General features: G+C 44.8%; 4 protein-coding genes across 9 annotated transcripts; 3 read left to right on the top strand and 1 right to left on the bottom strand.

The window, feature by feature from the left end:
* The first annotated feature begins 3,743 nt into the window (after positions 1 to 3,743).
* yipf5 (Yip1 domain family, member 5) lies at positions 3,744 to 8,742 on the top strand. Its single transcript, XM_018756312.1, has 6 exons — positions 3,744 to 3,824; positions 4,415 to 4,534; positions 5,115 to 5,293; positions 5,772 to 5,917; positions 6,307 to 6,488; positions 7,002 to 8,742. The coding sequence occupies exons 2-6, from the start codon at positions 4,425 to 4,427 to the stop codon at positions 7,162 to 7,164; spliced, it is 780 nt and encodes a 259-aa protein (XP_018611828.1). The 5' UTR covers positions 3,744 to 3,824; positions 4,415 to 4,424; the 3' UTR covers positions 7,165 to 8,742.
* Positions 8,743 to 28,632: 19,890 nt separating this feature from the next.
* On the top strand, positions 28,633 to 72,023 carry nr3c1 (nuclear receptor subfamily 3, group C, member 1 (glucocorticoid receptor)). Of its 4 annotated transcripts, XM_018756421.2 has the most exons (11): positions 28,633 to 29,487; positions 29,686 to 29,775; positions 31,762 to 32,867; positions 56,202 to 56,374; positions 59,898 to 59,924; positions 62,344 to 62,460; positions 63,661 to 63,942; positions 64,457 to 64,601; positions 64,831 to 64,961; positions 66,103 to 66,260; positions 67,803 to 72,023. In XM_018756421.2, the coding sequence occupies exons 3-11, from the start codon at positions 31,771 to 31,773 to the stop codon at positions 67,953 to 67,955; spliced, it is 2,283 nt and encodes a 760-aa protein (XP_018611937.1). In that variant the 5' UTR covers positions 28,633 to 29,487; positions 29,686 to 29,775; positions 31,762 to 31,770; the 3' UTR covers positions 67,956 to 72,023. The 4 variants fall into 4 exon arrangements, with proteins under 4 accessions (XP_018611937.1, XP_018611936.1, XP_018611935.1 ...); XM_018756420.2 differs by having other exon boundaries at positions 28,633 to 29,775; XM_018756419.2 differs by lacking the exons at positions 28,633 to 29,487; positions 29,686 to 29,775 and adding an exon at positions 30,133 to 30,772.
* On the bottom strand, positions 70,056 to 123,533 carry LOC108936775 (rho GTPase-activating protein 26-like). Of its 2 annotated transcripts, XM_029257249.1 has the most exons (25): positions 123,104 to 123,533; positions 97,167 to 97,262; positions 96,804 to 96,865; positions 96,592 to 96,663; positions 96,014 to 96,115; positions 95,725 to 95,835; positions 95,516 to 95,620; positions 95,183 to 95,312; positions 94,560 to 94,660; positions 93,999 to 94,093; positions 92,067 to 92,145; positions 91,560 to 91,596; positions 91,233 to 91,298; positions 90,696 to 90,770; positions 89,738 to 89,825; positions 89,232 to 89,290; positions 87,640 to 87,745; positions 86,213 to 86,372; positions 83,787 to 83,931; positions 83,377 to 83,545; positions 79,424 to 79,477; positions 76,360 to 76,395; positions 75,347 to 75,457; positions 73,985 to 74,076; positions 70,056 to 73,480 (listed from the first exon to the last, which is right to left on the bottom strand). In XM_029257249.1, exons 1-25 carry the CDS (start codon positions 123,261 to 123,263, stop codon positions 73,392 to 73,394), a joined length of 2,400 nt encoding a protein of 799 aa, XP_029113082.1. In that variant the 5' UTR covers positions 123,264 to 123,533; the 3' UTR covers positions 70,056 to 73,391. The 2 variants fall into 2 exon arrangements, with proteins under 2 accessions (XP_029113082.1, XP_029113083.1); XM_029257250.1 differs by lacking the exon at positions 79,424 to 79,477 and having other exon boundaries at positions 73,392 to 73,480.
* Positions 123,534 to 127,563: 4,030 nt separating this feature from the next.
* fgf1a (fibroblast growth factor 1a) lies at positions 127,564 to 132,371 on the top strand. 2 transcript variants are annotated; one of them, XM_018756413.2, is made up of 4 exons: positions 127,564 to 128,019; positions 129,877 to 130,072; positions 130,801 to 130,904; positions 131,407 to 132,371. In XM_018756413.2, the coding sequence occupies exons 1-4, from the start codon at positions 127,969 to 127,971 to the stop codon at positions 131,605 to 131,607; spliced, it is 552 nt and encodes a 183-aa protein (XP_018611929.1). In that variant the 5' UTR covers positions 127,564 to 127,968; the 3' UTR covers positions 131,608 to 132,371. The 2 variants fall into 2 exon arrangements, with proteins under 2 accessions (XP_018611929.1, XP_018611928.1); XM_018756412.2 differs by lacking the exon at positions 127,564 to 128,019 and adding an exon at positions 128,276 to 128,635.
* Positions 132,372 to 144,179: the final 11,808 nt, after the last annotated feature.

Genomic DNA, 144,179 nt, shown 5'->3' with positions numbered 1-144,179 from the left:
AAAATGACCCCCATGTGCTCGACAGTTCCTTCACGCAAGCCAAGTACAAATGTGAAACACAAAAAAGCGGAAGCAGATTTGCTCCCCTGAGAACTGCCATAAACTATGCCCAACAATCTGTTTCAATGTTACACACACACACACACACACACACACACACACACACACACACACACACAGGGTCTTTTCACTTGACGTGGTTGTGATGAAACCCCAAAGACTGAAATGGATTGGGAGAAAAAGAAGGAAAAAAGGGCAGCATAATTCACTCATCTACCCCAGCAATAACACTGGATTAAACCACACAGTCAGGCAGGGGGGCAATTATCTCTGCATAGTAATTCCGTGACCTACATTTGGTGTCTTCCCTGCCATATTCCGGCCTACTTTCAGAACACTGATAAAAGGATGGCATTCGCTTCAAGTTTAAATATCCCGAGAGGTGAAAAGATTCGGTGGCAAAATTATTCAAGAACGAACGCAATAAGAATCCTCTTTGGTGTATCTGATTGATTTACAGTGCGGTGTGGGGAAAAGCATGCCACTCATTATATATTCTTTTCATCACTTGCTTGTTTTATGCATATTTTCTATACAAGGATTTTTTTTAACCCAGCATATATCAAGTCAGTTCGGGCACACTGCCATGCGTACGTACTACATGTATACATAACACAATTGCTTGCGTGTTTCTGACCGATTGTAAAAGTTACACATTCAAACCATGCAATAAATACACATATATTAAATACAACACCAATAAACAGACAATAAATATAACACTGACACATTGTAGACAGCATTATATACATCAAGAATATGTATGTATACAGAAACACCTCTGGCTGTAGTACCCTCGAGCAAGGTACTTACCCTAAATTGCTCCAGTAGAACTACTCAGCTCTATAAATGGGTAAATAATTGTAAAGCAGCTTAACGCTGTAGGTCGCTTTGGAGAAAAGCATCGGCTAAATGAATAAATGCAAATGTAAACACACATCAGGTGCGTGGCTGCCAGTGCAAGTTTATTTCTGTGTAGCTGCCAGTGTGTAATGTGCTTCATTAAAATGTTAATGCAATGTGTAAGAAGTAATAAGCTTAATGAAAATAGCTGGTACAATCAGAGGTGTGTAATTGCAGTGAGAAGTACTGTGCAAAAACACCAGCAATCACTTACATTTACATTTATTCATTTAGCACACACTTTTCTCCAAGGCAACGTACATCTCAGCGAAAATACAATTTGCGCATTACATTAAGAGAAAGAGACATAGTTGCAGACATGTGATTCTTAAGTAAACCTAGTTTGTTACTTTCCACTTGATGCACCGAGGTTCATCGTTCGAGTAGGTGCATAAAACACAGGACAGATGAATCCTGGTCACCTTCCTGCAATTTTTTTTTTCTATAAGGTACACAAACATTCACATACAATCACAAGATGTTACATGCATAGTCTACACTCCCTATTGTATATTTGTAGTGGTATACATTTCACAGAGCCAAATAGAACAGAAACCTGAACCTGTTATTGCTCACGGCTGTAAGTGACATCAGGTGACTTGTAGTTCATGTACGACAAGCAAAGGAGAACATCTTAGCTAAGTACCATCCGTCTATCTATCCAATTTCAATAGCCACTTGTCCTGAACAGGATCACAGTGATGCGGAGCTTATCCCTGAATCACTGGGCGCAAGGCTGAGGTGGATACACCCTTGACGGCGCACCGGCAAAGCCCTCAGCATCACAAACGATCCCTCCCACCCCTCCTATGATCTCTTCATCCATCTCCTGTCCAGCAGAAGATATCAAACCATCCGTAGCACCTCCTCCAAACTCTGCAACAGCTTCTTCCCCCAGGCTGTGAAAATGCTCAAGAGCATGAACCCCCAGACCGTTCACTCACTCATCTCATGAAACAGTTGGCTGATTTTTCCATATATAAAAGCAAAGGCCTGCACATGTCACTAACGCAGGCCATGTTCTACAAAGCACATTTCACTTTAAGTAAAATAGTAGTCGATGGTGTGGCATGGTGTGGTGTGGCAGGTTTAGCCGGTGCCCACTGTGTGATAGGTCTGGGGTTCGAGCCCTGCGACAGAGTGCCGTTCCATCCTGGGTGTGTCCCCTCCCCCTTCGGTCTTTTGCCCTATGTTATCGGGTGAGGCTCCGGCTTGCTGCAACCCTGCTCAGGACAAGTGGATGGATGGATGTTGTTTTTTTGTTTCCGCACTCTGGCCGGTGTAGTGTTCTGTATTTGCACTCGTCAGTTTGGAACACAGGGGCGTGGTGGTGCTGCAGGTTTGCCCAGGTCCTCCTCTCTGGTGGGTCTGGGATTCAGGTTCCATTTGGGGTGCCTTGTGAAGGACTGGCGTCCCGTCCTGGCTGTGTCCCCCCCCCACCGCCTTTTGCCCTGTGTTGCCAGGTTAGGCTCCGGTTCGCCGCGACCTACAACCTGCACACACACTGAGTGAGGTCAAACCCACGTTCTCTCGCACCACTCAGGCGCTGTGAGGTAAGCACCTTTAACCGTATTTTACGTTCAGCCAGATCACATGTTGAGGAAATTGGCTTCACGGTACTGTTTTCATAGTACGTTGAAGGGGCTTACATAGTATAACATTTTTCAAAAGTTTTTACCATACAGTCTTTTAAATTTAAACAGTTTGGCTCATTGACAGTGGGCCTGTGTCTAGGGCAGCGCCAAAGGTAAACACACAGTACCTACTCATGCATATTTATTCACAGGTAGTGGGTGTATATTTTAATGTGATCACTTTTATTATACATCAGCGAACCTCTGGAGGAAAATGTAAGCTTTGCAGAGTGTTTTGGGTGTTATTGCATTCTGTGAAACAAAGATTAACACTGGCTGGTGATCCTAGCTACGGGATCTTGTGTAGTACCACAGTATCAAAGCCATTTCGGCTTCTGGAAAGAACCGTTCGCTGATGTGGGCTGATTTGGAGATATTTGTTCAGCGATGTTAAAGTATTGGGAAGGGGCTGCGACATTATCGTGATTCTGCTCTAAGACAGTAAGTCAGCGAGGACCGAAAGAAGCGCGCGTCGACACGGCACATGACCCGGAAGTCCTTTTTCCTCTTTTTGAAATCCGTTCTTAAGGGACGAATACCCGACGGGCGGGGTGACGGTATGAAACACGAGAAATATCCGTGGCGTTACCCGGAAGTTATTTTCAGTTCGTAACTTAGACATTACTTGTTTACTTTAAGAAAAAACAAAATTTACAAAAGTTAGGATAATCACGACAACAAAGAACATTATTTAGATATTACAACGAACAATACCTGGGTTAATATAACAAAAAGGAAATAAAAGATAAACAAGTAAATTAAAAAAAAGAAAAATAAAAATGGAAATATACATAAAAAATAAATAAAAACTTTTTTATCACAAATTGGGAAGATGTCAATATAAGCACAGTTTTCGTAGCTTTGGGGTTTTTAGAAATTAGAATAGTGTTCTTGAGATGTTTAATTTCTTTTATAAACAAGGGGAGGGAAGGCTTTGAATTACTAAATTTACACGTATGTACGTAATATTTAGCTAATAATAAAGGTTAATTATATGATAAAACTTTACTGCGGCCAATAACAGAAGGGCGATGGCCAAACAAAATTACCCGGAAGTAGTTTCCCTGTTCGTGAATTAAGTGCCAGAGTAGATTATGCTCGAGGGGGTTGGAACTGGAGTAGGTGTATGACGTCTTTTCCCATGACCCGGAAGTGTTGGTTTTCTGTTCCTCTTGACACGTAGCAGCAGAGCTTAAGAGAAAATAGTGTAAAGAGGGCTTTATACAGGTAAAAAGCAAAGATTTTACGTCTATGTTGTACACGGGTGTTGAGGGGTTATCGTTTCGTTTTAGGTGTCTTTATTACGGATGTTGTGAGAGTATTTTGAGTTGTGTTATTTGGTTTGTAAAGCTGGCAGCTGCTGTGGCTATCGCTTCCCTGTGTAACAGGCTCAGAGTTTGTGCAGCTGGTGTTACTGGAGAAGTAAAGCGCAGTAGTTTAATTTTCATGAGTCTTTATTTTAGCCCCGTGTGTTTTGTCATTTTGTGCGCAAGTTGAAGTTTCGGCACTCGGAGAACCTAGGATTTTAGTCTAGACTAGAGACGTCTGCATCTGATCTGGATGTGTTGATCATGGAATTATATTATATTTATTTATTACTTAGGATTGTCTTTTTTTTTTTTTGAGTCATGATGAATTTGTCTCCATCTGTGTTTTAAAGAAAACTGCAAGACTTTGCAGCTAAGGCACACACTTGAGTTATTTTATTTTTTTTTGTTTTCCTCTCTGCATTTTATCTATTTTTGATAAAATTAAGAGATTTGAGGCTTGATATTGTATTCTTGGAGTGTTTTATTTTAATCTGTTCCATTTTTCAGGGAGATTGAAATGTCAGGTTTTGACAACTTCAACGCAGATTTCTACGAGTCAAGTTACAGTGTAGATGACCAAGGACAGGCTTCATATGGCTACAGCAACACAGAGGACTCTTACAATAAGTATGCTCTTTGACTTTTAGTAATGTTTCTCATGAAGCATCTTCTGTCTCTTTGCGAATCACAAAAATAGATTTCCTTTTGACATTGTGTGTTGGTGGTTTTCAAATATTTTTTTTTCCTGTGAATCTCTGCAAATCTAAGCTTGAGAACAAAACTCACAGTCACAAAAGTATCCCACACTATTTTACCTGGAACAATTTTCTGTGTTTTAGTTTTTGGTATCAGCATTGTGTGTGCTGTTAACTCTGGATCTTATTCACTCACTAAGGTGTCTTCCTGTAAACTCCCGGTAGTAAGAAGAGACATAAGGTTGAAGCTGGTCTGTTTTTTCTTTTTGTTTTATTCTTAAAATAGTTTGCATTATTAGGCAAGCATGGTTGGATGCGGTAAGTGTTGAGACTGCCGTAACCCTTGTAGGTGGGGGAAGGTTTGAGGTGCGCTAAGTCCAAAGTCTGCAGTTACTCCTTATTGATGGCAAAGTGTGAGATGCAGTTAGTCTTAAGCCTCTGGTAAATTCTAAGGAAATGATGGTATTTCTTCTGTGGGCAGCTGTGTGTAAGGGTTCTATTTCTCTCTGCAGGCCATATGGGAGCTATGGGTATGGCCAGCAGGCAGGGTACAGTACCCCAGCCCCAGGCATGATGCAGCACCAGCAGCCCTACATGGGACAGATCTACCAACCCACACCAGCCTTCACACCATCTTCCACACAGTCTATGTATGGCAGCAGCTTTGAGGATGAGCCTCCACTTCTTGAAGGTAGGGCTATAATTGATATAATAAGGAGGGAGGCACAGTAAAGTGTGATGTAACAGCCCATTTTGGATATGGTTAACAAGATGGTTGAAGCATCAGCACCGTTATACCTACAAGGCCTGATCATTCCCTATATCCCAACAACTGTGCTCTCCATCTGTGCCCGCTTGGTAGTTCCACGAACGAGAGGTCCAAAATGAGACACTGAAAAAGATGTTAAATGAGCTGTGCTTTAACAATCATGTCCTTATGAAAAGTTCTTTTTTTGTTAAATGCAATTGTATACACTGAATTATACATCCCTTTGGAGAAGATTTTTCTGAATAAACATAAAAGTATATCTCAGGTACTTTCATCATTCACTTCTGCATCCTTCATTTCTGCAGTGATTTGTTTAATCACCTTCATTGCTTGATGAATGTCTATACATTCATATATATTAATTGTATTTGTGATTAGTACAGCTTTCCCCTGTTTGCAGAGTTGGGGATTAATTTTGACCACATCTGGCAGAAGACACTGACAGTGCTGCACCCCTTGAAGGCAGCAGATGGCAGCATCATGAATGAGACAGATATGGCGGGTCCCATGGTGTTCTGTCTTGCCTTTGGAGCCACGCTTCTACTGGTATGAGATGTGGTTTAACACACAGGGACTCACATTATGGAGCAGCCATGAAACGCTGGAATGACAAAGTTACGGGGCCGAATTCTATTCGATTGCTGGTTGCTTAATAGACACTGTCTTGCAAGGAAATTGGTTAAATAATTGTGAAGTCTAATTTCTTTAGAAATTTGAGCTTTTTCTGTGATCGCAGGCATCTGGATTTGAGGTTAGCTTTCACAGAGTTTCTCTGGTCCCACCTTAAGTATCCGGTCCCTGGAAGCGGACTAATTATGGATATTTGTGCAGTAAAAGTGACAGCTGGCCCTCTGATCTACCCTAGCATTTGTTGCTCTAATTGATGTGGTGCAAACCCTCCCATTCTGTTAATTTTGTTATTTTCCATGTGTCAGGCTGGGAAGATCCAGTTCGGATATGTATATGGCATCAGTGCCATCGGCTGCCTGGGCATGTACTGTCTGTTGAACCTGATGAGCATGACAGGAGTGTCCTTCGGTTGTGTCGCCAGTGTTCTGGGCTATTGCCTCCTTCCCATGATCCTCCTGTCTGGTGTGGCTGTAGTCTTTTCCCTGCAGTAAGTACAATCTGCTTGTAATTATTCTGTATGCTCTGGTGGTTTTGTCTGTTGGTTTTAATTAGCTTAATTTTGCAAATAGTTTACGGAATTGCAAAACAGTCTGCAAGAATGGTCTCAGAATCCACCTTCTTCAGCACATATTATTTCAGATTACCTGATAGTGCTAATATAGATGTGAGCATAAGTAATTTGAGCTATTACACTGGTAAAATCTACCAATAGAACAGTACAACATACACACTGCACTTTGTGTGTCTGTATTTGAAGCTCTTTGTGTATTCATAGCACTATTACATCTATTAAGTTGTTTTGGAGAAAATTTTGCCCTGAATTTCTCCAGGAGAAATCCCCCGTGATATAAATGAATCAAAGCTGATTTGGGTAAAAGCATCAGCTAAGCATCACATTCTTAATTATTGATTTTAAAATATTCAAAAATGTAGTACTACAAAGTACCGCCTTTTTTTTTTCCCCCTTCTTTTTCCCAACTGTGTACTTCCTGTGTTTCAGAGGCATGATGGGAATAGTTATCACTGCTGTGATTATTGGCTGGTGCAGTTTTTCTGCGTCAAAGATCTTCATCTCAGCTCTTGCCATGGACGGCCAGCAGCTCCTGGTGGCGTACCCGTGCGCCCTACTGTATGGTGTGTTCGCATTGATATCCGTCTTCTGAACTGCACAGTTGGCCAGGACACAACCAACGACTCAAAATAGGACTAGTAACCGACGTCCACCCATCCTAAAGTGTCAGAAAGCAAAGATCGTTTGGCACATTCCACCCCTGCCTACACGAAGGGATGAACGCGAGTCTGCCGAAGCAAACACACCAGGCTTTCCCCAGGACCTCTGGGCATGGCAGATACTCTTATGTTGAAAACAGATGTATTGTGCTTTTGTGAGAGTACAATAATTGCGCGATTTTGTTTCTTTTCTGAGGTTTATTACTTAATGTGGCCTTTAGAAATGGTTTTCACAGGTACCATTATTTGTGCAAAAAATAGAAATTAAAGTTAGAATTTTTATCATCAGTGCTAAACTTCAAATATTTATGTTCATTATCATGTCTACTTTTTTCATGTAGCTGGTTGCATCAGCGTTGTCAAGATCTCAGCATGGGTGACTTTTTTTTTGTTAATTCTATATTAAATGGAGTGCAATTTTTCATACATTTTGTTGGAATGTGTCACATTCGGTGTGCTAAGGATGTGCAGAACCGACTGACCAAAGCACTGGGGTTGCCTTTGTGCCGAGTGAGATCACATCAGGCTGACACTTGACTGGGTGTTATTTGTAGTAACATATGTGAGACAACAGGGGGCGATGTATGCTGCTCTGCATAGCTGCATACCACTATAAACCCATGTGCTGCAGGCCATCAATTTAAACTAGTTTATAATTTGCTGTTCGCTGTCCTCTGTGTGCCGCATCGATGAAGAGCACAGTAATATCGTCTTCGGTGTTCCTGGACTTCATCCTATCCTGTACATGTTTGTTTAAATAAAATTCACTCCAGTCCACTGCAAAGAATCTATTTTAATACTGGGGCAGAACAATGGTTAATGTCATTGGCACTGTGATTCAGACTGATCAAATGGGTGACCTGACTCTAACACCTCAGTGTTCAAAGCCTTTCTTTCCCATTCCACTTGCATTGTTCCTATCTCAAAAGTATAAATAATTTAGTATGTTTTCTGTCAGCTCGGGCACTAGGTTGTGCTTTATTGTACATTCTAATTTAATCAAATTATTTCAAAGCACACTGCAGTTAATGGTAATCATTTTGTGTTTTTCCATTGTCCAGTCCCCCCTCAATGCAGTTTTTGCTTAAGTTGGTGCACTTTACATGAGCAGGATCTAAAGTGTCAATGATGTGAAAATTTTGCCACTATGATATTAGTGTTTGTTAGGAGGAAGCAGTTGCCCAAAGTCTCAATGTTTTCATTTGCTTAAGTAATACAGTAAAGTAAAATGTTCATTGTTTATTTGAACTTATAGCATTGTATACAGATTTATATGCTGTACAATTAACTTTGTATGTCTGAAGTCCTAAATGTTCTATATTGGTATGGAACTTGAAAATAAAAGGGTGGCATATCATTTTTGTTTTGCCTCCCTTTTATGGATATTAATAATACATTATCTTGTTTTGGTAGTCGTTTAAGGTAATGTCAAACTGACATTCTGGTCTTCCAGTGGCACATGTGCAATTTCTTTGTCTGAAACTCATTTCAAAGAGGCCCATTGTGTATGTTGTTTCTTAAAGAAACCAATTACTTAATTGAACAATTCAATCTTTAGTCTTTTAGTCATGCATTATGTACACATATTTCTAAGTAATGTTTCTGCAGTGTACTGATGTATTTCTTGGTGTAGGTTATGAATTTTAATGAGACACTGAGAAATGGTTCTGCTAGTGTTGATTATAAGCACAGCAGTTGAAGCGACAACAGTATACACATCAGTTTGAGACCCCGTTCCTGAAATCTGTCTTGCAAACTGCATCCTTTGTAAATACAAATTTGTGCTTTCATTTCCAATTAAACTGTTAGCTGTAGATACTTATATTAGCAGTAATCCTATTCCTAATGTGGTTAAGTTCAAACATATGGTATTTATGATAAAGGGTTGTTTTTATTTTAGATTACCACCAGAACTGGGTCACAGGAGCAGAGTCTGTACCAAGAAATGCAAATACATACAAATAAAATTAAATGCAGTGCAAGGGCAAAAGGTTAGAATATTTTGCCGAGGTGATCATTTAACACTAAGTTCCAAAATTTCCAAATAATATGAATATGGCATTGTCCATTTCAGTACCGTTCCCCTGTTGCTTTGGTTTAGCAGTGTGCTGGACTTGCAGCAGTAGCTGTGCTTATTAGCCATGCAAGCCCTTTTTCCGTGTGGGTGTTTGTTGTATGCATTTTTATGCACCTGTCTTGGTGACTGACTCAGTCTCCAGCATGTTGAAACATGCTATATTTAATGCACTTTTAATGTACAACCATAAACATGTATGCTAATACAGTTGCTCTTTATGTCCAAAATTGAACAAAGACCAATGACAAAATTACAATTTTTTTTTAATGCTAGTAAGTATTATTCTTAGTAAGTGGCAGCAGGCAGCATAGCTGTAACAGTCATCTTCCGAAGGACTCAAGTTTTAGTCCTGCTACACTGGATGGTACACCAGCTAAATTATATGAAAGCTACCATTATTAATTTTCCCTGAGTACCTGGATCAAAGTTTATGAACCCTCTGGAATTATCTGGATTTCTACTTGAATGGCTTATAAAATGTGATTTGATCCTCAAAGTAGTAATAATTGATTGAACAGTCCACTTTAGCAAACAGAACACACAACATTCTACATTTCTACATGTACATTTCTATATCTTTATTGAACATTGTTTAAACAGTAAAGGTGGTTGATGGAAAAGGATAATCTCATCTTGAAAAGATGGCATCTGGGGTCGGGTGTTTCAGTCAAGGTTTAGCTTTGGAATTTACCCGCCCCATTGTAAAACCTCATCCCAGCTATGAAACATGGTGGAGGGAGTATAATGCTGTGGGGCTAATTTGCCGCTTCGGGGACAGCTTGCAATCATTGAGAAATGAATGAATTCCGAGCTGTATCAGGATATTTCTACAGCAGAATGTCAGAGCATCTGTCTGTGATCTAAAGCTCAAAAGAGGTCATGCAACATAACAATGATCCAAAACACAGAACTAAAGCAATAGAGTGGCTCAAGCAGAAGAAAGTCCTCATTTTAAGAATTGCAGAAAAACAGAAGACAAACTCAATTTAGCATTATTAAGGACTGTTGAAGCAAAACATTCCAAAAATATACATACATGAACTGAAAGTTTTGTATTGAGGAATGGGCCAAAATACCTCCTACCTGCTGTGCAGGTCTGATCAACAGCTACCAGGGAACACAGTGGCACAACGAATAGCTCTGTTGTCTCACAGTGTCTTAGTGGTGCCAGAGGCCATGGGTTCGATTCCTGTTCAGTCTGTGTAGAGTTTGCATGTTCTATGGTGGTACTACTAGTTTGTATGGATTCACATAGTTTTTTCATCAGTTTTCAATTTTTTATATAAAGCATTTGTTGAAGAAAGATATGAATATGTAAAATATTGTAAGCTTATTAAATGACTGCCTTTATTTATTATTATGACCTAGATCAAGATCGGATCCAATTTTAGGAGCCAATCACACAGATTAACAACATTAAAACAAACAGGCAAAAATACATCCTACATCATACAACAAATGTGTGAACTACTACTCACAGTTACTTAATGTTATCTGTGTAAGTGTTGCACGAGCGTTTGTTTTCTATAGACTTCTCGAAAAAATTTGAGTGAGTAATATCGTGTTTATACTTGGATAAATTCATGGTTAAAATTGCTCAGGGGTTGGGAGGCTTTCATAGCACTGATCCTTTCATTTTATGGTCGCAGAAGTTACCTGGTTGAAATAAGGCTCATTTGTTCGGAAAAGCTACCATCTGCAGTCACTTAAAGGTAAGATGGCACATAATTGCTGGTGGAGTGAAGTATGGAGCTGAAAGATATATCGCATTACATAATCTGGTGTGAATGAAAAAAAATCCCTCATAGCTGTCAACTCTTAACACATTCGCTGCTACACCAAAACTATTTCGGGACATTGTTGCAAAACGACATTATTATTAGTCTTCTCTGAGCTGATTCCTTTGTCCAGGGCTGTTGACACTGTTAGGTAATCAGCTTTACACTGATTCACCCTTTTATACAGCATGGTATTGTTACGGTGTTGATTCGGGGTCGGTCCCGTGCGCAGTGGTTCTGCAGCAGGGGTTGGGTTCAGTTTGGTCACCTCTGGATTGCAAAGTGAGACCTCCAACCCCACACCTCACAGCATCTGGGTGGTGCGAAAGAACATGGGTTCGATCCCTGCTCAGTCTCTGTGGAGTTTGAATGTTCTCCCTGTGCCTGCATGGGTTCCTCAGGGTACTCAGGTTTCCTCCCACAGTCCAAAGATGCAGTTTAGATAGATTGGCGACTCTAAATTGCCCGTAATGTGTGAATGGGTGAGTGTGTGGCTATCCAGTGATGGACTGGTGTTGTGTCCAGGGTGCACTCCCGCTTAGCCTTGTGCGTAGCACTTCCAGGATAGGCTCCTGTCCACCGCTACCCTGCTCAGGACAAGTGGTCATTGAAATTGGATGGATGGAAGGACTTTTAATTACTACAATACTTCATTAGTGTATTTTTTTCTATAGTTTTATTAATCTGAGACACACGTAACTTGTAATAATCTATAATCCATAATAATCTGATGTTCACACACATTCTGCTCTCTTCATCGTGAGATTAATTTTTTTATCTGAAATCAGAAACCCATCTTCCCAACCTGTAGAATGATGATTTGCTTGACAAAAATGCGAACTGCAGGGAGCAGTGTAGCGCTAGGTATGAGCACCGTCTCTTTCACAGACCTCTGAGCTGCACCTGGGGTTACAAGCATTACATAATCTCAGCATTTTACTGGAACACCGGGAGGCACCAATTATTATAGATTAGACAGATTTTTTCTTAAACGCTGAAGCACCTACTTCAAACATGATTTCTCCCTTTGCTTAGGCAGGCAGGACAGCACGATCCCACGATGCAGGAACTGTGAAGGCAGTTTCAAAATCCCCAAGTATCATATGTGTCGCTAGAAATTCTCAAATGCACTGCTACTTTTTTAAATTAATATTTTCCGTCATTAATGTAGTTACATTATAGAATTTCAATTTCACTATTGCACTGTTTCGATACTTGAAGGTGACACACACACTGGCCAAAGGCGCTTGTCCCAAGCGGGGTCGCGGCGAGCCAGAGCCGAACCCAGCAACACAGGGCAGGGAGGGGACGCGCCCCGGACGGGATGCCAGTCCGTGACAAGGCACCTCAAGCGGGACTCGAATCCCAGACCCCCCAGAGAGCAGGACCCTGCCAGACCCGGCCAGACCCGACCAGACCCGGCCAAACCCGCTGCGCCACCGCACCCCCCTTGAAAGTGATTATAAAATATTGTCTTGTCAGTTGTGCGGAATGACTTTCAGTACGCTTTTCCATTCCCTTTCACCATACTGCGCATTCCATTGCAGGGTGGACAGTTTGCGCTCCAACAATCCTCATAACAACACATAAAGTGCAAAACATGTTCTGCTCGTGTGATCTGTTACCTCCAATTTTTTTTTCACCTATTTTTCTAAGTTGTCCTTAAAATTAAAATAATTAAATGCCACGTTACCCCCCCACCCTCTTGAGAATTCATTTAGAGGTGCTCCAGTGGGCCCGGGTCTCCTACATGTAGATGTACATTTAACGTGGGTTCGAGGCCCGTGTCCCGTCCATACGCTGCCGCGCCGCAGCCTTCCTGTTGATATTAAAATTTCCGGCCACTCTCCGTCATCCACTCCAGATCATAATGTCCCGCTGTATTCATCCGTGCCCGGGATACATATTCATAGTCCGAGCAGTGGCCTCTTACCGCTCAGTCGAGTTTATATTGGTTTAAATGTGTCCTGATGGGGCACTTAATTGTACGCTGGCCGCACAAACCGAGCCGGACAGCGTGTGCAGCCAGCACAATATTTGCATGTGGTGTTTATTGTCTTATCGAATGCCGGAAAGTAGCCGCTATTGAGCGCTTAATGATCCCGTAATGACAAGCGCCCGTGGGACTTCGGCAAGACGGTACGAACCAAGTGCGCTCAAAGACAGATTCACAAACTCTTCGATGTATCCGGCCGGCAGCGCCCCTCTTTTTAGGGTCACTGATATTCTTGGCTAGACAGCTGTTGTTCCCAATCAATAAGTAAAAATTTGTCCTCCAGAGACAGACCAAGTCCATCATCCTAAGAGTGGATATGTAGGCATATGAGGCTTTGTGTGTGTGTGCGTGTCCCAACTTCAGCCATAGTACCTTCGAGCGAGGTACTTACTCTGAACTCACACAACAGTATAAATGGGTATCTCTTCGGAGAAAAGCATCAGCTAAACGGACGAATGCAGATATGATGTGTTTTTTTGCGACGTTCGGTTCTCACGTCTCATCGGAGCCCTCGTTCCGCCCTTGTCGCCCTTACATATCGTAGCCCAAATGTTCCATTCTTCGGTTACATAAAATCAGCACGCGTGTGTTTGGGGGCTCATTCCAGCTCGAGGCATTACAGAATATGCATCGCGCCGGTTACTCGGCTATTCGTGCGTTGCGGATGCGGAGCTCTGCTTGTGTGGGCTGGCCCAGATAAGAGTTTCCCCAGTGCGTACGCTGATATGTTTGTTTTATCCACCCACTAGCGCAGGGTGTCAAACTCATGTCCTGGCATGCTGCGTGTCTGCACATTTTTTTGCCCGGCCTCTCCGCTGATTATTTAATTACTCCATCCTTTTGACAGTTTATATTTTTCAAAATGGTGACAAGGTATATTTGAGAACAGCAGCTACTGTATTTCGGGGGAATTTAGGAAATGCTGCAGTGGCGCAGCGGGTTTCGCTGGGTTCTGGGGTTCGGGTCCCGCTCGGGGTGCCTTGCGATGGACTGGCGTCCCGTCCCGGGTGCGTCCCCTCTCCCTCCGGCCTTGCGCCCTCCGTTGCCGGGCTAGGCTCCGGCTCGTCGCGACCCCACGCGGGACGAGCGCTTTCAGACTGCGTGTGTGTGTTTCAGTGCTTGATATTGGGACAAAGGGATCAGCAAACAACTATGGAAAAGATGAACAGCTATAGCAGTTCTACCTGTTGAGCAACATGAAATCCTCCACCCAGACACAAAACTCGTCTGGTTTCATTTAATGGTTTTGTCTCTGCATAGTTTTTGATGAGCGTGCTCCCCGACGCCTTTAATTAATGGCTTTCGCACTCGTTGCCAGCCGATTTCCACGGCACGACGGAAGCGCGACCTTTCACCGCGTCTCGTCGTCGGCCGAGCGAACGCGTTTTCCAGACGGCGTTTCCGAACCCGGGTCCGCCGAACCCTGGCGGCCTTGCGGCATTTTGTCCGCGCCGCGCTGTGCCATGTGTGACAAAGTGTGCTTGTGCAACGGGCCCTTAGCCTGTAAAGATCCATCCGCACGGCGTCTCACGCACGAAACGCGAAACACGCCTCCCCGGAGCCGTGTGACTCAGAGCCGTTTCGATTCCCTCCGCCTCCGGGCGTTCGCTTTACGTGCCGCCTCTGGTTAGGCCTCGGCTGTCGTCCGCGCGCTCCTCCTCATCCGGCGATGCAATAGCAGCACGGTTCTCTTGCGGCCGTGCCTCACGGCCCCCCCACCCCGTTCGGCTCCCATCCGGAATAGCGCATGACAAATGCATCACCGCATGAGGCAGGCGATGCCTCAAAGCAAAACAGGACACAAGACGTCAACGGCAACGGAATTTAACGCTCAGAATGCCTTTAAAACAACATTTTTAGCTCTCATTAAAATTTCAAGATCTTTTCGTATCTCATTTTTGTTTTCTAAGCATGCTTACAGTCACGCTCTAATTTTGTTTCCCCATAGACGAAATACCGGGTAACAGCTCGAGACGCATTGAAATTCGTTTCTTCTCGAATATTTTCCTCCCCCGGAAAGAGTCGGTGCAAATTAAGCGGAGCGAGAGTAACGTAATGATTATTTCAGGAGTCGCCGTATATCAGGCGAGCGTGAGAGTTTAGAAGGGGGATGCGCAGGCACAGTTGTTGACTCACGGACCTGGAAGTAATGTGCAATATGTCAGCGGCGCTGAAGTATGACTAGATATTCCTTTAGTCTTTCGTTTGAGGAATGCATCCTGACACCGTGTCTTAATATAAACTGCACACCATCCATTATTTAGGGGCCGTTCTGTCGGCGGGGGACACGGAATGCGAGGATAGGGTAGGGAAGTAGGTACCGAGGTGTCTGTTCGTTCATCGTCTAGGTTAGGGTTGAGGCGAAATCAGAGAGGTCCCCCCGGGGAATGTGACAATTCACGATTGGGGACAACTTCGGCCAACATCCTCTCGCGATTTCATCTGTTGCTATGGTAAATTTTGCAGCGTTTCGCCGGGTTTCTCGGAAGAATAGCACGCAATTCGGAGCTGCTGGACGCAGATTTGTGCCGACGACTTCAGCCTCCAAGTTCCAGAATATCAGCAAATGGCTCACGTTAGCACTCTGCAGTAAGATGCGTTCGAAATATGAACGAAGAAAGCACATTTTGTTAAATGGATGCGTACAGTTTGTCATCGAGTTGCTCAGTCCGCTGCGGGAATATGAACGGAGGCTTTGAAAGACGTGCGTGTGGTTCAAATGCTAGATCATCATTTCGCTAAGTTTCACAGCGGTTGCGGTTTAAGCGAACGGTCACGGTCGTGTAAGTTCTACCGGTTCAAAGAGAGTTGAGGAAAGCTCAGGAAAGCGGTACTGCAGAATAAATCCTCTGCAGGAAACAGGCCTCGCACTCGTTTTTTACAATGCAAATTGATCAACCATGTGTCGTCGATTTGCTCTCGTAAGAAAAAAGAGCGAATGTTGCAGCCGTGAATCCGCTTCATAAGGTCACATATCGTCATCAAAGTTACACGCTTGTTGGGCCGCTCTGATGGTCTTTACTGTTCTTGAAGCACACAAATAAGCTTTTTTTAAACAACATTTCGTATGCGAAGCGTGTTACATGCCATAGCACTTTATATCAACTTCGTTTCAGAATCTGGAGAGGAGATAAAAACACGAAAAATCGATTTAACTACTTCAGGCAACCGTGACCAGAATAAACAGTTCTCACCTTAAATATTTATGTGTGAAAAGCAGAAATGATGGCAGGAAGCAGACCGAGTGCTTCGGGTCCTTAACTAGTTGCTCTTAACTTTTCTCGACCAACAAGTCAAGTGTAGACGAATCAAAGACACAAGAGGGCCATTCTTCTCTCCTCGGTCACATGCAGCCCAATAAAACCACAAACCACGAAACGTCTCGTTTCCTCCTTTTGCTCTGCCGAAACACGACGGTAACGTTTTTCCGTGCGGGAGACACGCGCACCTTGTAGATAATGGCACCTGTAATTCGTAAACCAATCGCACCACGGAACGGATTTCCTAAACTCGACCGGTTAAACTATTTGAAAAGGTAGAACTTAAAAAAGTAAAAACATGCCTCACGTGTGAGCTTGAGCTGATCCCTGTCCAGGGCACCCAAAGGGTCTGGGCCAAGTCTTCGTTCAGATGACTTATTAGTCTTTCTGGGCTCATTGACCGCAGAAGAAGGTCTCATGGTTTCACGGTTTGTTTCCCGTAATGTAGGTCTTGAATTAATTGGAATTTGCAGAGCGGTCTGCTGTGCTTGAACTGCTTTAAAGACTTTCAAGGGAAAAGGTCTTGTAATTTTGTGAGCATCAAAGGGAAACTATCCTCGCACAAAGCAGCCTACCCTATAGTATTTTTTTCTCCATTTTATTGTAGGGCGCCCTTTCAGGATATTACTCTTTTATTACATTTGATTGGGAAGATTCAGCCCTGCCTGAGCACATCTGAAGTGAAGATGAGACAAGCGTGAGCGAGATCTCTGCCGGACCTCCTAATCCACTCGTAATCTTTTTTTCCCTCCGTGTTTCGGGAGAAAACACGGTATACAACCTCTTCCTTAAAAGATCTCGCTGGATATTGAGATTTTCGCTCCATTCATTTTCAGAGGATAGCTGGTGAGGAACTGGCAGTTGCTCGCATTGGTGAACAGTCTGTTATGCTGCTCTTCAAATGAGACTAAATTGTTGATTTGAATGCTGCGCTGGAGCAGATGTGTTCGTTGGAAAATTAATGTCAGCATCTCTTGTGCTGAATCCTTATTCTTAATTAGAGCTTCCTATCATAATATCCTTTAATAACCACAACAAGTTGTCTCAACAAATAAACAGGACTCCAATTAGGAGCCATATTGTCGGCCCTCGATGCAGCCTCAATGCAACAAAATCCTGCGAGTGTAAGAGCTAATCCTTTTTTTTTTTTTTTTTTTTTGGTGTGAATATTCCAAAGATTTGGAAATTTAAATTCATTGCGAGACTATTAAACCTCGGTTTCCTAGCTATCCTTTCTTTTGGAAGATTTTGGACCTCTTACCATGGAACAGCATCTGAAGTTGTAGACCACCGACAGTATTGCAGACCATGGAAATGAAAGTGTGAGGTGGTGACTTGACTTTTACGGTGCAGTGAGTAGCACTGGTGCCGCACAGCTCCCGGGAGTTAAAAGATGGATTGAAACCTAACTCTGTATGCAGTTTGCATGTTTTCCCCATTTCCTCGCAAAGACATATTTCAGGTGACCTTCTTATTGCCCTCAGTGTGTATATGAGCGTTTGTGCGATTCCCCTGCAATAGGCTGCCGTCCTCTTTAGGGTGCACCCTGCCTTATGCCATATGCTTCCTCAATAGACTCGGAGCCGTCGTGATCCGGCACACGACCCCGCCAACGAACAAATTAATTTTCCGACGAGAGCAGTCTGTATAACTTATTGCAATCGACGAAGCGCGGAGCACTGGTTCTTTGGCACACAAAGTCCGCCGTCCTCAGTCCCCCTCATCGGTACACACACGGCATTCCACAGACACGCAAGGATTTGGATCCAGTGAGCGGATTAATTTACGTACACATTTTTATTAAAGTGATTTAATTTACAAAACAGGTCGTTTTAGTCATTTGTTAACAGAGAGAGGAAGATCACAATAACACGGTCTTAAGCAAAGGTAGGACCGCTGGCAGCATAGTGGTTAACACTGTTGCCTTTGGACCCAAAGGGTATGGGTTTAAGTCTCAGCCGCAGTCCTCTCGTTGTACCCGTGGCTCCTTTGGATGCTTGCATGGACACAGCACTATGGCCCAGGAACAGCTTGAAAAACAGAATAAATATTAATGAACATCCAGACTGGGATTTTTTTTTCTTTGTTTCGAGTACACCAGAGACAATTGCTCTCCGTCTCTCCTTTGCTCGCAATAAGTCCGTAAAATCCTCCTGCATTCGTAAGGATCGATTAAAACGCTAAGGCTGCAGATGATGCAATCATTATTGCGCTTGGCATCTTAACAGCTACCGCAAATCGTTTTCACCTTGAGGCCACAGTTCCTCCCGGTTCATTCAGTATTTGCCTAGTTTTAAAGCAAATACTTTGTATAGCAATGGATTGTTTCTGTGGCTCACAATCACACTCTGTTGAACTCAGAGGGCGCTTCGCCTTTACCGCCTAAGGAAGTAAAACTTTTTTTTTTTTTTTTTTGTCACAGGGCCGTTATGGAAACAGTTCTTTGAAAAATAAAAAACGGTTTTCATTCTACCAGTATGTGAATGGGAAATTTATCAAATCTGAGAAACGTTCAAAATGTGGCGCTGTACCTTGCAGTTATCCAGGCTGAGATTTATTGTCAGTCAGTACAGAGTAAACCAAGAGATACAATCAACAGAAAATAAAATATGTATACATTAACTCTAAAATTCATTCTAGAGCCAAATCAGCTATATGTGATTTGCAACGTAAATTTACCAACGTTTCATCTTAATATCCAGAAGGCTAGCATAAAGTACTGTCTTGTGATTTCTAAATGCAAGGAAAACATACAGTACTAGCATCCGTCCAAGTTAACGAACTATCCTTATTGCGAATTATTAACCAGTCGTTGGGATGTCCCGTGGGGTGCGGTGGCGCAGTGGGTTGGACCACAGTCCTGCTTTCCGGTGGGTCTTGGGTTCGAGTCCCGCTTGGGGTGCCTTGCGACGGACTGGCGTCCCGTCCTGGGTGTGTCCCCTCCCCCTCCGGCCTTACGCCCTGTGTTACCGGGTAGGCTCCGGTTCCCTGTGACCCTGTATGGGACAAGCGGTTCTGAAAGTGTGTGTGGGATGTCCCATAAATGTGTGCAGCAATGCGTTGTCTCACAGTGCAAAGGAGTCTGAAAATCACAAAAGAAAGTCCTGAGTTTCTCGATTTTTCATCATTACTCAGCCTTGGGTAGCGTAGCGATTAGAGCTGCTGTCTTTGGCCCCGAAGGATGTGGGTTGGAATCCCCACCTCTAGCTGTAGTACCCTTGAGTAAGGTGCTTACCCTGAATTGCTCCGGTAAAATTACCCGGCCGTACAAACGGATAAATAGCTGTGAGCTGCTTTGGAGAAAAGTCTCCGCTCACCGAAGTTCTTGTCGGAGCTGCTTTTCAGAGAAAGCGTTCCCCTGCCTTGCCTCTTGTCAATTTCCTGTTACAGCAGTGCAGTTTTCTCACAGTGATGTGACTAAACAACTAGATCTGCTGCATTTATCACAGGTCACATCCTAAAATCGCATCGCCTCTCCTCACTACCTCTCACGTGCCATCAAACATCTCTTGCTGATGCCAGATTAAGCAACTATTCATCGCTATCACCAGTGCAAAGGTCACAGTGGATGCTTCGGTAGGTGTGCTGAGAAGTGCTTTACTTGTTTTTAATTTTCCGCTGATGCCGCCCCATCGCTTCATTTGCTCACCGAAATCTCTGAGCTTGCGATACGTCCTCTGCAGGGATGCACCGCGGCGAAACCTTAGCGGGACGAACGTGAGCCTCCTTGATGATGTAACGCGGCCGTGTGACAAACGGCAGGTCGGAACATCGGCTTGGAAACCGACAGGTCGAGATGCGTCGCAGGTTTGCCGGAAAGAGAAGGACGAGGTCCGTAACGAAGCTCGCTCTGCTCCGTTTCTCTCGGACGGCTCCGGTGTCCTTGGAGCTGCCGGCCCTCCGTCGAAGTGCTGGAGCAGTTCGGTCTGAACGGATCCGCCGGGCTCCAAGAGCCGTGCCAAGCTGTCGGCGCGGTGCAGCCGTCAGAAAGGCCGATCGCAGAGCGAAAGTGCCACGAACAAAAGCTGCCGGTGCGCGCCGGCCGCGCCGTCGCCGCCCGAGGCCCGCGACACTGCGGCGCGCCAGACGGGCATATCCTCCGAGCGGGGGGCGATGCGGCTACGCAAAGACGCATGCCTAAATGAAGAAAGCCGCATAGTTTCCGCGGAAGCCAGAAACGGAATAAAGAACATTTCGGAATTGCTTCATGGTAGCCTGGGGTCGCTCCGATTGCTTTCAAAAAATAGCCGCGGTGAGCCTTTTATGTTTTGTTGGCGTATCGACAGCCGTTGGCAGCCGGTCTGATTTTAGCTTTTGGTTATGGGGACTGGCATCAAACATTCTCACTGCTGCTTGCCGTTGGCACGGCGCAGCGCTTGTCTACATGCCTAGACATGAGGAACTTCATCGCGTTGGTGCTGCTGACATGACGAACATTCTCCATTCCGACCAGATCTGTAGGAACCGAAGCTCTGCCCTTGTGTTTGGCTTTGATCTTATTTACCATGGCAACAGCCTGACCGCTTCAGATGTTGTGTTTCAGAGTGTTTCTCACTTGTCTCACGACCTGCGTTCAGATGGATGATGGTTTTTCACATCGGGGGGTCAGTTTGGGTTTGACGTGCGGAAGCCTGACGGTACGATCGCTCTTTATACATCAGCAAGTGCTCGCTGGGGTCGCGGTGGTCTGGAGCCTATCTGTCCCGGAAGCACAGGACAACAGGGCTAGGTTCACCGCGACCAGGGTGCTAGTCCATTGCGGTCTGGAGCCACCACCTGAAACACGTGTCTTCGGACTACGGCAGGAACCCAGAACAATTGGAGGAAACCCAAGTGACCATGGGGAGAACATGCAGACTCCGCACAGACTGAGCTGGACTCAAGTCCGCATCTGAGCCCGCGGCTCGGGAGCTACCTATTGTACCATCGTGCCACGTCCGTTCATTACATGCTCCAGAAACGCAAAGACAATTGCCTGGGCAGAGTGTTTTGGTTGTTTAAATTACCTGTTGCCTATTTTTAAAAGGTGACACGGTGCACATGGAAAACTGTCACCCCAGAGCGATGGCGTATGGCTTTGCACCGCTCACAATATTTCTTTCGAAGAGCATTATTTAGAAAAGCACCTTGTCATGCTGTTTTAAATAACAGTGTGCTGTCAGAAGGTTTGCTTTCCTTTTCTGACTGTGACTATTTCATGTGCGCCGGTTAGATTAAGCATGCGCACGGCAGTTTACGCGAGACGTATATTTTCCATTTGATTCTGTGTATGTTTGCTTGCCTTTATCGGTGCTCTGGGTACTGCGACCTTGAGCATTTTCAGCTCCGTAACCTTCTCAGGCAGGCCTGGCTGATTCAGTTCGAGAGCCACAGGTATTGTCCTTGTATCCTTTGTTCTCCCCGTCGTCCTCATATTGCTCTATTCATCACAGCTAACACTGAAATTACCGGTCTCCAAACAGCTGTGCTAAAAATGAACTGATTTACAGAGGAAAGTATTTACCATTGTTTGCTTCCTTTCCGGGGGGTGCGGTGGTGCAGTGGCGCGATGGGGTTTGAGCGGGTTCTCCTCTCCAGGGGGTCTGGGGTTTGCGTCCCACTTGGGGTGCCTTGCAATGGACTGGCGTCCCATCCTGGGTGTGTCCCCTCCCCCTCCAGCCTTACGCCCTGTGTTGCCGGGTTAGGTTCTGGCTCCTCGTGACCCTGTAGGGGACAAGTGGTTTCATACGGTGTGTGTGTGTGTGTGTGTGTGCCTCCTTTCCAGTGTTGATGATTATGTTTATATAATTCCTTCATCGGACATATAGTGTAGATACTGACACAAATGATAGTAGTCAAATGCTGCAGCATTGCTCAGCTAAACCATAAAGTGAGAAACGCTGTTTCTGTTTCACAGAATAATGTCTTGCACAGTAAAGATAACAAAAAAAAAATCCTCAATAATACAGTTTTACTGTGGCACAGTTACCTTACATCCCAAGAGGAGCAAAAAGTTGCACGGTTAATAATGATTAGCTCCTTTATTTAGCAAGCTTCCTATAATTTCCATATGAGACTGTTGGCAAGATAACATAATTAAGTCAAAATGTGTTTGGCTTCGGGGTGTGGTGGCGCAGTGGGTTGAACCACAGTCCTCCTCTCCGGTGGGTCTGAGGTTCGAGTCCTGCTTGGGGTGCCTTGTGATGGGCTGGTGTCCTGTCCTGGGTGTGTCCCCTCCCCCTTTGGCCTTATGCCCTGTGTTACTGGGTAGGCTCTGGTTCCCTGTGACCCCCATATGAGACTAGTGGTTCAGAAAGTGTGTGTGTTTGGCTTCACCTTGAAACTAAAAGTGGGCAGTAATATGACTCAGTCTCATTTGTTTGTTCTGTTAGATTACCTCGCAACCTCTATACAAACCCACACACGCAGTCTGAAGCCGCTTGTCCCGAGCAGGGTCGCGGCGAGCCGGAGCCTAACCCGGCGAGACAGGGCGCAAGGGAACACACCCAGGACGGGACGCCGGTCCGTCGCAAGGCACCCCAAGCGGGACTCGAACCCCCAACCCACCGGAGAGCAGGACCCGGGCAAACCTGCCACGCCTCCGCACCCCCTACTCCATAGAAACCCTTCGATAAAAATTTTCCAATGGACTTGGGGAATTAAACTGCTGGCATTTGGCACTGAAAGCGTCGGGGAATTACACAAAGATGCTGGGCAGCATTTCACAGGGAGGAACACAGGCCCAGCTCATCACTGTATAGATTTAAAAAAGACACACACAAAAAAAAAAGTGTCATCTCGTGGCCTTGCAGCACGTATGTGGACTGAGGGAATTTCTCCCCTATTCAGCGAACCTGCATCGAAGCACGTCACCGTGTCGTGACTAATCGTGACCGATGGAAGACGCACGTAAATGAGCACGCTAATTCAGCGTGATTCATTTATGCGAAGAAGTAAACAGCAACTTGTTGTCAGAAAACTGACCATGCTTCACGGTTATGAACACTGGACGGCACTGGGAAATTTCCTGCGCTCTCGCTGTCCAAAATGATCGTCTGCACACGCTTTCCGCAGCAATTTTTTAAACGTTGCTGAGTGTTTGCTTTTTATCCAAATTGATGTACCTACAGCAGCTGGCAATTTTATACTGGAAGGAAGTGATTAGGGTTGAGAACATTGCACACGATTGCGGTGGCAGCCGCTGTTGCTGGGACTGAAACCGGTAACCATTTGGTCCAACGGCAACGTCCTTAATTGCTGTGCTGTTTGCTACTCATTATTTTGCTGCTCGGTTTTTTTCTTTTTTTATTCAGCAATAATACGTACAAAATAAAGAAAACAGATTTTTACATGTTTTGCCAGTAAAATGAGGAAATCTATTTGTGCTGGGAGGGTGTGGTGGCACAGTGGGTGTGACCAGGTCCTACTCTCCTGGGGGTCTGGGGTTCGAATCCCAGTTGGGGTGCCTTGCGACAGACTGGCATCCTGTCCTGGGTGTATCCCCTCCGCCTCCTGCCTTACACCCTGAGTTGCTGGGTTAGGCTCTGGTTCCCCGTGACCCCATATGGGACAAGCAGTTCAGAAATTGTGCCTAAAGAAAACTGATTTTTACATATTTTGCCAGTAAAATGAGGAAATCTGTTTGTGCTGGGGGGGTGCGCTGGCGCAGCGGGTGTGACTGGGTCCTGCTCTCCGGTGGGTCTGGGGTTTGAGTCCCACTTGGGGTGCCTTGCAATGGACTGGCGTCCCATCCTGGGTGTGTCCCCTCCCCCTCCAGCCTTACGCCCTGTGTTGCCGGGTTAGGCTCTGGCTCCCCGCGACCCCGCTCAGGACAAGTGGTGTGTGTGTGTGTGTGTGTGTGTGTATTTTTGCTAACTTCATTACTCACACTGTGTAAGTAACTCCTCTCTTAGCAGCTGAAATAAAATTATTTGGGTCAGCGGAGTTCCCGGGGACTTGCTCAGATGTGCCGGAGTGTAGATGCAGCGAAATAACAGTGTTTGCTAGACAGGAAACCCATTGCAAGGGGCTGCTGTAGTCAGGGAGAGGAGAGGACTGATAGAAGCGAACGGAGAAGATCGACAGGGACGGGACCCCCGTCTGTGTTCAAGGGGAAGCTCCCTCGACCTGTCTGCCGTAAGGAGAAGGCGCTTCGCATCGTAGGGCTGCGGGAGGGGAAGAGTTCCTCCCGGGAACGAGGCGCAGAGCAGTGTGTGCGCGCTCCGGCCAGCGTTCAGCAATGCTCGCGCTCTGAACCCGGGTCCACGCGCCAGGCGCATGCGTGGGCCATCGTAACGGGCACGCCAACATCGGAGCCAACACCCACCTTACCCGAGTTCCCCTCTGAGATGCCACGAGAGGTGAACGGGGCACTTTTCTTGTTACTCTGCATTTTTTCCACAGCATGAACTTCTCCCCCTTTTTAACGCTGCAGTACTTGGAATATTTTTAATTCTTCCCTCACTTTTGCCACAGCTGACTTCTTAGAAGTTATGTGAAAATATTCTATGGTCCAGTTAAGCAGGTTATACGCTGCTCTTAGTGCTCTCTCTTTGCTGTCTTTGGGGGACAGGGATATTAGGGTTAAGGGGCACGATTTTAAGTTTTAGCAAATTTGTGTGAGCAGAACCCTTTATGCTTTCGGTATTATTATATATATAAAATAATATAATATATTTATTTATATTATAATTATAATATTGTGGTTCCAAACCATAATAGTTGCTATTTAAAACTTTGAATACAAAGTATAGCTATTGATCGTTTATATAGCGTTCATACACATATTATGGTTCAATATGTGCACGAACGCGTTTGAGAGATCAGTGCTGTAATTTTATGACGGAGGATAAGGACAAAAACTCAGGAAAGAGGAAGAGAGGAATAATTGTTGCGCTGCCTCCTCACAGTGATGCTGGATGTGTCATGGATCAGGGCTATTTTATCTTCGCATTCCCGGAAAAGATGACCATCTTCAGAATACATTTACATTTACAATTACATTTATTCATTTAGCAGACGCTTTTGTCCAAAGCGACATAGATCTCAGCAAAAGTACAATTTATGCATTACATTAAGAGAAAGAGATACAGCTGCAGATATGTGACTCAAATAGACCTAGTTTGTTACCTGCCACTTGCTGCACCGAGGTTCATCGTTCAAGCAGGTGGATAAAACGCAGGATAGACTAATCCTGATACGCTCCTACCAATTTTTTTTTTTTTAATATTATGAGATACACAAACAATCAGTGGCTAAATAAAGGCTATATCTGGGGATGATCATGAAGTTACGGTGCATGAACACTTACACCTTACATGAGCTGGAGAGATCTTGGGCAAAGTCGGTCTGGAAAAGGTGAGTTTTCAGACCTTTCTTGAATGTAGACAGAGTTTCAGCAGTTCTGAGTGGGAGGGGAAGGTCATTCCACCACAGTGGAGCCAGAACCGAGAATCTCCATGCTTTATATAGAATAAATGGGCAGTTCCACCAGTGGCTTGGTAATGCCATGCCATTTCATTCTAGAATTATCCATGATTTGTGGAGCTGCATTCTATTCTTAAAGAATTAACTATATGGAATCCTTCAAGAAATATACTGAAGATGCACACAGACCCTTTCTCACTTACACATGTACATGAACAGTGAAACATACACCTGCGCACGCAAACACGGACATCATTTCTCTGTCAGATAAGAGTTATATAAAACACTAATTCGGAGAATTCATATTTGTTTCCCGTCCAGGGTAGGACTCTTTAATTTTTTACAGATGTATTCTTAGCTATCCACAGTATTAAAAACACTGACATATGCGTAACAGAAAGTCTACCAACACATCAGCATGTTAGGGCAGTACATTTAAACGTATTCTCACCTCAGTGCACATGTTTTTTGGGCAAAAAAAAAATAATTTCACTCATTTGGAACCCAGCAGGATTAAATGATGACAGAGGCATTGTTTATTTTTTGACAGCTCTAACATAAGGATAAGGACAAAAGGACAAAACACTACGGAGTGATAATTATTTTTCTTGAGGTGTTAATGTGTGAAACAATTGTTACAATATGCCCAACACAATAAATGAAAAACACATAATTATGAATCTGATATCTTTGTCAGAGAGCATTTACAATGTTAGCTTTGTATTCAGAGCTGTTTACAGTTATTCGACCATTTATACAGATGGGTAATTTTTACTTGAGTAATTCAAGGTAAGTACTCTGGTAAAGTGTGCTGCAGCAGCAGTGGGATCTGAAGCCACAACCTTATGGATGCAAGGTAGAAGCACTTACCACAACACTGCTCCCATATTCTTTAGAGTAATATGAAATATTTTATATTGCGAATAATTTTACACGTACAACAGATGATTAGATGCAGAGTTTTACGGAACAAATGGAACTTCGCAAAAAACATAAGCTTTCTGTTCACACTTCGGTCACGGGATATTTGTTTAGTCACTAAATCTATTCTCTTCTGCATATCTGTGCACAAAGCAAGCATCCCCAACAGGGCATCACGTTAATATTCTTATTCAAAAGTGTGTAGTCATGATGCACTTTAAATAATAGTGACACTGACAGGCTCATCATGTGAGATGCAGATGAAAGTGCCAATGTTGTCAACAATGGTTCACTTGTATTAAACTCTTTTACACAAACTGGTTAACTACAGTAGCAATCACTGCTGGCAGGGGTTACCATTGTCCTCACACCTTTTCTCCTTTGACTGAAATGCATTACATTTACATTTATTTATTTAGCAGATGCTTTTCTCCAAAGCGACTTCCAATGAACTCTATGTAGTGTTATCAGCCCGCACACCTTATTCACCGCGGTGACTTACACTGCTAGATACACTACTTACACTGGGTCACGCATCCATACATCAGTGGAACACACTCTCTCTCACTCACACACTATGGGTGAACCTGAACAGCATGTCTTTGGACTGTGGGAGGAAACCAGAGCACCTGGAGGAAACCCATGCAGACACAGGGAAAAAATGCAAACTCCACACAGACTGAGTGGGGATCAAACCCACATCCTCTCGCACCACCCAGGCACTGTGAGACAGCAGCGCTATTGTCTTTTATGTTGTTTAATGAGGCACGTGCAGCACACAGTTTAGGCCACTATCATGGATGTTTATTATCCCGTTGCACCAGGGTAAAATGGATTATATTTGTACTCTGTAGCAGACTCGATGGTCATGCCTGCATGTCAGCACAAACTTGTAGACTTCACTGAATACTGTATATACTGCATGTGTTCTAGGGCCTTCCCAAAACAATGAAAAGATTTGTTTTTTTCTTGTTCCCAAAAATGACAAGAGAGTTTTTGTCTACAGTGCTCTCAAACACATATGCAGCTGCACCATAGCTGCTAAAACATTAGACCCTGCACATTGTATTTAGCTATCTTCAGCATATTACAAAGGGATGTGGGAAGTTTCTCCCAGTTACTTCTTCTCCAGTCCATTGAATTTACCTTTACAAATTCATGCAACTTCAGTTGTCACTGCCATCACATGTACAAATTACAAGTGAGAGTTAAAGTTTATAGACTGGTGTCCTGGCATAACCTGCATTTTATATACTTTTTTAGGTTATGATGAACTGATATTACAGTAAGTATAGTAACACGTATTATAAACTAACGATAATAAACATATAAAGGGTTTAAGAAACAATAAAGGGTGTACTTTTCATACATTGTGTCTTTTATTGAAGTCTGACTCTAGGACCTTGAACCTAAAATGAACCTTTTTTTTTTTTTTTAAGTAAAGCGATGTTTGTAAGTCTTGATTAATGCGCCCCTGCCCAAACCCGCACTGTGATACACAGATCTCAGCTCTAGCTGCCTCCGACATACGTCACCTCCCTTTTAGATATGTGTACCAGGTAGCAGGGTGGCACAGTGAGTACCGCTGCTGTCTCACAGTGCCTGAGGGTGTGGGTTCAATCCCTGCTCAGTCTGTGTGGAGTTTGCATGTTCTCCCTTTGTGTGGGCTTCCTACAGGTGCTCTGGTTTCCTCTCACAGTCCAAAGACATGCTATTCCGGTTCAGAGTTACAGAGAGAGTGTGTTTTACTGATGCATGGAGTGACCCCAGTGTAAGTCACCTTGCTGAATGAGGGGTGTGGACTGTTAACGCTACATAGTATCCATTGTAAGTCGCTTTGGAGAGGAGCTTCTGCTAAGCGAACAAATGTAAACGCACTGTTTGTATATATAACCGGCCACGGACGCGCGAGGTGCTCAGACTCGGTCTGCGCATGTGCAAGGCGCGCGCCTTGGCCGGGCTGCGCTATCAGCGGTTCAAAGTCTGTGGGTCGCGCTGTTTTTCCTTGTGTCCGTTGCGTCCGCGTCACCGCAGCAGGGAGGGAAAAACCAACAACAACAAAACACGACGAAGACGACGAGGAAGAGAGGAGACGCTCTGGAGATGACTGCTTTCGAAGATGAAGGCGTGTCGCCAATGGAATGTATAGGCTTTTCCCTGACGGTTCCGGTTTATTTTCGTCGTGATAGTGTCAGCCAAGCGACTGCGTTGCGTCATTGAAACCCTCGCGTCTGCTTGTCGCAGCCCCCCTTCTCTCCAGAAACTTCACTTTCTCCCCCTTTTTAAAGACTAAGCCATAGCAGCTAGTGCGCTGAACTGTATCGGGTATAAAGGGTTTAACCACAAAGTCCGCCTTTCAGGGAACTAGTTTGTTCGCTGCTTTTTCCCCACCATCTTTCGTTTTCGCGGTGGCGGGTGTTGCTAAGCTAACGGGCTGTTTAGCGTCCGCCTCGCGGCTCGGCACGCGACGAGGCTCTCGTCACGAGCTAATCCGTTCGAAACTCAGGAGAAATGTGGGCTAACTGAGGCGCATAATTCATCTTAACTGGTGAAATATTCACTGCGAGCAGCGCTGTTGTTTGTTCGCACGGAAAGTCTTTTGCATAACAGAAGCCATAGCTGAGTTTAGCCGCCTTGCAGGCTTGCTTGTTTTGCGAATTGCTCAGCTAACCCCTAGCCTAGGACATGGGGGATTGAGAAGGAATATGTCGGGCGTTGCAATGGAATATTGGAAGTAAAACGAGTGTAATTTTATTACGGTGAGCGATACGTTGCGAGGACGGCAATAAATCCTGCTTTTTGCCACAGCTTCAGATCCGGTAGGTGGAAGCCCCCCCCCCGCCTCTGGTCCCTCAGACGAGAGATTTATTAATATCGGTGTAAAAAACAGAAAAATTGGCCGTGTCTCTGCGCCGGGGGGCGTTAGGCTGGTAATTAAAATAAGTATTTAGGGAAATATACTAGCAGTTTTGACATCACACAGAGACCTCGTTTATTACAAGTCTCAATTTTGTCAGGCAACTTCACCTCAGAGCTGACAACGGACACGGAATCAGAAAAATTTTCGGCAGTACACTTTGGACATGGCCTAGTTCTGCTACCACCAGGTAAGATCTCTAGTCTTGATTGTTTGTTTGTCTTCGTCCTTCCATGACACCGCCGCGCATGGCATGATCCCACTCATGTCATGATCATGTCTCTTCACTTTTTGCTGTCAACAGTCTACGTGTGTATTTTGCTTTCATGTGTTGATACAAGAACCTATATTATAACACATTGAATATGATATTCCGATTCGCGCGATGGAAAAGTTGCGTTGCCGATGTAAAAAGTGTTACCCGGCGGCTGTGCCTTAAAAAATGCTGCAAGCCAAGGGCATGTCATGTTTTTTTGTAAGCAACTCGCTGAGTCTGGCATAAGCGCACAAGTTTGAGTGGAATGTTATTGGTTTGAGTCTCGCCTTATGTTGAATTAACTGTGAGCAAGATCCAGTGTGAAATGCTCTTCTAAGAATTAGCCGCTGTATAAATCGCAGTCACTTCAAAAAGGGGAATCGATTGAGATGGTGGCGGTTTGGAGTTTGCATGCAACATGTGTGCTTCCGTCACCGACGTGGAGGGCAGTGGGGCGTAGTGTTCGACGCTCACCGAGAGGGGGCGATGACGCGCTGCGCTGCGCTATTTCGCAAGGCCAGCGCTGTGTTACTTACGGGAGCCGCGAGCTGCCTCGAGCTCCATTTTGTACACTTTATGGCGGGTTAGCAGGGCAGGGGTCGTTTTCCTGTTCAAGCCAAGGGGTAAACAATTTGAAACAGAGAAAGAACTACAAGTTTTACGACCAGCCAGCGGGCACTCGAAGCAGGAGGCCGACAGAGAGAGCGCTTTCGGAGAGTTTGTGGAGGAAATTCGCCGTCGTGTTCGGGTTTGAGGAGAATGAGAGACGCCGGAGATACTGGTGCCGAGCGGTTGAAGCATGTTGCGTTCTGCGGAACTCCTCTCCTCGCCGCGTCTGCTCGTATCTCCGTCTTCCCTCCTGACCGCCGGTAGGACACCTGTTGACTTCGCGTGCAATTAAATTCTCCAGACTAATGCCATGGCATTAGAGGTCAGTCTACCCTCGGGCTCTAACTGATTTGATTGGTGCCTGAACTGAAGTCTCGATACCCGCCGTCTTCAGCTTGTGATCGGATGCCTGACCTCCCTTCCTTTGCACTTTAATACATTCTTTTTCTTCAGATCCGAGTTGCCTTGCGCAGGCAGGGCCCTCTACCAAATGGCTGTCTTAAGTTATTATGCTCTTAATAGATGTTATTAGCCAGCTGACAGAATTAAATAGAATAACCATATGGAGGCTGATATTTTTGCAGAGCAGTAAGTAATAATAACATAGACAAAGCTTTAAGTGAATTCAGTAAGGACTAAGTAATGACCCATCCCAAATCTTAAGTTTTGAAGAGTATTTGTTTTTGAAATGCCAAATGGGCAGTGCACATCCAGCAAATGTTACATGAGCAGCATGTGCACCAGTTCTCTGCTGCTCACACTAAATTGATAGATAAGGCTGCTGACATTTTCCTTGTGTGCCAACCCCAAGCAGCATGGATGTGTTACTAAAATAACTTATAAACCAACCAGCTGTCCTCTGGCCTCACTGCAGTGATCGGGTGGAGAGAAGTGACTTGGTTGGAATACTGTCATGGATATTTAAAAAGGCAACTGAAATGATTGTTCCCACTATTGGTGTCTTTTGTTACCTTTTTTGGAGAATTTATTATTTAGCAACTGCTGTGGTGTTTTTGATTTCACACTGTTTTTGGCTGATTCTGTAGTGTTCTCCTACCAGATTTGAGTTTTTTTTTTCTCTTTCTCTGATGAGTATTCTAGTGGTTTCAGCTAATGTAAAATGTTTATTCATGTATGGATGTTTTTTACTTTATGTGTAAGGTCTATGGAACCATAAGTGGGTTTATACTAGTTGTATGTTGAAGGCAGATGGGCACCCCTTTTAAAAATGATTTAATCTAGCCTGTGTGCAAGTACTGCCTGATGACAACACTCAGTTTGTCAGCCAGTCCCCTTCCCTGTGAACTACAGGTACAAGAAATGGATCAAGGAAGATTGAAACGCAGCAATAACCGAAGTGACAGTTTGACTTTGGAATACAGCGAGAAAGCATCAGACGGCTCTTTCCAGTGCGGGGTTAGCACTGTTATGTCCGTCACCTCCCCCTCAGTGGTTCCTCAGCTCAGTCCAAGAAGGCAGCCTGGCTCTAGGGACAGTTCTAATGGGCTGGCTATTGGTGCCCCTCAGGAGGAGCTCGCTGCAGTTATGTCAGCCTCTGTGGAGGAGCCCAATTGTAAGGTGACAGGAAATGACCAAAAGACACAGCAGGAGCAGTCTCCAGCTGCATTCAGTTTGGGAGAGAATTTTTCTCGCTTGGAGGCAAGCATTGCAGACCTGAACCGCACTTCTATGGACTCCCTTATTGGTGGAGCGGATCCTGACCTTTTCAGTTTGAAAACGGAGGATTTCTCATCCGTAGACCGTGAGGACATTGATTTAGAGCAGGAATCCTTTGGACAAGTTGGAAAAGACCCCTTGAAGAACTTTGGGTTCTCGTCTGTCAACCCCCTTGACATTTTGCAAGATTTTGAATTGACTGGCTCGCCATCGGAGCTGAATGATTTCTACGTAGAGGACGAGGCTGCGTTCCTTTCGTCTCTAGCCGTGGATGACTCCCTTCTCGGGGACCTCAGCACAGTGAAGGAAACAAAGCCCATTGTCTGTGGCAATGGTAACAGTAACAACTGCACAAGTGTAAACAACACGGATCAGCCAATGCTGGACTCCAGCACCCCTTCGTCCGTGGTAAAGATGGAAAAAGATGAATATATCCAGCTGTGCACACCTGGGGTAGTCAAGCAGGAAGCTGAGGCCAGGAGTTTCTGCCATATAAATAGCTCTCCCATTTCAGTCTGTGGTGTGAGCACTTCAGGTGGACAGAGTTACCACTTTGGAGTTAATGCCTCAACTGCAGCCACAGCACCACAGCAAGATCAGAAGCCAGTGGTAATGTATCGAGCATTACCTTCCACTGGGGAGACCTGGAGCACAGGCCAGAGGTTTGGGGACACTGCTGCCGTACAGAGAGGAAAAGAAACATTTACCAGTTCCTCAGCTTTTCCTGCTGACTTCATAAGGTAAGAAACGGGGGGGAAAAAAATTGCTTGGTTATGAGTACTGTTGATTTGCAGCAATTGAAGAAAGCATTGGGAACATTTTATGTAACATGGCTACAAAAACATGCTTACAGCATAGATGCAGGCTTATGTGGAATAAAATAAAGTGAAAGATCTGAATGCTAATGGACTCTCAAATTAAAAAAGTGATTGGCATTGCAGTGACTGTATCCCAGCTGTTGGAAGTTTGGAGAAATTAATTGAACTGACATCGATTTGTATCCCACCGTAAAGGTGTAGCCTGTACAAAATATATTAACTTGAGTTTCTCTGTAATGGCACAAGTCATAACATGTCATTTATATTATAATGTGTACAACAGGCCTCTGATTTATTTAATGCTAGTGAATTTTTCTGAATTAAACAAAATGTATTTAAAAGTTAGCTGGGCGGTATTACGAAAATACAATTACTAGTAGTTGTTTTATCAAGTAGTGTTAAAATACATAGTCTTGTAACAGGTTAGTGAATATGTATCCCACTGACTTGTCTAAGCAATACCGTATGCATGTTTTTGTGGTTATTGGCTCATTTGTGCTTTGCAAACCCTTTCAAGCTAATCTCAGAAAATTCACTCTTCAAATAAAAGCTTAATAGTATATTGTTTGTATGTGTAATATAGCTTGTGTGTCTTTGTATACACACACATATGGGTTGTGATGGAAAAACAAAAATCTTCCTGCAGAAAACTTGCCAAAGCAGTTTGATTACTACTGTCTTATAGCCATGTGAGCACTTGGTTTGAGTTTTCTACAGGTAGGCTGATGAGTGAAAGTGCTCCTGTGATGAAAAAACTGGCATAAACCTGGCTTTACAAGGTGCCTTAGAGATGTCATGTCAAGCAAAGTGGTAACCTGGTAATTGCCACATCAGGCTACCTGGCACACTGCTCCTTTGGTCTCCGCAGGGAAAACCCAGCTGCGCTTCCTACTCAGCTTTAAGTTCAGTTTGCGTGCTGTTTGCTGTACACCACTATACTTTGCACTTTTTTGGCAGGAGGCCATGTTTGCCAGTTCTGATGTCTGAGGTGCATTTAGCTGTTTCAAACACTCTGAAGCCCACAATACAGTGGAGCAACGGGTTCGTGTGCAGTTGAGCGCAATTTTCCCTTCAGTAGTTTGTGCTACTGTGACTTGTTTAAGCAATGCAGACATTTTAGTTTTAGAGCTGGTTCTGGTGCTTGTTTGCATCCCCCTTTTTTTGCAAACATTTTGCACATACATTGTGTTAACATGCACACCTCTGCAGTGATGCTGTGGTTGAAAGTAAAGTTTTATTACATGCAGAACTGAGTTTTGAAATAATATACAGGAAATGGAGACAATTTTAAACTATCTTCAGTGAGCAAAAGCACTCCCTGAGAAAATTGGCAAATTTCCACCTCATGCTCTCTACTGTATGTATAATATTTAGGTCAGGCTGTATGGTGGCATTGTTTTACATTTTCCTGAGTCAGAGAGGTAATTGCTATTCCTGATATTCTAGATACCTTAATGGTCACTTTTTAATTTTTTTGTGTGTTTCTGCCTTTGCTTTTCAAGGCCACACATTTTTATTCTACTTTTTTTTGTAGAAAAACTTTCACTTTAAACTCAGTGGTTTATTTAATATAAAAAAAACTAGGTTGTGTCCTGTCAACAAACTGTATCCTCTGGTAGTCAGTGAGATGTTTGCTCAGGAAACAATAGTCCCACTAGTAGCACAGTATGATTGTAAGCACTGAAAGTATGAATACTTATATTGTTGTGGAATGTTAGATTTCTCGTTTGATCTTTATGCGTTGAGCATTGCGCTAAGTTGTCAGTGGTTACTGTTGTGGCTGTGTGACCTCACTTTCTCACATTATGGCCGGAAGTGTCTACACTGTTGGATGTTATGAGCTCAGTTTGTACATATCCGTTTAACTCTCTTTTCCTCTGTTCATTGTAGCCAAAAATGGGGGCTGTGAGAATGGTTGACCCATCAGGAAGAGGTGGGGGGAAATATCTTATTGTGCAATAGTGGAAATGCACAAAGTTGGAGGGAGGATAGTTTTAACTAATTATGTACTTTATTGCTGACTTCTCAATGTTCCTACTCATCAGGTACATTGAGAAACAATCTGAGCTAATTTGGGCAGGAAATGATGTGAATGCTCCTCTCCTAATAATTCTTAAAACTGAATGTACTACCCTGGTAAAACATATCTCAATGCAAAACTGCAGAGGTGTGAAGGGGGGGAAGTGGTCTTATGTTTAGTTTTAACTTGTTAGTTGTGCCCTGTATATTTTTTTGATTGAGAACCTTGTTATATTCAACACAAAATGCATTTCTTGACCATATTATTTCATTGCTTAATTATCGCATTCTTTCTCAAAGCAGCATACAGTCACACTGACTCGGAGTTTGTTCCTTGCTCAGTGGTACTGGAGTGCAAACTGCCTCCCAGTTCTTGAACTAGAAATGTCAACAGTACATAGACATATCTGTTAACTACTCTTACCTGCTGCTGCACTTTCAATATCTGATTTATGATCAGTGCTAAAAATTGTTATTCATCTGTAATTTAAGATCTTCAATGTCTCACATCACAAAACTAAGTTTTATATTCATCAACACCAGAATTTCTTACCTCAGAATGAGAGCAGTTACGTTAACTATTTGACTATTTAAAGATTTTTTTTTTTGATTTCTTGAAGAGCATCTACACCAAAGAATGAGAACATGACTGTTAAAATACCTTAATCATGGAACAGTGGAGACGTGTCCTGTAAACTTTGCTTCAAGGTTTCAGCTTTGTTGAAACTTGTTTTTATATCTTTGGTTGAAAATGCTGGAATTTCCGGTCCAGGTTCCAGTAGTAGTGCGTATGAGAGTTTCAATGGCAAAATGTAACAGAAGTGCCTGTCTCTATGGCCATCATCTCTTATGGAATTGCTGTTTGATTCACTGTATTGATATTGTAAGTTCCACAACTGAACCAAATGATAGTGTTAATGGTATAATAATGTAAGAGGTTATAACCTTTTAGGCCCACAGACCAGTGTAGTTTTTAACCCCAAAAAAAAACTGACAACTGATCTACTCAGTGGCTCTGGTGGAGAATTTGTAAGAGGTGCCTGCTTGATCATGGAGGATACAATTTGATCATTCTGGATTTGTTTAGTTATCTAAGAATGAAGAAAATTGTTTGCTTCAAAGTTGTATGATTGAACAGGGATGTTAATGTTAAACTCAGTGCATAAAGGTTTCTGTGTCTATAGCAGTGTTTTGCCTCTGGAATTCAAAATGCACATTTTACTTCTGATTCCTAGATTTCTGCATTTATGTTGATGCACTTGTTACTTCAGGGAAATTTGTTTTTGGGTTTTAATCAAAATGTGCTTTATACTCATAGTTGGCTTATGAAAAAGATGAAACACGGGCTAATCTTTGAATTTAAAAACATTTTTTTATGTTGAGGGTTTGTTTCCTTTATGTTGTGGTAAATTGTATAAATACACTATTTGGTTATGCTTCTGTTAAATGAATTTTATAGATCCAGCTAAATTATCAAAAATAACTGGTTGTGCTTGTGTTTTATTACTACTTACAGAGTGAAAGTTTGCATAATGCTTGATTAATGCATTTTTAAAATTACTGAACATATTTTTGCAGAGACAGATGAGGAAAAGGGTTCCAATTGCACAGGGCAGTTTCATTACGGATGTATTTGTGTCCTTCAAGTGGGTAGTCTCAACTTCTTACTAAGAATGTAGACATTCTAATGATTGCTGACATGCACACTTAGAACTAGCAATCTGTACAAAACTCCATACTTTTTTAATTTACCCCCACCCCACCATGGTTGATCTTAATTCTGATTACCAATTTGCGAATGATTTAGTTTGTTACAATCATGTTGGGCTGTCATTGATTTGTCACTTTTTGTATAGGCAATATATCCCACATGAAGCTTTGGTTATACTGTAGGAAGTGGAACACAGATTGGCCAACCTTCTATGTGTCTGACCTTTCCCCACCTGTATAGGGGCACTCTGTCAACTGCAGATCTGTGACAGCCCCATTAGCATGGCTGAGGAGCAGGTGTTGCCACATCAGAGCCTAGTCAGTTGCTGCTCTGCACCCTGCTTCACTCCTAGTTTTATCATCATTACAAAGTTGATTTTCATGGCACTCACTGAGACCTGTAGCAGTCTATCACAACCACAGATTTTAGTCCAAATGTGCTTTCCAGTGCCTGTGTTTTTCTTACGTCTGGATTATGACAGTGAAAAAGAGACATCTTTTACTCACTGCAAAACTACTTTATAAGCTCCTTGTTGGTAGTGGGATTAGAGGGCTTTTCTCCTAGAGCATCAATACCTAAGTAAAAGATTGTTCTGTGTTACTTGTAGAAACCAGTGCTTTACACATAACTAAGGCCACTCATATTAGTGTGTTTATTTGGAGTTTATCTGAAGCTACTGTTAAAAGGTTTTGGCAGCAAAGACTTTAAGATGACTGTAAAGTGCCATATTGTTTGCATTTAGTATGCACCAAGAACTTTTTTTTTTTTTTTTTTTTATATGTAGCCTTTCTGTGTTTAAATTTGAAAATCTGTCTATGGACCTTTGTATTTTCTCCCAGCATTAGTTGAGATGGATTTGATGTTTTAGGTATAGCATAAAATGTGCTGCTCTGTTCAGATCGGGTCATGTTTTTTGAGGTTGTTTTTAAGTAATCTGACAGGGTCTTTAATCTTTCACAAGTATTTTTAATAAATTGCAGTAAGTTATCCAAAGAAATTTTAGAATACTGAATTTGGCTGGTATCTTTAACAGTTAAGTGATTTGTGCTGGTTAAAAAGCATTTAATTTCTTTTCAAGTTTTAAAATGACCTGAAGTATTGCACGACCTGATTCATTTACCATTTTTACCTATGTTTTACTATTGATGTTTACCTAAGATGTTTAAAAAAAAAAAAAAATGTACATTAGGGTTTAGTTGTCATTAGGTTAATACATAAATTGAGCACCACAACATGTAGTAGTTAAAAGTTTTCTCTATTACTTGTCTTAATTTACTCTGCCTTTGTAGGGTAGGTTTGAGTGGAAGGACCTTGCCTATGTGACATTTAGCAGCTTGCTGTTAGTGTGGTTTTGAGCTTTGTGTTCTGCCTGAGGAGACCATCTCACGTTGCGGTCTTGCCACCTCCCCTGAAGAGCTATTCCATTCTCACGCTATGCTAAAGTCACATGTCTGACTGCCCATTTAAAGCTCTGTCCTTGGGTCAGTCTTTTTCACAATGTGTATTTTTCTTTTTTTGAGTGCCACAGTTTCCTTTCTGTTGAATGACCTAAACTGAGACCCAACTTGCCTGTGCTTATTTTTTTTTTGTACTGCTTTTTCACGCAAATATGAACAGCAAGCTTGATTTGATTTGCCACACCTCTTCATTCCTATTTATAGGGCACAGAGTCTTTGGCACAAAATTAACTGATATTTGTACAGTCAATGCAGCTAAGTGCTGCTCTTCTGCATTATGAAGGAGGAAATGAACATGCTCCACATTAACCATTTTAACCATACTTTGAAATCTGCCTGAAACTTCTATTTCTCCTTTACTTTGAAGACATGGACTTAAATATTTCAATCTTAATTCTGACCCCAAAAAGTTAAGTGGCATTGGATGGCTAGTGAACACATTCTCTATTTTAGAGTTTTGCCATACACATGTGACTTTTCTTTCACTCAGGATAGCAGCCCAAGGAAGACAGGAAATATGGTTGAACTAAGAAGCTAAAAGACCCCTCTATACAACAGGGAAAAAAGATTCCTGGTATAGGTGTTTGTGTGTTCATGTGTCGGTCTGTCAGGGGGGTTGATCTGGGCCATATATCTAAATCTTAGAATCTGTTTTCAGAAGAACATAATTACTCAGTCAGTTTGTGTTGTGAGGAAAACATTTTAAGAATATGCTGCATTTGTGTGTAACTTGCTCTAAGTCAAGATATTTGAGTTCACTGTGCAATAAATCACAATGTGCCATTGTGGTGAATATGAATGTTGGGCTGATTTTGGGGAAGTGGTGATCTAAATTATGGACTGCTGTGAAAATTTAAAATATATTTTTATTTTACAATTTTGGTATGGCAATAATAAAATCAACCGCAAAACTAGTGCCTTTAGACCCAAAGGTCACAGGTTTGATCCTTACCTCTGGCTGCAGTACCCTTGAGCAAGGTACTTTCACTAAATTGCTCCAGTAAAATTATCCAGCTGTATAAATGGGTAAATAATTGTAAGCTTGTGATAGTTGTGACCTTAATATTATCAGTCGCTTTGGAGAAAAGTGTCAGCTAAATGAATGTAAAATTAATAGCTTTTGTTACGATGGGCAGGTAATTTCCACAGAAGGCAAAATGCATGCCATGTGAATTATTGGAAATGAACTCACAGCAGTATACCACTCTTATAAATAGCTAGTGGAACCAAGCTGATCGAAGGTGACTCAAAATGCTGAACTTGCAGACATTCTCCCCAGTATCTACGTGGTTAACCACCACAGTGCTCTCCAGGAGAGGCAGTTATAAACTGAACAGAGCTCCAAAGAGACTTACAACATTCAGCTACCTACAATTATTTACCTCTTTGTACAGCTGATGAATTTTACTGGAGTAATTTATGGCAAGTACCATGCTCAAGGGTACTACAACTGGCAGTTGGATTCAAACCTGCAACCTTTGGGTCCAAAGGCGGCAGCTCTAACCACTGCGCTACCAGCTGCTCCCACATTTTTTAAATTTAAATTGTTAGTATTCACATTTATTTCCAATAGCTAGTATAAAAGGGTGGCAGGTGGAATGTTGTGGTAGGAGTACAATCTATTTTGGTTGTGATTTTGTGGTTGCTATTGCTTGAGATCATCAGTGTGAGAGACAGGAAATGTATGTTTACATTTATTCATTTAGCAGATGCTTTTCTCCAAAACAGTGTACATCCCAGAGAAAAATGCAATGAGTGCATTACATCAATAGGAGAGACTTAGATGCAGACGTGATTCTAAAGTATTGACAAGATGAGACGAGAGGCTTTGTCATTTCAACCATATACAGCTGTTACAGTGCACAGTGAAATGAAAGAACATTCCTCCAGGACCATGGTGCTACATAAAACAAGTTATCTATGCAGACTACATAAAGTGCAAATTTTGTCACATTGATGTATGCTGATTCGTATGGTACACACAAGTAGCTGCATAAAGGCGTGTGGTCCACAATTTAAGTACAAAATTCTTAAATATTTTCACCATGTAAATTGCTGCATAAAAGTTTATCTATAATTCACCAATTTCTAACAAAACAGTAAATGTACACATTTACACATATCATGCCCTTAAGAGATTAGCAGAGAAGTGAGTGTCTGCTGTATTTGTATGTGTTATGGAGGAAGTTTGACCATCAGCTTTAAGAAGGCATATTTCCACCATCCAGTGATACGAAAAGGAGTCCAACTGCCACCATTCAAGCCCTGCTTAAACACTAGCAGTCATTGTTTCCACGCTAATTTAGAGGTTAACTTATTAGAGTGATGGGGATGTGGTGGTGCAGCTGTTTTGGCTGGGGCCTGCTGTGTGGTGGGTCTGGGGTTTGAGCCTTGCTTGGGTTGCCTTGTGGCAGACTGGTGTCCTATCTGGGGTGTGTGCCCGTCCCTGCGCCCTGTGTTGCTGGTTCAGGCTTCAGTGTTAGTGATACTACTTGGGGACAAAAAAAGGATGAATGTGTGTTTGGATGCACCAGACTTGGCTTTTTTTTTATTTATTTTTTTTATTATTTTTTTGGCTCTGAAAGCTTTCTGTGAATGGTGTTCTTTCTAATCTTAGTTACTGTAGCAGTTCTCCAACAAAAGTCTCATACCTTGTTGTCCTCCCTTCTTTTTAGTCTGTTTCTTATATATAATCTTTCCTTCAATCAAATTGAATACATGAGTGGTAAATTTTATGTAAGCTGTCTCAACATCAGCAATTTCTGTGATCTGGGATCCAGAAAAATCTAGTCTATCCTTTTCAACACTGTAGTTCTGTATTATCACCAAGTCTACCGAAGGCTATCTGTATTCTGAGGCATCATGGGAAAAATCTGAGAGGCATCATACTCCATGTCCAAATTCTTTCTATTGCATTTTGAGAGCTGCCCAGCAAGCAACAAGAGGAATATTACTGAGCAGCCAAGGAGAGAGAGAGCTTTTTTTAAAAAAATTAATTAGTCCTTGTCTCTTGTGATAGGTATTATCTGCTTCCCATATTTCCTGCTTTTCTCTTAGCTTTTTTTTTTTCTTTTTTTTTTTCTTTTTTTTTTTTGGGAGGGAAATGTAAAATTTAATTCTGATATTTCATTCTGAATTTCTTTGTTCCTATTACCACACAAATGTGAGTCATGCAGTTCTGGTGCACCCAAGTCAGACAAGTCTGCAGCTACATTCTCCTTGCTATAAACTTGCCTTGGCTTACTCAGTGTTGCTAAGAAACTACAAACATTATCCTACGTAATTTCAGCCATTCTATATTGCTGAAAGTATAAAGCCTACATAAAAGATGAGTACATGTAAGAATGTAATCAATGTCCAATATTTTACAGCAGTTCATTCTCATAGTGAACCATTCCAGTTTGTCAGTAACATTTCAAATGTGTCATGCTGCTGTTAAGTTATGAATAACTTTATAATTTAGTAATCATCTTTCAATATCTTACCACCTTCCATCTTTGTTTTTTTTTTTTTTTTGTCCCAAGCAGTTGTGTTATGGATATAAGCAACCAAAATGAGGTTTCTCTGTGGGGTTGCTGAACTAACTCTGTTACAAGAGAGGAGCTTGGTGATCAGGGAGAGCCTTGGAGCAGAGTTGCTGCTACTCTGGATTGAGAGGAGCCATCTGAAGTGGTAGCAGAGATTGTACTAGATGTATCCTAGGGCAAACCTAGGTCACATTGGGGAGGTATCTCCTGCCTAGCCTGAGAATGCCTGGCAGGTCCTCCAGAAGGAAGTGGAGGCTACTGCTGGGAACAGCATGGTTCAGACCTGGCCTCTCAACCTAATTCCACTGTAACCTTCATCAAGACAAGCTGATGGAAACTGATTTTTAAGAAATTTTTTAGGTTTTGTATGATATGTAAATTGCTGAAGTCTTAATATAAATGTTAAATAGAATCATTTGGTCTTTTAGAGTACTCTGATTTAGACATTTGGTTTTGCTGACATTTTGGTTTGTGTTAAATGCATGTAGCCAATGGCTATCTCTTTTGCTGAGACTTTTTTCCCCACATCATTCAAATAAATTCAATTTAAAACAGAAAAGTAGTTTTACATTTTTAAAATAATTTCAACGTTAAATATTGTTTCACTTAATATTTGAAAAAAATTGTGGTCTCAGTAGTTTATGCAAAGCAGGATTGAATGAGAATAGGTTTTTTTGTGGAGTCTTATGTTGGAGAAAAAACATTTCTATGAGATGTATGTCGCTTTGGAGAAAAGCATCTGCTAAAGGAATAAATGTAAATGTGTAAAGTCTGCACTGACTTTGAAGACAGAAATCAGTCAGAATGGGTGTCCAGAAATTCTGGATTCAGCACTACCAGTATTCTAAACTGGAGGACACTATAGTCTATACTGTTTTGGAGTTTGGGATCACTGAAAGATAACCATGATCACTAATTTGAATAATACTTTTTTTAAAAAAATTTTTAAATTACGGAATGTTACATTGTGGACAGGGAAGTAAATCCTTGGTCAGATCAGTGCCATGTCACTTATTCTCGCAGGCCATGGAGTTGTTACGTTGCTGAGATTGACATTTGTTCATTTATCAGACACTTTCATCCAACGCAATGTACTTCTCAGTAAATAAAAGTGCATACATATCACAATGGACAGTTATAGATGCAGACACATGATTCTGGTAACACTTTTATCCCAAAAACATTTTCACTAGCTTATTTTACACTAGCAGCTATATATAGAATTGATGACAAGATCCTGACCTGCTTCATGTCACACTCAACTAAAAAGACTGACTAGTGAACAAATTAATGGTCCCAGTGAAGTTTGTAAGTAGGGGACCCACTGTAATTGGTTTTTAAAAAATCCTCCATGCATTTTTTGATCACATATTACAAATAATATAGCAACAGATTTATGCTCACACATAAAAATGGGTTCTGCACAAAGAGTTACAGAAAAAAAGATTAAATCGCAGATGAGAATTACCGCCCAGATCCCCTGGATCGAGGAGTACTTGTAAAGTTGTCCACATTTGATTTGCAATTTGTATTTGTTGATCTTAATTTTGGGTACAAATCTAAACTAACGGAAACACTTCTAAAACTTACTCCTGATATGAAAATATGCTTAATTGATGTTCAAGGTTAAGACCATCTTTACAATTTGCTGTCTGATGGGGTAACTGGTAGCATAGTGTTTAGAGCTGCTTCCCTTGGACCCCAAGGCTACAGGTTTTGAATTCTGACTGTAATACCCTTGAGTAATGTGTTTAACTTAAATTGCTCCAGTGAAAAATTGCCCAGTTGTATTATGTCGCTTTGGAGAAAAGCGTCAGCTAAGTTAATAAATGTAATATTATATTCTCGGCACTAAAATTGTTTGTGAGTGGGAAAGATGTCGACTTGTTCTCTGAGACATGGCTAAGATCACATTTATTAAGAAATCTAACAATTTTATAAATGAAGCCCCTTGAGTATTGTGTGTCCTGTAAATATGTCATCAATATTTTAAGTTATGCTTAGATTTACTGGTTGGGTGATCTTAACCCTACATTTTAGCCTTTGATCTATAATACATTACAAGGTTCTAATATGTCAAATTGTTAAACCTTCTGATTGTAGTACATAAGCCTCATTAAGCAGGGATAAAATTGTCAGATGTGTGTTTTCCCTATGCAGTTCTGTGTCTTAAAAGTTAACAGCTTTTCTAGAATTTGTTGGCTTCTTAGGAATCAGCCAAGAACAGTGCTATGCAAGCAGGACTAACCATTGGACCCCTCACACCACGTCACACCTTAAACTCTGCCATGCAGGAACAAAGTGGCCTGTTGGGCTCCCTTGAGTGAGAAGCAGTACAAAAAGTCAAATGAGAAAGAATAGACTGGAGTTTCACCAGAGGAATTTCATAACACATAAGAGACTGCTGCTTATTGCAAATTGTTAGAAAGAATGGGGACTAAAGGTTATGTTAGACGTAACAAAGGCTTTCTTAGAATTTAATTTTGAATTGTTCATGTCAAGGCCAAAGACATGTTTTGATTGTACACTAATTAAAAATCTGCATAAGGCACTTGGAATGCAGTTATGTAATCATAGCCTCAAAGTCCTGTCATATTGAAACAAGAAGACTGTAATAGTACTCAGAACTAGCAGGCTGTCCTGAACAGATATTTCATGCCTTTTTGGTATATATTTTTTGTGTAGCCAATTTTCTTCAGTAGTCGGAGATTGGTAGTTATTCCTTTCTGCTTGACCCCTAACGCAGATACAGAATGATTGCAAATGTGTTCATTTGTTCTGTTTTTTTTTTTTTTTTTTTGCTCTGGAAGAAGTTTACGGTGTTTATCATCATATGTACGTTGAATTCAGGAGTGAGATGGTGATATGCTTATGGCTGTCAGGCTGCTGGAAGACATTCCACTATTCCCATGGTAGTGGCTGCAGAGCAGAATGTAGTTTGTGTAAGTGGTCATGGAGCCAGCTGGACTGCAGCTTGACTGCTGCTCTGCCCTTAAGGTTATAGAATTCCTTGCCCCTTACTGCACAGCCCCCATTTTTATTGTGCGCTCTGATGGCTGCTCCCTTAGGGACTTTGTTCTGCAACTTCGGTTTAATTTCAATTGGTACCAGCACTGGTGTCCACAAAAGCACATATCTGTATTTGTATCCTTTCTGCAGTTTTGTGATGAGTCCAGATAAATTATATATATTTTAAAAGTGACACATGTATTTCTTCTTTGTTTTCATACAAGTTGAAGAAGAACCTAGGAATGGGGCTTCCATGCGTGCCTACATCATATGTGCTGGTACAAAGAGTAGGGCCACTTTTCTGCCAGGGTTACCTACAAAGAAGCACTGTGTAAAACTGCTTTAATTTGCTTGACTTGTATGATTTTTCTGTCTTTCAGCGCAAATAGTGTAAAGCCTGTTTGAGCTCAGAACCAGAATCTCAGTCAGACTCTGTATAGCTCTAAATGCAGATTTTTCTTTTGTAGCTTGTCTAGTGCAACCTCTTCTAGTCTCACCTCTTCCAGGGTGCTGGATTGTACCATTGCTTTTCTTCAGCACTGTTACAATCTTTAAATCTTCTTATAGCAATTATGGAAATTGCCACTCTCTTACTGTGATGAATACAAGATTTTCTGAACATTTATCTTTCTCCACCATTTCTCATATGTATTCTTTGTTCCTGTGTGCTCAGATGGAACTAAGAGGCAGGTAGAATAGCAGAGCTATTGTCTTGCAAGTGATAGACCCGAATCCATGTTTCTGCTGTGGTACTGCTGAGCAGGGTATTTACTATGTTGCTTCAGTAAAAAAAAAAAAAAACCACCTATATAAATGTGAATAATTATAAAAATGTCTTATTAGCCAAATTTGTATAAGACACATTTTTTCAAACTGTCACATAATGAAAATAATGTACTGGTTAATGAGTAAAGTGTATAAGTTTTGAGTAAATGGTTTGTATGTTGTATCATGGTACTACTCTTTGTTATGCAGTAACAAAAAGGCCTTTATTAGATGGTTTAAACAGAAGTAATAAATCAGCTTGGCTAATAAAGGTGTGGGAAAGTGAACAAATGGAAACATTCTCATGCAAACCTTTAGTGCAATTAATAAAGCGGGGGCTGATCTGTGTTACAAAGTGAATTTTTAGAAGTTTTGGGATTCCTATGTTTGTGGTGAATTACAACAGTCTTCCAAAATACAAATGAGAAATTGTTAAACGCCTGCTAGTCATTAAGGTGTTTTGTTGCTAAGGAGAATTACAAGCCACTAACCTGTGTGTGTGTGTGTGTGTGTGTGTGTGTGTGTGTGTGTGGAGGGCTTAGTGGGATTTGTGCTTCCCTAGGTGTGTACATATAGTATCAGTATATGATATTTTCATATAACTACCTTGTAAAATTGTTTTAGTATGGTTAATATATATGCCAAAAATAAATGGAAAAATGCAAGTGAGCCCTTAAACCTGTCTGTATTCCAGGCTATTTTTTAATGTTTTAGGTGGTAGTTAAACCTCTTTAGTTTAATTATCCAGAGGCTTTGAAATGGTACTCCCAATAGCATTGCACTGTCTTCACCTTAAGTAGAAAAAAATCAAAAGCAAAAAAAAGGTACTTATCACGAGAGCCACCAACTTACACAACCACATGATTAAACGAAGCAAGATTCTAGGAGCCAGCAAGAATGAATCAGATCTTGTGCTTGGTTTAGAGGCCAGAGGCATGTTCCTCACCTCATGTGCTTTGGCTTTCAGAACTGGCTGCTTGGTGCTGAAAATCTCCCAGTGTCCACTTTTTTCCTTTCCTGCATTTTGTTTTTTCAGTTTATTTCAAATGCTATTTGCTCCACATTACTATTTCCAGAAATATGTTGTGGAGTGAAAACGAACTGCATTTCTGTAGTTCACTACTCAGACATTAGTTGGCAACAAAACGCACTCAGTAGAAACACAATGGGAGGTCTGTTTTATTTACATCTTATCTGGTTTTGCTCAATGGCAGAGATGAATATGAGAAGCATTGTGCTTATGGATTGTTAGTCAGCATTTGTTTTATATTTTTTTATTTTAATGTAGCTCAGAGTTTAAATACTGAAATGAAAAAAAGTCTTACAATTTTTTTTTTACGAAACGTGTGTTTTTTTTTTTTTTTACATGAATTTAGCTATGAATAAATTGAGGGACACTTAGATGCTGCAACTCAATGTTATATAACAATGTTATAATAAGGTAAATGGAATGATATCATAAGTCTGCTCATACATAGTAAACATGTCACACTATGATATAGGTGTGTCGTGTTGAGAGGTTGTACCCTATCTTGTGCTGTATGCTTCCAACAGACCACTGTGACTCAGCATAATGGAGGGATGGAAGTGTTGCAGTACTTTTTAAGAATGATTTTTGTGGTTGTCTACATTCACAGAATGTTAAATTTCATAGGTGAGGTAAGTGACTTTTGCTCTTATTACTAAATTTCAGGTTGCAACTCTACCCTTTGTGCTAAAATGACAAGAGTCGAGAAGCGGTTTACTTCTGAGGTTTTGTCTCCGGTGTTGTGAACTGGGATTCAGTTTGTATGAAATGTTCCACCCATTTAGTGTGAAATATTGTCCATCTTGTTTGTCTGAATATAGACTATTGGGTAACTAATGCCAGTTTGGGATGCTCTCCATATTCTGTAAAATAAAAAGTACCTTTTTCTTGTGGCCAGATTTTCTGAATTTCATAGTTTTGTGGTTTAATGCCATGTTATTACTCCACTTACTCATTGAACTTTCAAGCGTAGGGTGTTTTATTGGCCTTCTAGTTTGCCTTCATGCAGTTGGTGTACAGTGGAATTATATGGATTTCACAGCCTACATCACCACTTCAGAATGTTGTGACTGAGAACAAAAAGGGCAAATCTGATAAACTAGGTAATATTTTATCCTAATGGTTGTTGGATGTTAAGAGAAAAAGGGTAAGTTAAGGGCCTAATTTGAATAGTCATTTGTAACTTCTGAACCTATTTGGAGTGGGAGGAAAAACAGCATTGTGGAATTTGTTATTTCCGTGGTGTGAGAATATATGTGAAAAGTTTCCATTTTGTAGAGAATGAGTGGGAGGCAATGGGGGATAAGGGGAGCTAATTGAAGTGTGGTTAAGCTGTCAGTATGCTTGGTTGCTCATTGATTACAATTCGTGGTCTTCAGATGAACATACTGCTGCTTTCCCATAGATTAACGGTTGACTTCAATCACCTGGATTTAATGGAGAAGGTTATCGTTTAATTTTTCTTATTTTCTGGTTACATTTGTATTACCCAGGTTAACATGCTCTTTTCTGTTTTGGAAAGCAAGAGTTATTCATGAAAAATACACCTGGTACCACAGAGAGTCATCGTCGTCTCTCTCTCCCCGTACCCCCCACCCCGCTATTTTCCAGGGGTTAAGTCTAGTGATGTAATTGCCCTGACATGACAGGGTAGCATGGAAGCATATTTCCTTTGTTGCACCACTGCTGACCTACATTGCCAGCATAGCTTGTCTTTGCACAGCAGTATGAAAGAATTTATTTTATATTTTTGCAGGGTCCATTTTCACTGTTTATTCACCAAAAACTATTAAACTCTTGAACTCTGGTGGACATTATAGAGGGCTACAGGTTGGCAAAACTAGAGGGAAAACTACCCTCTGCTCTTTTCTTGTGGCTTGGGAACATTTTAATGTGAGTGGGTTTTGAAGGCGGGCTACCTTTCTTATTGCCATCAGTGTTTTAACATGCAGCCCACAAAGCTAAACCAGTCTCAGACATGACCTAGTTTTCTTCCTTATGCTCCACAGCTGGTCAGTGGAATGCTAGTGGATTTTTTTTTTTATTTTCATAATAAAAATAAGCCTTTCACTTTTACTTCTTAAGTTTGTGTTATCCCTTCACATTCCTGTTTTCCAGTTTGTATTAGTTTAATTCAAAACATTAACCCTAGTAATGAATTTACTCTGGGTATACATGAGTTGTGCACTCATGTTTATGCAGTTTGACTGGATTTCCCTGTTAAATCATGCCTTATGTCTTTGCCCTGCTGTTTGTCACACGCATTCCCTTGTACACGCAGACTAGCTCTCTGTGTAGTCCTCTCTGACCCAGGGTTTCCCCAGATGTAACTGGAATTTGCCCTCATAGGAATTCAGCATCCAGATTCTTACTTAATACAATAAAAGTGAAGTTAATATTAGTTGGACTGTCCCAATAATAGCAGTTCATAATGAATATGTTTAGAAGACTGAACTTTGTTCCCTTATATAAACATTTTCTGTTTCTCTTGAAATACAGCCTTTTACTTTAAATATACAATAGCAGAAGTTTCATTTTAAAAAAATGTTTATACATTACGATTGCGGTGTTTTGCAGGTTGCACTGTAGTATTCTGAAAAATTTGCACATGAACATAATTTTCTAGTGCTTTAAATTGTGGTATTTGCATAAGTATTTCTGTATTCGTATAAAATCAAATTCACTTAATGTTTAAGTTAATGTTTCTGTGCGGCATTCATAATGCCAAAACAATTAAGTTCTACATCCTAATATACTTTTAAGGACTTCAAAAAAAAAAAGGGGAGAGTTCTCCAGATATAAATGGTAATATTCCTAAACTGTGGAAAATTGCTTGTTTCAAAATTGCTTTCAAATTTTTACTTATTTGCATTAAAATTTTTCTAATAAAAATCATGGCTTTGCCACAGCCTACTCTGTAGGGTACTGAGCCCATAGCTTGGGAATTCCACAGATCCTGTGGATGTTATGCAGGATGTATTCAGCTGTTAGCTGAAATGGTAGATATAATGAGTGACTTGTCCAATTTGATAAGAGTTCTTAGCACATGTATGGACCTGCTGGGAAGTGAAGGATCTTTGCTTTGGAGAGGTTCAGTTGTAGGTGGGGATCAGACATCCGAACAGAGATGTCCTAGAGATAAGATGTGATGCGCAAGGAAATGTTTGTAGTTCTGGAGGAAAAGGGAGGAAGAGCTGGGTATTGTCAACAGTAATACATTAGTAATGGAAAAATTCATGGGAGGTGATGACAGGACTAAGGGAAGAAGTATGTAGATGTTTTCCACATCAGTCTTAAAATATTAATGTAACTAACTCATCCCAGGTAACGTTAGTGATCAGAACCCACACACACATTGACTGAAACCGCTTGTCCCAAGCGGGGTCACGGCCAACCGGAGCCTAACCCGGCATCACAGGGCGCAAGGCTGGAGGGGAATGGACACACCCAGGACGGGACACCATTCCGTCGCAAGGCAGGACTCGAACCCCATGCCCACAAGAGAGCGGGACCAGGCCAAACCTGCTGCACCACTGCACCCCCCTTGTGATTATAACCATAAACTGTCAGTCAATTTAATCCACAATATCTTTTTCTATTGTTGTCTGAGATGTACATTGCTTTGGAGAAAAGGCTTCTGCTAGATTAATAAATGTAACTGTATTAGATGCTGCATGTAGGCACCTTAAGTGTTACAATGCTTCCCCAGTCTATTCAGCCCTTTTTTTTATGCAGCCTCACTAGCTTTTATGTCTGGAGCTTTGGAAATCATGAAGCTGTCCTTCAGCTACAGAACAAAACCGCTAGAAGCAGGGTGGGTGTGGTGATCATGCTTAATTGCCAGGGAGCTGTGGATTCACCATATGGTATTTATTTACCAGCAGTGAGGGCAGAATTGAGGTCTTCAGGTACGGTGCAGTTAGCCAGTACCACTGCCGTAACAGCTCCAGGGTGCAGCCAGGCTTCAGCAAGACAAACTGAGCTAGCAGGATTGCCACAAATCCCCACCCCTTGTCAAAGGTCACTATTTTGAGGTCATAATTTTTATGTGCTAGTGCTGCTGTATAGATAGAGCTCGTCTTTTAGTGTGTGTGTTTTTTTTTTTTTTTTTAACATGACCTGTGACCATTCGTGCAGCTTCCCTTTCAATACAGTTCAAGTTTGGTGGTATGTGTCACATTTTCTGCCCAGGATTGCAAGCAAAGTGCACTAGAGAGCTCAGATCTGGAGCTCTCCCTTGGAGACATTACTATTTGGCATGACCTGCTGAGAAAATGGTGATATTCAGTTTTGTAAGTCATCTCCTAATTGCTATGCTTCCCCCACTGCTGCACAGAAGTAATTCAAAGGTTTCAGCCTCCCCCACAATCTTTTTTTTTTTTTTTTTTTTTTTTTTTTTTTTTTGTGCTACCCTTCCTTCTGTATTTTTTTTCTCTTTTTCTTTTACAGTCATGCTGTTCTAAAGAAAGTGAATGAAATTAATTGCATGACAAGGAGAGGGATTTTATTCATTTAATATTAGATTAGGGCAGTTCAAGGGTTTGGGGTGAAGGGTGAAAATATGCAGAAGTTTATTCATCAAAGAGGTGAGTTGCAAAATCAGTTAAGGGCTGGAAGAGTGATAACAGAATGATGAATGAGATCCCCGAAGTATCATGCAACCTTTCAGTGCCATAAATGAGGCTGTCCAGCTAGTTTCTCCCATTATATTTCTTTGTTCCTCTAACCCATGCGTCTTTGCAGGGGGCTGCATTGAGTGAATTTCCTGTTTGGTTTTTTTTTTTTTTCTCCCTTCTTCTAAGAATAAAATGTAGAAATCCCTCTTTAGGAAGGGCATGAGAAGCTTTAGTTCAACTAAAGCTGTGCATTACTAATATGTCATACTTGGTGTGGAGAGTTCCATTGGCACCTTCCCAAGTGCTAATAACCCAGTTTAACTAGCATGGCTCTCATCCAAGTTAGTTTTATAGGTAACAAGTTAATTCCCTAGGTGAGCAGTACAGCTTCACTATGGTGAGCCCAAGTTAGGGATTCTCATGCAGGGCGAAGGTCTTGCTTCTCTGATTGGAGCCACTTTCAGTTGTTCTGCCGGTCTGTGATCGCTGAATCATACATTACATACAGTTGTGCTATTCATCAGCATACTTCTCTTTGGGGTTGTTACTTTTCTTGCTGTTTGACAGGCCACAGCAGCAACAAAGCAGGAAGGCTAGAATGCCCTTCTGTCTGCTACTGGAGCCAGAAGGCCTACTTATCCTGTCCAAAATGACCCTGCCCTCTGCAGCTGTTTGCCCTTGAAATCTTGTCAAGCTGGCAACATGCCTATGGACAGGGTCAGCTGTGCCATACTGTGTGGTGGAGATTGCTGCACGTGTCAGTCTCCTTAAAATTTGAGCAGAAACCATTATCTAAAAGTCCTGAATGTCTTTCTCTGTGCACTTTAACTTTCACTCTGCCCCATTCTTGTACTAACACTAAAACTCTAAAAAAAAAAAAAAAAAAAAAAAAAAAACAAGTTGGCTCATCAGAGACAGATGAGGTATGGTTTTGTTTAGCTTTTCACTGCTTCTCCAGTTACAATATGATCTGATCATTTTTGGTGTCTGAAGTATTTAAACCTTAAATTAGAATTTTACACAATTGTGTACTGTGCCTTTGTTTCTGTTATGATCATTTGTGTGTTGTAATTATACTTGTGTTATAGCACATGTGTATGTAGCAGGTAAAATTAACTTAGTTTTAAAACTGAAAACTCCAAATTTTGCATTTTAACCTAGGACCAATTTAACCAGCTTAAGCACAGAAACTATTTGTTGGCCAATTCTTTGGTCCTTGTAAAGCCAACATCTGAATCAGACACCATTTAGACAATTTTGCAGACTCTCTTTTGTCCAAAGTGACGTGCAACTCTGTGAAAACAAAAGTGCATTCCAGCAACATATGGTGAGATATACACGCAGATCTTGAAATACAGGCGATTTATGTGATGTCACTGTTTAAACTGCCATATATTATGTAGATAGCTGCAATGGAATTGCTACAGTAGACATTTTTAAAACATGTAACATTAAAAGTAACATTACATCAGTACAACATGTAGAGTTGATAGGAAATACAGAGGTATCTGAGACAAATGATTATATACATTGTAAATTTATGAAGAAGATGGATCTGGAGGTGAGTGAGTCTGAAAGAGATGTTTTCAGACCCTTGAACGTTGAGAGGGACTCCCCACTGCTAAGTGAGAGAGGAAGACCTTTCCACCACATTGGAGCCAAAACTGATGATCTTCGGGCTTTTAATTTCAGACCTCCTCTGCATGGGACCATGAAAAGGTTTAAATCATTTATGTTAGGCTGCTTGAGGGGTTTGATGAGATGGTTCTACAGTTTACTGAACTCAGACTGTATTTCCAACATTTCAAATGTTTTATCTGTGCCTCTGTGGTATGCTTCAAAGAAATATATTTTTCTTTATAATGTTCAGTTTTACACTTCCCCTTGTCTTATTCAAAGTCCCCCCCCCCATACTGTCTAGCATGTGCTGTCTTATCCTGTTAGGTGGTTCATTTTCTTTTTTCCCACATGGCACGGCTGAATTTTTTAATTATTTCTTTTGAAAGAATCTGTGATGTTACCTGGCTGCAGTTTTCCTCTTCCCTATGAGGTCATTTTGTAGTCTGAATGCAGTTATAAAATTCTCTCATAGCTGTTAAATCACCTATAATGGTCTAATTGGTATGATGGGTGAATCTTAATGGCAAGCCTTCTAGTTATACCATGTTTACTTGTCTGCTTTCAGGAAATAATTTATGAGGCATTTAAATGTGTTTTTTAAATCTGGTGAAAGGTGAAAAGATTTTATCCCTGGAGTTTTTCTGAAACTAATTTAATGGTTTCAGACTGAAATCCAGACAGTATTCATTCATACTGTATTTCTCTTATGCTGTCTAACTTGAATGCACTTGAGACTAAACAAACCTACAAGGTGAGACTCAGTCTGATTTGCTTGATGTTGGTATATAAACACTGTTGAAACCATTTTACTAACCAGAGATGTGATAATGGTGATATTAACACGAAGGGGCGAAAGGCGCTAGAGCAGTTCAGCAAGGTAAAACAGGAATTTAAGTAATCTATAGAAGTTGCAGCAAAAGGCAACTGATGTCACAACTACTGATAAATCTTTCAACATTATAATCACTGCTGTGTTATAAGTGGTAGTGATGTGAGATTATAGAAAATGCACATATCCTCCATTTTCAACATGTTTCTGTAGGGGAAAAAAAATCCTGTCATTCTGTTTATCTAGGCTTCAGTACCATGGCCTGAAATGCAATAGCAGTGAGAAAACAAAACCCCATTTTTGCTGCAGCTGATCAGATCTTCCAGGAGGTGTGGGAACAGTGCAAGCACAGGAAGGAGAGCACTATGAAGGGCTTGACCAGGGACACCAATGTTGGGCCAACAGACTTTGTCCCACACCCAGGAGGGCAGCCAGATTGAATGTGTCTGCACCTGTCAGACAATTCCAGCAAGCTCAGGGTCTCACTGTGTCTCTACTCCATGTCTAATGCATTATTTATTGGCCTTTCACATGCACTCAACAAGTGCTGTGGTGATGATCTCATTAATGAACAATTTGACTTGATGCACTCTCTTTGGGTTCATTTTTTAGTGTCAAAAATTTGCTGTAAGACGAAAGCTTTAAGACAAACGGAATTCATGAGTTATGTTACAAACTGGATCTGTATAAGTGGTATTTCTGGCTGTATTACACCAAATATGTAATTTAAAACAGATGCATGGTTTTTTCTTAGAGAATTTTTCTCTTTTTAGCTAGTATGTTTGCTTCGTTGCATTCATGTCACAGTGCAGTTGACATAAATTTTCTTAGCTTCATTTTTTTATACTTCAATTTATCGATTTAATATTTTCTCAGTTTTACTTACAGTGGCATCTCCTGAAGTCTTAATTTGACTTTTTTTAATGGTTTTTTTTTTTTTTTTTATTTTATTTTTAGTTGTGTTGTGTCCTTTGCTAAAACAGATGTTTTTGGGATATATTTGTTTTTTACAGGTTTGTCATTATGGAACAGTGGTAGCAGGCCAGTGTTTTTTGTGCCCTTTCCAGTCCAAATCTTTTGTTTTTCATAGGTTCACCTTTAAATTTCAGTCTAATACATTTAACGCTTAATGTCATTTCTGTTTTGATAACACTTTATGAAAGGAGACAGTGGTCTTGGCAGAAATTATTGTAGTAATGTTTTCCCTATGAATATGGAATCTCTGTTTATTGTAATACATAACAGTTAAGAATGTAACCCATTAAATGTACTTGAATTTCCTGCTGGAAGTCTTTGTAAGGGTTCCGTGCTACTACAGTGTTGAGGTGGTGTGATCTGAACTTTTCACACAGCTTTAGAATGAAGCTAGTGGATTGCGGGATTAGGGTTGGTGGCGGAAGGAAATTTGACGTGCTGCATGTTAGGCAGTTTTTAAACTGTATTTCCCTTTTTATGACTGAGCTATGTTTGTGCATCTTTCTCTTGGACACGTGTTTGCTTCTGCATTCTGTGTGGGTGTTCCTAACAAGGCCTCATATTGTGAAGTCAGGAATTCGGGGGGGGGGGGGGGAGGGGAGAGCACTCCAGTGTCAAATGCCCCCCAGCGGACTGATAAGCATAGTGTTTCCTGCCTTCAGAGAAGTCTGGTCATCCGACGGGGCTGTACTCCGAGGATTTGAATTTAGTGTCTATATTTACACTGCAAGGGATTGCAGTGATTATATATAAGACTGTAGTTCTTCAAAGAACTTAGTGTGTGAATCCAGTGTCTTCACATTGCTCTCCATTATGTCTGTATATAGTATATTGATTCCAGACAGGTGCTAAATATTGTTTCTTTGCATGCAGCTAATTTGTTTATTCCCACTTAATCATTGCCCTTTGCTCTATTTACATGTGAACTAGCAATTATTTTCCATGAACTTTTTCCAACAATCATGATAACAGATTTGCTTAGTTCAAGGAAGAAAGGAAAAATGAGTAGGACTTTTTTTGGCCAACTTTTTTTAGGAGGTAGCTTGCTGTGATTATCACCAGAATGTAAGCACACCACCTGTAGCATCCAAATGACCTTTAACACACTTGACCTATGACACATGGATGTTAGTAAAGCTCAGGCACCATGGACTTTTAGCATAATGTTGAATAATACTATGCAAAATATATTTTACTTGGGTGCTTTTAAGAAAAAGTATCAATTTTATTTTCTTTTGCGTTCAGTGAGTTGGGCTTTGTTATCTTAACAAATGTCAAAAACTGTTTGGCCCACTGACTGTCAGAGCTTTAGTGCTTAAATTTAAATTTTCACTAAGGTGGTAAAAGCCCCCCCCCCCCCCCAAAATTATTCATTATTTTGCATTTGATGTGGACATGTGATAAATTTGTACATGCAGCAGTGGTAAAAATGTTGTTTTTGTATAGCAAAAATCGTCTCACTGTATCCACAGATACGGAAACTACCAGAGAACGCTTGTGTTTCTGTAAGAAATCCAGCAATGTATGCATTTTGGTTTTATTGTACTAATGGAAAAAAAAAAAGTACATTTTGGGCTAATCAGAAAGGACACAGTTGGATATGAATAAAGCAGGCTCTCTAAAAGAAAAATCCAAAAATCAGTACAGCACTATTCAAATAACAAAACATGCAACAACTGCATACGCTTTTCTGTGCCACAGCCCAGCATCCCGGACAGAAGTCAGTCCTTCTACCACCCCTACCTCCGTCGCTGGGAAGGCCAGTGGCCCGGCCCACAAGATCTGCCTGGTGTGCTCTGATGAGGCCTCTGGCTGCCACTACGGTGTGCTCACCTGCGGCAGCTGCAAGGTCTTCTTCAAGAGGGCTGTAGAAGGTGAGCCTTTGGAAGGAGCGCATACACACAAATGGGGCTGTGTCAGATCTGCTGCCGACGTACTCGTATCTCAGGAATCCCAGTGTAGCCTGCATGTCTTAAACATCTTAAATGTCTTGGAGCAAAAGATTTTATGTAATGACCAATTTTCTCAAAGCACTCCATAGTGTCTAATGCAAAAAATAAATGTGCTGTTCAATTATACATTTGTAGATTGAGCCAAACATAACACATGAGTATAGGTACTTCCCCCCCCCCGAGTGAAAACAAATAACAATATAGATAGACTATGATCTTCCTGCATTTTGTGGAGTTTATGCTGAACATGTAGGACTTTTGCCTAATACAATGAAGGCCATGTTAGTGTACTTATACTGTAACACACAGCCCCAGACAATAAAGTGCTTGAAACTTAATATTTCCTATGGATAGGTGGTAGAGTAGTAGTTAGTTGTCTTGAAATCTGAATGTGTTCCATTTGAATCTAAGTGAATTGCTCTCATATGAATTTCTTGGTGTTTAAGTGATAAATAATGTTTATAGTGGTAGTTGCTTGTCTAAAACTAAATCACTTTGATCAAAGGCATGAATTAAAAGGTGGTAGTGTGTGATTTGCTGTTTTACAGTTTTACTTATTTTCATTGATAAGCAGTTCATTTGAGCCTTTGTCTTTAGGTTTGTGTATATAGGAGACAAAGGGAAACCAAACCTTTTGTTTTTTATTTATTTTTTTGCAGCTGTCATGAATATGACAGTTGATTTTATAATATGGCTTTTGCCATGTAATCTGAAGATTTCTGGTTCAAATCCCACTCTAACTGTGGTACCCATGATCAAGGTACTTGCCCAGAATTATTTGTTCAGTCAGAATACCCTGTTGTACAAATAAGTTAAATCACATTGTAAGTCACAATGGACAAAAGCATCAGCTAAACAAAAATTATTCCAAATATATAGCTTTGTCAGACAATTTCTTACATGTATCTGAAGGTTCTACTACTTTTTAGCTGCATGACCGGCTCTAGTTCTTTTTATTTTAAGGTGAAAACTTACTTGAAATATCTATATAAACCTTAGGAATCAATAATCTTGATAAAATACTCGCATATTCCTATGATTTTATCATTAACTTGCACACACAGTCGATTGGTTGGTATATGTACTCCTACTTGCCAAAACTGTTTGCTGGGGCAGAGTGTACATCTGTAATTGTTCCCATGATCTCTACTGCAAAGTCAGATATCACCCTGCCTTCTCATCTTCCCTTTTCTCAGCCTGCTTTTAGTATCTTTGGCATGAAGGGATGAATGAGAGCGATGAATAGATGCTATTGCATTCCTTGTACACTGCATACTGTTTCAAATGGCAAACTACATAGTGCTACCGCTCTAAAACAGTAATACACTGAAACATCTCTATTTTCAGTCATGTATTTCCTATAACACGGGGCTTATCGCCAAGGTTGAATGCAGTACGTGATTGTTGTATAAAACCTTTCATATATTAAGAATGACGGAACAATTAATTTTCAGTTAATTCTCAATGGTCATTGTTTTTGCACCATGCATAAAAAAATGAAGTATACAGTATACTGGAATAATAACATTAATGCAATATCTGTTAAATCTGGCAAAATTGATATGGTCAGTCCTGTGTATACCAGCCATATCTGTTCTAGCTGAAAGGGTTTTCTCAGTGGCTGGGCTTATCATCTGACTCTGGTTTGGCTTTCTTCCCAAACACCTAAAGACATGCTTGTGCTTTAAATAACAGTAGTGTTTTAAAAATAAGACATTTTTGTGGATCAAATTAATTGGTATGTTAATTGCATTGTACTTCAGGTAGCATTGGACAAAAGTTTCTGTACAGGCAGGAGATATAAATAAGTACATGTGAATGTATTTTACAATGTGAGTGGAAGACTTTAGTTACACTTATCTATCTGGTTTATTCAAGGGATTTTTCACTTGATGATTTGAATTTTCTCTCTCAATTTTGTGAATTTAAATTTGTCAAAATGTTTTTGACAGGATCAAATGTTCAGATATAAAATTGCTGTAAAATATTTGAACATTGGGCATGTATTGATTAATGAATGCTAAGTATTAAAAAATTCAAAACAAAATTCCTTTCAACCTGCTAAATACTGCTCAAGTAATTGTAAAACTCTAAGTGTTTCACAACAAAGCTACGAAGAGGGCAATGTCATCCTGTTTGTGTTTCAATATGCTTGTCCTCTTTGCCCACACAGAGCTAGAGTGGGGCATGTGAGCCAGTTGCTCTTTGTCTTAATGCCAGGATACAGCAGTGAAGTACATCTGTTAATGTTTAAAATCAAAGTGGCTTTATTATCATTTCAGCCATATACAGCTGGTACAGGATTCAGTGAAACGAAACAATGTTCCTCCAGGACCATGGTGCTACATTTAAAAAAAAAAAAAAAAAAAACCACAAAAGCTACCTGCACAAACAAAAAAAAAAAAAGAAAAACAGAAGATATTACAATATAATAATACATACTATAGATATAAACATATTAATTAGTAGCAAAAGAACACCATCTTGGTCTGTTTCATGCTCATTCCCAGTGGTTTTGTCATTTGGGACAGAGTCGTGTCGTCTTCCGTTGCATGACAAAATTTACAGTTTAGATCTATTCCAACTCTCCAGGAACATTTTTATACCTGTTGTCTTTGTATTACAGTTAGGAGGAGTGCAGAGATGTGGATACATGAGTGACAAGAGCACAGATTAGGATAAGTGAACTGTGACACCATCCGTTTTTACACTGTCGGCTGTTAGGGAATGTATTGCATTAAAAAACATGCCCAAAAAGTTGTCTATTGCCAGCAGTTCAGGAATAAAAAGCAGTAGACAAGCTTTATTTCCACATAGCTGCAATGATGAGACAGGTGCTTCCATCAGGCTAGCAAATTTCTTTTCCACATCCCAGGACCCAAATGTCTGATATAGTCAGATCCTGAACTGTTTTTGTCTGCTGATGATATTGCAGTTTAGTTGGGAGGTAGATGAGGAGAGTGCAGGATTTAGTCTGTATCGTGCTTCACACTACATAGTTGTTTAGATTTTATAAAGAAGTGTGTCTATAAATGAATGTGAAGTTTGTGTGTGTGATTATATCAGATATAAACTTTAGTGTAGGTATGTCGAGATTGAGTTTTTGTGCATACACTTCCATATTTATGAAGAACTGTCAAATTCCATTAAATTAGGGTGAAGTCAAAAGTTTTCCTGGCAGAGAATGAAATTTTAACACATTCAAGACACTTAACAGATGTCATTTTGAATGGCATGTAAATATAAATAATAAGTTATGTAAACAATTGCGTTAACTGTGATGAGATCATTAATCCTTTTGATATTGTGTTTTGGACAGTTTTTAATAAAAAATACATGTAACTGACTGACTGGTAAAATGTTCTTAATGTATTCTATCGATAAGTTATAGCTGTTATTTTTGTTTTTTCTTCCCCATCCTGCGGTTTTTCTCGCTTTGGTGAAGGATGGAGGGCTCGACAAAACACTGATGGTAACTAAAATATTTTACCTTAACGCTTCCACTTTATTCTTGCTACAAACTTCTGTCTCTCAGTCTCCAATCATCCCTTATTTTATTTGGAATCTGAAATAATTTCTGCATATTTAAAATCCGTGTACTAAATGATAACTGATTCAAATTTCAATTGTATTGTTTTTACTCAGTATTTTAATTAATTTTAATGATTGAATACATCTGTGATTCTGAGAACTAGGGGACTTGTATAATGTGTAAATTACATCATTGTTTTAATCGTATGTTTAGCGCTACTGCATAGTATTTTATTGAAAATCCTAAGTGAATTGTTCACATTTTCAGTATATGATTTTATTACTTTATATCTGTGACCCGTACTTTATATTTACAATCATAGTTACAGCATTAAAATGTACACTGTTAGCTACAGAAGTAGCAGTAGTGGTGCAGTTTATTTTTCTTGTACTAAAAAAAAAAAAAAAAAAAAAATTAGAAAACAAACATCAACAAAACCATGACTTCAGTAGGTATTTGTCTGTGCTCTTCTTTCACCAGGGAGTGCTAAAGACATTCTTAACTTTGTATTCTCTCACAATTTAATTTTGTCAGACAAAAAGAATAATGTACACCCCCCAGTTAGTCTGTGTGTTGTCCATAGCCCTTCACTTAAGTGCTGAGTAGTCTTTTTTTTTTTTTTTTTTTTAATTTTTATTTTATTTAAAAAAAGTGCTCTGTCCTTGTATGTTCCCTCATCTTCCAATCTTATCAAGACAGTAATAAAAATGGCCACTGGAGGTGTGGTGGCCATAGCAAAACAGATAAAGCAAATTAACCAATTACATTGCAAAGATTTGAATTAGAACTTTTTATCTGATGACTTTTAGATGTTATCAGTAAACTGACATTTCAGGTTGCTAACATCTCAGGGTTAGGGTGTTGGAGTTCTCAAGCTATTTATTTGGATTGTCTCATCCTTGCATGCTATATACAGCATCTGTTTATATGTACTGCTTTTTACAATGTAAAACAGTGTCACTTGCTTTATCTCTTTAGAAATAACAGGATACATGTTTGTTTTAAAGTGTTATTGACTTGTTTTCATGCTTACTGGCCATTTGCACTAATGAGCCTATGCAGTTTGTCAGGATTTTATATGCACCAATCTAAGACATTGGTTGCATTCAACATGTCTGGGGCAAAATTATGCAAGTAATATGTTACTTTTCATTCACCGTAACTTTTTTATGCAATAAATATTTTGTAAGGACTCGCCCAACACTTAATATGCTGGAACACACATGCCAACTGGCCTATAGTATTCTGACCTTGTTCAGAGCTCCCCCATGAAGACCAGTAGTAGCCTAGTCAAACAGCCAGACACAATTCTTTGTTAGCAATGGCTTAGATGTGGCTGTAATACACAAAGTGCCAGTTCATGTCAGAGTGGTTGTCTATCATTCATTGCTGTTCACCAGTCCTCTTGTATTTGCTGTTGTAGGAAGCAGTTATTTCTTTGGCTCATATTAAGCTTTATTCTCGGCACTTCTTGTTGGAGTTTGTTTTTAGTAGAATTCTTTTTCATTAGTCAAAGTAGGTCAAGGATTAATGCCTTATTACATTAAAAAGTAACTGTTTTCCTGTGTACAAGATATAACGTGTTATTATTGTGAACCATTTGTTAGAATAGATGCTTTTGCTCTTCCAGTTTATATGGCAGTAAAATAGCAATGCAAGTGGTTAGATCTGCTGCCTTTGAACCCAAAGGTTGCAGGTTTGATTCTCACTTCCAGATTTAGTACCCTTGAGCAAGGTACTTACTCTGAAATTGCCCCAGTAAAAAATTACCAAGCAGTATAAATGGGTAAATAATTGTAAGTAGGTTAAAACGTTGTAACTCGTTTTGGAGAAAAAGCGTCAGCTAAATGTATTATATAATGTAAATGTAAAAGTTAAGACTCTCTGGGTGTGCTATACAGTATACTAGCTAGTTACTAGCCAGTGTCAGGTCTGCTGTCTGGTTGAACCAACATCAAATCTCTACATTCTCGGTGTTTGAGCTGTACCGCTGCCTCTCATACAGCTGTGCACCAGTATAGTTGGTTAAGTCAACACTGGATGACACTGCTGTATTTTAAGGAATTTAGTGAAAATGCATCTTTGCTCATGTCATCTACTGCCTACTTTTGTGATAATTTGTGATAATGTACAACTGGTACTGGTAAAATTTTAAGAAAAATGTAATTACTGCGATCATTATGATGTCGTATGTCCGGTACACCATTTATGTTGAATGGGAATTACATGGAAAAATCACACCATCTTGCAGGTTTTTATAAAACAGGCATACTTGCTGCTGTTGCAATGAGGATCTTCATTGTAGTTCAGTTGTGCCATGGCCTTGGTTGCTAACCATGTTCTCTGGTTCCCCTGTTAGGACAACATAATTACCTGTGTGCGGGGCGAAATGACTGCATCATTGACAAGATCCGCAGGAAGAACTGCCCTGCCTGCCGGTTCCGCAAGTGTCTCCAGGCAGGCATGAATCTGGATGGTGAGTCTGGTCCACTCTCCCTCAGTCGTGTGTGCTTAAATGGCCACTGTCTAAATCAGCTGCAATGGCACTTAAATCCTGTGACAAAATTGTAATTCCTGTATCTTTGCAAGCAGAATATTTTAAACATTTGTCAGCTAAAATGTAGCATAGGGTTTCAGTCATTTAAAATTACTTCCACATCTCGTACCAGGTATGAAATGTTGGGTGATGTACAGATGGGTTGCCTATTTGTCTAGGTGGGGGGGATAAGCATTGGGGAAATCTGTGGAGAATGAAATCCAAGGTTGTGGTAGGAAAGCTCTTAGTTGTCATAGAAACCTTAATAGAGGAAATTTAAAGGGGGGTGGTGGTGGAGTGGGTGGAGACAAGCTCATGATGCAGCTGTATTCAGTGTTAACCTTTTAAACTGAGCTTACACAGCAGAAGGTGGTATGCTAAGCCAGCAGTTTGTCTTTTTATTAACCTTAGAGTATTAAGTTGCATTTTAAGTGTTTCTTGTTTTGACATACTGGAAAGTACAAGAAAAATGGCATTAAACTGGGAGATGTTTAATTGAGACATTCATCAGTAGCTAGTTCTGTTAGTGCTGAAATATTAGCATATATTTGAATCAAAGTTGTTTTTCTAAGCATGTGAAAGACCTCAGTGATTTCATTGCTTCATAGTATCGTGGTTAACTGAACTTATTTAGAATTCAGAGCCTACTTAGCACATCTGAAAACTTGAGTTACTTTTTCAGGGAAATGCTGAAAAGAGCTTTTTACCTATATACCTCTGTAGCGCACAACTGCCAAACTGACCACTAAGGGTGGCAGGGGGGATCTTTGAGGAAACAGTCACAAATGAGGTTGTTGAGTCTGTGTCAGTTGTCAGTCAAAGGTGGTGAGGAGCTAATTTTATAGCCCATCAAACAGAAATGGGAAGTCCTCATTGTTAGGTAGGAAAAGCCATAAAGGAATCAGTTTACCTGTTATTAATACTGATATATATTTTGGCACATTTAAAATGCAAAAGTGACTTTAAAGGGTTATTTTGTATAGGTCATGTTCTCAGAAAGTAGATCATCATGTGACAGCCCAGGTGAGGAGTCACAAATTTTGTAACATTAAGATTGACAGGATCAGAATACACTGCTGTGCATCTGTTAGAAACTAAAGCATTTAAAGGGACCGTAATAGTGCTGCTCTTTGACTACAGCAAGGAAAACGAAGAAGCTGAACAGGTTAAAGGGGGTGCAGCAGGCCATAGCACCAGAGCCAGCCACCGCACCTCCGCAGGAGGCACAACCCTTACTGCCCAAGTCCATGCCCCAGCTCAGCCCCACCATGCTGTCGTTACTGAAAGCCATCGAACCCGAGACGATCTATGCTGGCTATGATAGCGCCATACCAGACACCTCTACACGTCTCATGACTACTCTCAACAGGCTGGGTGGGCGACAGGTGGTCTCTGCTGTGAAATGGGCCAAGGCCCTGCCTGGTAAGAACAGCTTTGTCACATTACAGCTTTAAAGGTCTGTTTATTAAAAATACTCATGTATTTTAGATGGGAAAGGTCAAATAGATACTGCATAGTATTCCAGTTTCATTTATTTGCATGCGTTTTCCAAATTGACATAGATTTGTATTGAACTAGGAATTATCACATGAATAGAAAAATAAAGCACTTAAGTTATATGGTGTGCAGAAAAATAGATTCACATTAATAAATATGCTTAGATTTCAAATTTCAGAAAGTAACTGAGAGAAGAGAATGCTGCTTATCCTGTTGAAGTGCAATGACAAACATTTGAGATGTGCAAATACTCCAGCTGCTGTAGCTGGACTGATGTCTTCTCCAGTTTATGTGGTTTTGGAGTATAGTTTGTTTTTTGGTTTGAAGCATTGTCTGTGGAGTTCTACATTTTCGTTAAAATACCCTTTAATTGTCTTGAAATTGCACGAGATGTACATGTAGCGCTTGAAATGTTCATTCCTCCTCGTGTGCCTCACAGGATTCCGGAATCTGCATCTGGATGATCAGATGACCCTGCTGCAGTACTCCTGGCTCTTCCTCATGTCTTTTAGTCTGGGCTGGAGGTCTTACCAGCAGTCCAATGGAAGTATGCTCTGCTTTGCTCCAGATCTGGTTTTTAATGAGTAAGTGCCCTGCAGACAGTCTCTCACAATTCTAATCTGCAGTCTAATTTTCATATTCTTACAACACTATAAATGTATTAGGCTTTTACTTACAAAATTAAGAATATATGTATGGCATGCTGGTCAAATTTGTGTTAGCTGCATAATGTTCACACTATCACACTTTTTGTGTAATCCATCAATAGATGCTACCCTAATTAACCTTTCTCTCTCTCTCTCTGTTATGCAGGGAGAGGATGAAGCTGCCCTATATGAACGATCAGTGCGAACAGATGCTGAAGATCTCAAACGAGTTTGTGAGGCTTCAGGTGTCCCATGAAGAGTACCTCTGCATGAAGGTCCTGTTGCTGCTCAGCACAGGTGAAAATTGTCACAAGCTCTCCTCTGCTAACCAGCTGCAGTCACTGTACCTAATAAAAGCCTGTTTCATAACAGTTTAGGAGTAATTTCTGTGCATAAATCTTATACTGCATAATATGCACCAAAAGTCTCCACAGCCTGTTGAATTTATAAAATCTAAATTCCCCCCCCACTTGTTTTTTCAAGACATTGTTGAATCTTAACACAAGCTGCCTTTAATGAAAAAAGAGCAAAAGGAATGCTCAGGTGTGAGCTTACATGATGCGGATGCTTTTTAATTATGGTCAAGGTTTATTTTGAATAAATTTAGTTATTAAATGACTTGTGTAATAATTAACACTGTCATTTGAAAGGTTCTTAAATGCCAGGAAGAAACGTATAGCCTCAAAAATTACCTCGGAAATGAATCGGCACTTCTGTGACCTAGTCGCAACAAAATCTGAGTCATGGTCTTTAGAAAGCTGGACTTTATGACAGGGCTGCTATATTCCTTGTATCCAACACCAACACACAAAGATGCATAATCTGGTGTAAAGAACTCTGTAAAACCTGGACTCCTGAGCAGTGGGGGTGGAAAGTAATGTGATCTGACAAGTCACTCTTCATCCTTTTTTCTTCTTCCATGTGTTCTCTGTATTTTGAGAAAAGCCAAGGCTGCTTTTAACGCATATTGTCTATTTCTAGCTGTTAAACATGGTAGGGGATCCATAACAGTATGGGCAGCTATTTCATGGGAGTCATTATGTCTAAGGATTGCTCTACATGGTTATTAGGCCATTTTAAGGCCAGTGCACCCCTATTGTGAAAACACTATTCTTCTAGAATTCCACCTCCATCTCTCAAAGAGCTGGAAGCTTTTCTTCCTGATGAATGGTGCAATATTCCACTACAAACAGTACAGGGCTTGTATGACAGCATTCCAAGAAGGATTGAAGAGGTTCTGAAGGGTAGCCATAGTCCTTATTAGGTCCTTGACACAAATATATTATGCTTCTATTTATTATTTCAGAAGTTTCAACTAAATTACGTCTATATAACCTGTACATCTTTGTATTGCATCTTCATAATTGGTAGTACATGTGAAAATATTAATGTATAGGTATTTCTTTCTTGTTGACCTGTGGCTCACCTGCTGCTGTAGTACCCAAGGATGGACTGAGGAGTCAGGCTGTGTTTGATGAGATCCGCATGTCCTACATTAAGGAACTGGGTAAAGCTATCGTCAAGCGTGAGGAGAACTCCAGCCAGAACTGGCAGAGGTTCTACCAGCTGACCAAGCTGCTGGACTCTATGCATGAGGTAAGCAGGATGACGTCTCCAGAAAGAGAGAGTAATGAATGTTGTCATGTAGAACATAACCAAGCATTCTCTCTCTCACACACACACACAAACACACAGACACAGTCCCAGGGGGTAGCTGCGTGCCGGAGCCTAACCCGGCAACACACACGGCGTGAGGGGGAGGGGACACACCCAGGACAGGACACCAGTCCGTCACATCAGATGCCAATTCAAATTGGTATGCTAGCTCTCATTATGATAACATGAATACAAAATACTTAAAATTTCTAATGGCAAAAACTTCATTACTCAGAAATGAGAAATTGGTTGAAATTCACCATCTGGGGTATGACTGTGGTGGCAAAGGCGGAGCAGCAGGTAGTGCTGCCTGCCTCACAGCATCAGGGCTGTTCAGGAATAGGCTCAGACCTAGCAGTCTAGATGGAGTTTGCATGGATTTCATGTGGGAGCTCCAGTTTCTTCCCACAGTCCAAAGACATGCAATTCATGTGAAGTGGCCACTCTAAATTGCCCTTAGTATGTGAATGGTTGTGTGCGTGCGTGTATGGCTACCCTGTGAAAAACTGATGTCCTATCCAGGGTGTACCCTCCCCCTAGCCTTGCCCCCATGGGTTCTGGGATATGATGATCTGGAGCCTGACCTTAACTGCGTTTCCTGGTAAATGAAAGTGAGTGAGTGAGAAGGGGGACGTGGTGGCGCAACAGGTTTGACCAGGTCCTGCTCTCCGGTGGGTCTAGGGTTCAAGTCCTGCTTGGGGTGCCTTGTGATGGACTGACGTCCCATCCTGGGTGTGTCCCCTCCCCCCTCCAGCCTTGTGCCCTGTGTTGCGAGATTAGGCTCTGCCTCCCTGCGACCCCGAATGGGACAAGCGGTTCATAAATGTGCGTGCGTGCGTGCGTGCGCGCACATTTGCACATTGCTGGTAGGGGTGAGAGGCCAGTTGGCCTTAGTCAGTCTGATTCATGTGTTGTTTGACCACCCCTCACCCCATCCCACCCCACCCCCAGAGGTTTGTTTATTCAAGTCTGCGGTCAGCCTGGAGTCCTTTTCCTCTTCTCCGTTTCTGGCTTGCTACTTCCTGATTGCTTCATCATCATTAAGTGCAATGTTGGTGACTCTGTACTCTAGTTCTTGTATTTATTGAAAGATTAATTCATTTTACCATTTCCACGTATCCTTATCTTGGCTGTACCTCTTACTTTAATAGTGTTTATTGCAGGTATATGTTTTGTGTGATAGATTCATTTATTTTCTCCCACCTTATGAATGCAGTCTGCTTTCTGGATACAGTGCTATAAAGGAATAAATTCTGTTGTCCTTTATATATTCATACACTTGGACCAGTGCAAAAGTTTGCATAAAAATGTAATCAGTTCCAACACATTATTGTGGCCAGTTGTCTTGGTCAGTCAGCTGTAAAATCTCCATCCTCTCTATTAGTGGAATCCTACCCATCAGTATGACACTGAGGTTTCCTGTTAATGTGCCAGGGGTATATTTGTTATCATTTGTTTGATGGAGTGTTGTTGTTTCTGCAGCTGGTTGGGGGGCTACTGAACTTCTGCTTCTACACATTTGTGAACAAGTCTCTCAGTGTGGAGTTCCCAGAGATGCTGGCAGAAATCATCAGCAACCAGTTACCGAAATTTAAAGCCGGAAGTGTAAAGCCACTGCTCTTTCATCAGAAATGACTGCCTTAAAAAGTACGAAGCAATGCCTTAAGTTCTATCAGCTCCGCCTCACATTTCCCAGAGAAATTCCTTCCCCCCCCCGAAAAAATGGAGGATTGTTGGGTGACTGCATCGTGCTTACTACCAAAAGGATATGAGGAAATGGGAAATGGAACAGGGTTGCACCAGGTTGTGGTAGAGGTGTGTGTGTGTGTGTGTGTGTGTGTGTGGGGATGGAAATGCAGAAGACTTTTTCAGTTAAGCTTACATGCAGCCTCAATATTAAAGGAATGGTATTCATGATACTCATAGTATTGAAATAAACTACCATTTTATGTGTTTGACATGATCTGTGCAAAAAAAGATTTGATGAGAGATATCCAGATTTAGATACTGATGTTTCTAGGAAGCAACATTTAACTAAATTTCAGCTGATGACAGTTGTAGCTGAACCCAAAGATTTGTGCTGTCAAACAAGCACATCTCAGTGGGATAGTATTTTTTTTTTATCAAGGAATTTCCATTTAGCAGGTGCGTTATGGATTGTTATACATGAGGAAAAATACTTAAGGTTTATACCACAGGTTTTTTTTGTTTCAATAATATGTGCGTCATGAGTGCATTATTCACCTAAATTGGCCAGAAGTATTTTCTGAAATGCAAACTGTTTTACTTTTTTAAAGAGAATTTTGTATCCTAAGGACATTGATTTAATGCATGCAAAAGGTTTACAGAGTATATCAGAAAAGGGAAAATGTGCCTTTTTTTAGCTTTACTGTCTGATTTTAGCCATTTTCTGTAACGTTTCAAGGCAAGATCTTTGCATACACAGTGGTTAACCCTCTTTTTTTTTTTTTTTTTCCCCCCTCCCCCCCTCTTCAATGTATTACTTGCTGTGGCAAATTTTTCTTTTTTTTTTTTTGAATAGCCATGTTTGTTTTCTCAACTTGGGCAGCTCAGTGATCCTTGGAAGTGTGAACTACAATAAGTGATCCTTATTAATAAGGTATGAACATTAAGAACCTATTTGTTTCATGTCAGTTTTAATGTATATTTCTCAGTTTAAATGCAAATCTCTGCACTTTCGGTATCTTAACAAATGCTTTAAATGTCAGACTTACAGGAGAGGCCGGATTTGCTGTAGTCAACGTTTATATTTGATGAGTTAAGCTTTTGCCATCTCTTATAATATGCTCTAGATAGAGGTGATTTGTATATAAGTGAATAAACAAATTTCATTTCCTAAATTTATCGAAAGGCCATTTTTTCCCGCCAAGTTCATGAGCAAAAGATGGCATATTAATTCATAAGCTACCATCACATATAATGTCGTCATCACTTCCTGGCTCAGGTGCAATGCAGGCAAAGTGTTAAGATTCAGCAAGTCTCGGCCAAAACCGGTTTTACACACACACTTTGCCCAGACCCCTTTTGGGAAAAGAAAGGGGTGTGTGCTGCAGGCGTTCCTCCACTGGGTGCGTGTCAAACATACATACCCATTCTGCATGATAAAGTGTGTTCTGTGGTGGATGACGCCCTTTGCTGAGAGAGCTTCGCCACCTGCCTTGTCTTTGTTCACTCAAGTGGTAGTTTGGCAGATGGAGGGGGAACACAAGACGTATTCATACAAAACTGACTTTTTTGTTTGGCCCACAGTACATATGTACACGTCCTTCTCTATGTCTCCAGTGCCAAATGTTTTTTAAATTGTATTTTTTACAGTTTTAAATAGTGCTTAACAGATGTTAATGTTTATATTAAAAGGAAATGAAGCTATTTTTCCCTTCCCTATAAAAGCATATTTCCTTTAAAGATATGAACAGTGAAATACCAGTGGTCATCCTGTGCTTGTCTGCTTCACTTAGGATTGTTTGTCCAAGGAGCTGATCAAAGACAGGGCTTGGGTCTCACCAGCTAAAATGAAACTTTTTTTTTTTTTTTTTTTTTTATAAATAATACACAAATGTTTAGCAAGCCCCTTTTGTAAACCTATCAAAGATATATTGAAAATGATGGAAAGTACTGAGGTATTTTTATAATAGCTTTCTTTCCCCCCCCCCCCCCCCCCCCCTTTGGTCACCAGCAAATTTTCTGTTCAGTCTTATTATGGCTTGTCATCAGTTTTTGCACACTGGTCTTAAAGTTCCTATCAGGTTTGAGTGTGTGTCAGCAGAACACAGCACAACTTCAGGCATAGAATTGGTTGAATGATTGAATGTGAGCTCAATAAAGTATTTTTTAGACATGAAATGAATGTGACATTACAAAAGATAGATTTGCACTGAAATAGACACAGAAAATTAGATTTTAACATAGCTTAAAGCAAATTAGACATCAAGTATTGTAATGCATTTTCTGATGTTTTTTAACAGTATTGAAATGCAATATTCAAATTTTTCTTAATTTCTAGAAAAAGTTTCATTGACTGGTTTGTTCAGCTATTGGTGCTGATGAAGATGCTCTCTTTTGTCATGTCACAGAAATGCAGCATTACCCATTTTGAAATACTGGCCACTGGTTATTACAAAATGTTACACTAAAAATGCTGTTGCCTCAGTACAAATATTGTTCATTTAATTCTGAGTAAAGTTTCCTAGATTTTTTTTTTTTTTGTATGTAGGTATACCAAAAATAAGGGGTGGAATCAGTGCTTGTTGCCTGTGGCATTGAAACAAACTGTTGGATTGGAAATCCAGGAATAAAATGATGTGCTGAGTGAGGTGTAATAGACAGATGAGTTCATGAGCTAAAAGCTTTGCTGAATGGTCCTTATCTGAACAGACACCTCAGCACCCAATCAATATGAGGCAAAAAAAAAAAAAAAAAAAGTATACTTATATAATGTGTGTAATATATATAAAAGGTAAAAGTTGTGTAGAGCCATGTTCATACAATGCTTTTGTTTGTGCTCCATGTCCTTCACTAGATTTTTCTTTTATGCATTTGGGTTACTTTCACATACAGTGTCAGGAGCTGAAAGTTCCTCCCAGAGTGACAGATGGCAGGTGAGATGCTCTATCTAAAGAAAGATTTAAGGAAAAAAAAAAAAAAGAAAAAAAATTTACCCCTTAGATAGAACCTTTAATAAGTAGAAGTATTCAGAGTATTGTAAAATAATTTTGATAAAAGTATTTTTATACAAATTTTCTCAAAGGTTCAGAAAAAAATGGAGACAGCCTTAAAATGCATTAACATTCAGGAAAAAATATAAATTGTAAATGCTTCTTAAGTGCATCATTGCCTGGATGCACTGTTTCCCATTGTATTGTTAATTATTTAAAAATATATTGCTTTTATAGTTTACAGCATATATAATCTATTAATATGAAGTGAAAGTTTATATGTATGGAAGAACTTTGTGCAAATATGAGTGGAAGGCTGGTTATTGTGGCAATTTGTAAATACATGCAAATTCTCTTTGTAGAAACATTTAATGTGTGCCATGTTTTCAATAAATCAAAACATTTTAAAAAACTGGAGTGTTTATATATTAGTGACCAAAGCAGAAAGTAAGGATACCCATGCAGCTATAGGATGTGCAGCCACAACTTGGTATTTATCAAGTAAACACATTAGATTTCTCAGAAATGCCTTTTGTAATGGTTTAGGGCTTTGGTGATGTTACTGTGAAGATCAGAACTGTGTGTGAAAGTAATCTATGAGCTGGAGTGAGTCTGAGAATTTGCACTACCCTGAAACTGGTGGAGAAAGCCTATTTTCTATAAGACACATGCAAATATCTTTAAAAAGTTTAAGGGCAGATCATATGTCACTGGTATATGGCTTTTGCTAAAGTCTGTTTTGCTTGTATTTCAAATATGTAAATGTAATCCAATGTAAAGAGTATACAGTGTATTTGTTTAAAAAATAGTTTTCTATTCCTTCTGTATTATACTTCTGTAGTAAATGTTGATCTTTTCACCTATTTGATTAAATGTTGGACTGTCCTTTTTCGTGTGGTACTTCTGGAGACATTACAGGTGTACTCAGCTAGGTATGATGTTAACACCATGGTTTAAAAAGTTAGTTTATTGTAAGTCACTTAATGCAGTCCAGATGAGCAATCGTAATAAAAGCGCTTTTACATTCTGGTGCCTCATCCGTGTGGGTTTGTTAAGGCTCCCTTTGTTAAATGGCAGCTTTTTCTGAACCGCTTGTAAATTTTAATAACTTCCTTGATCGTATCAGGACTTAGGTCACAGCTGACAAACAGGAAATGCAGACAGGTCAGGTGTTTAAATGACGGGTGCGTCTCCGCGAACCCTGGGAATATTGAATGTGAGAACAGGGTGACGTGTTCCAGAGCTACATGTGAAGTCAAAGCACTTCTTTAAAGAAAGGGGGTTTAATGACTTTCACGTCACCTACTTCAGGCTAGATGAGTGATCACCCCCCTCTTCTGTTGCTTGTTGTTGAGCTTGAAATCAGTTTCCTTGATCTGTATCAGGACTTCAGCCACAACTGATAAATCCCAAGTGCCAACATGTAAATGAGTATTGTCACCATAGTGTGGGGAAAAAGACCCTGTTAAACTTAAGAGGAATGTTCTTTGGCTGAAGTGAAAATTACTTGCATGAGAACAAGGAGGCAAAGCGAATGGCCGGCAGGTCGTCTTGAACAAAGTTCACACGAAGTGCTTAGGTTCTTGCTGCTGTGCGTCTGCATGATGCTTCCCAACAGTCACTGTTTTACAAGACCATCACACATGGCAGATTTTTGGTAATAAAATACAGAACAGAATACAGGGCCCTCCTCCTGTAAGATTTAATCTCAAAACAATGTAACAGAGTGGAAAGGAAAATGAAAAGGATACAAAGGAATAATTGAAAGGTTAAAAAAAAAATTAAGTTAGTATGCAAAATAAAATATAAAATTCAATATAAACTTTTAAAAATTGCCTAATTTTTTAGACTTATTTACAGTGTTAATGATCCACCCAAAATTGTCAATTTGGGAACCATCCTAAAACATTAATTTAATGTATCATAAAGGAGAGGCTGACATGAGACGCAAGGACTCCAGTTTCACATTTAGCACATTTCTCCTCTCCTCATTTACAGTGTTGTAAATTATCAAAATGAAAAGTTATTAAAAACAGTTTCTTTGAAGTTGCACACACAGTTTTGAGGATCCATTCTCAGTGCGTGAAGTAGTTCTAAAGCAAGAAGAAGGAAGACGAGAGCAGACTGGGCTCGGCCAGCTACCGGTGCCACCCCACAATGCAGCAGCTGAGGAAGGAGGTCCTCCGTGGACCTGGCGTGGCGTCGCTCTGCTCTCGCAGGCAGTTGGGTTATATGGCCGGGGACGTGGGGACTCCGCTCATGTCACAAGCCGGTCAAGGTCACGCTGTCTTCCGACAGAGACCATTGGCTAGAAGCAGAAGCTCCCGAGAGACAAAGTCCGGTGTAAAAAACAAACTTCAGAATCAAACTTGGCGAGGAGATGTTCTCCACACGCTCACACAAACTCGACGTAGTTCTCCGGTATGAGGCCCGTCCTGCCGTCCAGGGTGCCCTCCAGCCAGCCCGGCTCCCGCGAAGGGTGAACTGCGCACAGAAAAACGCGACCGGTCACACACGGCACGGACCGCCTCCCGCAGCCCTTGGAGCGGAGCTCAATCTACTATCGGCTTTAAAGGTTTTTACAGTTTTTACACCTGAAACCATGTGCTTTAAAAAGCTGTGGCAGCACAATATTACATTCTGAGTGGCAGAGAGTAAACTTTCGGTATGTAGGAAGTGAAATCCATTGCATCCTGGGGGGGGGGGGGGGGGGCACAGTGTGCTAGTCTGAACTGTTTTTATAAACTGATACTAGGACCCCCCCTGAAAATCATCACCACATCTTGAGAGCACTGCTCAGGTAAAAATTTGCACAAAATGTTAACAATTGAAGGAAGTCCCAGTTCAAGCTTTACTGTCCTTCTGTGGTGTAACGGTAAGATTAGTCCAGTATGAAGATGCTGCAGGCGGCAGTTGGACACAGCCGTCACAAGGACAAGTACACTGCTGAAGACGTGCCACGGGAGATACCGCGGTACTGATACTGACCGTTGTCGAAGATGGTCCCGGCGCTGAAGGAGAGCTCCGAGGGGTGTTCTGCCTTGCAGGCATAGAGAGCACGTGCCTTCCGGGCTGTGGGGCTGCAGGTGGGGGGTAGGGGGGACCGCATACAGGATACTTACACACCCTTCATATTTCACCTTGTTTTACATGCCATCTTGCTGCACTTCTACTCTGGCAGAGCTCGCTAGGTGTCAACAGGACATATCACAGCCGGTTACGCTTTTGCAAGAGAAACAAGGAGAAACACACACACTGTCTGAACCGCTCATCCCATATGGGGTTGTGGGGAGCCGGAGGCCAACCCGGCAACACAGGGCGTAAGCCCGGAAGGGGAGGGGGGACACCCAGGATGGGACGCCAGTCCGTCGCAAGGCACCCCAAGTAGGACTTGAACCCCAGACCCACCGGAGAGCAGGACCGTGGAAACAAAATGTAATAAAACTCTTTCCTTTGACTCGATGACAGCCGATCAGTAGGAGTTCACTTATTTTTGGAAGAGAAACTGCGATTGAGCAGAGCCTCTGAGTTTCCCACCAATTCCTCATGGTCGCATTCCATGAACTCGCCCCGTTGGAGAAATTCCCACCAAGGGGGTCCAATTACCATGATTTCCTCGATTAATAAGTTTCTGATCGGCCCTTTCTGCCGCGATGTTATATTCACCTCGGTGCTGCATCGGCATTCGGCAACAATATGACGAAGAAGGGGGAATACAGGTGGTTTTGTTGCGAATCGAAGCACTGTAAACTGGATGTAATGAAGTAAAAAGACCGCATGTTGTCACAGCGAATAATAAGCTTGTTGCAGTGAAAAGGATACATATTTTCGTGAAGCTGCTGAAGCCATTTTTCATTGCACGGGACCCTGTTACATGAGGGCTGAGTATCTAGAGGCAAATAAATGTGATATATGGCAGAGGGCAGCGCCGGTGGAAGAGGAAGTGAAGAGGTAGAAGAGAAGCACAGGAAGTGCCCTCGGTGAGGAGAGAGCGTCTTCCTCCTGCGCTGCACTGAGGTGAAAAGAGCCATCTGTCTGCGTGCGTGCGCTATAATTAGTCGGCCCGTGGACTAATCTCACTTGGCGTTTACCGCGCCCCGTCTCCGGTTTTCGCATAGCAGTTATACCCACGGCAGCTGGCTGAGCGGCGGGTACGAGAGCGCATGGTGAGAAGGTGCCCGTGGCCCTGAAGGTCAGAACTCTCAGCTCCATTGCTCAGGAGGCTTTTTCAAAGGCCAGGTGGGGGGGGGGCGAAGAGAGCCGTGTAAGCTCTGCCGGGCAACCGGAATCCTTGGCGGGGGGGGGGGTGTGTTACCATGGGGACAGTGAGGAACGGGTGGAGTGACACACCTGACGGGGGACGAGTCGCTGGAGGCGGACGAGGCCGGCTGGGGGCTGGAGGGGGCGGAGAACATCGGCCAGGAGGGAGATCGCTGCGAAGTGGGGCTGGGAGAGGTGGGGCTAAGAGAGAGAGAGAGAGAGAGACACACACACACACACACACACACACACACACACACACAGCACTGAGTGATGGGGCCCATCAAACACAGCAGTGTAATTTACTGCGAGACAAGGGCTGCAGGCACCGCGCAGTTTATCGTTACCATTATATAATTTTATGACGTGTCATTACATCAGCGTCATTCACTAGGGTGAAAACATCTGCAACCTAATTTAACAAGCGCCTCATTGTTTTGTGCTGAAAATAAAGCGCCGTGTAAAGAGCAGCTGTCAAAACAGCTCTCAAGCGGAGCCGTGCAGATGCAGAGCAGAGCAGCGAAACGCACGGACGGGTGGGGTACGACGCAGCGGAGGAGCACGCGGGTCGGCGTGGGGTCGCGGCACTAACCCTTCTACCGTAACGCCTTGCCGCGACTGGAAGCGCTCGTGCGTTCGTACGCTGGGCTACATCACCCTGCACCGCTGCTCACGACTACATCTGCATCTCAGCGAGAGAAACGAAACGCTGTGTGTCAAAAACAAGTTTAGACATAAGGGCTGCAGTGCAACACACACACACACAGCAGAGAAGTAGCCTCATGGAGCGATGAGGGTTGGCACGTTCACCTGCCAGCGCCCTCCACAGATGCACTTTAGCAAAGACCCCCGCAGAGGGAACCCACGCTTTCTTTTGGCAGCCGCGCTCTCGCAGCCTGTGCTTCTCAAGATGTTTGCATTTCTTTAAATATAGTCCTTGAGCTGAGAACAGATTTTCGCAGCTATATCTCATACCTACTGTGCTGTGGGAAACGACACAGGTGCGACTCGCCCGTTGATGAAACGTTTTCAAAAAAAGAAAAAGGTAACGCTGGGTAATCAGCGGGCAGGGTCATGCAACGGGGTTCGCTCATACTCCGTACCTCGTGGAGATGCTGCCCCGGCTCTTTGGGTTCATCCTGAAAACCAAGGCAAGAAAAACGATGTTAGAAACGTGTTCGTCACCCAAGAGCCCATCGCGATCCCACTCCGATCTCACGCTTCCTTCACGAAGGGGCTAAACTCCGCCGGTCCAGCAAAGGATCCCGTTCCGCAGATGGCCGCGGCCGTCATTCCTCAGAGGCTCACCGAGGTGCCCGCGATCGGTCCTCCGCCACTTGACCGAGGAGACGCGCACACTCGCGCGCTATTTGCTTGACTTACATGATCGCTGCGCGAAACTAAGTAAAACAAAACGTGACGTGATGCGACGACCTTCCCGGCGCTCCACGTGCGATGCCTGGCGAGGCACTCGATCGCCCCGCTAAGTCCGATTCCGAGAGCATTCCGACACCACGATTTACGTGGATAGAGCGCGTGACGGAGGACACCGCGGCAAGTCCTCAGCTGGCGAACGCTGCCCTACGGACTTTCGGCTGCGCGTGGCGAGTTTCTAAGCGGAACCACGTCGTGCCGAAGGCTTCGTGAGCCCGAGCGCTGTCGCTCCCGATGTGGCGATGCGGCACCCGAGTCGCTGTGACCTGCGCGTTTAGTGCGTGCTACTGTAACGCGGTATCTCGGAAAAGCGTTGGTGACAAAGTACAGCTACTAAGGAAATTAAGAAACATAAAGACAAAGAAGATGCGAAAACCACAAAGCAACTCCAGTACTTTTACGATAACGATCCAGTTAACAGAACTTGGAAGTCGTACCATAGTAGCAAAATCTGCCTCCGATGTGGTGGAATAACCTTCCCCTCTCACTCAGAACTGCTGAATCTCCCTACATTTAAGGAGGGCCTGAAAACACCTCTTCTGGACTCACTTCTCCTATGGTCCAAGTGCATGTTAATGTATAAATGTTTATGCTCAATAACATACACTTTATGCAGCTACTCATGCGCGGTAAACATTTGTTGCAATTTTGTGATTTGAAGTCAGTTAATGGATAAACCTTCACACAGCTACTCTTGTAATGTAAATGTTTATATAAAAGAAAATCTACACACACACCTCTATATTTGTATTACTAGGAAGGTGATCAGGAACCATCAATATTCTGATAAATTTTTATGCAGCTACTCTGATGTAAATTGGTTCATATAGCGGAAAGAAATCACGTGTCCGTTTCTCTTTCTCCTAATGTAATACACACATTGTATTTTCTATGAGATGTACGCTGATTTGGAGAAAAGCATCTGCTAAATAGTCACTCAGCGTGTGAGTGACACAGAGAGAGTGTTCTGCTTATGTATGGATGAGTGACCCAGTGTAAGTAGTGTATCTAGCAGCGTAAGTCACCCTGGTGAAGAAGGTGTGTGGGCTGATGACACTACATAGAGTTCATTGGAAGTCGCTTTGGAGAAAAGCATCTGCTAAATAAATAAATGTAACGTAAATGAATAAATGCAAATGTAATTGTTGCAAATCACAGGCGCAAAGGGAGACCAGTTTGTAAACGATTGAGGCCACCGACTTCCTGCCACATACGAACCGGTCCCTACATTAAAGCTGACGTAAAATACAAGTTTGCACACAACGTTCGCCGTGTATTCAGAAGGAATTCAGAAGCGTCCGCAGCGGCTCTAATCGGCGGCCTGCGGCTGCGGTCACTTGCGATGGCATCAGAACGCAAACGGCAATCTCGCCGTACGGTTCGCGGAACGCCGCTGCGGAAGATGGACGGTATCCAGCGGTTCCCACAATACCGCGCGGTGCCTGCGGAACTGCGGCCGGCCGAGCGGTCGAGGAAACGCGCTTCCGAAATCAAGGCCGGAACCGAGTCGCGTTGTCAAGCACGCGCGTCGGCAGGGACGGCCGCTCATCCACAAATGCGCCGCGGCTCTACGCGAAAAGCGCCTTTCGCTTTGTAACCTCGCGGCTGCTTTGACAACGCACGTCGCTCTCGGCCTTCGGAACGTTTCGCCACGCGGCTCCTGGCCGTACCGCGTTGACGCTACGGACATCCTGATGGGTAACCGCACCCTGCTGGCGCACATGGCACGGTGCTGCGCTTTCACTGAAAAGTGCCACACAGACTTCAGAGAACATCTTCACCAGCATCGCAGTGGCTGTGTGTGTGTGTGTGGCTAGCCTGCAATAGAATGGCATCCCATCCAGGGTGAACCCCCCCATTCTTGCACCCTATGCTCCAGTCCACCTTGACCCTGCTTGAAACTGGATGAATTAATAAATTTTCTTTCATTCATTCATTCATTTCACTGACATTTTAGTTGTCCTGTGATGTCAGCAAATACTCAGGACACACACACACACACACACACACACACACACACACACACACACACACACGTTCGTTCGGTGAAACCCAAGAGGCAAAACTATTTCACTCTGCTGATATCCACCCAAAAAGACGCACTTCTGATCTTTCAAAAAAAAAAAAAAAAAAAAAAAAAAATGAATTAAATAAAATCAATAACAACAGTTCGCCTTGATTATGCTTTGCCCTGATCACTGAGGCTGATTCGCTAGCGAAGGCGATGGGAGCGTTGCGTCCCGTTCCCCCGAACGGCTCGTGCAGCTGAATGCGTTTCTCGCATTTATGGTATTAATTACCAACAGCTTTACTTGACCGATATCCCCTGAAAAGTCACTGCTCGGCCCTTCGCCTGATGGCACGTATTGGGGCGAGCGCCTTTTCCCCGAGATCCGAGTCACGCGGGCTGCGAATCGCTGCCCGTTGCCAGAAATGTGAGGGTGCGGTAAGCGCAGCAGCTTTTTGCGGCACGTTGGAGACGCCGCCGCCGCGGCGGTTTAAGAGAGGCGAGCAGCTCCGACACGCAGGCTGCCAGACGTTGGGGACACGGGGACACTCCACTCCCATCCCGCAGCACGCAGGCCTGGCTCCGGCGGCTCACGGCGCAGAGGGCCTGCATGAGCGAGCGGCACGCGTCGGGTCCGACCGCAATCACCCGGTGGGACTCCGTCTGGCCTCCGCCACCCCTATTCCCGCTGCCACCAGCGTGCCCCAAAAACAGAGAGGACTCACAGTGTCCGCGTGCGGAACGCCGAGGAAAGCGTCGCGTAGCTTGACCGCAGGAGCCTGGGAGGGGAGGGGAATCATGGTTATGGTCATGGTCACTGCACAGAACACACTCCCACGGCAGCAAAGGCCTGATCATGTGTAGAGAAGCAGGCGGCACCGAGAGTCCCGTTGCGGCGCTAAACGGCCCGTCTCAGGACACGAGCGACGCGACGCCGCTCTGCCGAGTAAACGCCGCTCACGACACGCCCGATACCATTCTTTCCTGGAGACGGGAGGCGCGACGATTGCGCGCCGGCGAGCGTCCGCCTGAGTCGGGGCTGCCAGTTCGCGCCGACCGGCCGCGGCTCTCGGGGCTGTTGGGGGAGCGTCGAGGTTGCGTCCCTTGGAGAAGCGGGGCGGACACGTGCGGGACGTGGCGCGGACGCCTTCCTGCGCACAGCTTTCACGGGACCGGCGCGTTAAAGCCCCACCCCAGCAGGAACTTTCTGGAAGTCGAGCCATAAAGACCCATAAAGCGCTGTGGAAACTTACCCTCGTCCGCTGTCCATTTTAGGTTGCGAAACGTTCTCAGCAGCCAAGGCTTTACTCTCATAACGCTCTAACCCTTGGCGTCCTGTCCACAGCGCTCCGCTCGCTCTCACCCTGTGCCTCTGCGTTGGACGAGTACTTATTGATGACGGAGGGACAACATTTCAAGGAGTCAAATGAGTAATTGTCCAAAAATGCAGTTCCAAAGAAGTGTTTAGCAGAGCCACTCACACTCACACACACAAGCTGCCAAGAGCGCTATGATTAAGTGGAAACATTAGATCACCAGTAAGCTGTCCTGACGGCGAACGGAGTCCTGCCGCAAAGTGACTGCCGTGTCCCCCGCTTGCACGCTCTAGTCCCTACGGTGCGGCCCATCGTGTACGAGGGGAACGGCTCGACACGGAGACCTGCGGTCCAGCGACGGGGAACAAGTGAGGCGAGGCAGGCCAGGTGCTGCCGAGAAGCTGTCATGGGGCCAGCCCTCCTAGGGCTTCGAATCTCCACACATCCACTCCCATCTGCTTCCCCCCCCCCCAACCAGGCAGGAACTCACAGCTCCCCATCCGCCCCGCATTTACACCACCCCGATCACCAGTGCGTTTAGTGCCAGACCTCCCTACGGGTAAAACCCTTTTGCTCGCGAGCAGGACTTTGGCACGCCCTTGTAGCAGGAGGCCCCTCCACTAGTATACGGCACAGTAAAGGTTCAAGGACCGCTTTCCCGACGGAAGAAACACGTTCAGAGAGACAAAACCTCAACTACCTACGGTTTGTATAAAATGATGGACTTGAGTGTGGATCAGTGTTGTCTCTCTCCCCCCCCCCCCCCCAGGAAGATGACACTTTGTGCATTCATGGCACCCTTGGCAGCGCGTTAACAATCGCACCGGTGTCGCTCTTCACACCCATAAATAGATCCACCCATAGCGCACAAGCAGTCTTCCCCCAGTCTGGGTGCGAGCAGTGGAGCTCCAGGCATCAGCCCCGCCCACGAAGATCCGGTTTCGCTGGTACGGCTTGGCGGCCATAACCTCGATAACCTCGATAACCTCTACAGCCACCCTCCCCCCACAATTCCACGCTCTGCTGGGATTTCTGCTCCCGATGCTTTAGCCACATGAGCCTCTGTAGCCCATTCCTGATAACCAGCAGCCCTGCCGATCTCCGCCAGCGCAGCCACACTTAACCGTAACCCTCCCCCCTGCACTCGACTCCGTTCGCCATCTTTGTGGCGCTCTCGTTTAGGACACGCCTTGGCCTGTTCCCGTTTCCCTGCCACCCCCCCAGGTGCGTGGCCAGTCTCTGATCACATTATCATATTGATTCGTAGTTCCCCGGCTGCCATCAATAATCTCGATCGAGCAGCTCATCACTTAGCATCACCGGGCGCACGCCCCCCACCCCTGGGCACGGTGCAAAAAGGAGCGATAACCTTGTTCTGTAGGCAGGTCAAAGCCAGACCGCCTCATTATTCGTGCGCTCGTTAACCGCGGGTCGCTTCCTTTCTGCCGACACTCCTCGTCCCCACGCTCCCCGCAGCCACCGAGCATCACGCTGTTTACAGCTGGAGAGAGACGTGTCCACCGGCTAGTAGCATCGGAGATACGCCCAGTCTCCTCGATCACGATCACGTCGATGTAGAAGCACCCACTGGCTCCAGACTGCAAAAAGCATAAACAAAAGCGTATTTTCTTCTGCAATACCTGAGGCAGCACCATGTTTATACTGCGATACACACAAATGCGTACAGACACTTTGGACATTTAATTAGGTCTCCTAAGCTTTGTTCTCACTCACTTTTGGACAGAAATTCCCACTGTTGTCCTGCTGGGCCTCTGAATTGCGTGTCGCACTTCTGTCTGCTTTGTAATCTACAAACTACTACTTATCTCAGCAGTGCTCTGTGTTCCCTGCTCCCGGTTGATATGAACCACCGGGGGGGGATCTCCGTAGCATCATGCCCCCGTTGGTTCGATCACCGCAGAGAGGCCACGCATCTTTCCGCCGATCCTCGCCATTCCTCATCTCCACATCCAGATGTGCAAATGAGCCCCCGTATCCCTCAGAACTGCTGAATCCCTTTCAACATTAGAGTCTCAGAAGCTACGTTCTTCAGCCCCGCTTCTCTTCAGATCTCCGACAGCTCCATAAATTCGCGTCGCACCACCCGTCGTGATCACCTTCGTATTTCACGTCAGACCTGATTCTGTACGCAGCCTGCAGCGTAAAGCACCCGCACAAACGGCGGTACTAAAACTACAAGCACTTCAGTAATCGTGCGTGCGGGCAAAGGCATGTCACCTCTTGTGAACTGCCCTCGTCTCAGTGGGCTCTCACTTTAGAAACTACTCATAATGGTATTTGTGATCGAATCAGTTATGTACAGTTGAGTTTGTACAACACATCTCAAGCCATTAAGAGGATCATTAATCCCATCTTTTTTTTCCTCTGAGAGGGGGGGGGAATGTATATTTGATGATACATTTCCAAACAAAAGCTTCATGCGTGACTCACTGATGGAGTTACTTGGTCTTTGTGTTTTTATCCCCTATAATTAAATGTGATCAACCATCATTAAAGAAATTCCATAAAATTATTCCTAATCAAGAATGTGTTTCAGACTCCAGTTTCGAGGATCTCTGGAAGGAGGAGGGTTATAGTTTGAAAAAGTAAATGTGGACAGAGCAGAAGGGTTGCGACCCATTGTGTTTCCTAATAAAAAGAAAGGGCAGTGCAGGTACTGTATTTGTGAACGTAAACCTCCTTTCTGCCCCCGACCCGTGACAGCGGTGCACGGATGGAACCCCATCATCAGGGGTATCTTCTGCTGTGCCATAATGTGATTGGGAAAGGTGTGGCACAGCTGCCTGAGAAAAGTTACAGCACGGCACTCTGGGAAATGACCGATCGTTCAGTCTGATCATTTTGATGGTTGTGCCAAACAAAAACCCAACGCCTCCTGTAAAATCCCAACGAAATTATTCCAGAAAATTCCAAATGAGTGAAAAGGTATGTCGGAACAGTTTTTCTAAACTTTTGTTTGCCCAAGAATTGTATTTTCAGAAGTATTTTTGAAGACACATACACACACACACACACACACACACACACACACAACCTCAAACGATCGGACCTTTCAGTCCAAGCCGAAGTCGCTTGTCTCGGTTTCATACGTGTCCATCAGTAATGGGGGAGGATGTGAAGGCGAGGAGAACCCGTTCATTATACATCCCTGCCACATCTCCCCCTCACACTGTAGCGTGAGTAAACGGAGAAGCCGTCTCCATAGCAACGCCACAGACCACCCGCCCCCTCCTCCCTGCTTCATCTCCTTTTCCCATGGAGGGAGGCACAGCGACACAGGGCCGAGGACAGACCGTCCCCATCAAGTAGGTTGGGCGCAACGCAACTCGGCGACCACTCACAGGGATTTGGGTCGGTTCCGCTTTCCCTTGAGGCTCCCATCCAGCTCCGGGTCACTGCAATTGAGGCTGCCGAGAAGCGAGCGGCCATGCGCGTTATTGGAGTTGACGGCAGCGTTGGCATGGATGGACTCGGCGCTGGAGTTCAGCGCAACGCTGTCCCTCTTCTCCACTGCACGGACAGACGCACAGAGGGGAAGAGATGCATCGCTTCAGTCGGCCTCAGACACGTTCAACCAAACGGGTCCCAAGACGGGACTGCGGGACCTTGAACACGTTCTGCTTTGTAACTGGTGATGTGTGGGAACAGACCAGACGGCCTACCAGTGCGTCACAACAGAAGCCGTGTGGAAATCTAAAAGACAGGCCTTGAAAGACATGCAAATACAAGGGGGGTGGTTTTTAAGTTTCACCTTTTTCGACAGTTGGGGGTGTGTAAAAGAAGGTGAGGGGTCTTTCGCTGCAGGACGGGACTTTGTTCTCCGTGCTCTTCTTCTGCGGCGTGTTCAGCTGAGAATTCTGTTGGCTCGCTCCGGGTACAGGTGTGTCCTTAAAAATCTGAAGAGTGCAAGAGTGGGAGGGGGTGGAAACCATAATGTTGAAACTTCACATGTGAGATCTGAAGGCGTGAGAAGAAAAGATGCAGTGACCACAACCTAAGATTTAAGAAAAGGCAAAAAAAATAATTATTGAGAAATATGCCAAGGGAGAGAGACAAGTCAACAGGTGGCAACACTGACAGTCCCACTGGGATCTCTGAAACCATAACCTCCAGCAACTTCCCAGGACGCAACGGCAAATGAGGTGACGTCTCCCCGGCCGCGAGCATTCCTTTCTGCACGCTGCAACTTGACGTGCGGTTTGTGCCGATCGCTACAAGTTTCGTCACGTTCTGAAGCTCTGAACCACGCATATTGGGCGATGTCTCCCATACTACGCGCACTGCTGTGACACCGCCCCACAACAAGCACGACTGCAGAGAACATACCTTCAGTTAAAGCAGATCATTCAACGAAAAACATTACGACAAGGAAGTGCACTTACAATTTAAAAAGTTATGAATTTTAAGTCTATTTGTAATAGTCTTTTTAATTATTCTTCCAAGAATTCTGCCTCTTGTGGAGGAAACGCAACCTGGATTCATGCATCCAGCAGACAGGTGTTAGTAAAACGCATTGAGAAAGCAGAAGAAGTGTGGAGCTGCCTTTATTCAACGGCTCCCACGGTGTTCGCAGCTTGTGTCTGGAATTCCTCCACGTTGGCGATCACTAACAAGATGATGACAAACACTGCACATGTTCACGGGGTTTATGGGTCATTTTAGATTTGATTACGATGGAGCTCAAAGGCATTCATTTATTATAATATGAAATTTATTATATCAAAAAATATACAAACAGAGGAACGTCTGTAGAACACACACATTGTCTGAACCGCTTGTCCCATATGGGGTCGCGGGGAGCCAGAGCCTAACCCAGCAACACAGGGCGTAAAGCTGGAGGGGAGGGGACACACCCAGGACGGGACACCAGTCCGTCGCAAGGCACCCCAAGCGGGACTTGAACCCCAGACCAACCGGAGAGCAGGACCCGGTCCAACCCACCGCACCACCGCGCCTCCCGGCAAGGTCTGTAGTATTAGGCTTTTATTCATTGTGACTTGGGGTAAAAATTACTGGAGTTATGAAGAAATCAGCTTTGGTACTACCACTCCCAACTGTGACCATAAGTCGAGGAGCCGGTGTATGCAGCAAAACAGGAAAAGGCTACAGACTGATCCATACCGTTGGAATGAAACTGGACAGTCCACTGTAATAAAAACCCTAACCCTTGCTCAAAACCCCTAAGACAATGAGGTCTATTGATCGTGTTTTATTTCAAGAGCAATAGCTAACACCACTAGTAAGGGGCTGTGTATTAAAAAAGGTCACAGTCATGTGCAGACATCACTGCAGACGGTTGAGTGAACGTTATATATGTTAAACACACGCTGTTATACCGAGTAGTTTAACATTCGCAGGCTCGCTGAAGGCAAAACACAGGGTACTACTCCTGCAAATGCACTTGCATGGTTAAAGGTAAAAACGAAAAGTACTCTCAGACAGCTGACAAAGCACAGCAGATGCCTGTTCGGCCCCCTGTGGAGAGCCCACCGCAGCATTTTGCTAACGCCTGTAAGAATGTGCTGGTGTCCACCACGCCTCCACTCCATCCTGTAGGTCTGCAGAACAGGGTCTGAGTGATGGGACGAGAGGTGTGGTCACCATGGAAACCCAGGTAAGCAGCTTGGCCCAGTACTCCACTGTAGGGAGGACTGCACAAAGCGGTCGAGCAGCACTGTCTAGCAGCCGGGGGTTTAAAACATATTGCAGGCGGGTCTGACCGGGCGCTCATCCTCTCTTTGGTTCACATGTGCAAACCATTTTCACGGCACCCAGGACTGACTGGTGCACATGAACACATCCGAGTCCAGTCCAGTCCCGTTCCAGAGTTTGCTCTGCGAAACGGAAGTTCAGCACAGGCCAAGGGCCCAATGAGAACACACACTCAGACCACACGGGAACACTAAGCAGACTCAGCACTGAGTTCTACAACACTATTATTACCACTATTCTTTCCACCATTTACCCACACTTTTGTCCCAAGCAATTTGGAGATTTTTTTTTTTCCCCCCCCTGATTTATACCACTAGATATTGCTGTGGTGACTCAGTAAGCACCTTTCCCAAGGGTCAGTAACACAGGGCCCATCCTGGAACTCAAAACCACAACCTTCCGGTTGAGTCCAGAACTACTCCACTGCCTAGCTACGTTACACTATGTTACCGCAGTGACTCTTACCCTCTCGTGGTTCTCGATGAGGATCTCAATGACAATGTTCTGGAACTTGATGTCCATGATGGCCGCCACAGTCTCCTCCTGGGGGCGCAGCAGGGTCGGGCCAAAGACCACGCCCAGGTTGGCGACGGTCATAAGGTTCTGTTGATGGTGCTTTGCCACGCTGCAGGGGAGTAAGAGCAAGGACTGCTGGTAACCCAAATAAGTACCCCTGTTCCACTGCACTACACCGACAGTCCACAGATGTTCAGTAGGGTGAACCAAACGCTGTTCTGTTCACAACAGGTCACAAGATGCGGTGTGAGGAGCAGGAGAAGTTACGCTGGAAGAGCTGAAGTGTTCCTCTGTGCTTTCTCGTGGGCCAAAATCGCGCCCCTTGCCCAAGATGACAGCACATGGTGGGATCTTGGCGGATAAACACCAGCTTCTCCTGAACATCCCCACCCTGGCCTTTCTTGTGTTCTGCAGCTCCATTCACCGCCCTTGTTCCCGACACCACATGACGTATTCGTCTAGGGCAACTGCACAGGCCCCACGGTTACACCTCTCCACTATGGTAACGCACTTCTGTCAGTCCTCCCAGTGCCCTCCCCAGACTGCGAGTCCTGCCTGGGACACACCCTCCAGCTACACCAATCCCAAGACTGCAGATTCCATCTTCGATGTGGACAGGTCAGCTGACCAAGCAGGCCAAGCCCAGACAGGAACAGCTGCATTACAGCCACCCAGAGAAAGGGACTGCTTATGAAAACCTTACAAATGCACTGCTTTCCTGGATGATTTTTTTTTTTCCCCCATTATTTCCAGGAATTGGTTTCCAGGGAGGTGTTGCTGACACATCACGGTGGTATAATCCCCCAGGAGTCCACCGTGTGGTTTAACCAAGAGTCTTCTCTTCTCCGGGACTTCGTTTTTTTTTTTTGTCTCTGCACGCATTCCGACAGTATGGACTGCAGCCCAAACAGCACTCTTCCACGGCCGTTTAAAGGAACCGTCTCCACATTGCAGACGAGGAGACCGCAGGGGGGTGGGAAGGACGCAGATCAAACCTGTTCCTGTTTCGGCTTTACTTGGCAGTACTGACTCGCTGCTCTGATGTTACTTTTCATGCAAAGTGACTAACAATCTCTGACCCATTTATATAACTGGGTGTTTTACTGGACGTACTAGACGTCAAGGCTACGAGAGCAGCAGCAGCAAAGTGCGGGGCCTTACCCACTACCTTCAGATTATAAATCCGCGTCCTTAACAGTCAACCTGCTCCCCCAGACAAACAGATGAGGTAGGAAGGCAACGGACAGGCACTGGTGTAGGAAAACCCAGCCGACCACTGTAGCCAGGAGCACTTAAGTACCTTACACTTCAAATCCTCTTAGTATGCATCAGCAAGGATTAGCAATGGAGTAAAACTAGAGTAAATGGAGACCTACTTTGCCAAGTGCTTCATGAGTAGATGCAGCATCTGTCTGTTCCTCTCTGGCAGGTGGTGGACAATGCTGTGGACCTCTGCGATACGGGCTTCCTGATTGTCCAGCTCTAGGAAGGAAGTGAGCGGAAGGGGGACATGTGAGCATGGCGCACAGAGCTTCAAGCCCAGTGCGTGTGAAGGACTTCAGAGCACTGCTGGTCTGTTTCCACGGACTGTTGGTGTCCTCTGCCGAGTGTAGGACAGCATCTACAAAAAAAAATCTTTTATAATTCTCATGCTCATTTGCTGATGCAACTACAACAAGTTGAAGAGGCTTGTGGTGTTCACTCTGCCACCTTCCCAACACAAACAGCTTTTTCCCCAGTAAGAGAGTGGCTGTACGAGTACAGAGATATCATCAGGAGGGAGCGTGTGTGACAAAGAGCTGAGCTTCCGCAGGCTCGGGCCCCGACAGGCAGGACAGCCGTTGATGTATTGGGTCCATAAATCAGCATAAGGGGATCAACGAAGTGCACCGGAGAGAGACGCCATCACAGCCAACCGTCCCCACCTCGGATCATAAAGCTCAACGGTCGGCCTGCTTTCAGCACTTGCCTGTAAATGTGGCAACTGCAGTACCTGTTAGAGGAACTCAATACCAAATAATTTCTTTTTTAAAAAAAAATCTACTGGTTTGTAACGGAAAAGCTTTACCTTTAATGCAGCTTTTAATGGGTATTACAAAAAGGGTTTAATTGAAGTAAGAACATTCCTCCCTCAATGATGAATGAGAAATAAAAGTACGGTGTGTCTGTATATTGACCTTGTACTCCTTACCAGTACCCACAAGCCCCGAGTTTACACGTCTCCGCCTTGTGGTAAGGAGCGGCAGCGTACAGACAGACTTGTTCTCCTTTCACCTTGCTGCCCTCAAGTCCATCTCTGATACGCCTGCACATGGTTCAGTGTTCATCTCTCTGAAAGGTGAGATGATCCGAGCCCTTGGGACAATCGCTAGCGAACCGCAGAGCGAGAAACAAAGTCAACCCCAGTCAGGTCCCGGGGGTAAGAGACAAGAGTGCTCCAGGGGAAGGAACGGAACCCGAATGAGACTGGTTAGTGTGAGGAAGGGGTCCACAGGCCAGCAGTCAAGACCCCAGAGTACAGAAGGCTCGGAGATGGCATGAACAAATCAGGCCACTCCTGGTTCTCCATCCTTACCTAAACACTGGGTGAGCTGCAGACCCCCGCCTCCACAGGAGGAGGAAGCAGAGCAGAGAAATGTTTACCTAGAACAAGCGTGAACCTGGCCTGTGGTATGCGACAGGAAAGTCACGCCGCAGATGGAGCGAGAAGAGGGCTGCTTTTCCCGATTTGCAAGCCAGGGCAAGGGAGGGGCAGCCTTTGTTCCACATCAACATCATCATCCCCATCTGCTTTGCTCAACTGTTTCCTCAATTACCTGCAAAAGACAGCCCCTCCCACCTCACCTTACCCTAACACAACCCTACCAGGCTTTTACTGGTGCAGCCAGTCTGGTAGGCAGATCACTGGTGCACAGACTAGTATACAATTAACACAAGACTAGGGGTGAGGAGGCAGCAGAGGACTCACTGGCAGCCTTGATGAAGCTCCTCTGGAACTGGTACGTCATAAGAGGAGCAGGCAGCATTCTGGAAAGAAAGACAGGTCAGAAAACAGCCAAAAATACACACACACACACACACACACACACACACACACACACACACACACACACACTAAAAATGTTTGAAGGATTTAAAATTCCCATGGACGGTCTTCTCCCAGGTCTCCACTCAACTCACTAATCAATGCATTTAAAATCTCTTTTGGCTTCACAGGGCACACTTTCTATGACTATTCCACAAGGGAGACATAGGATTCAGAGTTTAAAAAATTGGTGCAGTAAAGATGTCAAGGCCTAGGAGTGATTCATTTTAGCGCCATTATTCACGTAATTGGGTGATGCAAGCAATGCTCCACAACACCTGGACTGGTAAAGGTATGTAAACGTTCACTATGAAAATACCTCCATTTCCATTTTGATAGGAGTTCCCCAATTTTGGAGCCACAGCACTTCCCCAACTGCCCAGTAATACCTGACATAGTATTTCAGTGCACTGGTGATGGTCTTTATCTCCCACTCTGAAGAGCTGTCCAGTTCCACATCTGCACTGGTTTTTGGGTCTGTTGGGTGAGAAAGACATTTTTTGTCATCTCCTCAGGGCACCTGTAGATAAGCACGACGAGCGGACAAATGGAATGTGCTTGGAGGGGAGAGGGAAAAGGGCAGAAGACGAGTGTTTCGGTGAAGGTCCCACTGAAAGGAGACAAATCTGAATGGAGGCACATGAAATAAAACTGTATGGAAACAAACGGGACCACCAGATGCTCTTGCATTTTCTCACCAGCTAATACTTCCTACGGGGGTTAATGTCGCACATGGCGCTGGAGCTTTCCATCAGGTGATGGACCAATGTGTGAAAAGTTGCATGCAGAAATGGAGGAGAGAAGCTTCAGCAGGTTATCACTGAGTCTTCTAAAGATGCAGGTTAAAGGTCTTCCAAAGGCACAGAGGCCTCAATAATCAGCTCTGGGGGTCTCGCTCTTTCCCCCACCCATTCCTGGCCCTTCCTACTCCCAGGACACATCATTATGAAGAACACCTAGTAAAGCGATTGACAGAAGAGGCAGAAAGGCCTTTCTGAGGTTTCCATTGTGTTACTGATCTCAGCGGTCAGGTGCAGATCCCTCAGTGGGTGGAGCTATAGCAAGCACCAGAGATGGGCGTCCAGCGACAAGAGACGACCAGCATGTTTCGTCCCTGGAAGGGAAACCATTTTCTCACAAAGATCATGAAATGGACGCACGTCTGCTGAGGGAAGTGAACAAACCCAAAAGAAGTAGTAGTAGAGACTCGAAGGAGAAGTCGGCGCACAGGAGGAGGAAGCAGACTTTCAAGGACAACTGGTACTCTGCACCCCACATTGACAAGCGAGCACAAAGGAGAGCGTCACACGACCCTTTTCTACCACTGCTGACGAGTGCTGTCCTTACCCATGGCCAGACTCAGAAGCTTCTGGACTCTGGAGTGCACTCCTACAATCCTGTACAGGCCCTGTTCATTGATTCCTAGAGAGACATTTTATAAAAAAAAAAAAAAAAAAAAAAATTTGCACATATTTCCTGAACAACCTGCATTGTATTCAAGTGAACATTCATTCTTGTCTTTTACCTCATACACAAATGAACATCCCACACAAATGCAAACATATTCCAACACGTACTTGTGTTCACAAACTTTTCCAGGGACAGTTTTAAGAATAACCAGTGACAAGTACCATCCTTAGAAAACTAGCACAACACTGCTCTTAGTCAGTAGATGACTCAGGTGGTAGGGCTTTTTCAATGTGCACACCCTACTTTTACTACCAGCTGAGAAAGGAAACAATTGAGGAAACTTGGGTGGAATAAGTTGTTACTGCAGCAAAAGGTACAGTTTACAGATAAGAACAGTGTGGCTTCGCTTCCTGCAGAAGGAATGGGACCCGAGCCGGAGAACGACGTAACGTTGGACCCGGAGAGCTGACGCACCTCTGGTCTCCACAGCATGGATGAATTTCTTGATGACGCTGAAGCCGATGCTGTCCAGCTGAGCGGCTGGAAGAGTCGGAGCCAAGGCAACATTGGCCGAAAACGTTCAACGATCCACCAGCTATCGCTGGTCAGAAACACTTATTTAACATTAAAACTGAGTCCCTTTGATCTCTGACCTCTGCTACTGGATTAAAGAAATAAGTTTTTGCAATTTTGTACTCAGACTTCATGAGTAACTGCACATTTATTTTTTATATACAAGCTCACATAAAAGCTAAAATTAAGCTGGTCTTCCATGCATACAGTCAGAAAAAGTGTACTCACAGCCTTCACTCTGGTTGTCCTTGTTTAAATTGTACACCTATAAATAAAGCAGAAAGAGCTCAGATGACCACAGAATTTACATTAATTCATTTAGCTGATGCTTTTCTCAAAAGCAACTTACCATGCTAAGGTATTTACAATTATTTACCCACTTATACAGCTGGGTAATTTTTACTGGAGCAATTTAGTGTAGGTACCTTGCTCAAGGGTACTACAGCTGGAGGTAGGGACTGAACCTGCAACCTTTGGGCCCAAAAGCAGCAGCTCTAACCACTACACTACGAGCTGTCCTTACACAAAGGTGCATTGCTACATAAAGAGTTGCAGGACATAAGGGACACAAAAGCATGACTTCTACTGTGTGGATGTGAGGAGTGCATGGTATAAATTGCCACAAGGAGGGTGTAGGGTGAGGAGCTTGTGGACCAGCCCTGGTATGGGTCGAGTGCTAACGGAGCACAACGCGCATGTGGTATAGTATCGATACTCCCACCCCCGGAAGCCTACCGGCTCTCTGCCATCCATGGCCTCCATCCAGAGTCTACGGTCCTCCTCCGACAGCGCCTGCATTGTGATCACTCCAGCCCTGCCACATACAGAGAGCAACACTGTTGTACAGCACAGTAACCCCCCACCTCCACTGGACTGCAGGTATCACTAAGCAGTTCCATTGAGGCTCCTAAGCACGAAGCACGTCCACATGGTAACTCCCTACACTATACAGTAATGACATACTGAAAATGAACGGCACAGGATGCCTACATCACAAATAAAGCAAAACAAGGACAGGAGCTGAGGCCCCAACAGTATCGACACCCATAGCTGCCAGATACATTCACAGCAAACATCAGAGCCACTCTTAATACACAGAAGTTCACATTATGCTCTCAACTGCCAATACGGAGTTCAGAAACCTCCAACGCTGTCATTATGAGCACATCAGGACCCCACAACCCTGTTGTGAATAACTCAGTCCTGGCACTTAATGCGCCACCAACACATTGTGACAGCAATAACACACACCGAGCATAAAGAGCTCGGGGTGACACGTTTGGCTTTGGAGACGTAAGTAGTTAAAGATAATCAGAGTGTGTAACCACGTGGAGCAGCGGGTGGCGTAGCGGTTAAAACCCATCATCTTTCAAATCCCTGCTCAGCGTTAAGTGCTTTCGGAGGAAAAGACCAACGAAACGAATAATCAACTGATTACATACACTTGCCTTGCTGTATCGCTCCATCTACTCACGACCGCGCAGATTCAGGCTTTCCCTTTCCAAGGGACTCTGAACGAGCACAGCATTCTAAAGCGAGGCTTCGTAACCGGGGCTCCAAGATCCCCGTGGAGCGTGTCGCTGGGCTTCAGTGGGCCCGTAAAGCGCAGGCTTGCTTTGAAAGTAACACCAACTAAATATTTAAAATTATTACGCTATTACCTTCTGTGACATAATTGTATGTGAAGGCGATCTATTTTCAGAGCAATAAATTCAGTGCAACGTTTTCTTCAGATTTATTTATAACATTTTTCTTGGAGGGAGTGCTTTACATTCATCAGATTCTTAAAGGGGTCTGTGGCCTAGAAAAGGTTAAGAACGTCTGACCTAAGGGAATAAAAGGTATGTTCGACTGTCTACATGCAGCACAAAGCTGAGGTCTCAGGCTGAGTAAAATGTAGAGGAAGCCATCTGCTGTCACCATCATTTACCCTGCCCCTCTCTCCACATTCCATTACCCTGTCAACACCCTCCACAATGCTCCCGTTTCCAACGTGCAGCCAGGCTGCCGCCTCACTGTGATTGAGTGTGTTCCTTACCTATACCAGACACGTGGCCCGTGCAAGTGCCGCGCGAGACACGGTATTGGGTGCCGCCGACAAACAGCAGTCCCTTACATTTACTTCTGCAGAGTACCGCAGAGGGCTCATAGCCCTCCTTTCTCACTGAGGTGGGGGGGGAATAGTAAATCTCCATGGAAACAGGATGTCAAGCAGAAGCTCAAGCACTCACGCACACACACACACCTGCTCCACCTGCAATCCTGGGTCTGGCAGGAGGTGAACGCAAACAGGAAAAATAACTGAACAATGCAAGTAATATAAAAAAAGAGGAGCGGATGCTATGAGCTGCCAAAAAGGTGCTAGGGGCACTTAGGGTCCTCTGGTGGCAGGAGTGTGTACACTCAGTCAGACCAGCGTGACACACTGACTCCACCTCGGTGACAATGTTTTCGTTCCGCAGAGAACGTCAGGTGAAACAGAAAGGGAGTCGCAACATCAAAATTACATATTGTCCACCTGTCATTAGGATAATGTTGCAGAGAAAAGCAAATCTTATGGGAGACGAGGCTTGAGTGTCCGCTGTGACCCAACTTCCTACCGGCTGCCAGTCTGAAACCGTCACGAGAGCACCACCCTGTGGCCTTTCAGTTATCGTGCTAGCTCACCGGTCCACGGCTTCCACATCGAAACAGAACCTCTTCTCGATGGACTCCGTCTTTCTCCGGGTGCAAGACTTCAGTGTGAAGGACTCCTCTTCCCCCTGAACATGAACAGACCACCATACAGTTTTTTTTTTTTTTTTAACCCGAAAGGTACTCTTTGGCCCAGGAGATTAAATTAAATTCCTTTATAACAGCGGCACATGAATATAAGGGGTGGCATGGCACAGTAGTACAGCATGCAAAGCTGGGTTCAGTCATGGGTTCGAATGCAGCCGAGTCTGTGTGGAGTTTCAGTGTTCTCCCTATGTTTGCATGGGGTTCTTCTGGGTGCTCTTGGTTCCTCCCAGAGTCCAATGACATGCAAATTGCCGACTCTGAATTGCCCCCGTGCATGTACTTCGTTCATTTGTTCGTTCGTGACGGAGAGAAGAAGTAAGAGATTGCACCGCAGTTGACTGGTATGCCATCCAACATGTACCCTAGACCTCTAGGAGTCTAGAACATATTTCAGATGGGACACAGAGGGAACGATCAAGTGTGTAGCTCTGAGGGTGTGCCACTCACCACTTTCCCACCAGACTTCTGGTCAAACAGCACCATGGTGAAGCGCTTGGGCTCACGGTCATAGCTGCAGTAGTACTTGGCCCAGGAGGACACAAAGGACCCTAAGGGGCAGATAGTGAGCACACTGACATGGTGTGGGCGGACAGTAGACGGGGCTACATCATTAAGCTTTCGGCTAATAAGACCATTTTAAGCAACACGCTTCACCCTTCTCACACCCCACAAACAGCACCCTTAACATAAACACGGTAAAAAGAAGTCTACACTCTCCAACAGGGTTGACAAGAACAGCAATCCAACTGCCTAACCCCAAAGTGCCATCAGGGTTCTTCAAGAAACCCACCGAGAGCGCTGGTTTGGGGATTCAAAGGAGCAGAACACTGTGTTTTTTGGCACTCAGAGTGCAGTCAGACACATGTGCTCTGTCATATTACGTGGAGGACAATATTTACGCCACCGAGGGTCACCATAACATCTCTGCCCTGGCTTGTGCTCCTTAAAGCTCAGAGGCCATCAAAGTGACAGTTCTTCATAGCACAGCGAGCTCACATTTCTCTCCCCACACACGAAAGTTTAGCACCGAGCACAGATGCTTTCCTTGAAGAACTTTGACTGTTACTTACGCTTCTCCAGAACAAATAGGTAGCCCTGCATGGTGTGGGGAGAGACGTTCTTATGCTCATGGGGGCTTTCCTTCATCTTCTTCATCAGACACTCAACCTCGGACCGCGTGCTCTCGAACCGGTTCCTCGTCTGAATGATCGGGTGACAGGAGACCAGGATTAGTGAAATTTACAACTTCCTGTAAGGGTTTATTTTAAAGAGGGTCATCACAGAGCTAGAGGGAGAATCACACTGGGTATTACCAGTAAAAAAACACTTGTACGCTCCATATCTGAACACTGCAATACGCCAGAGGCTGGAAGGCCATACAGTGGCCCCTCTCTTGAACTCACATTCTGGATACTGATGGTGAGTTCTGTCTTGAAGTCATTGAAGTCCTTCGCTAGTTCGTACCCGTGGTGGTAGTAGGTGAAGAGGCCTTGCAGGAAAGCCAACAGCTGCAGTGAGAGGTGGACGGAGCGGAATAGAGGAACCAGTCAGCCACGGACACGCGGGAGCCATGATGAAGTGCGTGCTGATACGGGAGGAGCGACAGCCCTACCGGCTCCACAAACTCAAACATCTTGCGCTCCTGCACCTCCTGCACCTTGAAGACGTACTCCAAAGAGACCTCGTAGAAGTGCTGCCGCACCTGGTCCACCTGGCTGTCGGCCTGCGAAGGAAGGCACAGCGAACAACGTGGCCAACGGAAAGAACCCAATGGGTTCAAATATTTTATGCTCCAAGAACCTGTACATAGGTGTTGAGCGCTGGGACACATTTGAGTTGCATACAGGAAGAATAAGAACACAGAGGGGAAGAAGAGCAGAGAGAGGTACCAGTATGCTGACCTCATGGAGCTGGGACTCCTTCTTCTTGGCAGACAGGCTCAAGTGTTTCTCCAGAACGCCGCAGTACTTCTCAGTCTCTTTGTCGTACTTCTTTCTGGCTTCCTGTGACAGTGCAGACGAGCGGTCAGAGAAACAAACTGGGGAGGATCTGAATTTACACTCGCAGTAAAACCAGGAGTGTCTGACGAACAGCAGCTCTGAGGTGTGGGACTGAACACACTGGCTTCCTCCTGGGTATCCTTCCTGTGCACCAGCAGAGAGGCCTGATGGGTGTTTCCCAGGCACGACACACCATACCCTCGGCCAAATCCTTTATAAGTAGCGTAGTGAAAACACTTCTCCCTGATGTCACCTGCTCTGCATTACAGAGCCAAAACTATAGGAAACTGCTGGCTTTCTTTGGAAAGCATTACAGACGTGTGCGACAATGTGCTTATACCGCCGAAGAATGAGCTTATCTCAGATTCACAGGTTTACCGTGTCTGCCATTAGGTGGCAGTGTTGTTTTACCGCCTGACGACAGGCACCCAAGTGTCACCTCAACACCGTCTCCAAATGCTGGTCCAGCAGGAAGTTACCTTGGCTGCACCGATTTGCTCTTTCCTGAATCGCTCCAGTGGTGTGATCAGGACGTCGCTGGCATTTTCGATCTGAGGAGCGAGAAGAGCAAAGGTGGACACAGAAGAACAAGAAATGACATCACATATAGGTTCGGGGCAAGACCAGCTGCTCAGTTTTGAAGCAGGATTAAATCCCAAAGCCATAAGGTTTGGATGGTGCTGAAACTCACCATCCTTGCCCGCTCATCCTCCAGGTTCTTCAGGACACTTGCGAATTCCTGCAGTGACTTTGCTGCCGGACAGAAACACACAACGGCCGCTCACTGCAGGGCTGTGGCGTACAGAAAGCTCAGAGGTGCAAATTTGCGAAGACTTTTAAAAGCCTTTGACTCGAGTCCCAGCGAAAAGGTCTCAGATCTGATTCTGCTGTACAGCAAAGAGACTTGATTCACTCTTTCCGTTGGCCAATTCGAAAGCGCAAATTAAGGAAATAATACAGAGATTAGACATGCACAGAAAAAATAAACTCGGGCCATCCTGCGCAGGAATCCACAGACGTCGGTGCGGCCCGAGGCTCGGATCAGTCAGCTCACCGATGCAGATCTCGTCGTCCGTCTCGGCGTCACCGATGCACTGGAACTTAAACTCGTTGAGGGACTCGGCGAACTTGCGCTTGGCTGAAGACAGACCTGCAGGGAACAGGAGCATAAGGGGTCGTAATCGGTACCAGTAGCCCTGTGTGCAAAAGACACACCTTCCAGGTCTCACCTTGGGCAAACGTACAAAAGATCACAGCCTGTAGTACTACGCGACGTTCACATCTTGACATCTCTCGCTCGTTTATCATATCACACAATTACTACATTTATAGCGAGAAATACCACTGAATGCCATAAGATCCTGATGTACAAGTCAACATATGACTGTAATATAGTCACATATTTAGCAGATGTGCTCCGATCAAACCAGAATGGTTACTGTGACATAAGTGCAGCGTTAACTAGTAAGTGCTCCTCGGTTTTATGCAGTTTGCATGCAAGTGTAGCCCTTTTCCATAAGGAAAGACCCAAGTGTAATATTTAAAAAAAATGTAAACGTCAAATATTAATAATCTTATCTGTATATTGATAACATGGAGAAAGAAACTGGCCAGAAAGGAAGCAGTGAACTTAAAAGCAATAGGTTGTGTTATTATTATTTATTTTATTTTTTATTTTTAAATAAGAGCCGATGCACAGCACTCACTGCAGGCTATAACCCTGGGGTGGTTCTGATACAGACGGGCGAATGTACAGTACCCTAAAATACTGCAGAAGGCTCAGAAGCATGTTTGGTTCTTTAAGGACATCATTCGAAAAGCAGTTAAATGCGAACACCATGTTGTTGGTAACAATTGCACGGGGTTCTCTACCGAACCGACAGGTCCCCCTACGGTATTACTTCAACAAGCATGTCAGCATTTTGCTCAGATCCAGGGTCCCCGGCGGCACGGACCAAAACCAAACTGCCAGTCTGATGAAAAAAGAGAACTGATGAAAAACAAGGTCAAGGCCACCGTGGAGCCACCGAAGGGAACGAGTGGAAAAGCGATCCGAGACGGACTCGTCTTTGACCCCTCGGCACAGCGTGACCGGAACGTTACTTTCCTTATAGACCGTAACATTAACTGCGATGACTGCCGAGCCAGAAGACAGCCTGCTGCCCTGAAGCACAAAGAGAGAATGTGCTGCTAACTTCCCCAGTGTGCCCCTAAAAGAGCAATTATGGTCCATCACTCCCGCTGTTCTCCTGGACAGAACCTACAACCTTTATGGTCACTCTTGTCATTATATTATAGGCATATTGCGATGGAGAAAACAAGCGCACTGGAGCACATCACACGTTCTCCAACTAAACACCCATAACCCCAGCTCGGAAATGAGGGTAGCGAGCAGCATCCCTAGACCTCTACAATGACAGAAACCTCACAAGTGGTTCTAACGGTCAATACGTCCACCATTAGCGCTTTATATCCTATGCACTTGCATCCCTCATTAGAACCCTGGCACACATTGTGGTGGCCTCCAGGACCATTTTCTGCACAACTAACAACTTTAAAGTGAGAAACCACCTCGATCAAGTGCACTACAGCAGGAAATGGGTCTTGAACCAGCAACCTCCTGGTTATAAGTCCCACCTCTTAAATACTATGTTACTTACTGTCCCAACACACAGCAGAGTGCCAACATACCACAGAGCTCACATCCACACTTGGCACCATCAACCATATATATATTCATACCACCATTCATTCAAGACAAAAATCAAATTTGTCCCACGTTGCTTTTTATTTATCCGCTTAGCTGGTACTTCTCTCCAAAGTGACCGACGACATTAGGGTTCTACACCAAGATACTTGGATGCTTACAATTATTTACCCATTTATACAGCTGGGAAGTTTTTACTGTAGCAGTTCAGGGTAAGTACCATGCTCAAGGGTACAAGAGGCAAGAGTGGAGATTCAAGCATGGAACCTTCAGACTGTAAGGTGATGGGCCTAGTCATTACACCACCTGCTGGAACTTAAAAGAAATTAACTGAAATCGCACATCGTGAGCAAGATATTCAAACTAAACGCTTAATGCCGAAAGAGTGTTCAATTACAATAATATTCACCAAAATGAGACAGACTGGTTGAGCCGTTCCCTGAGAGAACTTGCGGAAAACGCAGAGCGAGGGCTAAGTGCACGTTGAAATGGGAATGCAGACGTGCGGGTCGGATTTCGGGGGGTCCGCACGCGAGTGAAACGTTGCTCACGTACCCTCGAGTGCGGCATTTCGTACAACGGGCAGCAATCGGTGTGCCTCTCAGGTAATGCAGTGCACCGCTCAGCACGGGACACCGCGAAACAACGCAAACCTGTGCGCGTGTGCAGTACAAGTCATTTCCGCACCGGGCTGGCGAAGAGCGCCTTCAGCTATGCTACTGGATCTAGGCAGAATTTGATTGCACTTGAAAGCGACAATAAGGAAAGAGTGGCTGAGCTGAAGGCCCCCCGGAGAAGGTGATTCACGTCGACAGCAACATGCCCCGCGCTGCCCCATGGCACCGAAACTGAAACCAGATCAAATGCAGGCTGAGGCAAAGCTGGAAGGTGGGGTAACAAAACAAGACAGGACAGGACAGGCAGGCGTCCTTGCTCTCAAAGCCACGGCCGAAGGAAACGTACCGAGCCTGAGGACGGTCCCCTTTAACTCGGGGCTGTTGCCGTACGGCCTCCTGGCGCGCGATCACAACGGTCCCCTCTACCCCTTGTGAAGGTCGCTGCTTCGACCAATCGGCACGCCCCGCGAGAAAGACTGCATTGTGGGCGACGTCCCTGGAGCAGGGCCATGTCGCGGTGCTCCGTTACAGGTAACCTCAGACGCGATGTTCCACAGCCACCAGAGGGAACAATCGCTGGCTGGACAGGAAAGGAGCCCCGCGGTGACCGTTTGCGCAACCCCGGTCGAGCAGGAAGCGGGACAGAAACACCGGCCTCTCTCGTGATCCGAGGAGCAGGGCGTCGAACTGCTGCTGGAAACTTGGGAATAAGAAAATATTCATAAGGAAAGAGTCTAGAGAGCGAGGACGTGACACAACGAACACGAGACGTGTGGTGGGTCCACAGAGCTCAATGGACACAAAGACGCCCGACGCGCCTCCGCAGACGTGTGGAAAATTCACGTTAAAGAAATAAACGTTGCCTCTGTAATCCTGAAAAAAAGTGGATACACTTCCCTTTTTACCGAGGAAGGACAAAAACACGTCACTCATCACCCAACAGAGATGGAGTTCAGTCTCAAACTGTGCTAAAACACCTATTCATAATAAAACCATTACCTGCTGAGGGAATCACATTTGTGTGTGGAAATAGAGACAGCAGGGTTCTCACACACACACACACACACACACACACACACACACACGAGAGAAAGGGAGGGAGGCATTGTTATTAAATGGAAGGCCCCCTGACGCCAGGCATTGTAATCTCGGCGCTGACCTTCCATGTGTCCTCGGAGGCCAAAGGAAGGGTAGCATATTCAGCAGCTAAAAATAAGTGACCCCAGATACACACTCACATCACCAGCACGCAGCCATTACTTCCCCGCGCTGTCAGCCGCTTCCTGAGCACGGCAGGCACAGTTCCTGCTGCTCGGGCGCTACCCCTCCTCCTCTGCCCCAAGACCACCGGGACACAGGCCAGAGTCTGATGCGCTTGTCATGCGCATTGAGGGAGGTATGTGTGGGTAGAAATGACGTTAGAATTTACTCGTTCCGCTTACGCTTTTCTCCAAAGCGACTTACGACGTTAGTTTGCCTACAATTATTTACCCATTTATACAGCTGGGTGATGTTACTGGAGCTATTTAGGGTAAGGACTTCGCTCAAGGGTACTGCAGCTGAAGGTGGGGATCAAACCTGAGATCCTTGGAGCTAAAGGCAGCAGCTCTAACCACTACGCTACCAGTTGACATTAGGACAGCTATCCCAGAATGCTATGAAGGCTCTTCTTCAGGCATGGATCACATGGGAGCGGTGACAGTGAGAGCTTGGGTCTGCAGGCTCCTCGTGCCCTGCTGCCCCTGGACTTCAACGGCTGCGTTTTTTTCCAGCCTAGAAACAAGTTACGTATTGAGAGTAACAAGAGAGTTACATATTTACATTTATTTCTGTGCTGTTCATGAGGCTGTTTAAACGGTATCGGAAAAGAGCGCAGGCAGCCTGCTGACGTGCCCCAGGCAAACCGTCAACGCCGAAATGCGTCTCAGCGGCAGTCTGTTGAGAGCTCACGTGTTTGAGGATCACACTACAATGTGAAAGAGAGAGAAAGAGAGAGAGAGAGACAGAGAGAGATGGACCAGCTTTGTCCAGCCATCCCCCACACCTGCCATGTTCCGTGGCCCAAACCTCAGCAAGCAAATCCAAAACCTTACCCACCCAGGGACTCGCATGGATCATTAGGAACAGTTTGCCTGCATAATTCCGGAACCACGTGAGGCTGCTCTGCGCAATCTGTTTCGATTCCTCTCGAACACACACGCGAAACCACAGAACATTCACTGGACAGGGACTGATGAGGATGTCAGACAGCAACAGAACGCAACAGCGTTGCGCATCAAGTCAGCTGCACGTTTCCATACATATGCTCACCTTTACTCAGAGTAAACAAAAGCGCATTTCGGCAAGAGACAAAGAAGAATGCAGACACTTATTCAAACAGCTGATGTTTCCAACACTGCCGCTTTTGCACAAATACATTAAACAAGGAGCTGCAAAGAATTGACGGGGACCATTTGTTTTACACAAATAATCTCATATAAATTTATGCCGCAGACGGGAGATCAGGAGAGAAATGGGAATGAATGATGCGTTGAGACCATTCGGGAATTTCTAAAGGGATTCAGCAGCTCCGAGGGGGAGAGGGAGGCCACCGCGCTCCACTGGAGCCAAAGTCGAAAACCCTCGGGCTTTTGACTCGGAACGTACGGATCAGGTGTCCTGTACACATACTGAGAGCTTTTACAAGTCATAGTGAGAAGAGCTCCCGTTACTGAAAGGCAGGACTCCTCTGAAGGCTGAACATGTCCCTGGAGCTGCAAACATTGAGCAGAGGCAGCACACTAAAGTGCACAGCTATAACGGAAAAAATGACAGCAGGAAATTAGTGGGGAAACATGAACCCCAAATTGCCCTTGTTCTCCTGACTCTGCAGACACAGCTAAGATGACACGTGTTCACGCTTCTACAGGTCTTTACCATATGCTACAACTACACGCTTCCCCTTCCATTAGTCCACTACCAAATGCGCAGTTATGTTAAATCAAAATGATTTAATTCTAATGGAACAAAAAAGGCTCCATTCTCACCCTGGTTCATGTCTCTCTCCATCAAAGTGGTGTAAATTAGTGGTAAAATAGTGGAACAGAAAAATGAGGCGGCCAACATCAGCTGAGCACAGCGTCCCTTCACAAGGTGAAGCCAACGTTTGTGTGTCGCCACTGAAAGGCTGGGTGGTCTGTTGGCACAGCACTCTGGGTTCAGACGTGACGTTCAGTGTGGATCAGCCTGTGTGAAGTTCGCATGTTCTCCCCACGTTTCCGTGGGTTTCTTCTGGGGGGGCTCTGGTTTCTTCCCACAGTCCAAAGATGTATGTTTCCGGTCCAACCGGCGACTGTAAAATGCCAGCAGAGTGACAATGAGTGTGACTGCCCTGCGATGGACTGGCATCCCAACCAATGTCCATCACGCCTCCAACCATAAGCTTCCAGGGACAGACTCCGGTCCACTGTGACCCTGCGCTGGACAGGCAGTGATTGACTGTGGACATATCAACGACATTTACTCAGGTTCCAATGCTACTGTGACGCCACGAGAACCACCAGGTTCCAAAGTTTTATAACATACATTTTATGACTGCTTGTTTACACAAAAATATTTACTCAACTGCATTGTGCCATGGTCACAGGGACACAAATATTTTGGAATGCTAAAGCGGCACAGAGGGCTGGGGGTACAAGGCGAGATAAGAGACGCTGATGCAACATAAAGCACACGGAGCGCCGCTAGAGTCCCAGGTGGCGCTCGGCTACTACAGGCTCTTCTCTCTAATCTCAGATAAGACTTCAAACTAAGCGAGGAGCCGAAATTAGTGCTCTTTAACCGGCCCCGTGCAACCAGGGCCAACTCCAGAGCGAGCAATTAGTGCAAATATGGTCTGCAAGCAGGAGTCACAGCTTTCTAAGGGCTTCTGGTCTCATCCCCCCCTCCATCCCCCTCGCGTAGAGGTTATTCTAGTGGAATCTTAATGAAAAGCACGCAAGAGGGGCTCATCCAAAAGCGCACGGTCCCGTCAATGTGTGTTTTATTAAAGGCTCGTTCTGCGCGCAAATCAAAACGAGCGGCCGCCCTACAAGTTGGTGCCACGCAGTTTCCTCGCGAGTGGAACTGCCAGAGGAACAGGAAATTACACGGCAGCCTGGGGACGGGTTCGCCGGAGCCAATGGGGCCGCAAGAGCGCGGTGGGCACGAAACCCCATCCGTGCCATCCAGAGGTGGGAGAGGGGTCCAGAACAGGGGACGGGCTGCAGTTTGTTAGGTTCACTTCACCGCTAGGCCTTTATGGCTGCGAGAGCGTCAGTCCATCACGGGACGACGACATGCTACACACAGTGTCGCATCTCCCACTGGACAGGAATTGACAGTTCTCCACACACACACACACACACACACACACACACACACACACACACACACACACACACACACTTGCCTCTGACAGACTTTTCTGTAACTGCTCTACACGCCAGATTGCACTGAATAATTTTCAGTGAACCGATTCTTCAAATCTCATCTCCCCCTTGCAGTTCGTGAACGGGGGGATGGGTGCAAAAGCAAACCTCAAAACACAAAACTCATCCACAACAGGTACGATGCTCAAATCGTCAGGAGTTGGTGGCAGAGAAATGCCTCCAGGTCCAAAGTGCACTGAACACCCGTTAAAAACACGACTTCTCCAAGCATAATTACCCAACACATGCTGAAAAAAGAACACTGGCCAACTTAACTCTACAAAGCGTGTCGAATGACACGATTTAGAAGTGTACTGTTGAAGGTGGGAAACGTAGCAGCGCATGGCCTTAAAGAATGGCATTCAGTCCGCTTTCCTGAGGACAGATCTGAAAACAGCAATGGCGTAGTCCTCTACATCCACACTTTCCATTAAAGCATCCAAGGTATGCAACGAGACCCTCCAAACGGGCTGGAACCCCACGTGCATTTTCTCCGTGGCGTGCATAACGGTAAGCGGTCAGATGTGATTCATCGTTGGCCCTACCTCTCAACATGGAAGCCCAGCAGAGGAGCGAGCCCAAGCCCTCAAACCACAGCAGTGTCAGACAGCACCTGGAGCCCCCCTTTTAGACCACTGTGGATATCCCACCGACTGAGATAGAAGAAGAAACACTTTTTGATGGAGAAATAAATGTTTTGTTTTGACCTCGAAACATCCGAAGAATGGCGAGGACACTGCCAGCCCTAACCTCCACAAGAGTTGGAAACCCACAGTTCAAATGAATATGGTGGAAAATATCATTTCATTATACAAATACCCATTCTAAAGGATTACTGGCCTAAATGTGGGTGGGCAGGGAGGGGGGGGGGGGACTCAAGAACGGTTATTTGAAAGGTCGTCTGGTTTAAAGCACGGAAACAAAACGTGGTATTGGAAATGACAACATCACAACGAAATTGTCTGAGGAGAGACGACACATTGAGCAAGGCACCGTCTCCTCGCAGAGGCACACGAGGAGCTCCAGCGAAACTGAGTGAGGTTCACCCTGAAAGACGGGCGGACGGAAAAGGGCCGGCCACCAACAAAGCCCAGAGGAGACAGGCGACACAGCTGGTCGTGATCCAGCATCACCCCGCCGGGGGCCATTCGCACACGCTGCTGCTGTTGCCCACTAGACTCTATGACCACGTTCCCGAGGTGCTCGCCTACGCGATGCGGGAGCTGTGCTACACAGCAAAGGATTTGCGGTGTTCACAGCGCTGTCCTCCCCAGTTGCTGGTGGAGTTCAGCCCCCACGCGGCGCTCTCGGGCCTGTGGAGCTCGGCCCCCTTCGCCCAGAGGGTGCAGCACCCACAAGTTCATCACATGCAGGTTGTAAAAACACGATTTTTTTTTTTTTTTTTTTTTGAGGACATCGTGTTTTATCTATCTGCAAGGCCATATTACCACGAAAGGCAGCGTGGGACATGAGCACAAACACACACAAGCAATTTTTGTGAGTGGCAGGTTAGGTTATTAGTATAAGAGGAGAGTAAGGCATTTAAAGAAAAACTTGTTCCCTATCAATTCTGTACACAGATATTCATACAATGCATACAGGCAAAAGTGAGGGTACTGGACGAAGACTGTACTTCTGTGGTGAAATGCACTGTAGTAATGTAAGGGACAGGAGGGTACACCCCGGCACAGGCATTCCGAGGTCTCTCCTCCCCTCAACCGCCAGTGCGGCCAGTGCCTTGCATCCGAGGCAGAAGCACCTCCACGCCGTGGGGCCGAGTCTCCGCGTGCACGCTAGCGGCAGAGCCCTTCCAAAACGTCCCGGGGCACGGTACCTAGAAGAGCAAACAAAAGCGAGAACAACTTTCACAGAGCGTGCCCAGCAGCTGCAGTCATTCCCAAAAATGCGAAGCCTCATCAAAAATCAGGACAGCACAAGACGATCGGAGGGCGACGTCGCTGCAGCATTCAAGGAGTGCCATCTGGGAAGTTTACAGAGCTCTCTTTGGTTGCTCGGTACCTCTGAACGGGGGGGGGGGGTGGCGTTACTCTGATTGCAAGAGCCAGCCTTTTCTACACACCCTCGCTCCCATCGGGCCCCGACGCACTCTTCCCTGTCAAACAATGCTCAGCCCTACATTGCCGTCCCGTCTCCTAGCAACCGGCACAAAGCGGCTGCCATCGCACGCTGCCGGCTTTTTAAAAGCTGCTGGAATTCTTTTCTTGGTGTTGTCGCTACTGCTGACACAGCAACAGAAAAATAGAGGCTTTCGGGGGGGGGGGTTTAACCTGTGGTGATGTTCCCAAGAACGCAGCATCCTATGTTCTACAGCTGTTGGACCCTTTGTTGTGGTTTAACAGGTAGTCATGCTTCTCTATGCTTTACGTAGCTCCAAACACGCTGCCCGGCAACTCTCTAAAATAGTTTCCTGCAGACAAAACAAGAAAATAAACAGATCAGCTGCGTTTGTTTCACAAAAAACATTATATTTGGACTGCCATTGTAAAGATCTAGAAAGCATTTTTGGCTACCTGAACACAAGATGCGTATCTGCAGGCCCTGATGTAAACAAGACTTTGAAGAAAGTAACAATCATTTTCTTCATTTCCAGATGATACCCATAGCATTCCACAACAAACTCAAATTACTCCTCTGAACTTTTTGTCCCTTCAGTAGCTACGCTCAGCGGAAATACTCCGGAGACGTACCTTTAAAAGTGACGACAGAGCAATAATAAGCAGTACTTTTAAATTATTTACCCTACGTGTTACCTCCTTATGAGCTGAATGCATATTAAAATCGATTGCTTAACTGCCCGGAATGCACTTCCTTGACAAACTCCATCCGCTGTCTCTTCGAACACGCATCAGTGGGACAGGCTTAAACATGGGAAGGCTAAAGAACTCAAGGAAAACATTCTTGGAAAGCGATGTCTAAATTCCAGCGCAACTGTCCTTGATGGAGGCACTGAGAATATGATAGAATTAATCTTCGAAGAGACCATATCCATTACACAGAAAATAACTGTTCAACTCTCTGTAGGTTCTACCTGGTCACCAAAACCATGGTTTGAGGCCTACAAGGCTGATTAAGAATGAGCACCGGATAGTTACATTTACTTATTTAGCAGATGCTTTTCTCCAAAGCGACTTCCAGTGAACTCTATGTAGTGTTATCAGCCCACACACCTTATTCACTAAGGTGACTTACACTGCTAGATACACTACTTACACTGGGTCACTCATCCATACATCAGTGGAACACACTCTCTCTGTAACTCACACACTATGGGGGGAACCTCAACAGCATGTCTTTGGACTGTGGGAGGAAACCCACACAAACATGGGGGGGGGGGGGGGAGAACATGCAAACTCCACACATACTGAGCGAGGATCGAACCCACACCCTCTCGCACCACCCAGGCGCTGTGAGACAGCGCTACTCGCTGCGGCACCGTCCCGCCTATGCAGCTATACATAGTTACCGAGGCCCGATTGCTCCCTAGACCCCAACAAGAGTGCTCCGCTCTCTCTGGCCATCTTATGGTCCCACACAGAAGAGATTCAAAGTTCTTACGTTCCCTCTCCCCCTCAGAAGTACTGAATCCCTTCATCATTCACCAGTGGTCTCACAGCATCTCTCTTTCAGACCTACTTCCATCCTGAAACTAATGTTGATGTTCTCACTGCACCACAGATCATGGGAGGGCACACCTAAGAGCACCAGCGTCAAAGTTCTCAGTGAGTGACCACCTAGGAAATGACATCTGCAACTTTCAGAAGATGCAAAAACATTGAAAAGTTTCCAGACGGCTTGGTTACATCACTAGCACCCCTACCCCGGCCTGCTCCTTCATTCTGAGATCAGTACCACAGAAACCGGACGTAGAGGCTCAACAGCGGCAGAGAAGATACATGAAACAGCTTGGCTGGGATAAAGACTTAAAGGAATGTGACTTCAGAACAAAAAGTTTTTAGACCCGGACCTTGAAAAAAGCAGCCAGCTGCGTAGCACATACCAACTGCACTTGAACAGTCTGTGTGTGCGGAGGTGTTAAATCAAAGTGGTGCAAGGTGTAAAGACCAAGGAAGTTCCCAGTTCTTGTTCCTGCCTGCATCCCCCACACACCTTCTCTATTTGTTATCAGTTTCCACGAAACACACATCACGGTATATTCGTAACATCTTCAGTTCTAAACAGACACATCAATGCCAGTTGTGCACAAACAGCAACAAGGTTTGAAAAGCGAAGAGCAGATTGCGTTCAATGCTAACCAAGGCTCACGCCAGCTGACCGCGAAAGAACTGTGTCAAAGTGCTGCGGAGGCAACAGACTCCCCCACATCGGAAGACCAACTCCCTTCCCCATCACCAGTGTTCAGTGTACAGCACAGGAAGGGACCCTCCTGGCCCCTCCAAGCCAGTGACACGGGTCTACGGAAGGAATTTGGTTACGTCTCACAGTGGTGCTCAACACGGGATCACTGGGTATCCTTAATAGAGAAGCAGCTGGTAACGTGGCGCTGTACTCCACATCATCGGTACCCATTCTGCTGTGAAGGAGGGAAGATCCATGCTCTTCCACTGATGTGCTTCCTTTTCACCGAAGCCACCAGTTTTGCACGCGTCATTGCTTGGCAATGCCGCAACCTGAAAAAGAGCAGTAGCTTGCGAGTTTACAGGGTAATTCTGTTACTACAGCAAGGGTGACAGCCGACTCCCAACTGTCACATGAAGGGGTGTGTCTGACATTGTAAGCACCTGCACTGTGTGCATAAGGCTGAGAATCTGAGTCTTTATATCTGAAGTCAGTAAGTGGCGTAGTGGTTAAAGGTACTGCCTTCGGATCCAAAGGTCGCAGATTCAATCTCCGGCTGTAGTTCCCTTAAAAAAAAGGAACTTACCCTAAATTGCTACAGTAAAATTACCCGGCTGTATGAATGGGTAAATAACTGCAAGCTTGTAATAATTCTAACCTTAAGTCACTTTGGAGAAAAGCATCAGCTAAATGAATATACGTAAAGCCGAAATATACGACCGCACGTACACGGAGGTGTGTGTGCAGGTCAGTGTTTCAGATGTTATTTTTCTTAGATTACATATTAAGAAACACCAAACACACCAGCTGCAGTGCTCATTACATTCATTATATCTGAAGGCAGTCGGGGGCTGAGGTTAAGTGGAAACAAGCACACCTGCAGTGCCCCCAAGGAACAGAGGTGAACAGCCAGTGGCCCTCTGTCCATCTCTGCAGGGGGTCCTGTTGTGTGAGGAACAGCCTGTAGACCTCCTGAGCTTGACACCAGGCGTATGCCACTGAACGCAGCGGTTAACCGGTAGAAGCTGGTATCCAGAGAACGTGAGGGCCACGTGTGAACCCCAGACCCCAGCGACGGCCCACCTCCGAGGAGACTCGCGAGGTCCACGGAGAAGGCTGCAGGAGGAGCTCGAGGTCACCCCAGGTGCTGGCAGATCAGATTAGGAGCAGCCAGCTGAGAGGTTCTATTCCAAAACACAGTTAAAGAGAACATCCGGCAAGAGTCCAGAGCATCTGCACAACGTGGGTCGACCGGGAGGAGACGACCCTCCGCTAGAGAAACCAAACACATTTTTGGAGAATTGGATCACCTCTACGAGTATATATCAAGAGTTTGTTATGTCTGCGTCAGGAGATAACAAAAATACGTTTGCCATTTATTCACTTGTTTTGTTTATTTGGTTTACTTTCGTTTCCAGACTGTGCCGAGGGAGAGCGGCTCCAGCGATTCGACTACCCCCGTGACAAAGCAACTGTGGACGTGAAACACAAATTAAAAGATAATTACTATAGAAAGACAGGGTTTAAATATCGCAGGACTCTCACGGCCTCCAGCGGGTGGACCGGCCAAACACAGCACTTTAAAAAATAAACTTCCTGTATTATTTTCAAACCATTAAACTCATCCCTGGCCAGGGGTACTGATGGGCAGATTGAAGGAAATTGAATCAAAGGACTGTTGCTTTCTAAAGCATTGTGACGAAACGCTCATCAACATTGTTCAGTGTATCTTACACAACATTGTTCAATAAAAACTGGTTTCATGTAGGAGTTTCCATGGCACGGTACGAATGCATCAAGGACACACGTCTAAAGTGCGAGTGTGAGAAAGTTTAAAAGCAAAAAAAAAAAAAAAAAAAAAAAAAACTCAAATCCAGTTGGTATGAGAGAAACAGGGGGGGAGGGGGGGTTGTATTTCTACAGAAATTAGAGAAGCCCAGCCCTCACATACCACATGCTTTAGCTGAACTATTTCTTGCTCTGGTGTCACTGACACAGACAGACCTACCCAAGTCAAGGATGTAAAACCATGGGTGGGTGGCCTACAGTGGGCAGAGGCTTAATGCAGAGGAAACCGCTTGGATTGGAAAAGCCCCCCAAACAAGGAGTTCCCCTGCTATAGGGACACAGTGCTTTACCTGGGACATGAGTGGTTTGGAAGGTGGAGACTCAAAGACCACTGATCCAACTACACGTATGGTAGTCTGCTGGTGGTGGTCTGCTGGTGGGGGGTGGTGCTGCACTGCAGCTTTGAGGAAATCTGCAGCGAGCCACGTGGTGACAAGTGTCTAAAAAGTACAAAGTTATTTTTGGAGTGGGATGCAAGGAGGAGGGATGGGGTGAAAGCAGAATGGAACTTGGTGCAGAACTCCCCTGCCAGCAAGTTGCAGATTGTTTTAACTGGCTCACTCCATAGTTAAGGCATCCCTAACCCTAACCCTAGCTCCAGCCATAACCACTGCTTCAGCACTAACTTACCCCAGCTCCAACACTAGCCCTAGGCGCAACCCTAACCATTGCCTCACCCCTAACCCTAGCTCTAGGACTAACCCTACCTCCACCCCTAACCCTAGCTGCAATACTAAACATAACTCAAGCCCTAACCATTGCTGCAACTCTAACACTAGCTCCAACCCTAACCCAAACTCCAAACCCAACCATAGCTCTAACCAGAAACCTAGCTCCAGCCCGAACCATATCTCCAGCCCTGACCCTAGCCCCAACCCCAACGTTAGCCCCAACCCTAACCATTGCTTCTACACTAAGCCTAGCTCCAACCCTAACCCAAGCTGCAACCAAAACCATTGCTTCAACACTAAGCGTATCTCCAGCCCTAACCCTAGCTCTAAGCCTAACCCTAGCTTCAACCCTAACCCTACCTGCAACTCTAATCCTAGCTCAAACCCTAACCATTGCTTCAACACTAACCCAAGCTCCAGCACCGACCCTATCTCCAGCCCTAAGCCCAGCTCCAACCTTAACCCCAGCTACAGACCAAACCCCAGCTCCAATCCTAACCATTGCTTCAGCCCTAACCCCAGCTCCAACCCCAGCTCTAAACCTAGACATAGCTCCAACCCTAGCCGTTGCTGCTACACTAACCCCAGCTCCAACCCCAACCACTGCTTCAGCGCTAACCCCAGCTCCAGCCCTAAACATAGCTCTAACCCTTACCCAAGCTCCAACTGTAACCCTAGCTCCGACCATAACCCTATCACCCGCCCTAACCCTAGCTCCAACCTTAACACAGGGCAGCAGCGGGATGAAAGCCCCAACGTCATTTCACAAGACACAATGGCGCACCAGTGTGCATCTCATGTGATGAGCACCAATGCAAAAGGAAGCCCATGGATGAAGTCTGCCATTTGTACTGTCCTGTACAATTCTTTCTTCGGTTTTACACCATCTATTGCTCCTAAAGTGCTCAGTGCTTCGCTTAACTGTTCGCCACACTGGAAAACTGTATCTTTCCATTTCTTTCCTCTCCCTCTGGAAAATTCAGTGTAACAAGCTTTGACACAAATCGTACAAACAAGTGCGGTGTTATATGAAACGCGACTGGCAGATGCTGCCCAGAAGTCGATGGGTACAGATTACTCTGCGCACAGCTTGTCCCTACTTCTGGTCCAGCTCCTCAGAAGATCCCTGCGAAGGAACAGGCACGTTTATGTTCACCCACACTGAAGGAATGAGAATTTAACAAGTAAGCGAGAATTTGGCCAATCTGAACCAAAAAAAAAAAAAAAAAAAAAAAAAAAAAAAAATTTGATTTGCATACAGAACTAACCGGATTACCAACACACAAGGCATTTGGAATAAGACAGTGCAGGCACACTCAATGAGCTCATTTTTCCAGCAGTGTTTCCCAGCAGCTGAAGATTTGACCTCACTTAGTCTGTACACTGAGCATTAGACTGGGGGACTGCTCCCCCAGTCCCCAATCCTTCTTGCTTTTGATGCCAAGAACCTCTGTAAAGTGTTCTATGTATCATACCTCAGGTACGACAGGCTGTCGTGTGTGAGCAGGAGTACGAGTACAAGGGTTTCCAGGAGGGCTGGGCAGAGAATTGAACAGCTTCGACAAGAAAAAAAATGGGAGGGGAACAAAAATAAAACCTCCATAAGTGTTCATCTGTGGACCACTCAGTTTTCCAAACTACACAACATACCTAAAACACATCAGCTCCTATAAAAACTGCATTAAAGTACAACATCAACATCATCATCCATCCAGTGGAGGGCTGCGGTGGTCCGGAGTCTATCCTGGAGACACAGTGCACAAGAGAGGGTACACCCTGGATGGAATGCCTGTCCTTCGCAGGGCAATCGCACACAGATTTATTCACCCACGCTAACGGCAATGTAAAGTCACCAGTGCACCTGAAACATGTCTTTGGAGTATGGGAGGAAACCAGAGCACTTGGAGGAAACTTACATGAACAACAGGGAGAATATGCAAACTCCACGGAGACAGAGGATAGCTCAAACCTGCAGTAGAGCCTATTGTTTTTGTAATTAAGGAGAGCTCAAATGGCATGCTACACGCTAGGATGCTCTGGTCCAGAACATCTTTGAATAGTGAGAATTCTTATGTAGCTGCAAGGCAAGGCTGTATAGGACTACAAGCACAAACACAAACACACACACACACACATTTTCAGAACCGCTTGTCCCATACGGGGTCACGGGGAACCGGAGCCTACCCGGCAACACAGGGCGTAAGGCCGGAGGGGGAGGGGACACACCCAGGACGGGACGCCAGTCCGTCACAAAGCACCCCAAGCGGGACTCGAACCCCAGACCCACCGGAGAGCAGGACTGCGGTCCAACCCACTGCGCCACCGCACCCCCTACAAGCACACTGATAAGGGAAAAAAAAAAATAAATAAAAAAATCTGCTTTTGCACACCAGGCATTGCAAAGTTCAACACCACAAATAAGGTCACCTCCACAAAGAGCAAGCCAACCGCCTCCAGATATGTTTCCTCCATGCTGCCATCTTTCCACAGAAACTGTACAAATAAGAGTGTCAAATGATGCATTGTGTGTCAACGCAGTGTTTCAGGAAGTCCTTGTTACTTATTAATAAGAAAAGGCTGATGAAGCTTCTTGCCTTCTTATGACGGACAGGAATTCACTTGAAGCTGTTCTCAAGGGAGAGGGGAGAACACCAGGAACTGCCTGACTTAACAAGGCCCCTGGACTCTAAAGAGAAGTTAAACAACAACTTTTTGGCCCCACGGAGCAAACCTAGACCCTCCTTGAATAGCTATACAGCTGCCTATCTACAACTAGGATTTTTCAGAGATGAAGGAAGACAAACCACATTATACTGTGGATGGAGCTTCACCGCTGCCTTATGGGTGTTAAATCTTGGTACAGACCCCCACTGGGGTAAGAAAAGGAAAGAAGTGGGTGAAATTTCTCAAAATAGCACACTGAGTCTCACGTATACGATGGTCACTTGCCACCTCCCTATGACTGATGGCGAGACGGCTAAAAGCACATCCGCAGCCCCCGCCGCAGAAGCTGGGCAGAAGGACTGCGCGGTGCCATCCTACAGATTGGCACCTGCTCCAACTATCCCAAGCCAGCCCTAAAATTGCCCCCCACCCCCTCCCACCTGCAGTACTCCAGGCCCCAGGGAGACACTAAGGAGGGGCCCACACTAACAGGTCCCTCATTCACGCATAGGGGACAGATGCCTGCTCACCTGCACAAAAGAAACAAATGCTGCAGAGGAGATGGGTGTGAGCTCCAGCCCCGAGGGGTTCCTCTCGCCAAAGCAAAGCTGGGCTTTAACGGTACCGGCCTTTTCATCTTGTGGACTTAAAGCATCACAATTCCAGCAGGAGGCAACGCCTGCAATTTACATTTATTCATTTAGCTGATGCTTTTCTCCAAAGCGACTTACAGTGTTAAGGTATTTTACAATTATTTACCCATTTATAGAGCTGGGAACAATTTAGGGCTTGCTCATGATTATTAGAGCCAGAGGTGGGAATTAAATCGAATTATTACCTTCGGATCTAAAGGCAGTAGCTCTAACCACTATGCTACCAGCTGTTCTAGCACATGATTAAAAATGCTGCAAGTTGACAATGTGCAATAATAAAAGTTCAAAAAAAAAAAAAAAAAAAAAAAAAAAAAAAAAAAAAAAAAGACATAACAGTTCAGAACAATTAGAACCCGAGACAACCATGAGCACCTTTCAAGCTTCCAAAAACGTCCTTTGATAACGTCAGCCGGTCGAGAGGCCCAGATGAGATCGTCATACACGCAGCACAGCAGGTGGTTAAATAAGACCCATCACCATTTACTCACTTAACTGAGCCCTTGTTCTAGCAGGACTTTGAATAAATAGGTTACGCTCTGTGTATCTTGGGTAAGAAGGTCTTGTAAAAAGCGTCAGAGAGCTGTCAACCAGAGGAATTTACAAGTGCAAAACTGCTGACAAAATTGCACCCAGAGAACAAAGCATTACAGTGGACACACCAATACAAGTTATGAAAAAAAAGTTAATTTTCTACATATTGGCCTCAGAGAATGCCCACATCCGCCTCACACACACACGCGCTGAACGTTTCCAGAACACGACGCATGATAAATGTTTAACGTACAGCCACACGATTAACGTTTGGCATTTCTCCTTTCAGAACAATAGAGACATTGATGTTGCTCGATTTAACTGCCACACAAAAAACAGGTTCTTGTCTGAAATCAGATTTTCCGCATTGCGTGTTTTACATTGTTGCGGAGGGGGGCACAGTCTGGCAGATCTATGCTTCCTTAAAGCCAGACTAAGGCCAAATTCCTGCTGAGAAACCATCTACGTTCCGACAAAGTCCGTGCTGACGCTTCACCAAAAGCAAGTGGCTGCATTTCATCAAGACCTTGGCACATCCAGCACCACCACCCAGCACCTGGGTTTCATTGCAGCCCTCTGGGACTGTGCCCTCTTTTCTTTACGCTGCTTCCAGCCAAAGTCCAAGTGAGGAATTACACCATTTGAATCAAAGGGTCTCACCTCACCTGCTGAGTGGAGGAACTGGGACTACTGCTCAAATGCCTTCCAAAGGAGAGGGTTCAGTTGATGGAGCAGCAACTAGAAGCAAACAGCCAGCTGAGCCCAAGCGTTCCTGACATTCTCAAAGCTTCCCATACATTGAACCCTTGGCAGCACGTCCGTTTGTGCTCCACTTTTGATTGCCACATTGTTCAAGTTCTCGTGTGCTCTTGCTCTTCGAAGGCAGAGAAGCAGAGCTGTCTCAACTCCAGAGACTGAGCATCAGATCGTACCGTATGCCAGTAGGGTAACTTATCTAAAATGGAACGTGGTGGCACGTAGTTGGGCCGAATTCTGGGTGGGAAAGTCCAATTAAGCGGAAACCCAACATATTAGCTAAAGTGAACCCAAGAATGAACATGAGAGAGAGCAAAAGAAGACATCATCTTCCTCCAATCAGAACAGTCTTTACGTCAATGACAAACACCCTGTTTACACCCACAGGGCATAAAATGCTCATCCTTTTCTTCTGTGTGGACACCAAGGGGGAACAGCGGATAGTGTTGTGGGTACAACAACAAGATCTGAAGGTAGTGGGTTCGAATCTTACCAATTGCTGTAGGACCCTTGAGCAAGGTACTTACTCCAAAAATTGCTCCAGGGAAAAGAAAAAAAAAAAAAAAAAAATTACCCAAGTGTAAAAACCAATAAATAATGGAAGGTAACCTTAACGTTGTGAGTCCTTTTGAAGAAACGCATCACCTAAACGAATAAATGTAAAATTTCAAACCACTAAAACAAGGTATACTTAGATTTTTAATTTACAGACAATTCTTTTAATTTGTCTTTGACTGAACAGACTAACCCAGCATTACCAACAAGCTTAATCCCCCTTCTCCAGTTCGACGAAGCGTTGGACACTGCAGGCTTGCATTCCAATCAAAATACAAGACGTGGTCCTCACATCATGCCAAGAGCATTTCTGGAGCCAGAGTCAGTACAATATTGCAAAAAATAAAAAGGAGAGGATAATCTGTGATGGAAAAAGAAACAAATCATCAGGCAACAAAGCCCAAAATTCAAACGCCTGAAATGAGCTAGCCAAGTTAGTCTCATGTCAACAAGGAAGAATGCCAACCAGACCCTTGTCTTGTGTCAACTTCAATTCCAAACAAAACGCTTATAAATGCGCAGAACCCTTTCTTTAAATGTGTACAAAGAAACAAAATGCATTAAATTTTCAAAATCTAACCACAACTGATTAGAAACTTGGCCAAGTGCGTTTCCCTCCCCATCAAGTGCGTAATTATTATATAACATACAGATCACGAGCTGTCATTTAAGGATTCAAAGGAAGGAAAAAAATAAAATAAATAAATAAAAAAATATTAGGATGCTCAGTGTTACTTCAACACACCACCCTTCTCTGTTAGTGTAAATCTACTTTTAATCTCGCAAAGTTTGCAGCAGCACAGTGTCAAGGCGGTGGGGGAGGGAGGGGGTCACCGAGGGATGGCGTACACCAGTATGGAGGGGAAGCGTGCCTCCTTTCCACCTCTCTCTGGAAGGAGATCCTGCCACGTTAACAGCATGAGAGCGGAGGCCTGGAGAAGGCCGGTGGCTGCTGGAAAGGTGCTGAAGGTCGATCGACTGCCCAGATTTGAAGATTCTGGATTAGTCCCAGGAAACAGTGCATGCTCCCCCACCTCCCTCCTAATCCTTTGTGTCAATCTCCAGTCCTCCACACTCTGCTCCATTCACTCCATCCAGGGATTCTGCAGCTGCCTTCGGATCTCCTGCCATCAATTTCTCCGACACAACAATCGCAGGAAAACCAGCCTCTGTCAAGAAAAGGTGAACAACCTGTAGGGCCAGGAGGGAAGTGGGGGGAAAGAAAAAAAAAAAAAATCTTTCTGTAGCTTCTTTACTACATCCTGGTAAAGGACCGTTTGTCTGGACTGTCAAGCGTCAAATACCTACAACAAACATCCTTTATTCATGGCCATTTGAGGAAGAGGTCTGTTGACATCCGTTTGCACAGCTTCAGAAGAAATGGAACTAGAGACATACCAACATCCCAGCGCTTCATTGCTCAGGTGAAAGACCAAAAGACTCATTTAATTCAAAAGTTAGCAAAAGGAATAATGAAAGGAGACCAGTCTTGCACTCACTTCCTGTGTCTGTCAGCGCAGAAGCCAATTAGAGAACCATAATTACATGGCGGCCCTTCCCGAACACATGTGACAAATAATCCCAAACTCCTCTTATGGATCCCTAACCTAGCATGTGGAATTATTTACTTTTTAACAGGCAAGTAACTCATTTCTGCAGCTTTTACTACTTTCTAAATGGAAACTATGCCAGTGTCAATAAAAATTAATAAAAAGACACCGGAAGAATTACTTCCTGCGAGTCTTAAAAATCAAACTAAATAATTACACAGTACAACATAGTGAAACTGACATAACAGCAGGTAATAATAATGCATCACCTATGCATCTGAATATGTCAGAGTCATTTCCACAGTTCAGCACCCCCCCCAAACTAAGAATCACTGCCACGATACTACTTCGGGAGGAACTAGACAAGCAAGCTGGAGAGCTCACTGCGTTGTGCCAAGGTGACCTGGTTTCATTCAGCGGCTGTCCTGGATGTGGACACAATGAGGAAGTTCTGGGGAAAAGAAAAAACGGACACGACAACAAGCAACGCTGGAGCTCAGGGGGGGTCTGCAACAACTGCCTCCTGTAACTTGAGCCTCACGGAAATCCGCCCCCCTCCCCACCAGCACTTGCCCACTATTCAGGGAGCCCTTGTTCTAAAGCCCCCCCCCAGAGAAACCCCCTGCAGGTCTGACTGTTGAGAGGGGTCTGTTGTAGGCCTTACTGGTTTCTCTCTCTCACACACACACACACACACACACACACACACACACACACACACACACACACACACACACACACACACACACACACACACCATCCCCCCCCCCCCCCACCTCTTGTAAAAGGCCTTGTCACTAGTGTTAACAGGAGTATCGGGGGGGTGTCATGGACCAAACAAAAAAAAAAAAAAGTCTGCAGTGAAAATTAAAGTAGTTCACCATCGCAATCAGTGACGTAAGTGTCGTTGACTTATATCACGAAGTCCAGATTTACACAAAATTCCAACGTCATCTTGAGCTCAGCTAAGCGGAGGCAAGAAACAGCGAGTGTTGACGTTCACTGCTGCGATGAGCAACCGACTCCGGCCAAGGAACACAAATTCCCATGATCGTTCAGTAGACCATAAGTCAACCTGCAAGACCATATGGTGATGTGGATACATGAAGACGTCAGGCACCGCCGTGTTTGTATATTTATTTATGTGGTGGCAAGGTAACGGTGGTAAAGAACACTAACCTTCAGCCTGGCAGCCTAACACCTCAGAGAGGCCCTGCTGCAGAACTTCCGAGAATATTACATTTATTAAATGTATGCTTTTCTCCAAAGCAACTTACAGCTGGGTAATTTTACTGAATCAATTTGGGGTAAGTACCTTGCTAAAGGGTACTACTGCTGGACATGGGAATTGAACCCACAACCTTCTGTGCAAAGGCAGCAGCACTAACTACTACACTACCAGCTGTCCCTTACTTGCTTCAGTTAAAAAAAAAAAAAAAAAAAGTTCAAATAATCCAGTTGTATAAAAGTCAATATAGAAACAGACAAGTTCATAGTCTGAGGACTCCTCTACAACGATCCATCGAAGATGATGTTTTCTTCAGCGTGGCAGACCCAGGGCTACAAAAAAAAAAAAAAAAAAAAAAACGCATGGTGCCACATTTAAGTGGCGACAAAGACGACTCCCATGTAGAGCACAAAGCACCGGATCCCACCCACCGAGAGGGACGTCAAGGAGAACTGCCCAGCTTTAATGCTGAGCCAACTCAAAGCGCCCATCTCCCGCTTTCAGAAAAGCCCCTCGCCCAATCTCATCTCAAAACATAAACGATGCGGCCGTGCACCACTGCGGTCGAGCAGCAGACGCTGAACAAGCCGTAGCGTTCTGTCACCGCTGACATGTCCCACCCCTAGGGCTGCACGGGCTCCGGTGACAACGTCGTTCAAAGTCTGCAAAGAAGTCCTTTCAGCCTGTAGGGAAAGGGATAAAACTGACAATTCCAATTTCAACGCATTTTTTGAGATGAACGCACTGCTCTCCGTTCTGTGTTGCACCACGGTCTCCGGAGAAACGACATTTCGTTCCACCGTATACACGCCGTATAGAGGAATGACAATAAAAACAACTTGAACCGCTGCGTTTCGCAACGTCACACAATTGTCCATTTGATCGCCAAACGATTTAACACAAACCTTTCGGCAAACTTTCTGCCATTACCCAACTTGTTTACATTTACACAACTGGCACACGCTCCCCCCTCGCGAAATGACGTACAACTCAGTAAACAGAAGTGCAACCCACAACAAAAGGGCTTAGACAAACACACGTGATTACTGAAGCACAGATTGTTTATTTGATACTGCCTCCCCCCTCCTTCATGAACACACATTCCAGTAGCGACCTATGGAAGTAACACACAAATAGGGGGGGAAAAAAAAAAAAAAAAAAAAAACTGTAGATGGATAAAAGATGGACCGTCAAGTAGTGGAGGAGTGCGACCAGGGCGAGGATCCTTCGACCGGCGTGGAGGTCGCGACCAGTGTTGAACTTCACGTGGGCTGCTACAGGTGGCCATGGAGAGAGATGAGGGGGAGGAGACACACATGGGAACGCTTTGGCACGTCAAGCAACTCCTACCACAGCATTCCGTAAAAATGGAACACGCGGCAAACATGCAGTCTCGGACTTAAAAAGTTATTTGCCGCACTATTTGTAAACTGCAGGAACACTTCTGCATCTGGCAATGTTCTTGAGCGGTGACTGAAGAGAACCCGTGAAACCTCACAGGTCTGGACAGCAGGAGAATTCGAGACCGACGGTGCATCATGTCTCCGTGATGCATGCCGGCGAATACCGGAATGTGCGTTTCTACATAAAGGCATCGCTCGTGTAGCTCCGTTCAAATAGAGTAAACCCTTGAGAGCGGCGCACCACTGGCCACAGTTGGATGGTCCGAATTGGATGTTCCAACATTTTTAAACTTTCCCAATTTATAAATCGGCTGGAAAATTGTGGAAAGATGCCCCAGCTGACCCATCACCTGCCTCGCATCAGAACCATGAAAGCTTTGGTAGGACCTGCTCAGAGGAATTTACAAGCTGACATTGTGACCATAGTTAATCATTTGTCACCCACACTTTCTCCAAGGACTCTGAACCCACTGCTTACAGGTTCCTATCCTGGAAAGGGAACCAAATCAATTCACATACTCTAAATTATCTATATTCACCACTGCAAAGTCCAGTGTTCATTTCAGCACAGTTTGCTTATACTTTGATAAAGCATATTACTGGAAGGACAATCAATGCAATGTGTTTGTATTGTACAATAAAAACGACTCGACTACATTTAATCCCATTTGCAACACAAATGGAATTAAATGTCGAAGGGGGCGGAGAGCTGTCTGCTCCAGGGGTCCGGCCAGTATCGCTTTCCGCAGGTGGATTTGCGCCAGCCACCCGGACTGAGGGTACAACAGCAGCGCCACACGCTACACAACAATCTCCCCACCAATTCCACGCGTCAATTTCTTGACCTGAAATGAAGTTCTGCCTTCCCCACGTGTCACTACCCAACAATTAGTAAGGAACTAAACAAGTGGTACTTCTGAGTAGTAAAACGGTAAACCATCATTTTACACAAATTTGTGTAATTACTGCGAGTTGTAGCCTGTGTTTCGACAGCAGCCCTTTTATCATGCATTCCAATGACAGGCTGCACTGTGCTTACAAAACAGCTCTGGTGCTGACATACGCTGGACCACAGGGGAAGTACGAAATTATATTATTCCTAAGGACAAGAAACCAAGTGAATGCGGGGGAAAGGTACGGCTGAACCTCGGTGAATAAATAACCGACAGCGAAGAATATCCGAAAGATAAGAATGACCTCCACATTTTGATGACCATAGGAATATCCTTCCTTTGTCCGATGCATTTTCCGAAACTTGATTCTTACGTGTAACCAGAAACAGGTTTGGGGTGTTGTCTATTCTGGTTCGATAACTCTGAAAGAAAGAAAGAAAAAAAAAAAAAAAAAAAAAAAAAAAAAAAGACTTGGGAAAGAATGTGTCTATGACATTAACATAGATGGAATTTCTTCCCACAGCAACATGTCCAAACAGTTACTCTGTAACAGCAGAACAACCTTCGCAGTTATCAAGAAAGCTTAGAGAAGGGTTTAAACAAATCCATGTCACTTCAAAAAAAAAAAAAAAAAAAAAAGTGAAACAGATACGCACTTCAAAAAAAAAAAAAAAAAAAAAAAGGTAAAGAGCAACTTTCACATTTTATACACGTGCGTCTTTCTTGCATATTGTAAAATTGCATGCTTTTTTTTTTTATCTGCAAAAATTCTGCTATTTCAGAAGGCACATCTGACAAAGCACAGAAAAAAATTCTTTCCAGAAATAAAAATGTAGTTGTATATTGTAGGGTTACAGGGCAAACAACTCGGAAATAAGATATGCAAAAAAAAGTTCTTGTTCATGCAGCTAAAATAAAAAAAAAAAAAAAAAAAAGAATACTAATGGAAGTGCAGACTCCCAGCACCTGTGTGTGTCCACGACACTTGGAAAATTTGTTTTAGACAAAAAGGGGGGGGGAAAAAAAAAAAAAGACCATTAGTAAAGCACTGCTTTAGGCACGAAGATGCTATTCGTGCATCCACTGCAGCAACCACCTTCTAAGCATGAGCTCAGCCCTCATCCACAGAACACACGCCAATTCCTTGCGCTTCTGAAGGTGAGGAAGACAACAGCGAGGCGAGAGCAATCACGCAATCGCGCACATGGTCGAGTCCTTGTTTTTGGGTGATCTAAAATCTCCAGAAACCCCTTGCATCAGCTCCTAAGCACATATAACCTTTTAATAACAGTATCTTTTATATGTCTCACAGCAACACATGCCTGTGGTTTTAAACATGGGAAGTAACCCTGCCGAGACCTCGCTCAGAACTTGGTGTGTGTATGAGTGTGTGTAGCGAGAGCTTCCCTTTCATCCTTAACAGATTTCACGTGCAAAGGCAAAGGGTGATTTCCCCTGAACATCAGCACTTCTAATCATCGTTTACACGACTGATTATAAAAAGAAGCCTGGCCTTTTCCACTTGGGCCCAGCAGGTATCCTCCTGCTTTCGTACATCACTTTTCTGGTGTCGGAAGGTTTTGGGTTTACATTCCTTCCAGGTGTATGACCCTTAATCAAGGCAGTTACCTTGAGTTGCTCCAGCTAAAAATGCCCCAGTGTACAAGTGAGTAAATCACTGCTCACGACCACGTGATGACCTAACGCTGTACGTTCAGCAAAAGAAAGATTAATAATACAAAAAAAAAAAAAAAAAAAAAAAAACCCGCCTGAAATGCCTCCCTGCAGGGCAGGCAGAGCGATCAGGAAACGCACAGCTGACACGCAAAACAATCATGTCAACCTGCAAAACAACGCATGGCATGCTGGTAATACGCTGGCACGGGTAGAAACCCGCACCGTGAAGGGTGTGGGTTCGAATCCCGCCCATCCCCCATGCTGCTGTACCCTTGAACTAGGTGTTTAAACTCAAGTGTTGCAGTGATATACAGTATAATTGTTTTTTTATTTTTCCCTAAATCGGTGACTCGCTTCGGACAAACATCGCGCATTCATTGATGATCCTGATAATGATGACAGCGACGACGAGTCGGCCAGCGTGCCTCTCTCTCTCGCGCGCGCGCACACACGACACGGGGGGAGCGGCTTACTTCTGAGCGCCTGGATGAGCGCCCTGCCGTCCTTGATGAGCTCCTTGATGAACTTGTTGGTCTTGTCCAGCTCCAGCTCGTGCGACTTGAGGCGCTCTCGGAAGTGCGGGCTGTCCAGGTAGCAGTCGCTGAACTCGAGCGCGGGCAAGCCCATGATCATGATGATGATGATGCTCCCGCGGCGCACACCTTCTCCTCAGCCCGACTATTAACTAACAGCACGGGGCGAAACAAACAAAGTCCCAAAACTTTAAGTTTAAAGGCAGAGCCGAAGCGCCGCGCAGCCGCCGGCGGCTCACCGGCCCCCCAACGTGAACCCGCCGTCTACGGACTCCTGAGTGCCGGCTGCTGGCTACTGGCTAACGTGGACATTAGCGAGGCGGCTAACGCTAGTCAGGCAGGCTGTCCGCGCTCGCTCGCTCGCTCGCTCGCTCACTCACTCACTGACGTGACGGTAGCGTTAGCTCCGCTGGCTGGTAGCTAACCTCTGCGCTGCGTACAAGACAAGTAATGACTCGCCGGCTAGCGCTACATTGGACCGCGCTCCGCTGAAGTAAAAAAAAAAAAAAAAAAAAAGAAAAAGGCGACCGACGGCGCGGCTATCATGTCATGTTTACTGAGAGTACGCAGTGGCGAACGTCAGTAGTCCGCTGTCAGGGACCCAGGCGAGCCCGCGCGCTCCTCATGACACGCGCAAGCCGACAAAGCGGGGCGATACAACCGAACGAGACGCGCTCGCTGCAGAATCCTCCCGAAGCTTTTTCAACTGTAGCCGCTCGGCCCCGGGACGGGCTCAGTACCAACCTACCCTGAAACGGAGTTTGGTGTGACGGACAGCATCGTCAGCCAATCGCATTCAAGTATTTCTGTTCACTTTGGACGGTGTTACAGTGACCTGAGTGTACAGCCCCGCCCAATATTGTCGCGGAGTGTATGAAAGGAGGTTGGTTGGACGAGAGCGGTGACGTCACTCCAGGGCGGCGAGTCCAAATCTGACGCTTGAAAGAAATACACCCGCGCGCACTGAATTAATTGCATTTTCCAAACTTGATTTACTCGTTCTGTTCAACTTGAATTCGTAAATCTCGGAGTAAATAATAAAAATAACGAGCTTCGAGTAAATATCAGAGATTTGTTTTTTTTTTTCCCCCCACAATATTTGCCTAGAAAGTGAACAGTAAATATTATAGCGAAAATGTGTTATTCTCCTAAATTAAAGGTTATTCTACTAGCTCTGAGATTAATCGTTAATACTAAGTGCTGTTAAGGCTATTAAAACTACTGCTTTTCCAGCGTCCATAACATAACCAGATCATCGTTCAGTGAAGTGCAATTTCTGCAAAACAAGCCAATTACTCACTGGACAACAGCAAATGATCCCATTAGTCTAGACATAATGCCGCAGATTTGAGCTTTACTGTCTAAACAAGCAGTAATAACCATGTCCTTTTTTTTTTTGTAGATTGCCATAGTGTTCAGTTTTGCAGCCTTACTGTCTGAACGTTCCGGATTCAAGCCTTACACCCTGCTGTATGAAGACGAAAATCAAAAGTTGATTCTCTCCTACGGGAAGTCACTTGGGGAAAGGTGTCATCTAATTAAAAATTAATGTTATTCATGTTTATTAATCCTGCCCCTCATTTGTGTGCTGTAGTATTTCTGTTTATTGTGTGATTACTTCTGCATGTTTAATTTCATAGTCATATTATACTGTTTTTCTGATCTGCTACCCCCCTTATAATGCTTAAATTCCTGACTCATTCTGAATACATCATTATTGATTTCTTTGCATCCTTTATAATTTTTAATAGTTCTAAAACGGTTTGCACACTTTAGTATGCAGCAGGGTGTTTACTTGAGCAATATAAGCAGCAAGTAAAACGTTTCTCAGGTTTGAGTTTGCAGCTTTTTTGGCTCCCCAAGCCATGACGCCGAGGTAGATGAATGGCTTTTCCCCAGACGGCGGTTTTTGTTTGCCTACTTTACTCGGGACAAAGGGATATTGCACAGCCTTGAGGATTTAGACGCAGAACTGGAACGTCCTATGCTGGGTTTCCGGGCTCAAATTCAAATAACTAAGTTTCCTTTTTAAGTAGGGGCTTGGAAAGAACGAGCAGCCAAAAAGAAGCCAGGGAGCATTTAAGGTGTTTGAAGCTGCCTTGTCTCAAGAATACTTTATACCCACCGAGGACATGCGCGCCAAAGTATTAGTGTGGTTTAACAAGATGGAATACAGTATGTTCTGTATTTCGTGTACCTGTCATTTTATTACATTGGGGCCCTCACCGCAAGTGTTTGCTAAAAAACATGGTGTTTGTGAAGTAGATCCAGGCAAACATTATTATAATGAATCCAACCACAGAGGGTCAAGGGCTGTACACACAGCTTCTGCCCAGGAGGCCTTCATGCCATGTCAGTGAGAAAACAGCCATCCTGCCCCGGGAGTACCATTTCAGCAAGGGGTTTACATGAATACGTACACGAATTCTCTGAAATTCCACAGCCGCGTTCCAGCTGGAACGTTTTAGATACACCCCAGCCAACATCCCCAAATGCATTTAAAAGAAGACCCCAATTAAACCAATTCTTTAGAAAACTTCCATTTAACACAAGTTTTACCAAGAAAGAAAATTAAAGTTATTCAGTAGTAGCCAGAGTCATTAATGAATAATCTAAAGTGTTTTTTTTTTTCAAACTATTCAGCAAATAAATTTTAAGACCTTCTTGGTGGAGAAGCCCTTTTTAAACTTTTATGCAGAAGATATAGCAAATTCTGCCCTCTTGTGCCGCCATCTAATGGTGAATGTGAGAACTGCACCTCCCACCTCCTTTATATTACTGTCTATACCGTTTATAACATATTTGGAATACTGTACTGTCCTGCATTTAGACTTTCTTACCATAAACAACACAACATTAATTACGCTAACAAAAATACTGAAACAACACTCTATGTTGTAAAATTTTAATGACAAATGTAACATTCCAGCCTTCTGCTTCAAACCCCAAACCCTCATTAAACAAGACTGTGAGCGAACTGTTAAAAAGAAAAAAAGACACATGCAAGGATGGGGGGATTGCAATGTTCACTCTTAATTTCTTCACAAGGGCAAGAGAGAAATAATCAGAGATTTGTCCGTTCAATAAGAGTGACAGACAGTCACGGATAGAGAAAAGAAGCAAGGTTGTGTGCGGATCGCCGACTTTAATTTTCTTCGATAAATCTGGTTTGATCCAATGCCACCAAGTGTTAGCAAAGGGGAAACAGGATTTAAAAGGGTCCTTGTCTTGTTGTACTCATGTATTGGGTTAAGGATAGATGTGATCAAGTGCTCTACCCCATGGTCAACTACAGTCTGATACAGTGAGTTACTAACATTGCATCCCTCTGCCCATTTCTGGTCTATTAATATTTTGCCCTTTCTTAACAAGCTCTAAATAAATGTATTATTAAAAGGGTTAATTAATTATTTGCTCAGTTAAGGTATTTGGCCTATAATGCATGCTTTGGGGCATGATGGGATGATAAATCAAAGGGTTTCAATATCAGTATCTTCGTCCACAAACATGCCACTTTAATACACACACACATAATATAAAAATGCCCATTTTAAGCAGGTTATTTTTTTAATAACAGCAATGTTGTGCTAATTGTCTGTCTGAATGTATGGTTTATCCATAAAGCCCGAGATGTCAATTTTTTTTATCTTTTAGATCAAGTGCAGAGCCTACTCTATTGATGTTAAGGCCGGTCAAGCTTTTAATAAAGTTTCTATCAAAAATTATACAACTGCACATACTGTTCACACCTATTGATCACATTATGAGGTTAATTTGCTCTGTGAAATCACCATGTTAGGAACATTTCAGTTGCAAGGGAGTGCAATATCCTTATTTCTTATGGATAGAAATACAATTCTTGCAGTTATGTCACCTAAAATGAATTCAAATAGAAAAATGAAAGGTATTTTACGCATGACAATAACGCCAACATATTTTATAGTATTTATAACGACAGTAATTATTTGTAACATTCTTTTAATGTGTTCTTTTGTTCATTAATAAGCAGTAGTCACTCGTGGTGCAAGCAATGTTGGTTTTGCTGTGGAAGGAGTGTGACAAACAAAGGGAAAACACCCAGACTGACAGCCTGAAGGACAAAAACCCAAAGAAAACTGTTTATCTCTGTCCCAAAACATCTAACATGGGCATCTACATTACATTTACATAATTTATTTTTTTTAGCAGATGATTTTCTCCAAGCGACTTCCAATGATGATGAACTCTATGCAGTGTTACCAGCCCACAAACCTTATTGAAGGTGACTTACACTGCTAGATACATTACTTACCGGTTCACTCATCCATACACACTCTCTGTCTGTGACACTATTATTATTTTCGCAGACCTTCTTCCCAGGATCATATCACCTCGTTATTTTGCAATATAATTTTCGCCGACTCAGAGAGAGACTGTTCTGGTTCAAACCAGTTGGGCGCATCGCCATTGGAAGAAGACGGACGGTGTGAGCAAGGGCTCCGCCGCGAGCTCCAGCCGCGAGCTCCAGCCACGAGCTCCCCCACGTCCCCACACGCCAAATACAGGAATACGGCTCGCTGGCTCGCTCGCTCGCTCGTTCTGCTTCCCTCTGCTCCGACTGCACATGTAAACACGCTCGGCTATTGGTCGCGTCGCGTCACATCACGTCACGTGACGTCCTGGCTGAAGCAAACGGGTAAATATAAGCGAGGGACGGGGGGCGGGATGGGTTGAGGCTGAGCGCTGGAGAGCAGACGGCGCCGAGTCCGAACCTTCTCACGCAGACACTGGGCAGCCCGGTCCGGTCCGGTTCGGTCCGGTCCGACATGCTCGCCACGTTCGCCACGCTCCGGTCTGTTGCTGAGGCTCCCTTCCAGGTAAGCCTGAGTCAACCCCCCCCCGCCTCCCGAACCACGTGTGTCAGGAATGCGTCTGGCGCAGCATGTGGGATTCGAGCTCCGCATTGATTTCCAGGAACACACGCTCGCTGCTGCTGCCCGGGCGGGAAGCGGCCTTCTCGCATTCCATGGCATGGGTTGCTGCCCGCCCCCCCTACCCTTTTTTTTTTTTTTTTGCGGCGAGCCGAGTGCTGACAATTTTCCAGAAGAACTCCGGATGCGAGGGCTGGCCTCGCTTCTGCTGCTTCCCAAAGATAACTAACGGCAGGTCGGCTCCGGGGTCGGGTGCTGCTGCTGTGGCTGCTGCTACTGCCACTGCCAGCCAGGTGCTTCGTCTCTCTCTGTCCCAGTCACTGACTCACTCAGTCAGTGTCTGCGAGTCGTGTGTCGTCCTCGGAGCCTCGGAAACGGGGCAGAGCTGAGCCTCAGGCTGATGACGTCCAGCAGCTGTCATTCATTCATTGACTGTGCCGCTGCTGCTCCTCCCTGCCTTCGCTCCGAAAGTGGCCGTAGAGACTACGGGACAGGTTTAGTGTCGCTCGGTCACACTGATCCCGAGTGTCAGTGCGGAATCATGGGAAGCGGTGAGGGTGCGGTAAGTCCCAGGGCCGCCCGATGATGATGATGATGATGTCCTCATCATGAGGAGGGTGACTTGCGGGCTCATTCCCACTTCTGCGTGTCGAGATGCAGTACAGTAAGTGCAGAGTGTTTCAGTAATGGGAGCGCAAATGTTACTAACTAATTGTGATCCTTAATCCTTGCCCTCCAGCTCTGACTCGACCGCTTCTTTCTTTCTTTGAACTGTGACCGTCGCATTTGTTTGAAGGAGATGCACGCACGACACGTGTAAAGCTTGGGCCACAGTCAGTGCAAATACCCAGTGAAAAGCACTCCCTCAAACAGAACTCACATGGAGCTGCAATGTGGCATGGTGCTCAGTTTGTGTTTGAAGTTATTGCCTTGGAATCAGAACTTCTTGGTATTCAAGGTATTCAGCCTAAACCGATACAGTTGCAACATGGTAAATCGCTGTAAAGTTCATTATCTGACATAACGAGTTGCCTTGGGCATAGGTGTCAGACTGATAAAGGGTGATGAAAAGTTATAATTGTTGAAAACAATGTAATTCCAATCATAAATGTAGTAATATTTCTTTTATATAATCGGTTAATAGAGTAAGGACATGCTGCTGAATACACTGTTAAATCACTGCTGTTCAGTATCCAACATTATAAGCTGCCTAATATAAAGATGTCAGATAAGTTATAGTGAAAGTAGTAATAATTCTAGTTATGGTTATAAATTAAATAAATTCCACTTACAATTGTCATTACTATTTTTGTATATTGGGTACTTTATATTTTTATATATATTTTTTTTATCCTTCATTCACATGTTCTATCTTCTCATCTGCATCCTGTCACTGTCATTCTGTCTGTGCAGTGGAAGTTTCTGTCACCAAGACAAATTCCTTGTCTGTGTGAACATACTTGGCAATAAAGCTCGTTCTGATTCTGATGAATTAATACAGTAGGAATACTCTGTATATGTTGATAAATCACTCTTAAGTTCATTGTAAACATTGTAAGTTGCGTTGGACAAAAGTGGAGGAAGAAGAAGAAGAAGAATTATAGTGAGCGATTGTAGCTGTACTCTGATACAATATAATTCTGCTTAGAAGTTTTGTTGCAATAATAATAATAATAATAATAATAATACACACAGTCTGGGATCTGTCAACCTGTCTCGTAAATGCTGTGCGTGTGTGTGTCTGCATGCACGCTCGGAAACACCCCTGCGCTGATGGTACGTGCCCTTCCCTCTCCATTAAAGCTCCGGAGTGCCGCTCCGCGACAGCCGCACGCCACTATGACCGACGGGGAGGTGTCGCTGTTGGGCGCGGGCATGGGCGTGGCCCTTTACCACCACACGCGGCCCCGGCGTCTCTACTGCCTGAACGGCGGCTTCCATCTGCGCATCCTGGCCGACGGCACGGTGGAGGGCAGCCGGGACGAGGACGACCCCTACAGTAAGGTCAAATGCGCGCGCATCCGGCAGCATGTTAGCGGAACGCACCGATCTCACTTGTCGCAACCATAAAACACAGATTAGGTGCTTCCAGATGTCAGACATTGTTCATTCTGTTATAATTAACCCGTTTATATTGTGATGGGTGCTTTTATACAGGCGCCTCACCGATTGTATTAAACGAGATCAAAGTCTGTGGAACCGCAGAACTATAAACGGATAGAAGGCCTTTGCTGCAGCGTGGTGAGGGCGGTAGGACTCTAGGGATGCGGTAAGGGTACCTGTTGTTCACTCTCACCTGCGCACGGGCACATGTCACAGATGGGAAGTCGCGGCAGAGTCACGTGGGCTCAGCACGGGGGACGCTTCACGGTGCTGGTGTCCCATTTGAAGAAGAATGTGCTGCCGTCCTGGACTCGCTCTGTTCGTCGTCTGGCGTGACAGCGATGACCCTCGCTCCTAAAACGGAGTAGGCTTACGCTTGTCCGCTCTATAATTTATATACCGGCGCCATCCACTTCCTCATACCCAGGACATGACTTAAGCGCTCCGCGGGACTTCCGGCAACTTCTGTAAGAGCGCAGGAGCCGGGAAAGGGCGTCTGTGGCCCCGACGGTGGCTGAGCATAAGTCAGCGTATCGAGTGACTTGACTGCGCCTCTGCAGCATCAGGAAATGCCTTTTCGGTGTCCTCTGTCTGTGTCTGTGACGCGCCGTGTGTCCGCCGTAGACGTGCTGCGTGTGAAAGCCGTCAGCATTGGCGTCGTCGTCATTGAGGGTATGGAGGGGGGCTGCTACCTGGCCATGGATCAAGACGGGCAGCTTTACGGCTCGGTGAGGCTCTGCGGATCGATTGCCTTTTTTTTTTTTTTTTTTTTTTTGTTAATAATATGTGGTTTCTGTTGTCATATATAAAATCTATTTGAGTGATTTTGATTACATCAGATTACACATAGTATTTAGAGCTGTAGCCTTCGGGCCCGAAGGTTGCAGGTTCGAGTCTCGCCTCCAGCTGTGGTATCCTTGAGCAAGGTACTTGCCCTAAAATGCTCCAATAAAATTACCCGGCTGTGTAAATGGGCAAATAACTATAAATACCTCAGCATTGTAAGTTGCTTTGGAGAAAAGCATCAGCTAAATAAATGAACATCCTTCGCTCTAAGGTGCTACAGTGTGGACCCCATTAGGACACGAACACACAATGTACAGGTTATAGGACCGTGTCCTCGACTGCTACATTTCCTGCGTTTCCTGCTGCCTCAGTGGGAGGAGGGCAGAAGAGTGAGCTGTTGGTTTGTTTGTTTGTTTGTTTAATGCCGTCCCTCTCCTGTCCCAGCCGACCCTGAACGACGAGTGCTACTTTTTTGAGAAGCTGGAGGAGAACCACTACAACACGTACATGTCCCAGAAGTATCGGGAGAGAAGCTGGTACGTGGGGATCAAAAAGAACGGGCGCCCGAAAGCCGGACCCAGGACCCACATCGGGCAGAAGGCCATCTACTTCTTGCCCCGTGCGCTCGAAGGTGCGAGCGAATGAAGAACGAGGATCTGCTAACTGACCACGGCTGAACCAGCGCCTGATCTGCTATAGTGTCACTGTATGGACTCATCACTGCTGTCCCACATCATCCAGAACACACACACACACACACACACACACACACGCACACACACACACTATTGCTGCTCACAGAAATCTGGAATTTCTGTCACTACTAATATGTGATTATTACTCACCTGTACTTGCACCGCAGTAGAAGTACTTTGCACATTCGTGTTTGGAATCCTTCGTGTCACTCATTTTCGCACTAATGAATCACAACCGCTTCAGTTAAGTTTACTATTTAATTCATTAGATGCTTTATTTTTTTTTACTTGAAAGTATAAGATGTGTCTTTCTATAGGTTGAAATTTCAGCTTTGCATCTTTAATTTATACTTGCGTATTTATTTATCGTAAGGGTACATATACATTAAATTTGTAATATATATTGCACTTCATACATCTTTGACTAATGATGAACTGTAATTTAAATGGTTTTACATAAAGAACAGGTAACATATAATCTAGAGAATATAAATATAGAGAAAACAGCTAAATTCACTTCCTGAGCCTTTCCTATGTCATATCATAAGTTGTTCCGTGAGACTGCATTTTTGCAGTATTGCTGTAATTTGTTGTATAATTTTCAACATTTACAGTACTTCTGGCAGTGTTCTGTATGTTATGTGTGATTCACACCAAGTAAACCTACTGTAGAGATTATATTCACGGTCTGTGATAATGCAACTACTGTTAGTGTGAACCATAAACATCAAATAAAACCTTTTTTTTTTTTTTTTTTAACCATATTTTTGTGCGCTTACAGCAACTGGAGTACTATAGTGTTTTCATACAGGGACGAGCGAGTGCTGGCAGACTTGAACCACACAGTGTCAGTGTTGTCCCACGAAGCGAACTGTTCCCACATCACCGTAGCTCAAAGGTTGGCCTCGGACCCCCGCTATACCGCCCCCCCCCCCCCCCGGTGCAATAGAGCACTGGGAGCAGAGCCAGCATGAGCACTTCGGCTGTACTGCGTTACTCTTCAGCTCACAGGCAAATCTCACGTTGTCCTTACACTAAAGTCATACTTTGTAATTGTGTTGAGAATTCCAGAAATATGAAAATCAGTTCCAATCACTCAGGAATCCTGTCCGTTCCTTATGTTAAACAGACAACGCAGCTGAACTGGGTCATAGCCTTTACGTGTATTTATCTAGCCGACACTTTTCTCCGAAGCAGCTTACAATGATTTACCCATTTGTACAGCGGGGTAATTTTACCTGAGCAATTCAGGGTAAGTACCTCGCTCAAGGGTACTGCAGCAATAGTTGAGATTTAAACCAGTAACCTTCTGAGCCAAAGGCAGCAGCTCTAACCGCTCTACTATCAGCCGCCCTGAAAATGCCAAGGCAGAAGCAGTATAGTAAAATTAAAAAAAATGCTATTTGTCCCTTCTTTTAAGTATTTACCAGCTGGGATTTGTATTTCCCTTAGAGGGCTGATTAGCAGTGATTAAACTTTTTACTAACATGTCTTCTTGTTTCTTTAGTTACTGCACTATCTGCCTTTATTAAGTTATTGCAGTTATACCGGTGTGTTATACTCTGCACTACAGGGACGGTATGTATGTTAGTATTATTTTTCCTCGGCCTATGTCAAGACCAGTCTTATGAAGGCCTTTAACAAAAAGCTGAAGCGAAAGCCCTGCTCCGCTAAGTCATTATTGCGCAGCTTGTCCTCGTGTTAACCGTTCAGGTCCACTCGGCCCAAGACCCGTTTGGGCGACTCGGGGAACGTGGCGTTATCACTCCGCCTGGGATTTACATTGAAATAAATCAGGAAGCCAAGGCGGATGCTGCCACCCCGCCCCCCCTTGCCCTGGACTGCTGAGAGAGAGGAGAAGGAGCAGGAGCGCGAGCCCACCCTCTCGCCCTCGGCCCCCCGGGCCACGGCGGGGGCAGGAAGCGGAACGAGCCCCGGCTTCCTCTGGGACTTGTGGAACCGCAGCCAGATCCCTGCACTACTGTAAAACACAGCGACAGAGACCCGTCCACATGTATGTGCCCCCACGAACACTCACCCAGAGAGAGAGTGTCCATGCAGCGCTGATCCTGCCCACCTACCCTTCGTGGGGCAAAACGAGGAGAGCGCAACGGCCAGGACTGCACCTCACCTCGCCGCTGATGTGGGGAAAAACAGCGAGGTGCCTCGCCTCCGCGCGCCCGACGACGCGGCCGTCACCAAAGCGTTGCGAAAGGGATTAAAATATAACGAAAGAGGTGTGCAGAAAGGCAGGAGGTGGGTGTCTCGGTTTGTTCGCTTGTTCGCCATCCGTATTGCATGGACGCATTTCTCTGCTCGAGAGGAGCTCGGCTGAGCTTCGCAGAGAGCTTTTACATTCCTGCACGCAGGGCGGTAGGTGGCGCAGTGGTCAGAACTGCCATCTTCTGTTCAAAGGGTCTGGGTTTGAATCCCGCCTCCTGCTATAGCGCTCTTGAGCGAGGTGCTTACCATGATTTGCTCCGGTAAAAACCACCCTGCCGTATAAATGGATAAATCACAGTAAGTGTCTTTAGGGAAAAGCATCAGCTAAATGAATGTTTCTCACGTCTGAGTTTAAAGAGCTGTCTGTTTTGCCCAGGCTGAGATACGACATAAGACAAAATCCAAAGAAGCACAAATTTTATGCTGTTCAGTTATTTCATTTCTTTTTCTTTTGTTGCCTGAACAAATAACACATGAGTAACGTGTGTTAAATTTAAACCCGGTGGAGACCAGTGCACTAAACAACGCATTTCGTGACACACGGGTGCGAGAGAGAGCGTGAGGTCCGCTCCCAGGCCACGTGGCGAGCAGGCGGGCTCCCTGTACGGTCCCGGCGCGTGCCGTTCCGAGCGTTCGTCCACCACGCTCGCATAGAGGCCGACCGCACCCGAGAGCCTTGCCCTCCATCGCAGCGCTTCCCGCTTACTCACGCCGCCGAGCAGTCCTGCTGACCACGGGGGGTACGAGAGAACGCAATCTCCGCGTATCCACGATGGGAGCGAAGAAATCCCCAAACGAAGCGCTTGCGTTCAAGAGTGACGTCAGAGCAGAGCGCGTGCGAAGCTTGACCATTTACGGGCGAATCCGCACGGCCTGACTCACCAGTAACATTCAGGTGCGAGGCTGTGCTGTTTCCTCCACATTACTCCGCTGTGCCCCTGATCTCCTCACAGGTGGCGCAAAGGAACCGATATCAGCGCATGGCATTTCCTGCTTTCTTGTTCTTCATCCAGGCTCCTAAACTCAGGCGGCACGCTGGTGCAGCGGGTAGCACTGGCGCCTCACAGTGCCGGAGCCGTTTGGGTGTAGTCCGGATGCGTGCTCGCACTGCGTTCATGTGGGTTTCCTCCCACGGTTCAAAGACAGGTGTCTCTTCTCTTGAGCTGGAGTGTGTGTGACAGACTACCCTATGACAGAGCGGTGTTCTGTCTTGCTTTAGCCCTGTATTTCGGGGATAGGCTCCACACCCCCATGACTCAGACTTGGGTAAGTTGTTAAAAGGAAGGTGCGTGAATCCTGAGCTCATTGCCCCACTCTATAGGTGGGTAAATCATTGTAAGTACGGTGCAGTTTACTATTTCACCCATTTCTGGACTGGTGCTGTTAATATTGTCTGTTAAGTGTGAGGGAGATTCCCCAAGGAGGCTGCCTTTTTTTTTTAGGTGCCCCCCTTTTGCTGAAGGAACCCATGAGCTGTATGTGGCTTTCTTGTGAAATTTCTGGTAACCTTCATCTGTCCCTGTCGAGGTCACCTCCCCTTCCTCTTCCTTTCACGACTGCTGGGACATTTTGCCAAACAACAGAGGGTACACGCAGACGCCTCCGACGTGAGAAATACGCGGCATTCCACGCCAAAGTCTTCCCTCGTGGTGTCAGAAGTGGGATGTTACGCTCCTTCCTCTGCTCCCTGGTGGACCAGGGAAGTTCCTACCATTATTCTCGTCGAATGCAGAAATGTACCAAAAAAGTTACCTTTTGAAGCGAGTCATTGTCTCGGTGAGGGGGCACTTAACAAAAACAACGTTCGCGTCCGCCGCTCTTCCTGTGGTCGGGGACGCTTCAATGGGTCCTTTTTGTGTGACAGGTTTCTCCCTCACAAAGGGACCGGTCCCCAGGTTTGGACTTCCAGATAAAGACGTTTAAAGGAGGCGGCCCGTCTGGGGGTGGAGGTGGGGGCGCCGGGGTGACTGTGTGACCACTCGGAGTCCCTGGACCAACACCAGTGCTCTCTGAGTGTGCTATAGAGGACACCCAGTTGTGGTCCACTGTCCACATTGTCCTCAAGTGTTCATTGTGGGAAGCCATAGGCAAGGAGGGGAGCGCTTTGTCTCCCCAAAAGAGAAAAATTAACGAGGAACGAGACAGAGCACTGATTAGCTCGAGTTCTTCCAGAACCATCTCAATCCCGTACAAAGACACGAGCAATACGAATTTTTACGAAGCGTTCTTGGAGGTGTGGTAAAAGTGTTGCCATTCACGAAGCTTTTAACCCTAAAAAAACCACTCCGGATAATTATAACTCTCAAACAGATGAGAACCATATTTATTGCCAAATGTATCACTAAAAGCAATAAAACAATATTATTCTTTGCTAATATTCTATGTTAGCTGACACCTTTGTCCGAGGCAACTTGCAGGGATATTGAAGATACGCTGATTTTGAAGATGCACTTCACAGGAATATATTTTGGATGTTCTGCACCAAATTGGACCAATTAGAGTGAAGCGAGTATAAAACTTTTCTACTAGGGGATACTTGAAACAGCAAGTGTGGAGACTAAGGATGAATATGTATCTGAACTTTTCACTTCACAAAACGTCTCACGTGCAGCTTAGTGGGATGCAGCTGGTCAGAAGATGGTTCAGTGGAAGGGAATTCTGGGTCTTTTGGCAGCCCCATTCATGGCGGCCTCTGAGGGGTCGTCATGCGAGAATCCAGCTTCCTGTTGGGAAGTGGACTGAGACGGACTGGGCCTCTGGGGTGTTGTCCTGGAGACAGACCTGCCAGGGGGGATGAGGCTCAAGCATAGTACACAGACTGCAACTGTGTGTGTGTGTGTGTGTGTGTGTGTGTGTGTGTGTGTGTGCATTAACATGACATGGCTGGGTGTGCCTAGTAATGTGTGCGCACGGACACGCTTGTGGTGGGCTGTGGGTGTGTGCCCGGTTGTGTATAATTGCATGTGTGTGTATGTGCGTGTAGCATTGAGGGACCTCAGCCTCCAGCGATGAATGGGAGCCGTGTGATAATGTGCGGATGGGGGCCCAGAGGGGCCACCGGGACTGCCTGGCAGTACACTTGGCGCAGTCCGGGAACATTCTGGCACACAGCGGAACCCGATGTCAGCCTGGGGTCTTTGCTGCGGTGTGGGCCGTGGAGGGATTTGACACAACGTACCAGGGCTGCCCCACACGGTCCTGGACATGCTACCCACGCGTCCCGCTGCCCTACACTTCTCGCACCTCGGAATGACATTTCTAGTCACAGCGATACACACACATCACATTCACCTTATGTACATTTACTTATTTAGCAGATGCTTTTCTCCAAAGCGACTTCCAATGAACTCTATGTAGTGTCATCAGCCCACACACCTTATTCACCGCGGTCACTTACACTGCTAGATACACACTGGGTCACTCATCCGTACATCAGTGGAACACACACACACACTCTCTCTGTCACTCACACACTATGGGGGAACTGGAGCAGCATGTCTTCGGGAGGAAACCCACGGAGACGCAGGGAGAACATATAAACTCCACACACACGCTGAGCGGGGATCGAACCCACGTCCTCTCGCACCACCATGAAAATCCAAATCACGCAGCGGATAAAGCAGAGTAAAACTTCTGTCCGTCAATTTCTATTAAGGGCTAATGAAAAAATTTGGAGAGGACGCTTATAATTCTCGAATTGTCAAACATCCACATCCGTCCCATCTGCCCCCACCCTTCCCGACCACAGCCGGCCCCAGCCCATCGTGGCCTCGTCTTGCTGTGCATTGTGACAAATTCCTGCTGTTGGCCGGATGTCTGCAGTGTATACATCTGGTGGGCGCAGCATCCGACTTGAGCAGAAAGCGAAGGCTCCGCGCTGTAGGGAGAGGGAGGGGCAGTATCGCACGCCTTGTACGTTGTGTACATTCCGTCCACCCTCTCCACTGAAGAGGGATAACGCCTGACTCTAAGTCACTCTGGGAAGGAGTCGGTCCCCGAGCAACAAGAGCATCGCATACGAGGCAGAGCCCAGTACCGCGCTGTCCACCAGGCCCCCCAGGTGACATGCGCTCCTGAAAGGAGTCCTTGGCTGGACGAATTAAATCTGTTCATTTCATTGCTTTATTATGTATTTCCTACTCTGATCATCTGTTTGGTGGATTATAATGCGGCACCGAGCAAACGTACAGCGCGGCAGATTTAACCATACATCCCACTATTTATTCAACCTAGAGGTAATACTTCAGAAAGTAACAAAATGCTCTTTCTCAAAAAACCTCTATGGAACAAATACTAGGCACGTATGACAACGTGTACGTACAGCGCAAGAAAATCTGTCTTTTTCAGTTTTAACTACTCCTAAGAGTAAGTGCGATACCATGAATTCCCGGTGGACACATCAGTAAAAATAAACACATCAGACGAGCGCGTCAGTAGGAAATGGAGCTTAGGAGACATATGCTGAAAATCAGTGCTATAAGTCAATATCTGACAATATTACTTTTGCTCGTTTTGCTCTCTGGGCTCCATCCAGCTGCCTGGACTGCCTTCGATTCTAAAGCTCTCCCTCGCACATAATAGAAACCATATTGAAAGGTGACCGTATTTTCGAAATATTAGGTGATTGTGGGTGGGGGGGATATTCTCTGAGGCCTATGTAGCCTATGGCACAGGGCGGTAGAGAACTTCAGTTCACACATAAGGAGCACATTACGGCTCACACGGACCCAAGGGCCAGTTTTATCTGTTTCCCCGGTGAGGGCTGGAGCCTGGGCCGGACTGCAGCCTCCCAGCTGGGGGACGAATGAGCCAAATGAGCGATGGCTTCATCCCGATCTGCCCTAATCAATCACAGATGCCCGGCAGGGCCGGGAGGACGGGACGAGAGGAAACACACAGATTCAGCTGAACCTTCGCAGCTGTGTTTCCCCTGAAATGTAAAAAGGGAGGGGGGGTGTGGGGTACCCAAGAGGATGACATCATGCGTGCTGCAGGGGTGCGGGGCTAATAGACAAATATGTACGAGGGGGGAAGGGGGCGAGGCTTCGATAAGCACGTTATTCTTCAGGCGTGACTCTTGTTTTCCACATGAGCTCTCATTTGTAAGACTCGTATCTGGCACTGATGTCAGAAAAGTTTCAAATAATTTTGGGCAGCGTTCCTCCGGTTATTAGACAGCGTTCCTTCCGCTACCAAAAACGGTGAAGCGGGCGTTGCATCTCACGAGAAACACAACGCGAGGAAATCAAAGGCACGGCCTCTTCGGCCTGCGTCCTACGTCTCGGCCCCGATGATGAAAGTCCCCCGGAACACGGAGCGGCATGAGCGGCATGGGACCCTGCTAACCTCTGGGCGTGATTGCTGGGGTTCGCTCAGATGTGCACAAACCAATGGGTTCGGCGGAAGTTGCTGCGAGCGCGCAAGCGGGAGAGGAACAGTCGATCACGAGCGGGTGCGCGTCAAAGCCGCAGACTGAGAGGTCTTTTTAGGAAGGCTTTAAGAGGATCAGCCAGAAAGACATGCACCTGCTGAGGGAAAAAAAGTATCCGAGGGCCTTTAATCTCCTCTGATTCCTGTTTGTGGCCGTGTCCGTCATGCTCTTCCTGTCAGGATTTGTTGTGAAAAGAGCTGTGGTCTGCTGCTGGTGGCCACCTGGACCTGCAGAAGAGCCACGGTGCGGCCTGGCCCCGCCCACCTGCCCTTTCATCGCCCGGAGCCTGTGCCGTCATCCTTCGAACCACTCGGAAACGGGCGGAATGAAGGAAGCCACCTAAACCGCGGGTCTTTTCCAGCCCTTCGAGATACGGCACAGGAACGTTGGGTTGTCACCAGCAGGACCGGAAGTGAAGCAAGACAAGAAGGCATGAATCCCACAATTTACATTTACATTTACATTATCTCTTCTGCAGACTCTTTTGTCCAAAGTGACGTGCAACTCTGTGAAAACAAAAGTGCATTCCAGCAACATATGGTGAGATATACACGCAGATCTTGAAATACAGGCGATTTATGTGATGTCACTGTTTAAACTGCCATATATTATGTAGATAGCTGCAATGGAATTGCTACAGTAGACATTTTTAAAACATGTAACATTAAAAGTAACATTACATCAGTACAACATGTAGAGTTGATAGGAAATACAGAGGTATCTGAGACAAATGATTATATACATTGTAAATTTATGAAGAAGATGGATCTGGAGGTGAGTGAGTCTGAAAGAGATGTTTTCAGACCCTTGAACGTTGAGAGGGACTCCCCACCGCTAAGTGAGAGAGGAAGACCTTTCCACCACATTGGAGCCGAAACTGATGATCTTCGGGCTTTTAATTTCAGACCTCCTCTGCATGGGACCACCAAGTGGGCAGAAGTGGAGGAGAGCAGCAGTGTGGTTGGGGTGTAGCAAATGATCAAGTCTTGTAGGCGTCCCGTGGGAAAAAGAAGCTGCAAATTAGCAAAGGATGCCATAGCTCTGTAGATCATTGTTATTATTTCCGAATTAAGCCAACACTTTTCTCCAAATCGACTTACGATGAGTTACGCATTTATAGATCTGAGCAATTTCTATTCCCATTTATACCCCTGGGTAATTTTACTGGAGCAATTTCAGGGTAAGTACCTAGCTCAAGGGCACTGCACAAAGAGACAGGATTCAAACCTGGTTCCATCAAGCAGAAGGTGGTATGCTGCTTTCACTCTTGTTGTATGCTCCATGCTGTATCTCGTGGTTAAAGAATGGAACGCCTTTGCTATCAGATATAGGGCCCTTGCGGATTGCTTTGCTTTCACTCTTGTGTCCGGATCAGCCCGTGCAAATATTGCCCGGGTTGCCCACCTTTCCTCTAACTTTCACCACCCTTCTACCAGGACTTGCCGGCTTGGCTAAAACCACGTGCTGTGTTTGTCTCCGTTGCTCGTCTCCAGCTCGATGGGCTCTGTTCGCGCACGCCTGGGGACCGACACGCCTCATTAAAGTGCCCTGATGTTTATGCATGGCGGGCACGGTGGGGGAGGGGCAGCGGGCCATCCGCTCCGCTTCCAAACAGGGCCTCGCGATCATCCGGAATGATGAAACGGAGGGAAAAGTGATCCATTCTTCCAGCTTGTGCTTCGGCTCCTTTTTCTTTTTTTCTTCCGCACAAGGAGCTCTTGAATGGCAACGCTCAGCCAACTGTTACAGCCTACAATGGCTCTCTGCCCGTCCGCATGCCGAAGTGCGCGGCTCCCCCGGAGAACCCCCGACCGCCCCGTACCCGATCGCACCCCCTTCTCTCCGCCCCCCATCCCCCACCCACGCATTGACAGCGCACGTCAATGACTTTGTGAGTGGCCCTGCGTGCTTCTGCTGAAAGACACAAAGAAAGAGAAAGGGAAGCAGCCACCGAGACCGGAGACCGCCGAAGAGGCCGAGGGATGCGCGGCCGATGGAGCGGGACCTGGGGGCCCGCGGGAGGCTCCTCTGTTAACGAGACAAACGCTGGAGGCAAAGGGGCCACTGACCCGGGACGCTGCTCCGAAAGCCTACCTGACGGAAAGCCATACGTGAGCACGCGGGGCCCCGAAGCATCGCCGGGCCGAGAGCACGCTGTGAGCGAGGGCTGCGACACGGCACTTCTGCCTCTGAGCCTTCGAACGCTGCAATTTTCCCAAACAAATTACTTCCCAAACAAATTACTTGTTGTACTTGCTAACTTTGCTTAAACAAAAACACGTGTAGCTGCCAGCGGAATACACACGTGATTCGGGCCGAATATAATACGGTCACGTGGCTCCACGTCTCGCTTTCGTACAGATGGAAAGCGGCTCCGCGGTGGAGAGAGCCACAGCATTTAGAGCCCGGGGTGCCTCTCCCACCTTTTTGTTAACGTCTCTCCTGGGATTATCATCATTATGGTGGCGGTGGTGGGGGGGTGGGGGGGGGGGGGCAATATCGTTTTACAGGCAGGAAGGAAATGACACTGAAGAAAAGGAAGCGGACAAATTGCGAAATGAGAGTGGAGACTAATAGAGCACCATTCCCAATTAGGACTGTTGGTTTCATTTACTCCAGGTAAGAGAACCCAGAGTGACCAGGTTAGCCACTAGCGTTATGATGATGAAATTTTATGGTAGGTACCCCCCCCCCCCACCACCTCTGTGTCACTCTCATACACTCTTTTTCCCACTTCCTCTCACTCTCTGACAGTCCGGTGAGTCATTCATACAGTGTGGACTCATTATAAAGGCACATGGTCCTGGTGCAAAGGACTGATTCCCTCCCTCACAGCACCGAGCTCTGTGTGTGTGTGTGTGTGTGTGTGTGTGTGTGTGTGTGTGTGTAAGAAGCGTATGATCGCCCATAGATGAACTTGTTTCCTATCCCTTTCTCATGCCCTGTGCTTCAAGGATAGTCTCTGGACCATCACAACCGTGCATCGATAATGGATAGATGGATGGATGGATACTGGACTTTTATGCAGATATGAAAAAAAATGTCTGGTAAACAGTTTTTTTATGATTATTTTTCAAATTAGTTTATTTTTCAGTGGCGGTTTTGGGGGTGTATTACATTGCATGTTACGCTGCTCTGGCGCGTAAATGGATGAATGATTGTAGGGAGTTTAACGTCGTGTATCCAGCGCTGTGAGTCGCCTTCAATAAGAGTGATGGTCCAATACTGCGCAGTCATTACATGTCACTTTGGAGAAAAAGTGTGCTAGATGAATAAATGCAAATGCAATGTACACTGAAAAATCTTTGACAAATAAAAACTGAAAAATAACAGAAAGGTCCCGACGTCCGGGGCTGTTTTTCCTCGTGCAAACATTTGCCTCTTGCGATGTCAAAATCGTCCCAGGGCCAATTCGTAACAGTTTGCCTCGCTCTGCCTTTAATCGAATCAATTTTCTCTAGATCTCCGAGCAAATCTGAAATGGCTGGTCTGTAACATTTTTGCAATTCATTTCCATTTAAGAAAATCAGCTTAGCTTAGCCCTTGGAAGGCTCCCATATTCCAAAGAAGAATGTGGCTCTTGAAAAGTAGTTATGACTTAATGAGAATTCCACTTGCAGCAGGAAAGAAGGGCTTAGAATGCGTGTCCCACGGTGAATAGAGCGAATGTTAATCACGATGACTCTCGCGTGCACTGACAGAGCCCGGTCCGGAGCCTCGGCTTCGGGCCCCGGAACGGCTCTTACGGGGTCAGGGTCCGAGAGACAGACGTCGAGGAGGGAAGGAGGTCGGACGGGGTTCGAGAGAGCGGGAAAGCGGAGGGGACCCAACGTGAGCCGTGTCCAAAGAGGAAGCGCGCTTTCCATTTGTTCCGCGGCCATTTTTTTTTTCACGTGAACGTAATGACACGGTGGCGACGACTTGATTAAACGAGGGTCCGGGATCCAAACTGCACCCTGCGATGAGTATTCCATTACCCAGCCCTCTCCTCGCTGTCTTTGCTTCGGAAGCTCTGTCTGCAACACTTCCTGGTATCTGTAAACCGCTTCATCCGAGGTATGGAGACTGACAGCTGGGTTTGGTTTATTGCCCCGTTTCGCGACAGTTCTATGAGTTCTCCTGGCAGTCTGTTCGCTTCCTTGCGGTGAGGCCTTGCGCCCGCACCCCCAGCCCCCAGGCCCTCCCCTCGCCCCCGACCCGAAGCGATGACTCCGCTCCCTCGCCGACGTGAAGGACACCAGGCCTCCGGAGATGCAGTCCCCGTGGAAGAAATGCATTCCACCTCTTCTTTCCTTTTTTAAGTATTATTTATGTCTGGAAGACCTCCTCTAGACAAATGGTTACCATATGGAGAAGGAAGAGCGGCTCGCGCTCGCTGCCTCCTTCCTCTTCCTCTGCATATCAGTTTAAACTCTGATCACTTTAAAACATGCTATGATGCTTTTTTTTTTGCTTCAGAGTTTTCATTTCATTTCTGGCTGTTTATACGTTGGGTCTATGACGGTGGGAAGGGGAGGGGGCCCGGGTGGACGGGGTGGTGGGTGAAGGGGGGGTTCTGGGGGTGGCGTTTAAGGAAACAGCAGCCTCTTCATTTTTAAAAGCCCTCTGGAGGAGCTTGTTTTTGCACGGCGGGGCCGTTTGGACGATGCCTGCGGCCTCAGCCGTGCAGCTGTTGGCTCGGCTGCGCCGGACTGAGGTTACGGAAATCAGCTGCTCGTTCAGTCTCGAGATGGAAGTGGGGCAGCGACAGGGCACCGCCTCTCTGCCCCATGTGCCCCAGCACCATTCAGTGTCTTTGGACTCTCTGTAGACTGACCCTTTTGCAACAATTGTTCAAATGTAAGTATGATAGAGCGTAGATGTGTTAC

This window comes from Scleropages formosus, chromosome 13 (assembly GCF_900964775.1).
Source record: "Scleropages formosus chromosome 13, fSclFor1.1, whole genome shotgun sequence".
In the NCBI taxonomy this organism is placed as follows: domain Eukaryota; kingdom Metazoa; phylum Chordata; class Actinopteri; order Osteoglossiformes; family Osteoglossidae; genus Scleropages; species Scleropages formosus.
The sequence above is the reverse complement of the archived record's forward strand: the minus strand, read 5'-3'. Positions and strand labels throughout refer to the sequence as shown.

Excerpts from the sequence above, each read along its gene's own strand:
- fgf1a (XM_018756412.2), top strand. The coding sequence starts at position 128,474 with ATGACGTCCAGCAGCTGTCATTCATTCATTGACTGTGCCGCTGCTGCT. Across the intron at positions 128,636-129,876 it reads TGGGAAGCGGTGAGGGTGCG|CTCCGGAGTGCCGCTCCGCG; the intron begins GTAAGTCCCAGG and ends TCTCCATTAAAG. Across the intron at positions 130,073-130,800 it reads GGACGAGGACGACCCCTACA|ACGTGCTGCGTGTGAAAGCC; the intron begins GTAAGGTCAAAT and ends TGTCCGCCGTAG.
- nr3c1 (XM_018756419.2), top strand. Across the intron at positions 32,868-56,201 it reads TTTCCTGCTGACTTCATAAG|CCCAGCATCCCGGACAGAAG; the intron begins GTAAGAAACGGG and ends TCTGTGCCACAG. Across the intron at positions 64,962-66,102 it reads CCTGTTGCTGCTCAGCACAG|TACCCAAGGATGGACTGAGG; the intron begins GTGAAAATTGTC and ends CTGCTGCTGTAG.
- LOC108936775 (XM_029257249.1), bottom strand. The coding sequence starts at position 123,263 with ATGATCATGGGCTTGCCCGCGCTCGAGTTCAGCGACTGCTACCTGGAC. Across the intron at positions 96,116-96,591 it reads AGCAAATCGGTGCAGCCAAG|GAAGCCAGAAAGAAGTACGA; the intron begins GTAACTTCCTGC and ends GCACTGTCACAG. Across the intron at positions 83,546-83,786 it reads ACCCCCAACTGTCGAAAAAG|TGGAGAAGAGGGACAGCGTT; the intron begins GTGAAACTTAAA and ends CTGTCCGTGCAG.
- yipf5 (XM_018756312.1), top strand. The coding sequence starts at position 4,425 with ATGTCAGGTTTTGACAACTTCAACGCAGATTTCTACGAGTCAAGTTAC. Across the intron at positions 4,535-5,114 it reads ACAGAGGACTCTTACAATAA|GCCATATGGGAGCTATGGGT; the intron begins GTATGCTCTTTG and ends TTCTCTCTGCAG. Across the intron at positions 6,489-7,001 it reads GCTGTAGTCTTTTCCCTGCA|AGGCATGATGGGAATAGTTA; the intron begins GTAAGTACAATC and ends CCTGTGTTTCAG.